Source organism: Ammospiza caudacuta, chromosome 20, assembly GCF_027887145.1.
Source record: "Ammospiza caudacuta isolate bAmmCau1 chromosome 20, bAmmCau1.pri, whole genome shotgun sequence".
NCBI classification, from domain to species: Eukaryota; Metazoa; Chordata; class Aves; order Passeriformes; family Passerellidae; genus Ammospiza; species Ammospiza caudacuta.
In genome coordinates this window covers 4,803,948-4,944,402 of record NC_080612.1, presented here as the reverse complement: position 1 = coordinate 4,944,402, position 140,455 = coordinate 4,803,948, and the positions used below count along the sequence as shown (strand labels likewise).

The window sequence follows — 140,455 nt, the reverse complement described above, 5'->3', positions numbered from 1 at the left end:
ATGGGTTTAGAAGTATCAGAAGGAGGAGTTGCTGTATTCCAAGGCATCAAATTCCTAAAGCATAAAGGATGAATTTAGCAAAAGGTCAAGGTAAGGGTTGAGTCTGGTTTGATTTAAAATGCTCATGATAGAAAATGTGAGAAAAATAATAAAAATAAAAAAGGAGTTATTATCTTCAGATCTCTGTGTGCATTTTTCTGCCTCTCCTCATGTGTGTGGGTTTTTGTGTTGATTTTTCCTCTTCCTTTCATTCTGACTGCTCTGCTATGACTTGTTTCTCATTTGCTCATCCATACAAGGGAGATATTCTGAGGGCTAAAATTCATTAGGCAGTAATTAAAACAATGGAGTAATTAAAACAATGTAAAACATTTACATTTCTTCTGTAGTTTTCAAGAAATAACTCTTCTCCATGTGTCATCTCTTAGGAAGTCTGTCAGAAAGTAACAAGTATCATCTTTCTTTCCCTTAAGATTCCAGAATTCAAGCTCAGGCTTCTCAGAAAGTTTTTGTTAGTGTCCTGTGCGAAATAATTAAAGTCAGAACCAGTCAGTGGTGATGGAAAGGCTCCTGAGGGGAGGCACAGCCAGTGCTGGGTGTTGGGTTTGAGCTGTGAGGGACTGATGGCTGTTCCTGTGCACACAACCGGAGATGACAAAGGACATCTGCACCTTCACATCATCTCAGGAAAGCAAAGGATTGCAGAGGATTGTTTTCTCTACTGGTAACAAGGGGAGTCTGTTATTGGGGGCACAAGGAAATGGAAGAGGGCTGTCTGTCTGTCTGTCTGGGAAAAGATCTCTTTTCCCATGAAGGTGCTTATTCTGGTCTCAGGAGTGGTCCTATTCTAAAAGGCACTTGCAAAACAATCTTCAGAGTGATGTGATTTTGGGACATGAGTGAAGAGTGGCATAGTGGGGAGAGGAATTACCCAGAGAACTCAAAGTAAAAAGTTGTACAAGTGGCTGGGGTAAATATTAAGCTCTCCCAACTAAACCTTGAGGGGATCCCATCCTTCAATGCATCTGTGCTGACTGCACACCTTGGATTGCCCCTCTGAGGCAGTGACTCCTGCAGGATCCCCATTGCAGGACAGCAGCTGAGTGTGTTCCCCTCTGGGTCAGCACACAGACATTCTGGGTGCAGTTTGCCCTTTGGGATCCTCTTTCCTATCCCCTAAACATCATTTGTCCTGGAGATTTCCAGACATTCTGGGTGCAGTTTGCCCTTTGTGATCTCCTCCCTACCCTGGCAGGAAGGCTGCAGGGAAAGCAGCTTTCATCCTTCCACCCTGCACCCCTGCCCCTCCTCCCTGATGTCCTGGACACTCGCCAGCCTGTGACCAACTGTCCCCAAGAAATATTTGCTTCCTGTTTTTTTTGCTTAGACCTCCAGAGGCCTCGTTTTTCATGAATAAAATATGAGCTGTTCTCCTGGAGCCATGAAGGGAGGAAATCACTGCCAGTGCTTTTTATTGCTGTGGTTGCTGATGCCTCTGGCCTCACTGACAAGGAGAACAGAGGAGAGAGGAAAGGGCTTGAGAGTTTAGTCCAGTGGCTGTTTGCAGTGTGAGCTGTGCTGTCTGGAGCCAGCACTGAGGAACAGCTGACTTTGTACTACCTTATTTTAAGCAGTTTGTAACTAAGGAATTAAAACATTGCAGTTTGAACTGAAATTTTTGATGTCTAATGCTTGGTTTTCAGTCTCTCCCCCACCTTTTTTTCCCCTTCTTATTTTATTATCTGTCCAGATGAATGCAGAGTTGTACAGTCTCTTGTCATAGCTGAATCACACTTTGATTTTTCCATGAGTTTCAAGAGTTTATCAAGATTCTTTTGCATTAACTTAAGTTTTCTTGCAGCTCCTCTTGTCTTGGCACTTTGTTCAGATTTAATAGACAGGATATGCAAACAATAATATTAAATAATAATGTTTACCCTGGTGGTTACTGTGCTTGAGCTCCTACTTTGAAGACTTAATAAATGAAGTGAAGGGATGTCAAATACTACTTTCTTATGAGTAAATACCAAAAGTATTTACTATGGGGGTTTTTTTCTGGGCTTTAAGAACTATTATCCCCTAAACATCATTTGTCCTGCAGATTTCCAGGCTGCCAAGCAAAGCTTTTTGTGTAGGTATTTCTTTTGACTTTTGTACTGGTACCAGAGCTGAGATCTGAGACTGATTCCCACACCATTTCTGGATCCTCCTTAATAATTCTCCTAAGACAATCCCCAAATTCAGTACTCATCAGCTAAGAACAGGTCAGTTTGATAGATATATTTTTATAATTATTTCCAAGTCTATTCTGGGATTTAGCTTTCCAGTTCTGCATGTATGCTTGTCAGTGACATTTTGATAGAAACTTTACCTGAATGGCTAAAAACCTTTCATCCAGCTGGCACATTTACTGGATAAAAGATGCTGCCAATACACATGTGGCAAAACTAAACCAGGAAAGTTTGAAATGCCTTGCCCAAGAAGAGAGAGGTTTGGCCTTTTTTCCCTATACTGAGCACATTTGACTTCCTTCTTTAATGACTTAAACAATTACATTTGTGCAGGATTTATGCATATTAATAAGCATGTCTGTGTGCATGTATTTACATATTTGTACATGCAGGGTATTTGTGTAGGACACTGTATAGGTTTGGTTAAACAGAAGCTGACCAATAGCTCAGAAAAAGGTCTTAGATTTTGAAGAATATTAGTTTTAATCTCTAGACATGAAATGCAGATTCTTCCACTTGTACAATGGATATTATTTGGTTATTTCATCCACTTCTTAAACCAAGTTGTTCAAGGCATTTGCTCTATATTGCAGTTGTTATTCATGTAAAATATGGTTTATTGCTACACTAGAGGAGGATTCTTAGTCAGGCAAGGTGCTTCCCAAGCAGTAGGGCTGTATAAACTGTGTGCTTTAAGTCCTCTGTGATTATACTGTTCTTCAGAGACATCCCTTTTTGTCTGATCAGTGAATTCCTACTTTAAAACCTCCTGAAATGCCATGGCATAAGGTGATAAAGGTGCTGAAAGGTCACAAAATGTTACATATTGTCATTAGGGTGAACATGAGCTGGGCTTGTGCTGTTGCTTTCTCTGCCTTGCAGGGTTCATCTGTTGATGGGTGATACAAACACTGATGCCACCTGCACTGAGTTCTTTCACTGTAGGAGACTTGCTGGAGTGGAATAGAGAAATGCAGAGCTGCAAACACAATCTTTGTTGTAAAGTGCATCTACAGCAGCTTTAAAAATGGGATTGATTGTACAGATTATCTGCCAGAAGCTTCACTGGGCTTAACTGTGAGTGGATGGTTTGACCTAATACAAGCAGAATACAGCAAAATCCCCCTCATGAACTTCCCTTGTATCAGTGTAATAATCACAACTGTGCTTAGTAAACCTCATCCCAGAATGGAAATATTACTTACAGAAAATAACCTCAGGGTACAGTGCTACAGCATGCTGTGCACACATGCACATCAAGTGAAAGGTGTACAGAGGAACCTGATATAACCCACCTGGTCTAGATTGTAGATTATAAATCAATTTATTAGAACTGGAATTTTATGGAAATGAATGATTGAAAAGATAGCAAATGAAGTAGACTTTATTTCCCCAACACATCAGTCAGTCTAAGCAAGGTATTTGAGCTCTTTATGTAGCTGGAAAACAGAGTAGAAGGGAAGAGTATAATTTAAAAATCCTATGCTACAGCAAAGTGGATCTTTATTGAAGAAATGAAGGGTTTAGAAAATAAAAGCTTATGCTGTCTTTTAATGACATCCCACTGCACCTCAAAAATACAGCACAGGGAATCCTGATTAGGGAACTGCGCACTTGCTGTGCAGCTGATTAATCTAATTGATTTTCTGGAGATACTTCCTGTAGGTGGAGTTTAACCTGCATTTATGACTTTTGCTAAATTGGGGCTGCTATTCCCTGTTGAACTCGGCAGGCTGGGAGCACAATGTGCTTCTAGCAGTGGGTGCTTGGATGAAGTTTCATGGCAGTGGTGACAAAATCATCTCTCACTGAGACAAGCTCATACAGGCCAACTGTGGGATGTGGCTTGTGGAGCTGGGAAGTGATTGCAAAGATCAGGGATTCCAGGAGAGATGGGTGGCAGGAATGTGGGTTGTGGAGCTGGGAAGTGATTGCAAAGATCAGGGATTCCAGGAGGGATGGGTGGCAGGAATGTGGGTTGTGGAGCTGGGAAGTGATTGCAAAGATCAGGGATTCCAGGAGAGATGGGTGGCAGGAATGTAGGTTGTGGAGCTGGGAAGTGATTGCAAAGATCAGGGATTCCAGGAGAGATGGGTGGCATCAGGTCCTTGCTGAGGCCTTGGCTTTGGCAGTCCCCAGGCACATTTCCTGTGAAAACAAATGGCACAACTGTTGTGGGACAGGTCTTGTTTTGTGTGGGAATGATGTCTGCCTCCTGCAAGTCCACACTGGTACAGAAGTATTTCACTCTTCTATCTGCTCTGGAATATAGGCTTACAAGATTTTTCATACACTTGGCACCTCTCAAAACAGCACAGTCCCAAGGCAGCACTGATGGAGTGAATCCAACAAGGTTCTACTTTCTTTTCATCTGCTGCCCAGATTGACCTGCTTATGTACTTCTAGATCTACCAGGGACCCAAACTGGCCTTTAAATATGGCAATATGGGGTTTTTTGCAATGTGGGCATAGGGAGAGTGAAACTGCTCAGCAAGCTTGAAGTGCTGTTTACAGGGGTTATCTCTAATATCCTCTTTATGTTCCATGAAACAACTTCAGGGCTTCAGTCACATCAATCAGCGCTGTGAATCTGCATGATTTTGTAAGTGGGGAAATTGTTAGACTTGAGCTCCTTGACTATTGGGACTTGAAAGTCACAGCAGTGTGTCATTTGCAAGGCAATTCTCTCTGGAAGTGCAACATGGCTTTGTTTTACCACCTTGATGTCACAAATCATTAATAATCTCTTAAATCTACCCCATTTGCAAACAAAAAAAAAAAAAAAAAAAAAACCAACAAGGTACAATCATTTGTTTGGATTTTTGGTTGGTATTTGTAGTCTGCTTAAAAATCACAGCTTTTGGTGTGATACATAGGTGTGAATGCAGGGGCTTTCTCTGCCAAACTTGCCTGGATACAACAAATAAATGAATTTCAGTCTGTTGGGAGGACAGCTGTTGCCATGACATTTTAAGCCCAGTTTGGAAGTATGTTCATCTCTTTTCTTAGCATGCTAAATGGGCATTATATGGCTTAATTTATATTTGTGTTTTGCATTAAAAAAAAAGTTTATTTTAATTTCTTATTTGCTTTCTTCAATAAATATCTCAGATAGTAACCTGCTATTTCTGTTCTGTTACCACAGATATTCCTAGAAGTATTGCAGAGGATGTGAAATGGAAGGTACAGGTGGATTACTGACTGGAACAGGCCAGATGCCTGTTCAGGCAAACACCCCCCTTTGAGAAGCTCACTGTTAGCACAGGCACAGAAAAGAGAAACAAACCTCAAGTGTGATATACAACAATCATAGAATCTGTTCAGAGAAGTTTACTTTTCTTCAAGAGTTGAGTTGTCTCATACTTTTAAATTTTAATTAGAATTACCATTGTTACTGCTGCAATATAACTATGCTAATTACCTCCAATATATTCTGGGATTGAATTCCACAGGATAATTTACCTTAATTGTATTTTCCCACTTGTTAGCTTTATATTTGAGGTTTTTTCACTTATTAACTTCACATTTGTTGTATATAATATTGAGCTCATCTGTCAGTACTTAGGGCTGGAATAGAGAAGGCAGCATTAGCTGTTTGAATGTGTTCCTTCCATATTCATTCTGATGAGTTAAAGCACTTTACAGATCAGGTTAGTATCATTGTTTCTCTTTTGCTGTTGGGAAAGCAGTTGCTGACATGGAGGGAGTTTCCATTTTACACCAGCAGTAAAACCAAAAATTGGATTAGGATCCAATTCTCATGTGTTGCTGTACAGTGCTCTACAGAACATCACACTGGCTGCATTTTCACAGTGATTCTTTCTTACTGGAACATATGTAGTTCATGTAGTGCAATTAATACAATTAAATTGACAGGAAACTGAAGGAGTGTGTGCAAGTTCCTGGATCTGGGTTATATCACAGCATTTGACAGCCAAAATCCATGTTATAAAGGATTTTCGGTAATAAACATTCTAAAATGAAAATGAACACCTGGCAAAGGATCAAGCTTTCTCAGCCTTTCTACATCTGTTTTAGTAAGGCTGGGATTTTTGGGAGTCAAGGCTGCCCTTAGCTCCTGGCAATCCCTGCAGCAATATCCAGTTGGTGAGTGAGGTCATTTGGGGCATCTTGCAACTCTCCTGTCACAGGACATATTATTTCTGCATAAAGAAATAACCTCCTTTTATAAACCTTTTAATAATATTTCTGCATTAGAAAATAACCTCTTTTTTTATAAACCTTTTCTTTAAACCTTTTACCATCTTGCTGAGCACTGAGAGCAGGGATCAGTGGATGGTTCTGCAGTGCTCTCCTGGTGACAGGATAACAGCCTGTTCCATCAGTCCTGAGACATGATGTGCTGAGGGTTTGGGTATTTATGCTCTGCCCATTACTGTGGGCAGTATATTTATTTTTGTATATATATTTTTTTTTTTAATGCTCTGCCCAATACTGTGGAATTTAAATTAGGTCAGACATGGTCTTTGGTTGAAACCTCTCCTTAATTAAAAATATCCATTTTTTGGCAGGAAGCAGAGGGCAGTTAGTTGTACTGTTAACAGACTCCAACCTTACACAGGAAAATTGCTGCTATTCCATACCTCACATACAGCTCTGGCAGAGCTCATTATTGTGAGATTTACATCACACCCACCACACAAACCTGTTTGGGACCAGCTGGCTGCTTTAGTGACTGGGAATCAGTGGACTGGAGGTGATCCTGCATGGGACTGTGGGCCTTCATGCTCCAATTTTTCTCATCTGCAAGTTGTTACAAAGATTGTTCCTTGTGTGCCTTGGCATCTCCTGGGAAAGCATTCCCTATGTTAAATTACAGAGTCAGAGCCTTTTTAAGGATGGTTTTGCTTTTCTGGAGAATTAAAGGCTGAGAAACTGAACTGGATGTTTCAGTGTCCACAGCCACAGCAGCAATCCAAGCCATGTCCAGGCACTGCCTACTGATGACATTTTAAAATCCTGGCTTAGGTGTCAAGCCTCATTTCCCTCCCCTTCCCCATTAAACACAGCTTTGGTTGTAGGTACTGAAATATTTTTTGAAGTTTTGGACAGAGATAGGAAATTTTTCATCCTGGCTCCTGTCCCTCAGCTTTGATCCTCTAACATGCTCCAGTTCATGAAAAGGAAACAGGATTCTCCTGCCTCTCACAGCACATTCTGTAGCTCTGCTAGAAAACATCTGGTGCTTCTTTTGGGTCTAAAACAGTATTTGTGGCCAGGCCCAAACAACATGGAAACAAACAGCTTTTTTCTTTTTTCTCACAAAGTACAGGGTGGCTCCAGTTTGTTACAGAACTTATTTAATGAGGTCAGAGAACACAATAAATCTTGACACCCCTGGTGACAACAAGAAGAGCTATATAGACGGGAATAATTTTTTGACATCCAATAAAAAATATTGATCTAGAAGGAATTTTGATTTGCAATGCACTGAGACTGAGCTTGGAGAGTTTGTAGGCATACCCATGATGTTTTGACAAGTGGAAAAATGCAGTTGCCCCATTATGGTGGATATTTGTCTCCCTGTTTTTTGGAGGACACATGGAATTATACAGGGAATTATCAGAGGTTTATAAAACAGGCTATGCTTCTCCTAAACAATAGACTATAGGACACTACACTGGGAGCCCTACAGCTGGATTGAATGTGTATAAAGAGAAGTGCAAGAACTGGATGAAGAACATGATAATGCCAGGATCTGGTTACCTGGATTCTGTGTGTTAGAGGGGCCTTTGGACAATAAACTCATCCCTCTCAAATTGGATTCCAAGTCTACAAAATAAGGTGGGTTTTGCTCACCTTTGACGTCAGGAGGCTTACAAGTCTCTTTTATCTCTGTGCCAGCATGGGTAAGTGCAATTGGCAGTTGCCCTGATCTTTGAAAATGAACTAAGTAAAGGACAGTGTGCTCTTTAGTCTTGATTTAGACAAGCAACAAGGTTTAGGGCCTTTAGGGCAATGATGGAGTGGTTCCAACAAGGTTCTACTTTCTTTTCATCTGCTGCCCAGATTGATCTGCTTATGTACTTCTAGATCTACCAGGGACAAAAAATGGTCTTTAAATATAGCAATATGGGGTTTTTTGCAATGTGGGGATAGGAAAAGAAACATAACAGGGAAAATAAATATGTGGTACTGTGCTGGAATGATTTGTTCACTACTTAACCTCTGTTTTTTTGCTGTGTTGTTCCCTGCCATCCATGAATAAGATGTTATGCTCATTACTGCCAAATCTCCCTTCAGTCTCTCCATGCTCTGATCCTCCTGTATTGCTTTTTTTCAGTCATGCTTAGTTGTAGATGTTTGATTCTGAAATGCAGATGTCAACCAATACATTTCTGTTTCAGCTGAATGAACAGCTATGTTCACAGATATTATTTCTTCTCTCTATGATTCATTTACTTCATCTGTAAAGAGGAGCTTCATCCTCAGATGAAAGACTGACAATAATCTACTGGCTTAATAAAAGAGCAAATTCTCCACTGCCAGTGTGAACTTGCTTAGGGCATTTGGACAAACACAGAATTTCAGAAGGCCTTCACTTAGTGGATGCTGAATTTCTCTGAACATCCACTTGCCTTTGGGCTCATGGGCAGGAAACATGAAAATGGCACTATTTTTTCAATCGTGCAGCATGATCCATCTTATTGTTTTATTTTTCTGTGGAGTGCTGTCCCACATTCCTTGCAATCACTGCTCCTGCAGCAAGGTAGTTTACTTTCAAAATGTGGAACAACAGGAACTAGGCTGTGTTAATGATTAAATTATACTGATGGTTGGAGTAAATTTAAGTAACAGCTAATGCACTAATTTCAGTATAGGAAACACTAAAAAAGCAGTAAGAGCTCCTCTTGATCTTCATAATTAACGAGAACTGCCATGATCCTTCAACATATTTCTGCCCACACTTCCTTTTATGTTAAGAAATAGACAGGAACTCACAGAAGTCAGCTGTAGAAACCTTTCCCAAAGCTCTTTCCAGCACACTGCACAAGCCATGTGTGTTCCCCTAAAGGGTCCTGGAGCCAGACCTTGCCCATGTTATCCTGGCCAAAAGTCTCATTTCTTCCAGGGAAACAAAACAAAGTGAGGCCTTCAGACAGGAGTGCACCCAGCACACACCTCTGAGCTGTATGTACCCAAATAAGCTCCATCAGCTATGCTGAGTGTTCCTGGAAGGGAGATGAGTGGGATTCTCATCACTTAACTCTAAACATCTCATTTGGCTAGTTCTAAAATATCTCTTTAATTCATGGATGGAGGAGAGCATCATTAGAGAGCAATTTATCCTTTTTAGGTGCCTGCAGTACAATAAGGGGAATTCTACCCCAGAGTCTGTTCCTCTGCACTCATTATATAGAAAGCCTAGAGAGTTGGCTTGGATATAAATGTCTGAAGATGAGGGGTTTCTCTCACCTATCTAGACACAACAGAATCTGCTGGATATTAGAGGCCTTGTGGTGGCTCTGGGTCAGATAACAAATGCCTGAAAACATGTTGCCACTTGGCTGAGTCATTGCAACCATGCAAGATCTTAATTTTCATTTAAAGACTGTTTATAAGAAGTTTCTGAACTTTAGTCTTGGCCTAGAATGAGTAAGGCCTAAAGCAGCCACCGATCCTCAAGATAAGAAGGTCTTTCAGCAGCTCTGTAATCAAAGGAAAAAACCAGCTTTTTTTTTCAGATCACTGCTTTAATCTTGTTCCTCCCACCAGTGCTGGAATTTTGTGTTCTGCTCCCAGATGCAGAAGGCTCTTTATAGTGTCAGCCTGACTGAACAGTAGGAGCTTAGGCTGTCATTGCAGCTGCACCTTTGAGGTGCTGGAAATCACAGAACTGAAAGTTGACAGTAATGAAGTTGTGCAATATTTTCAAATGTAGTTTCTGCCACCACTCAATTCCCACAGTACAGAGGCAGGGATTTATAGGCCTGTGGTAGGGAAAAGAATGTAGGGATTCAACTCAAGCCCTTGTTGGCACCTGGGGTCTTTGTGCCACCCCTTCATGTGGCCTTTATGTGAATTGACATCTTTAAAAGTTGCTGTCTTTGGGGAACAAGTGAAGGATTGGGGCATTAGGGTGGGTAACTTATTGCTATGTGACAAGCTGAGTGTCTCATCAGCTCTTTCCAGAGAGGTGCTTTATCTCTGATGCTGGTGAATAAAATGGAAAGGTACTTCAACACTTTGGCTGTCTTTATTTAAAAAATATAGATAACAGCAAAACACAAAATGTTTGCTCTTTTTGTTTCCCTAGATGCAGGCATGAGTATTCCCTTGGTTTTTATGCTACATTGTCTGTATGATGCTTCTGTTTGTCAGAGTAATTTAAAAGAAAACAGCAGTAAAGTTTTTTAGAGATCCCAACAGCTAATGCAAATACTTGTCAAATCAAAGTAATGGATCACTCAAGTGGAGACAGTTTTGCCTATCTGTGAGAAGCCACCTTTCAAAACAAGATATATATCATATCAGCGAAAACAAGAGAGTAGTAGAGAGTATTATCAGGCAAATGTGATAGCCCAGAGATGTCAGAGATTACATACCAGTTCTCTACATATAATGGTTTAATTAAAGTCATTATTCTGCTCACCTGTGTAAAATTAACAATTACGTGTCTGGGACATCAGTTAGGGGCTCTTTGCCTGCACATAAGCTCTTGTGAATAAAGAAATGGTTATTGGGAAATAGTAGTGTCTGTGGGATGATGGCATTTCAACATTTATAGTCATCCTGAAGCTTTGTGACAAGCAGGAACAACAAAAGCTGAGGGACAGCTTTGTGGGAGAGCACTTGATAGAAGACATAAATTTAAATCTACAGGCACTTCAGCCACATCACTGCCAGAGCTCTGTCCCTGGATGATCCTTCCAGCTCTCCCTGGGAATTCCCCAGAGAAGTTTAGCAGAGAGGCAGATTTGTCAAAATGATTCAAGGAAATGACTGCAAGAGCTGGGAACTTTTTTCTAGCTTCATCACATTGAAGCCAGTGGGCTTGATTCTCCTCCCAGAGCCACATACTTTTTGCAGGCAAAATATAACCCCAGACCTGCTGACCTTCTTTGTCATGCAGAACAGGGCTGTCATTTAAACATTTATGTGGAAGTTATTTGTACTGATAACAAATTAGTGCATATAAAATTGAGCATAAAATTGTCCAGTTGATCAAAAATGAGGTTTAACTTCTAAGCAATTCCTGATTTGAAATCCTACCCTGAAGCACCTGAAAATATTAAGGAGGATATTTTTTTTCAGAACTTCTTTAAATTTATACTCCTCCTTACCAAATGCATGTCTGCATATAATGCTTCTTGTTAGTCTCACAAAGGGAGGTCACCATCATTGCTCTGCCACCTTTTGGGTAAGGAAAGAGACTTGGACCTAAGGATGGGGACTGACTGAGCTGGCATAGCAGGGAGCTGGATGGAGAAGTGAGAAGGTCTGTTGGAGCCCAAGCCTGATTCAATAGGCACCTTCTCATCTCACTCTTCTCCTGGTGCCATACTGTCTCCCTAGGCAACTACAGATTGGAGAGGAGACAAAAATTCTTGTATACAGACTGCAAAGCAATGACTTGAGCCTGGATGTAGGAAAATGTCAGGGAAATACAGTAAGTAGCAGTTGAAGCAGAGGCGTTGAAGTCAGGTGCTTCAGGTTCTATTTTTGGCTTGGACCAACCATTTCACTTCTGACTTTGGCTTCCTCCCTGCAAGATGAGAAATGAGGATGCCTACAGCTGCCTCCTGGGACTGGGTCATCTTGCTAAAGCCAGGACTGTCAAATCTCATATTCTGGGTGATGCTCAGTTGACCTCAGCTCTATTCTTCTCTGCTTTGCTGCCTGCACCTCCTTCTTTTCTATCTCTGCTTTTTTGGGCTCCCACGGGCAAATCAGAGCAGCGTCACAGCCACAGATCTGGGATTGCTGCTGGGTGGGAGCCTCCTCTCTTTCTGCATACCCTGGGGCCTCCCACCACAGCATCTGATGTACAAAATATCCTGGGCTGCCCCTTGGGTGATGTGGGTGTCTGCAGAGGTAATAAAGTACACGGAGCAGAGTTATGGCCTTTGTGCCAAGAACTTTCACTCCTGTCTAAATTAGGGATGCAGTTTGAGGGCACAGGCACCAGACAGGTGCTGGAACATGTACAGAGAAAGGCAGCAGAGCTGCAAAGGGTCTGACACATAAGTGTAATGAGGAGTGGCTGAGGGAGCTGGGGATGCTCCTTTTCATGGAGAAAAGGAGGCTCAGGGGGGACCTTCTCACTCCCCACAACTCCCTGACAGGAAAGTGCAGCCAGGTGGGGTCAGACTCTGCTCACAGGGAACAAGAGACACGACAAGAGAAAACAGCCCCAAGTAGCACCAGGGGAGATTGGAAAATTTCCTGATCAAAAGGGTTGTCCAGCCCTGGCACAACTGCCCAGGGCAGTGGTGGAGCCACAATCCCTGGAGGGATTTAACAGATGTGCAGAATTAGCACCTGGGGACAGGGAGCAGTGGTGGCCTTGTCAGTGCTGGGGGAGTGGCTGCACTCCATGAGCTTTTAGGGGTTTCTATCCTAAATGATTGTATGTCCCTGCTCCGTTGTATCCCCGTGCAATGTCTGCCCAGGCACGGCTCTGGGAGGGAGCAGCAGGAGGTGGTCAAGGCCAAGTGATGGTCACCACCTCAGCCCGGCCATCCTTGCTTACAATCAACGAGTTTCCAAGCTGCAGGTGTGTTCTCTTTGCTGCTTTCCCCGTTAAATCCCGGCTATTTGGGGGAGGTCTCTCCTTTTTTTTATGGGAAGCACCTCCTGCCCTTCCCTTCTTTTATCAATCAAAATCGCTACCACCTAAATTCAGGTGCGTCGGGAGAGCTCCTCCATCCCAGAGCCCCATCCCAGTGCCGCGGGGAGGGAGGCGGCGGCGGCTCCAGCGAGCAAAACGCGATTTTACGATTATTTCTGATTTTAGAGCAGAAGCGCTCGGAGTTGCGGGCAGCCAGGAGGAGCCTCGGCGCTGCCTTTCCACCCTCCCACCCCATTCCGGGAGGCGCCAGGGCCCGGCAACCAGGAGGATTTCGGCGCGGGGCGGCCCCGGACCGGCCCCTTTGTTCGTGTGGGCCCGGCAGCAGCGGCGGCGGTGCCGGCCCCGCATCCTCCTCCGCCCCCGCTGCCCGAGCCGCCGCCCAGCTCCCTCCTCCTCCTCCTCCTCCTCCTCCTCCTCCTCCTCCTCCTCCCGGCTCCCGGCTCCGGGCTCGGCCGCGCAGGGAGTGGCAGGGCGGCTGCCGGCCGGGCTCGCATCCTGCGGCGGCTCCGAGCCCCCTGCCCCGCAGCAGGCGGCACAGGGTAAGGGGGACAGCGGGAGGGACGGCACAACAAAGGGATGGATGGAGGGATGGATGGATGGATGGAGAGGGTGCGGGAGGAGCCCGGGCAGCGGGGATGCGCCGCTCGGTACCGATGGGCGGCATTGTCCTTGGGCTGGGGAAGGCACCGAGCATCCCCGGCAGCCCGGCTGGCTCCCTCGGTGCTGCGGGAGGGGTGCGGGCCCGCCGGGGGCGCGCACCCTCAGAGCCCCGGGCCCGCCGGGGGCGCGCTCCCCGCTCCTGGGGCACGGGGACGGCGCCTTGGAGCGGCCTGGTGCCATGGAGACCGACGTGGGAGGGGGTGTCAGCATCCGTGGCCGAGCGAGTTTTGGGTTTGGAACGGGAGGAAATTTGTCTTTTGTCTCTGGGAGGCTTGGCTGCTTGCTGGGCTCAGTGTCCTCGCTCGGGTTTTCTTGTTTAACGATCCAGATATGACATTAAGCACATCCTGCAGGATCTGATGTGGGTTTTTGTCTGGTGCGAGATGTGCCTCTGAGGAAGGCCCGGGTTGAGCTGCTGACATTGGCAGGAGCAGGCAGGCAGGTGAAGGAGGCATCTGCCCCTTTCACAAACAGCAAAGGATGTTTGGGGCAGCATCCAGGGATGAGACAGAGGCGAGGCAGGAGTTGTTATCTCCACAGTACCCACAGAGGCTGCAGCGGCGTTTTGGAAGCGCTGGGAGACAAAGCACTGTGTCAGCACCGAGTGTTATTTGCTGCTCTGCTGAGCATCAGTCTCACAGGCCTACAAACCTTGTCTCAGAAACTCATCCTGTTGGAATGGGTGTCAACTTTCACCCATCCATCCATTCCTGCTGGCTAGAAGTGTTTCCTTGAGAGTGACTTGCAACTCAAGAACTGGTCTGCATGTGGACAAAGATATATCTGGGGTGCCTGGCCAGGCTTGTTGGCCTCTGCCCAGCTGCCTGGTAAGAGCATTCCTGTCCCCATCAGTGCTCCAAGAGAGCCCCATTAATCAGCACAGGTCTGTCATTGCTGGTGTGGTGATGCTTTTGAACATCGTGCAGCTCCTGATTTTACATTTAGGTCTGAGATACAGCATTTTAAGAAATTACCTGCCTGCTGTTAGAGCCTGCCAGGGATTAGGAAGGAGGGAGTCTGCATCAAACAGCTGTGTTCTCAGGAAAGTTGTCACTGCCTACCAGAAATCTCTGGGAGTGCAGGACTTCAAAGGCTCAGCTCTGAGACACGGCACAAGTGACAACATTAGCACCAGCCCCTGCAGCACAGCAGGGAGAAGCTGTGCTGGAGCCTGTCTGTCATCTCAGGAGCAGAGATGTGGGGCTGCCTTCAGTTAAGGGAAACTTCAAAGAACCTGTGTTTTTTGCAGGAGATGCTCTTAGAATCAGTATAGATGGGATATCTGCTGAGGCCAAGGTTGGTATGGGCTCCTCTAGCCTTGCAGGCTGCCATAATCTACAAGCAAGGAGCAGTTCTTGGTGTGTTTCCTCTTTATCCCGCTTGTACTTTTTGGTTTAGCACAAGAAGTGATGGAGAACCCAGAGTGGGGGTTCTGGTACCAAGGGATGTGGCTCTGTAAGGAGATCCAGGTTGATTCTTTGTTGTGTTATTGGGTGGTTAAAATGGGTCAAGGTGTGTGTTCCACCTCCTGATTGATGCTGTTGGGTTTATTTATCAAAATGCTGCCTCTGTCCATGAAACTTGGGGAAATGAATTCTTTTTTCTTTTTTTCAGAGGGTGTTTTATCATTCTGGTGAGGACAGGAGACAGTATATAAAGCAAGTTCCATACCCCAGATACCTGGTGTTGGTACCACTTTGCAGAGAGTACAATACATGGCAAGATTAGATACTTTTAGAGCTCTGGGAAAGGCCAGGTTTGGGTAGCTAGACCTGGATGTGACTTGTTGCCAGCCTGTGTTAGACACTGTGTGCACTTATCTATAGAGATATCTACAGATATTTATGGAGAGATCTGTTTTTTCATGGATGCCTTTTATAAATACCTTGTGGCTCTTTTCCTCCCCATCTCCCAAGGCCTCAAGAATGACCAAGGAAGTTGCTGACATGGGTTGAGAGCACTATTTTTTGACTTAATGCCCCCAGTAATCAGTCTCTGGCTGTTATTCCTTTATCACTGCTCTTGTGGTGTTTATGGTAGAATTTCAGGTGTTGTTGGCCAGGGAGAGCACTTTGGATGATTGTCCTGGTAATGTCAAACTCCAGCTTGACTTGGCCTTTGTTTTACTGGTCAGTTTTATAAAACAACCACTTTAAGTTGTTGAATAAAGATGAACAGTCCATGCTCACTCCAGAATCCCAGGTTAGAGTAAGGAACTGGGCTTGGTCTTTTTTTTGTGCCCTGTTTTCTCCATGTGGGTCCTCCCTGTCTCACCCCACGTGGCTGACACTGATGGGGACACACAGAATTCTCAGTGTGCCACTGCACAAAGTCTCTTTCTGCAGCACCCCCGTGCTCTTGGAGCCTTTCCCTGCTCTGCTGAGAGCAGCCTGTGTGCTCTGAGCAGCGCAAAGCAAATGCACTTCCCTCATTGCTGCATTTCATTTCTTGCTGTTATGTGATTGTGCAGTAGCTCTTGTTGTGGAAAAATGACTTCTGTGCATGTGGCTGATACTTTCTGCTATTCCAGAAAAAAAGATCCTACAGAAACCCCTTTTAAACAAAACCTACAACAAGCTACAATGTTTCTGCATCAGGCTTTCTGGAAATCATTCCCATACACTGGTACAGTTTTTATTATCCCATTCTAAATAAGTGAAACTGTGTCTATAAAACAGCCATGGCTGGCCCAGATGCAGCATAAGCAAAGAAAGATGTGTGAAGAAATAAAGCCAACTTTTTCATATTTTTGTTGCCTTTTTTTTTTTTTTGCTTCAGAATGATGGAATTAAATGTGATGCTGACTTGAACTGGCACTGAAATTAAGTGATATTTTCATTTCCATTAATAATTTCTATTGAGCTAATGTTTAATCACCTGCATAGTTGCAGAGGAGTGTGGCACAGACTGGCAAAATTCCATGTTGCAGTTTCTGAGCCTGTCATGGAGTCTCCATCTCCTCATCCCAGTCTGCTGAAGCACAAAGGGAATCTAAACTTTGGTTTATTTTGAGAGTTTATGCTCTTAGTTCTGCTGTTGATTCCCTTGATAATTCCATTTGTGCCTGTGAAAGCCAAATGATTATTTTGGAAAATATTTATACTTTGTATCTGCAAAGTAAACACTTCAGAAGGACTTCCCAAGTGCTTTGATGGGTTAGATATTCAGGGAGATAGTGGTGCCATCTCTGCCACTGCTTTTTCAGAAGTCTTGAGAAAAATATTTTTTTTCCATCTGTTTCTCCCAGGTCCAAAAAGGCTGTTGTAATTCTGACCTCCTTTGAGGTTTGTGAATGAAATGCTCTGGGGATGTTTGGTATGTGGATCTTGGAACTTTTAAATCCCTTTCTGCTCCTTATAAATCCCTTTCCTGTGCTTTCACACATGCTTCTTTTAAAAAGGTAATGCAAATTAAATTGTATTGCCTTTTCCAGAGCTCTTGGTCGAAATTAATTCTATTTTATTTTACTGAATAACTTGCACAGTGTAATAAAGACCACGTGGATATTGGTTGTACTGGGAAGATTCCACAGAAACTTCAAGAAATCATCTGATCCATCTGTCTGTTCCAGATTGGATCTGTCTTCACCTGTCATTCAAGGCAGGGGTTTGAAGATTTTTGTTTTTCAAAGAATAACGTAGCAATGCAGGAATTTGCACAGCCTCTCTGGGCAGCCTGGCTCAGTGTGAAGTGTTTTCTGTCGTGTTTTCCCCTTTGTTTTGTTGTCGTCATTGTCACTTTGCCTATCTGCCTGTTTCTGTACAAAAGACAAAGTGTTTCACTGACAAAAAGCAACACAATTTCTTTTGCAGCACGAACTTCTTTTGCAGCACATCCTCTGCTGGGGCAGGGGAGGTTTCCAGCCGGAGGCACCACTCCTGACACAGTCACTGACAAAGGATTTCTCTGGCTGATCTGTTCTTTTTCTTCCTTTGGCATATCCCTCCCCTATTTCCCTGTTGCATCTTGCTCTGACACTTCTGTGTCCCGTAATTGGTACAGGGAACTCTTCAGCAGCCTGGCAGGCACAAAAAGCAGCTGCCTGTTGGAACCAACAGCGTTTCCCATTCTTTGTGGACACTTACATTGAGGACCTGCAAGTGCCTCCCCTGGATGCAGGGGCTGTCCTGGCTGCAGAACAAACCTCCCTACAAAAAGAGGCTTCTCCAGTTGTGTTTAATGAGCTTTGTAGCCTCATATTTGTTGTTTATATTGTGCCCTGTGCTGCCTCTGTGGTTCCCATCAGCATGAAGCTGGCCCTGCTGAATCAAGCCTCCTCCTTGGTTAGGTTTAACATTTAGCTATTTGCTTTATAACTGAAATCCTTACTATGCCAATTGGAGCAGGTCAGTCTGCAACCTTGCATAAGTGCCTTTTTATTTTTTCTTTTTTTTTTTTTTTTTTTTTTTTTTTTTTTCCCCTCTGGACTTTTGTTTCCCAGCTGGTAAGTTTGGCATGTTGAGCTGATTCACCAGCCATCCCTAATGGAGATTTAATGATGAAGAGTATGGCACAAAAATGCAGGTTTGTGTGGAAATGCTGCTGAGACAGAGGATGCCTGTTGGAGGAAGGATGTTTTGCCTTTCACTCTTTTATCTGTCTGTTTATGTGAGCTTTTACTGGGGCCCCGTAGTAGCTTTTTGAACTTGCTGAGTCTCATCCATAGGAAAACTTTGTTTATATTTATGTATATTTCTAGTAAATACTGGCAATATCAATGCCTCTTGCATGTTTAATCTTGATGTCTGTGAAGCATCTGCAAGCACTATTCCTTTTTTAATTCTGAATCTCCCCAAAGCACATTGGCTAGGTGCTGGGAAGGTGTAGGAACACTCCCAGCACACTGACATGGAAATGTCAAAGTCAGGTGGTGCTTTTTGGTGATCATATGATTCAGGTTTATGGAGTGCTGTGATGCACTGTGCCTTAGGGTGCCAGCAGCTTTGATTGCCATTGTTAGGAGTGACAACTCAGTTTTTGCTCTTGCTTTTTGGCTGAAGCATGACCAGTTTGAGTTAGAGATGTTGTGCCACTGCTCTGCATTGTGATGTAGGGAGGCTGCTGTTGTAAGGGCTCTGTGCTTGCTTGGCTAGATGAGATTGTATCTGATCTCTGTACTAATCACGATTGTGGCTTTGCCTGCACTAGTGGAACAGAAGCAGCCTGTGACTCTGAAGCTCCAGCTGGAACAGGTAGTGCTGTGGTACTCCAGGAGTAGGGTGGGCTGCTCCATCTGTCCTGCCTACTCATTTTTAGCACTGATCTGTCTGTGCAGACCCTTTCCTTTTGGCTGTTGGCATCTACACATCACAGACTGTTGTGTGTGCTCCTCAGTGGCATGGCAGTGTCTGGACAGAGCTGCTGACAGAAACCAGGCTGAGCATTACTCCAGCTCCTGCTGCCTCTCTGCTGCTGTGGGAGGAGGCTGGCACTGACAGCCTGGCCCAGATGTGGCAACATCTCCTGTTCCTGCCAGCCCAGCAGGTCCTGTGGGGTGGGCATGTGGGTCTGCACACCTCCTGTGCAATCTGACTGCACAGGGTGGGGATTTATCTTCTCCCTCCCTAGAAACTGCAATCCCAACTCCCCATGCATTTCATCCTAGGGAGCCATCCTGTGCTGCTCAGTGCCCAGAGGCTGAGCTGGGATCTTGCCTCTCTCCATGAGGTGCAATCCACAGTAAACATAGGCTTTTGCAAGGCAGGGTATGCAGAAAAAGGATCCAATTTGATATCTTATCTCCTCTTGCCACACAGATTCTATCTGTCAGTGTTATAACTTGCCAAAACTATGGTTTTGGCCATTGATAGGGATGTGATATATGATAGGGTGTAATTTGAATAAGATGTGATCCTTCTTGTACTTTAAGGTCCATGAGCTGTCCAAACTCCTGTTGTGTGAGGAGTGTGTGACATGAGTGAGGTTGCAGGTGGTAAATTAAGAAACTCCATGATTAACTGAAAGCAAACTCTCCAGATCACTGTTCTCCCTGTCTGCACCACTGGTTGTGGTGGGAGCTGTGTGGATATGGCAGTGTCAGTGAGGGTTAGCAGTGTTTGTAGAGAAAGCAGCAATTAATGCCCACAGCCCAGAGGTCATTGCTGAAATGGAAGGCTGAGTTTGGGCTGGTGAATCAGCAGGGAGGAGGAGGAGGGTGCTGGGAACAAGAGTGTCCAGCACTGCTCTGTTTGTTCCATGAGGAAAAGAACAAGCAGGATGTTTGTGTGGGGACAGGGGATGGGGTTTGCCCTTGGTGTCCCACACGGAGAGGGGGTTTGCTGCTGCTCAGTGTCTTTGGTTTGGTGACATCAGCTCTTTCCAGAGGTACCAGTGGTGTAACCCCCTGCTCTGCCCCCTCAGAGTGGCACTGTCACCATCCCTCTGTGTGCAACCAGGACATCAGTGACCCCTGTGGCAGAGGGAAGCAGGAGTCCTGGCTGTCAGTGCTGGATCTTAGCTATGGGTCACTAGAGATTGGATATTTAGAGGTGCCTTCCAACCCAACTGCTTCTACCATAGTCTATATTTACTTTTTAGCTTCTCTGCTGTTGTATCTTAACACCCAGAGTGTGAAGAGGGGTTAATTGTTCTTTAAACTTTTGGGAGCAGTTGCTTTGTTTGAAGGAATGAGCTCATGATGTTTGGTATAAAGTTTGTCCCTGGCCTGGTGAGGTTGCCTGGGATGCAGCCTGCACTTTGGGTTGCCCATGTCTAGAACAGACTGAGCTCAAGTGAGGGGGCTTGGAGAAGTCAGCTGAGATGACCCAGAACTGGTGAGTCTCGTACCCCAGGACTCCTCAAAGGAGAGCACTGCCTGCTCACAGGGCACAGAGAAGGCAGAGCTCTCCTGGCAGCTGGGCACAGTGGGAGGGGGCCAGAGCTGTGCAAAGGGCACAGGTGGGCAGAAGGTTGGCTTGGATAAACTGGGACTGGCAACTGCTGGGGGCTCTCCTGGGCAGCAAAGGCTGAAATTGTTTGGAATGAAATATCTCATACAGTGGTTTCAGAACTCATGGAAAGAGGCTGCAGCAGGGGCAGGGTTGTGTATTCCTATCCTGCATCCCTTGCCTGAGCTTTTGGCAGCTTGTGGAGAGGCAGGGCCAGGTTTCCCTTGGTGTTTGCACTGGGGTTGTTCTGAGGAGGTTCTGCAGTAGATGTTACACCTGCAGGGGCCCAGGACAAGGCTTCTGTTTCATCCTGGGATGACCATTACAAAAGGATTGCATTAGCATGGTGCCTTTTCCTGGTGCACTTGAGGGTGTGTGTGGACACTGGGCAGCATTAGTGGAGCACACTGAGGACTGTAGGGGCAAGCCCAGTGTGTCCCAAGGTACACCAGGAACTTGTTGCATCCTAGTTTTATTAACCAAATCATCTGCAAGTTTAAAGTGGTGCAACTGCAGTGCCATCAGACAGGCTGGCCTGCAGAGCCTGCCTTGTAAAAGGGGGGAAAATAAGGGCAGAAGGCACCCAGATCCTGATTTTGTTTCATAATCAAAGTTCAGGACAGACGTTAGTTTATAGAAGTGCACAAATTAAAATACATGTATTCATCTGAACTCCAGTTAGTAACTTTATCTAAGTGCCAGAGTGAACTTCAGTGCTGTGCTAAATCAGCAGTCAAAAGTGAGGAAATTCCCAAAGTTGAGATCCATCTGCAGCTCTGCACAGCACAGCATGGCTGGGTTGTTGTATAGCTCATTTTTTAATTAAAGAAATTGTTTCTCCAGCAGACAAATGCCAAGCCATTATAATGGAATATATATGTCATGTATCATTGTGTTTCCTGCACTTGGCTTGCTCTCCTCATGTTTCTCTTCCAGATGCTGTTTTTGAAAAATAAGATTTTCTGTGAACAGAAAACTTGGATTTTATCAAAGCCTCCTTCTCTAATGGAACAGAGTGGTGATAAATCAAGTCAGAGCTGACCTGCAGGACAGCAGTTGTGAAACCTCTGTGCACATTCTGTTCCCTTCCTGCAGCTTTGGTGTCGTGCCCTAATGAATCTCTGCAGGGACACTGTCCCCTGACCCCAGGGATGAACTCCAGGGAGCAGAAGCTCATGCAGAACCAACAGCATGTCCAGGAATTTCCCCACAAATTAGAGATAGTTGTGCTCTGCAATTAGTACAGAGCTGTTGCTATCTGCTGTATCAGTCCTCAGGAGGCATTCTGCCAGTGTGAGGAGCACAGGCTCATCCAGCCCATAAATTGCTCCACAGGTTATGTCATTACTTCCTTCAATGTACTTTGGCTTCTTCTCTCTGCACTTTGCCTCAGGACTTGCATTGTGGTTTTTAGAGTGCAATAGGAGGGTTTTGCATATTGTTCCTTTAAAAAAATCTTGTTTTAGAAGTAAATCACAGGATGTTTGGTCTATCACAGAGGTTAGAATTAGTTTTAAAAATACCTGAGCTTTTATTTAAAACTCCTCTAGGCTTTCTCTTGGCATTCTGTGCTAATTTTTACAAAATTTGAGTGAGCAAGAAGACTAAACACACCTTCTCTGGAGGTTAACAACACTTCACACTTGTCAGGGAAATTATGTAGTGACAACTGAGCTTTATGGCTGAAAATCTATTTGAATTCTCCAACTGCAGGAGAGAAAAACCTGATGGATGACAGAATTCCCTGATTTTCCCTACATATAACTGTGAGCAGTATGCTCCTTTTGTGAAAAATGCCAATCACTTGTTTTAAAATTTTAAAAGTTTCATAGTAATAAAATAGTTATAAAATAGTAGTTAGAGTAATAAAAATTAGGACAATTTGGATTAGGACAATATGAGACAATAAAAACACAAATTTAGGGACAGTCCAGGTACCTCTTTCTGGGCAAAATAAACCCAAGAAAAGGACACAGGTGAACAGAGGATTAACTCTTAAAAGCAAAGCCTGTTGCATATTCATACACTTCATACATGATGCATAAATTCCATTCAAACACAGGATTCTGTCTGGTCAGTGTCAGCTTCTTCCTCTTGAGCTGAGCAAGGTGGGAAGAAGTTTGTTTCTTCTGATAAGGGAGCAATAAGTTCTTTTTCTCTGAAAGATTCAGGTGTCCTGTGGCTGCTACCTTGGAGCAAGTTCTCTCTTTAAAAAAGTATCTTACATATTTTCTATTTTAACATTATGTTATAACCTAAAACTATATTTAACTACTTAAGAAAATTAATACAGCATCACTTTCTAACATAACACATATAATATTAATGTTAATATTTGCAAAAAGCCAATCATAAAATTTGTATTTTTCACACTTTTCATTCCTGCAGTGCTCTGTCTCCATTCCCTCTATGGGAGAAGGAAAGGTTTTCTTGGGAGAGGAGTTTGACCTTAATTAAAAATGAGTCTCTCATTTCCTCTATACTTAAGTGCAAGGATTTACTCCTAATCTGCCACATGCTTCAGAAATGGGTTTCTGCTGGCTTGTCAGGGGTAACTAATCAGAGAAGTGAGAAGGGAATGGCACAATTACCTTGGATGGGATGGAGCATCTTAAGGCCATTTTATCTCTTAATTCCTTTTCTTCTCAGCATAATCTCTATCTCTATCAGCAAAGCTGCAGTTTGGCGTTATCATATCCTGTCCCTGATGGGATTCATTTCCTGGCCCTTTCACACAAGTCTGGCCCTTGGATTTGGATTTCAAGGCAAAATTCTGTTCTTGAAATCCCTACCCCACCCTTGCAGCATGGTCAGTGTTGTGAGGTGGGGAGCTTGGAGCACCAAATCTTTATTTGCTCTTGTTCCTGGTGTAAAATATCCAGGAGTAAGAACTCCAGGAGATGGGGCTTTCCTGCCTGAAAATCTCATTTTTCTGGGAGTGGGGAAGGTGCAGAAAGGCTTGGAAATATGGAGTGGATGCAACCAAATGCTCAGAAACAAGACATAAAATAACTTTAAAAAAATCAGTATCTTTAGGCCAGTAAAGGTTTTATATAAGGCCTAATAAAAGAGCACCAGATTTGGCTCTGAAAGCTTTTTGCCTTTATTCTGTGTGCTTACTGAGGTGAGTGCAGAGCTCCTCCAGTGATCAGGGGATCACATTCTTCTCTAGCATTTTATTTTCAGGGAGATGCTGAGCTTCACCTACTGTTTGAACTTTTACAGTGCCTGATGCTGAAGGTTTCTGCCCTCAGTGGTGGTGTTTGATTCAGAGGGGCAGCAGAGGTGGCTCCAGGGCTGTTCTAAGGTGGGTGGTTTTTCTAAATCACCTTAGAACAGTCTCTGACAGAAGTCAGGGGATGAAACCCAGTGATTGTGAGAGAATCAGAGATCAGGGGATGGAACCCTGAAATCTCTTGGAGGCTGATGCCAGAGCCTTTGCGTAGATTGAGCCATGATAGCCCTGAAAAGGGCTGAAATTCCACTTGCAAATGTGCTGCATCCCAAACCCTGGTTCCTCATCTGTAGCATGAACATGAGGAAAGATGGAATAGTGTTTAAATAATGGCACAAGGAACTGATTGTCAAAAAGTTGTCTTAGATACTTTCTTGTGCTAGCCTTTTCCTATCCAAATAGTTGTCTTTGAAGTCACTGATTATTTGCTTAAGTCAAAATTATTTTTAAAAAAGTGTTGTCCTGCTTCTCTGCATTGTTGTTATCATTGATCTTTCAAACAACATGATAATGTTGATTTCCCTCAGTCTGATAATTAAATGCTTTTCTTTACCTTTTTTTTTCCCTATGGGCCCCATCCCTAAAAAGATCTGTGCATCTCTGACTGAAAAAATAAAATTTAATTTCTTACGTGTGAATTTTCAAATTCAGAAAATCAGAAACCTCAATCTGGACCAAACTGTTATAGCAATATTCAGATCCAGCTGGCTGGAATTCCACATGGATCTGCTCTTGCAGTGAAATCCCCAGGCCTTGCCCAGGGTGTCGTGCTGGGTAAACACTTCTTCCACCCTGATCCAGCCAGAAGGAAGCACCAGGCACAGGATGGGATTCAGACCAGCTCAGTCTGGTGTCTGGAAACATGTTCCTCTGTCTTGCAGTTGTTGTGAGTTGACATGAGGAGATCCTTATTTTGTGTATACCCATGAGGGCTTTCCTCTGGGGAGTGTGCTAAATATACTATATAAATATATTATATAAATTCTATATTATATCAATTCTATATTATCTATTATATCAATTAATAAATTGATATAATAAAGAATATAATTATTTATTACATCAAATATGAAATAATTGACTCTGAGCACCTCCAGTTGTTTGTTTCTAATGTGTGCTGCTCTCATGTAATTATCCATGGTGCTGGCCAGGTATATCCAGATATATTGCTCCTGGTGAAAGGTATCTCTTGGCTGTACATCTGTACTTAGTTGAAAACAGTTCCTGTCTCAGTTTTGGAGACAAATTTCAGAGGATTATGCTCTGGAATGAGCATTTCCTCTGTAGAGAAAAGGGCTTCAGCAACATCCTTCTGCCACTGAGAGAAATTGATACTAGTGGGGAAAAAACCCTCAAAAAAAGAACAAAAAAAGCAAAAATGCCCAGGGAAGAAAAGGACAGGGCTGACCACATGGCCTGGATAATGGTGACGGGTCCCTTTGTCTGTGGCAGGGAAGAGGAGCTCAGCCCAGAGCAGAGCAGATGGGAAAGCTGCTGAATTTCCTCACAGCAGCTGAAGCTATGGGTTTGGTGCCCTGTTGGTGGGTTTAATGCCCTGTTGGTGGGTTCAGTGCCCTCTTGGTGGGTTTCATGCCCTTTCTCTTGGTGGTTCAGCTCCTCTGAGCTCTCTGGTTCGGGGCAGCCCCACTGCTCCCACAAGCCAAGGCAGAAACAGTTCAAGGGAACAAAAAACCAAAAAGGAGAATTCCTGGTACAGCCTGCAGGCTAGGGGAAGGAAAGAGAAGAAAATTCTTGTTTCAAGCTAGCAAAAAACCCAATCCAACAAGAAGAACAAGGCAGCATCCCTGGAGCTCACTGGAATAAGATTGAACAGAGTGGGTCCCAGGCTGTGAGCTCCTCTTAAAGATGCCACCAGAATTCTGGGCGTAAAGCAGATGAGTATGGTAAAAATGAGACCAGAGTCCCAGTACTAAAGTGATTTCAGCATTTATTCTAATAAAAGAAAGGGCTAAAGCACGGGAGCCTGGGCTGAGTAGGAGCGTTCCTGCTGAGGATGCTGCAGCACTGATGATGGCCCTGATGTCCCAGGTGGAGCTGGACAGGTTCCCTGGGTCAGATGCCCCTTTTAATCCTGTTTTTGTCCCTTTGGATTGGTTTCTGTTTGGATCCTTCATTTGCATGAAGGTTTAAGGTGCTTGATTGGCCATTACAGTTCTGTCCAGGCTGGCTCGTGGTGTGCTTTCCTTAGGTGTGTTATGGTACCTTGGGTACCGGATTTCTTATAACTGCCCTTTAAACCCCTTTTGCAATAACAGCCAAACTAACAGTACATGCTTAACAATTATCAACTATTTGACACCAGTTTCTAACCTATTTTTAACAAGTATATAAAGTATCATCATAAAGTCACCCCAAGACAGTTCCCCAGCCCACACCACCCAGAGCACACTGGAGAGAGCAATTGAATGGAGCGGTCCCAGGCTGAGACCCTGTCCTGGCTCCTCTTAAAGATATCCCCAACATTCTGGGCATAAAGCAAATGAGTTCATAAAATATCATCATAAAATCAGCCCCAGAGAGTTCCCCTTTTTTAATCTGAGCCTATGAGGCTCACATCCCCAGAGCACACTGGAGCGATCCCAGGCTGTGACCCTGCCCTGGCTCCTCTTAAAGATACCCCAAATATTCTGGCCATAAAGCAGATGAGTAAATAAAATATCATCATAAAATCACCCCCAGACAATTCCCCTTTCTGAATCTGAGCTGATGTGACTGACATTCAGCTGTCCCCCTTTCTGGTAGAAAGACAGGGAAGGGAATATTTTGGTTGTTTGATGCTGGGTTTTGTGTTGTGCATTCCTGGGATGCTTTTCTTGGTTGTGGGAACAGACAGAACCATTCATCCTGGTATGGAAACACTGCTGGAAGAATCTAGCAGAGATCTAGAAAATGCTTGTTGTCTGTCATATCTTGTAAAGGAAATAAAAACAAAATAAGCAGAGCCTGGTGGCACTGGAGTATCCAGAGGAGCAGATGGAGTTTTCTTTACAGTTTATCAGGAGAAAGTCACGTTTTCATGAGGTTTTACAGGAAGACAAAGTGTACAGTTTGTGCAGGTAATATGGGGAGTGGGAATGATAAATAACTCAGAGAATAGGAGCAGATGGGGTTTTCTGTACAGTGTATCAGGAGAAAGTCACATTTCCATGAAGTTTTGCAGGAAGGCAAAGTGTGCAGCTTGTGCAGGTAATATGGATTGGAATACAGGAATGATATATCATATAGAGAATAGAAATTTTCTGTTCCCCTGAAGTTTCTGGATAGAGCTTAAAGACTATTCTGGCTGATTTCAGTACCAGGGAAGAGGGATGGTTCATGTGTTTCTTACATCACATATCTGCCTGTGTTCAACCTCTGCTGCTGGAGGGAGATTTTTTGGAAGTGCTGGAAGTAGGTTTTTCAGGAAGGCTCTAAAAGAGCCTGTTGGGAAGCTGAGGGTTCTGTATGGGAGCTCAGAGCTGGTTGTTATCTCTAATGGAGCAGGGCAGTGCCCTGTGGAGATGCTGGCCTGTGTCCCAGGCCAAGGATATTTCTGCAGCATAAAAGCTGCATCACTCAGCCAGGAACTAATGTGGGACTAGGATGGCTCAGGCAGCAGTGCTCTGGGTGGTGAAGATGACCTAATGGTGGCATTTGGAAGAGCTGAGTGTTCAGAGCTTCCTAAAAATCAGCTCATGTATATTTGTGTTGAAGTGGGGGAGAAGCTGGTGACAGAGAAGGAGTATCTGTCCCTAGCAGCACGCTCAGACTTCTTTAAAAGCATCCCAGACATTTATTTTTATCTGTGTAGCACTGACAAACTGCATTTAGAGTAAAATTTACTCCATTTCGTCCTTATTTCCCTGTGTGGTGATGAATGTGCAGGGTGTGCTGAGGCAGGGCATCTGCTCTGACTCCCAGTGGCATTTGAGAAGGTTTTGAATCTCTGACCCCAGTGAGTGTGGCCATGAACTGTGTGAAAAATGCCTATTTTATGATTGGCTTTTGGCAAATATTAAAATGAGTATTATATGTGTTATGTTAGAAAGTGATGCTGTATTAATTGTCTTAAGTAATGTGTTAAATATAGTTTTAGGTTATAACTTAATGGTAAAATAGAAACTATGCTGTGTAAGATACTTTTTAAAGAGAAGAATGAGGTATTCTCATTGAGATAGCAGCCACAGGACACCTCAGTCTTTCAGAGAAAGAGAATTTATTGCTTCAATATCAGAAGAAGCCAACCTCTTCTCACCTTGCTCAGCCTTGAAGACTGTCAGGATTCATAGGAAGAAGCTGACACTGACCAGACAGAATCTTTTCTTTGAATGGAATTTATGCATCTTGTATGAGTATGAATATGCAACAGGCTGTTGATTTTAAGGGTTAATCCTCTGTTAATGTGGGTCCTTTTTTGGGCTTATTTTGCCCAGAAACAGGTACCCAGACTGTCCATAACTCTTTGTTTTTATTGTCTCATATTGTCCTAATCCCAATTGTCCAAATTTTTTTTTACTCTAATTGTATTACTATTTTTATAACCATTTTATTACTATTAAACTTCTAAAATTTTATAACCAAGTGATTGCTGTTTTTCACAAACTGGCTGTGTTTCAGGATAAAAGCATCTGTCTGTTCCAAGGAGAGCATGATTAGCAGCCTGTGGAGTTCATTTGGTTCTAACATCAGTGTGTTGAAAGCAAAATGTGTTTGTGTAAAGATTCCTGGCAGAAATATTTATGTGGTGGGAATACACTTCCTGTTGTTTCTCTCCCCGGTGTAAAAATATCCAGTTGTCCTGAGAAAAAGCAGAAAAATCACAATATCCTGTGATGGGAGGGGACAGCTGATCTTTAGGGATAGTGAGATGTGGAGAGAGGATGAACTGAAGTTCCTGTTTGTTAAAAGATGAGCAGTGAAATAGAGGAACACACTAAATATAGAGGAACACACTAAATTCACTGTTCCCCAAAGTTTATGTGGTTCTGGCTGCAAAGTTAAGGATCCAGAGATGCTCTCTAACAGAATAATGAAAAACTGTAAAATCCTTTTATTCTTCTGGCACTTTTTCCTACTTAAATTCTTCTCTATTGCTGTTTTTTCCTTCCCTGTGTCTTTTTATCTTCTTATCCACATTCCTGGTTAATTCAGCCAGCTTTGTGGAAGCACCAGCAGCCCCAGGTTGCTTAATCCTGAGTACACCATCCAACCTTGTAACCAAAATGTAGGATCAAGAAATGAGTGAATTCAGGAGTAAGTCATGTTGTGGAGAGAGCAAACTCTCAGGCTGGAGGGGATGGATGGAGATCTCTAGGTAGAGCACATCACCTGCCAGCAGGAGAGTTAGAAATCAAGTTTGTAAAATCAAAGCCAGCCCTGGGCAAAATGTGCACTGTGAGAGGGAGTGGGTGGGAGGTGCCACATCTGATGGCTTGGCAGATAACAGGAACCTGGCTGATCAATGTTTCTCACCTCCAGATTGAGTTCCTTGTCTCCCTGTTTTATGCTAAACAGAGCTGGAAGCTGCAGCCTCCTGTCCAGCTCAGAGCTGTTCCCACCAGCTCTGCTGCAGAAAGGTTGGGTTTTTCTCTTCCTTAGGAAGAGTTTCTTGTCTTGTCTGTTATTCCTGCTGTGGGTGATGTGATTGGAGCATCCAGCCCTGAATATCTGCAGGTGTCTGAACCCAGCCCAGCTGTTGAACACCTTGGTGGGCACATGGGGAAAAGGCTTTGATCCCTCAGGTTTTTGCTCAGGCTCCCTCCCAGGATGTCTCTGCTGATCCCTCCTTTCTCTGTCTCTTTAAGCTGATGTAGGATGACTGACTCTTGCTGCACTTTGGTGTTTTAGATATTTGTGAGCCCTCAGGAATACAGCTTTGGAATTCTCCTTGTGGTTTTCCCTCCTCTGTGTCTGCCTGCAGCTTTTCCTGGAGCCCTGCCAGCCCTCTGCTCGCTCTGACCCAGCCTCTGTTCAAGTCCTTACTCATGCCTCAATCATTTCCCATCCCATTATTGCAATTCCTCCTTGCAGCATCTGTAAATCTTTGATTCTCAGGGGTGCTGCCTCTTTTCCTTTGCCCAGGAAAGTGTCCCCAGTGTCTGGCTGCTCCTTGGATTGCTCTCCTTGCTGTTAGGTTGGCATTGTCCCTGGTTTACTCTGCTGCCACCTTTTTTTCCTCCACATTCTAGCCTGCTGACACCCTGCCTCAAGATTCCTTTTGGCTGATAGGCTCAATTTTTTATTATTTTTCTTTATCCATTAGGAATGTTACTGCTTTTTTTTTTTTTTTTCTTTTAACAACTTAGTAATTTCCTTTATTTCTCCTTTCGTGTCATAAAATTTGCTTGCTGATGCAACATCCTTGCAAGGAATTTGGAGTTTTTATTCCATTTGCCTTCAGGGAAGGGAATGACATAAGGAAGGGTTGTGACTTCACTAATAAATAGTTGGTAGTTATGCTTAAGTTTCAGGACATTTGGGGGTTTGGTTGTTTTTTTTTTTTTTTTTCAAATTTTCTTGTAAATCCATAGGGTCAAATTCCTTTTTTTTCTGTGATAAGTTTTTGGATTTGTTTTTAAGGAATAGAGCTGAAAACCCCATCTCAGACACTGGCATTGTCCTTCCTTCCCCTGCCACTTTGGAGAGGCTGCTCTGAGCATTCAGCAGAATCAGGAAAGCTTTTTACCTCCTAGACAGTGTTTTTAGTCAAGGGGGTTAATATTGGTCAAAATTTCCTTTAGTATGCATGTGTGTGAAGGTTGGTGCCTTTTGTCAGGGCTCTGACAGCATCACAGAGGCTTGGCAGGTGAGGCCAAGCTGAGGCTTTAGGATTTAAAACCAGTCAAAACCATTTCAGTTACTCAAATCCCAAACTGTTTTAAATTCTTCTTTAATGGCTCTGGGAGGTTTCACCTTTGGCCCAGGACTTTGAGATTGATTTTAAAACAAAGTAACATGAAGGTAGGAGATGACAGAAATGACCACCCTTTTTTTGTAGGAGAAAAAATGAAAGATTCTGCTCCCCTAGGGCTGTGAGAACAGAGCTGGGCACTGCTTTTTGGGAGCCTGGTCCACGTTCTCCTGCTCATTCTGAATCTGATTTCTTTGTGCTCTTCTCCCCCAGGTGTGTGACCATGGAAGAAGAGGTGCACCATCAAGAATCCTGAGCAGTGACCCCAGGACAGCTCTGGAGACACTGGCAGCAGGAGCCTGAGCTACAGGAGAGAGGAATCATGCTGAAACCAAGTGGGCTTAAAATCCCAGGCAGGGCTGGGAAGCACTCCAGCCCTGTGGGACGGGCATCAGGGACCAGCACAGCTGCTGCCACCACTGGCTCCAAGGAAGGTGAGGGCTCCATGCAGGGCATCAGCTGCCCCAGGGACTGCCTGGCCTGGAGGCAGTGGGCTGGTGGAGCCAATGTTCTGTGGGATGTGAAATTCCCATCTGTGTGTGGGTTAAGGGATCAAAACAAGTGTACCAGGGTGAATAAATGGGCTCCCTCTCCCAGGTGATGCACAGAACTGGCAAGTTGTGGAGTGGGTGGTGTTGGGGAAGATGAAACAGGAAAGCCTTATAAATATGATTGTCTGGCAAAAGATTTTTGAGGAAATGGAAACTGTAAGCGAGATTGAAATGAAAGCAAGCTTTGAGATCCCTCAGTTACTGAACAATTGGAAAACAATGGTGTGGCCAGCTGAAGGTGATCCCCTTTTGATGGAACAACACCCTCTGCTTGCAGATAGGCCCAAGGGTCAGAGCAGACCCTACAGCTTGGCAGAAGGGGCCCAAAGAGGAGTTTTTAGGGTTTAAAATGTAACACAGTATGGTAATGTAATGATTCTTATAGGCTGTATGGAAATGCTGTAGGATTTGTATCTTGGACTAGATCCACACTGTGATTGAGAAATGAACCTGAACTCCAGTGTGTGCATCTATTATTCCAGATGAGAGTTTTGTATTTCATGTTTTTCATTTCACTTTGTTAAAAAGGCTGTCTCTGCCCTGTTGTGACTCTCTCAAGGTGCTTTGGTCTGGATTTATAACTGCAGCATGTTGTGGAGTTACTTTCAGTTGATTTTAATCACATGAAAAACACCAAAATGAGGCAAAGGATCTGAGGCCTCTCTTTCCCCCAGAGGCTTTGTAGTGGCATCTCAGCAGGCACAGTTGGTGTGTGTCTTGTGGTATGAAAGGGTCAGGCAGTGGCAGGGTCAAGGCAACCTCTGGGCTGAATGCAGCTCCTGTTTGCTGGAGTTCCTTTGTGCCTTGTTCAGCTCCAGCCATCTGCCACCAGGGGATGTGCAGCCAAGTGCCCTGGGAGGCTCCAAATGGATTCTGACCTTTGCTTGAGGAGTTCTGAGGCTTATTCCTGGAAAAAAGTGGCCATGGAGAAGGGGAGAAGTCTTGTGATGGTGGGTTGGTGCTGTGTGACAGATGTACTGCTGCTCCTCTGCCTGTCAGGATAGTCCAGGGGACTTTTGGAAATTGTGGAGGCATTCCTGAGCCATTCCTGAGCCATTCTGAGCCATTCCTACCTGGAAGGTGAGAACAGAGCACAGTGGGGTTATTTAAACAATGTGGGCTGGGTGTACAGCAGGGTTGGGCTGTGGTGTTACCTGTGGCACCTTCTCTCAGTGCCCTGCTCAGGAGCTGTGTCCCTGCATGGCCTACACATGTTCTTCCTCCTGCAGAGCTCACAAAACTCTGGCCAGCTGCCTCTTGCTGCTCTCTGTGAGCAAAGTGTGCATCCCAAAATCCTGCTGCCCTGCCTGTGTGCCCTTCTCTGAGAGCAGCAGATCTCTGCTGGATGTGGGGCCCAGCCCCAGCACAGTCAAGGGATTCAGCCTTTGGTAGGGGAAAACTACAATAGAAAATATTCTTTCTTTGTGTTAAAGTGGTTTAAATTTATTCCAGAGCCAGTCCACATCACTGAAACCTTAACCATAGCAGGCACTGATGTTAATTTTGGGAATGCCTGCAGCCAAAGAAGCTGGTGGTAGATGGCTGTGGAAGCTGGATTTAATTTAATTACATTTCCTGGGATTAGTCAGATCTGGGCCACTAGATTTTATATGAGGTCTTAAAAGTTGTAAGGAGGAGTCTGTGTGTGAGGTGTTTGAGAAGCCCTGCAGACACCATGAGCTCCATGACCTGTGTCTGCACTGAAGGTGCTTCCTGGGAGGCTGACAAGCTTTTCCTGACTCCACAAAAATTCATTACATGCCCCTGAACTGCTGCCTTACTCCTTGCCTCTGCACTTACCCTCCTCTTTGCCAGCCAAAGGAGAAGTCTGTATTTTCTGGAGCTTGATGGAACAAAACCAGAGTGGTTTGTGTTACAAAATTCAGAGCTGCAACACTCATCTATATGAATTTGCTACCTGGGTGGAGGATAGAAATCTCAAAATCCTGAAATGTAGTTGCAGAAGAGAACCACAAATCTAACAAAGCACAGAATTAAACTGCAGCAGTGCCCAGTCTGTTGCCTCTGAGATGTTCATTGGCTCTGGGAGCTTGGGGAAAGAACCCAAAAGGGGATTATATCTTTCAGATTGCATGATAAGAGAAGATGCCTGTTCTCCAGTTGTACCTAAGGTATGTCAGAGCCATTAGCAAATGAATTTTTAAAAGCTCCACACTTTGATCCTCTTCCCCTCCCATAAGTTTATCAACCTTGTCTGCACAGGTGCAAGTGGAGGCACTTCCCTTTATTCTTACTCTGGAATACACAAATTGCTTTGATTTCTCCTTTCTCTTTTCCCCAGTGTCCTGTTCATATTCTTTTGTAGAAACTCAAGTGTCTCTTATCTGTCTTTTATTTCTTTCTCCCTTTCCCAGGCAGGGAGATTCCTCTTCAACATTTCCATGTACTCTTGACAGCTCACATCTAATGTACCAGAAAAAGGGTCAATGCAGATGGGAGATGCTGTGAATTCTATAGAATTTCACAGTTCATGGCTGGAGGTTTCTACAGAGACCAAATGTGCTGTAGTCACACTGAGCCAGCTTGTCACACATGCTGTATCTGAGTTATTTCTCCTGAAAACACATTCAGAGTCAGCTCTGCTCATGGAATATCCTGAGTGGAGAGTTTTTGTGTCTCCTTACCTGAGCTGGTGCTTTCACAGAGCCTTTAGGAATAAGAGCTTTTGTCTGGGTTAGGTACATTGGCTTGCTGTGGTTGTGGGCTTTTTTTAAAAGAACAGAAATTGCCATTTCTTCTGAAAGTCAGTGGGGAACTGGCAACTGACATGGACTCCTGGAAGAAATTTAGCCTTGAGTAATGTCCATGCTGGCTATCCCCCTCCCTTCTCTCCTGTAAAGCTGAAACAATGGAAAAAATAAGTTCTGCTGCTTTGCAGTAACTATTTTCCTTAACCAGACTGAAAATTCATCTCTAGCTGCCTTAGGAGAGCATTTCCCACAAATGTGTTGGCTTATTTCCCATGTTTCAAGTAAAGTCACTGCTCTTGACCCCACATTCAGGAGAGGTTTCTGTGCTAAAGGTGTGGGTCATGGGTAAAGAGCTCAGTATAATATTTGGATTTCTCATATGTCTCAGTTTCTTTCCCACCCTCCTCCTGGAAAAGCCTGGAAAAAGATGGAAAGAGAATGGAAGCTGTGATGAATGGGCCCACAGAGCCCTCCCAGCTGGTGGAACAGGTGAAAGCTGCTGGGAAGAGAAGCATTCACATTTCAGAGTGGGTTTTGTCTGCTCAGAGCAGTGTTAGAGTGATGTGGTTGGAGCAGAAATTTGCCTTTCATACTTGATTTGGCTGTCAGCTGGCTCTAGTGTTTTTTTATGGTTCTTAAATCTCTTGTTCAATTTAAAAAATCTAGCAAAAGACAGAGGACAACAGAAATACTTGTATTTGCAGATGGGGCTGGGCAACACTGAGACTTCAGTGCTGGAGGCAAGAAAGCCCAAACTTATTGAGTTTTCTGTGAGACTTATGTGCATCCAGTCAGAATCCAGAGGAGACCTTGGGTTTTACAGATGGATCCTGTCTTTCTGAATGGGCAAGTGCAAATATCTGTCACATGAATTTCATATTAGGCATGGCTAACAATATCAAAACTGTTTTTCAGCACTTACCTAGTTTTATTGCCAAAAACTTTGCTTTGAGAGCTAAACTGTGCAGCATATTGCTGGGAGCCTGGCAATGCCTTCCTGTTTTCATGTAAGTGTACATGCATTATTTTTCATGAAGAATAAATGCACAAGGCTAATCATGTTGGCATAGTGTCTGCTCTGCAAACACTGTGTGTTGCTTTTGTTCACTGAAAAGAAGAGTGAAGCAGACTGGAACGTTCCCAGGGCCATTAAGGAGAATGGGATGACTGGCTCCATAGGGTAATTAAACTAAAATATGCTGTAATGAGGGTTTGATAAGGCTGGGTTGGGTATTGGGTCCTGGTTGGTTGCATTTGGGGTTTGGGTGCATTTGGGGCTGAGGTTGGTCCCTGCTGGGGACAGTCACTGCTGTGCCTCTCAGGGCTGAGTTTGCTTGAGGGGGTTAACTTTTCCTTTTAAATTTCTTTTCTAGAAATGTGATTATGTTCTGAGGGCTGCTTCTAGTTTGACACTCAGCCATTCTGTGGCCAGGTCTCTCTTGATCTGTACCTGTCTCAGTTCTGCTGGAGGATCCTCAATCTCACCACCACCTTGGCTCTCTTGTGCATTTACTGCCTTGCTCTTTCCCAGTGGAAAATCTTCATTCCTTTTTATTTATCTGCCACAGTGTTAACAGCAACATCTTGGTAAATTAACTTGGAAATCAGTTGTTCACACCTCAAGTTTCTCAGGATGTTTTTTAAGTTAAGTTGGCTGGACGCATTGCAGTAAGAAGGAATTTCTGTTGCTTCTAGAATTTTCTGTGTTAAAATACAGAGGGAGGGATGATGTCCTTCCTGGGGAATTTATGCCTCAGTATTAAGAAAGAACTTGGGTAGGTTGTCCTCAGGTAATTATTGGTGGTTTGGTGGCATCTTAACACAGGCTTTTTTTATAAAGCTGCAAGAAACTGCTGAGGCTCTCTGATTTTGTATCAATCTAGTAATTCTAATTCCCAAATAATATTAAAGACTAAACCACTGTTTTGCCTGCAACAAAAGAAATAGGATTGTAATGTCCAGAGCAACTGATTGACCGGCACAGACATAGGGAGCTAATTCTTGTCTGTTCAAAGGCTTTGTGCCTGTTGATTTATATTAACTTGGGGTGTTGTGTGCTGGTGAGGGCCAGAGGCTGCTAGTATTGCTAGCAAACATTTGGTTTTGCTGTTTTGCATCAGGCCTCATGGAGTGATTGCTATTGTCAGCTCCCATCTGAGTGCTGTCCTCAATTAAATCCACACAGCAAGCCTGGATTAGTGGTCCTGCTGGAAATGTGTCATTGGTGAAGTTTGATGAGCTCTCTGCACAATTCCCTGAAAGGTGTTTGTGCTCAGGTGGGGTTGGGCTCTTTCTCCAGATGACAATTGTCAGAACCAGAGGTCACGGTCTTAAAAGTCAAAGTCTTAAGCTGTGCTAGGGGAAATACAGGTTGGATATTAGGAAGAAGTTTTTCACAGAAAGAGTAATAAAATATTGGAATGGCTGCCTGGGGAGGTGGTGGAGTCCCCATCCCTGGGTGTGTTTAACAAAACCTGGATGTGACACTGGGTGCCAGGGTTTAGCTGAGGTGTTAGGGCTGTGTTGGACGCGATGATTTTGAAGGTCTCTTCCAACCTGGTCATTCTGTGATTTATGTTAATGGCTCTGTATACACAGTGTCCTCAGTTCCTTGGGGAATTAGGATGAGGTGCCAGGGAGGTGTTTGAGGATCAAATGCCTCTGTGACAGTGTCAGCAGATCAGCACTCCATCAGCAGCCAGAGCTGCAGGATCTGGGTCTGCACAGGCAGTCAGTCACCTGGTGAAGGAGTTAACAGGTATCTGAAAGAAAGGAAGATTGTTTTCAGGGGCTGAAAAGGAAAAACTGCAACTGAGGATTGCTGTTTTGCTGGTCCAGGGCTGAGGTGCAGCTGAGGAGTGGAACTGCAGCAGGCATGGGGGCAGCTCTACTGAGGGATCATTAGAGCCTGAGTGTGTCCCCTCATCACTGCTGGGGTTTGGCTGAAGTGCCCTGAGTGGGGGTTATGTCCCTCCATCCAAATCCAGTCACTCATGGACACAGATGCTGTCCTGAGACTCTTCATGTTTGTTCTCATCCTCATGTGCCAAAGTGTTCTGGCTTGGCTGTTTGCATAGGGCTTGTATTCAGCTCGTGTGCCTTTCCTGAGCTGCTCTGCCTGCCATCCTGCACTCTGCAATACCTTTTGTACTGGGGTTTTTGAAGGTGGAGGTTCCTCCACCCTTTCTGGTTCCCCTCCTGAAGGGAAGAACCACCTTTGGTGGGGTTCCTCTCCCAAGAAGTGATTCAGAGCATTCCAAGCAGTATAAAAGGGCATTGAATCAATCTTAGTTTTATCAGCTTTACAGGAAACATATAGAGATAGCTGTGAGTCTGATTTTAATTGTCTTAATGATTAGATACTCTTAGAAGGATTTGTTGTAGTTAATCCTTGATATTCAGCTCATTCATTGTGGGTGAGGCATGAGCACACAGCAAAGACATATGGAGGTCAAACACCCTCCTGCTCCCTCTGTCTGTAGCTCTTCACAGAACAGCAGGGAGAGAAAATCTGCTTCCCACAGATGTTCAGCTTATGGAGGTTGGAATATAATGAACTGAATCCTGTTCAGCTGGGCTGGGGTGTCTGCAGTGGAATCACTGTGGTTGTGCTTACGCCCATCAGAGTGGGGATGCAGCTTCAGGGTGGGATCAGCCCCTGCATGTGCTGCCTCCAAAAACTGCACTAATCCAGCTAGAGCAGATTAATCATTAAAGCCCTGAGCCAATATTCATTGAAATTAAAGGAAAGATTCCCTTTGGCATAGATGGATTTGGGATGAGAGTCTGCTGAATTAAAGTGGCATCAGGCTGTTGGTACATAAAATTTCCCAGAGGCTGGAATTAACCAGCACACAGTGACCCTGCATGTGAGCATCCTCCTTGCAAGCAGTCTGGTAGGTGACTTGGTCTCCACAGAAGCCTTAAAATATTTAGAATACAAATATTATTCTCTATTTATTTTAAGTTCAGTAGGATATTTACTTTTTAATGAAAATGCTAGTAAGTAAATTAATATCTTGTTCCCATAAGAAAGAGAAACTGGTTTTTATGCAGGAGTGAGAACTGTAGGAAAACACTGTTTTATCACAACACTCATTCTAAAATAATAAGAGTTGTCAAAACTGAGCTGTCTGTGACTCCAGCAGCTCTATTCAAAATACAGTTGTTGGTCTCTCTGCTACAAAATGTTTGGCAATGCTGTTTTCCAGCACAGTAAATATGTGTCCTGTGTGCTACATCTGCACTGTGGATGCAGCAGAGCACTTCACTCCATGCATGTGTCTGCAGAATTCTTTGTGAGAGAGGAAATGTTTGTGAATGGGGACTTTTAAATGGTCTCAGAGGAAGGCAGTGATGGACTTAGCCATGAGTTCCTCTTAAAAGCTGAACCTGCCCCAAGGTTCAGGAGTTAGTTTGTGTGAGGTAGTGCAGTTGTAGAGCAGCAGGAGTTAACTCTGCTGCAGGACTGCTCCCAGCCTGCTTGAGGAATTCCTGCCAAGCAGGAGCTGTAGGTCACTCTCACTTTCTGTAATTATAAGCTCCTATGCACACATGAAACCTTTCTGACTGCCTCAGCACCTCCTGTAAAGCTTGAAAGGTGTGACAAATTATTGCAAGTATTACCCATGTTTTACACCCAAGACAACCTAAAGAAGTAGGTCTTGTCCATGTCATCCTGTAAGTCAGAGGTGAAAGTGGAAGTTATCTTGGCCAGCAGATTTTTCTCGCCTTTTGTCCTCCCAGTTCTGGCACAGGAGCAGCAGCTTCCCTCTCTGATGCCACTTCCTTTCCCACTGCCTGAAGTGTTGTGTCTGTAAACATCACTGCCTTTGGGATTTGGCTGAGGGTGTGCAGTCACTGAGCTACAGGGTAACTTTCTGTCCTGCTCATGCTTGTCTTATTTCACACTTAAATCTGCACAGTTCTTTAGGATTCATGTTCCTGAAGACCTCAGGAGCCTTTTGCATTGCTGTATAATTTCACAGAAATACTTCCTACAGAATATTTTATTTGGAGGTATTTGCTCAGAAAAAAAATCTTGTCAGAAATTAGAAGGGTTTGATGGAGATTTGAACAGAAGAATTTCAGGTGAAGATGGTATGATGAGAAAATTCTGAACTCTCAAAAGGGCTTGGGGGTATCATCCTCAGTGACTGACTCTGTCCTGGCTGGGTGTTCAGAAGATAAAAGCCTAAAACTGATCATCTGATCAAGCGATGAAGAAGTGGCATGAGAGAGACTCATAATCCACATGTGAGTCTTTCATACCAGTAATATGTACTGGGAATGGAGCAGAGTGTGTGCTCAGTGGGGCCTGTGCTCAGTCTTCTGTGCAGCCTAACTCATCACCTCCCAAGCTTTATCTGTGATATCTCACTTCACATCATCAGTTTCCCCACCACCACTCATGGAGTGGTGTTTGATGTCATTTCTGGTGGTCACTGAGGCTTAGCCCTGTTTGCTTTGAGAACACTTGCTGTGTTTGTGTCATAGCTCATGTATTTTAGGATCAGATTTGGGTCATGGTCATGTTTACTTTCAAAAAAAAAGACAAACAAAAAAGACATCCACTGCAAATAGGTGACTTGGCTTTTCTGCCAATGATGCCTGTTCATGTGCAGCTCATTGCCTTTTGAGCTGGATACTTAGCTGTTAAAGCCAGGTATTTGGAATGAAGTAGATGACTCAGTGTTAATCTGCTCTCAAATATCCTTTTTATTAGATTAGGCAAAGCCAAGCCAGCCCAGCACACCCTACACTGTGTGGAGCTGTGTACAATCAGCCCTTTGTGTGCTGGGCAGCCTGCTCTGTGCATGGACGTATGGCTGCAGGAATAAAGGCTGAAGGAGTGATGAATCAAAGCTGTCTTTAGCACACTGCAGCCCCAGGATTGTGCCCAAGTTTGCTTGGCAGTGGTCATTTTTACCTCTGCTGCAGTTCCTCTGGGATTCTGGGGTGCTGCAGGAATCTCCCTCTTTCAGGGGGATGACTCAAAGAGATGGTGTAATTGTACTGATGTTGTGTTTCTGCTGGGGAGGGGAAAAAAACTCAATCCAAGGGAGAATGAATGTGCTTGTCTGTCTGCTGGTGCCATCCCAGTGGCTCAAACTTTGCTGTTTCTCAGCATAGCTGGTAACACTGAAAACCAGCATATAGAGATAAGGAGCTAAAAAAGCATCATCCTTCACTCTTAAATGTCAGGTGTTAAGCTTTTCTACTCCTCCCCTCAAGAGTAGCTGCAGACAGGGCATGAGGAGATGTGGCTGCAGGCTGGCAGCTCTTGTAAAGAGCTGTGAAGATTATCCCAACTCCTGCCAGAGGGAAGAAGAGCAAAGTAAAATCAGAAAGACAGAGAAAAGCTTGTGGCTGTACCAAAGAAATATTTCTGAGATTCAGCAGGTAGAAATGAGAAGTGGTTATCTGTCAGGAGAAGGGGAGTGAGGAAAATCTTAGTGCTGTGCTGTATTTCTACATGTCTGGCCCTTATCAGGGGAGATTCCCTGGAGCCAGCAGAGCACTCCCTGCCTGAGGTGCTGCAAAAATGTACCAAATAAAGGATGCTTTGAGCCTGAGCTGGGGGAATGCAGTGGGAGCACAGGTGTGAGTGGCACAGCTCCTCACCTGTCACACCAGGGAAAATCCTGCTCTGCTCTGGAGCTAATCTGACCTGGCTGGGGTAGCCAGGTCACTGAGCACTCTGAGCATATTCCAGAGGTTAAAATGCTTGTTCCATGGCTGGAGTGAATCACTGAGCACTCTGAGGATGTACCAGAGGTTATAATGCTTGTTCCACAGCTGGAGTGAATCCCTGAGCACTCTGAGGATATACCAGAGGTTAAAATGCTTGTTCCATGGCTGGAGTGAGTCCTGTGCCCACAGGCAGTGTGTGCCAAAGCTGGAGTCAAACTAGACTCTCTCCTGGCATTTAGCTTTTCTTTCCCATGGATTGTTAGAGGTACAGTGAATCTGCTTGTGCTTGGCTGCTCAGGTTATGCCCTGTGAGTGAATACCCTGAGTTAGGCACACACAGCAACTCCTCCTGCGTCTTGTTCCCAGTACAGGGATCCTCTAAACTGGCTCCAATGTGATCAGAAAGTAATAATTGGCGTCCAGCCAAAGCCAGGCTCTTTTTTTGGTGCCTTCTCTTCTCCCTTTGATTGGGACTGAGCTAATGCTATCATTCCTGAATGACTAAGGCAGTGTCATTCTGTGTGCACCTGCTTGAGCAATGCCCTGCTTGGCTGCTCCTCTCAGTTGGTGCTGCAGGAATGGTCCCAGGGTCCATCCAAGTGGTTTTTGTGTGGGAATGATGCTTGAGAAAAATTCCAATATGTAAAAAGGCTGTGAAATATCAAACCCCTGATGCTCAATTAGTTCTTCTGGTGGGGGGAAAGCACTATGCTTTACTTGGCTGCTCTTTACACTGTTTGGTGCTCAAGAAAAATTTCTCCAGTTCAGAACAGTCCCAAGACTGCTGCTCTCTCTCTGTGCTAGTGCCAGTGTTCTGCCTGGGAAATAGTTTATAAATGTCTTATTAAAGACCTGTGTCTGCCTCCTTTTCTTTCTTTCTGTCATTGGATCAGCTCAGTGAGAGCAGCTGTCCTCACTTCCATCACAGCAGCCCCAAACACACTTGTGCCTTGCAGATTCCCACAGCCAAAGAACAGCAGACAGCTGTGCACGTGTGTGTGCTGGGCTTTGTGGGCATGGGGGTTCAGGCTGAGCTCCTCCTCGACCTTCTCCATGCTTCTTTGAAAAGAAAAGACTCCAAGAAATCAGCTTTGTGCTAGTTTTGTGGAGAAGTGAACACAGGGTGAGACTGCAGCTCTGCAGCTGAGGGTGAGTGTGAGCTGGGCATTCCCTGGAAGGAGGCTCCCTGTGCTTGGCAAGAGCCTTTCCTGTGAGTATCCCCTCCCCTGCTCCTGTTTTTGTTCTCATAGGTTACCCTGGGCTGCTTTCTAATGCTCCTTTCTATCCCTACATCTTTCATTGCTTGCAGTGGTCAGTGGGAAGTAACCCAGTTTGGCTGTGGGGCTACTGGGACAAAACTGAGTGAGGCTTTAGAGCTAAGGGCTTGCTGGAATAGAAAAATGTATTTTCTTGTCAGAACAAGTTATGGTGAATAAAGTGAATAATGCTTCTATGTGGAATATTCTCTAGTTGAAGTGATTTTATTGTTTAAGGAAGAATGGAGAATATTATTTTGTAATACACCCTGGGTTACTTTAACATGCTAACCGGTGTTCATTAAATTCTAGTTTTGCATATTAAATTCTAGTTTTGTATGTTATTTCTAGAGATGAGGGGTGGCACATGCTGAGGAAGAAGATATGGGTGCTCCAGTCTTTGTTAAACTTGCAAAGCTGTTAAAGTTGTGGGATTCTTGTTTTCATTGTTTCTGGTGAAAACAGGGTGCTTCTTCAGACGTGTGATATATAGACCCTGTTTTAAGGCTGAAAAATGTTAAACTAGAGTGTTGAAAAGTGAATGTTGAAAGGATATGGTTTTAAAAATAATAATTATGTAAAAATTAAGACTGCAATTTTGAGATTAATAGATCCAGCCATATGCTGCAAGGTAATTATCCCTCAGTGAAAGAAACCTTGTGCATTTTCTACTAGTCACTGGCCTCCCCTGTACTGCCAAAACCAATCTGCTCTGCGTATTTTGTTGAATACTGTTGTTTTTTTAAAAAAAAAAAAAAAAAAACAACTTTAAATCCTCACACATAAATATATAGCTTTGCTGTTTGTTTCTTTTCAGAATTACAGTGGATTTGATCTAGCATAGCTGGTAACTCCCCACCTCCTCCGTCTCTAGCAGGCACCAGGAATGTGCCTCCTGCCAGGGGCAGGGCAGATTTTATACCAGTCAGCATCTTGAATGAGACTTTATAAGAAAGCCTTTGTTAGGGGTGTCTGTGTCAGGCTCACTGCCCTCCCAGCTGCCTCTTGGGAGGCAAATATTTGTCTCAATGGGCATCTCCTTCCATTCAGTGCAAGACATCTCTGCAGTGCTCCTTACTGGGTTTTGCTTCTCATTCATAATTCTCATTCTTACTCTCTTCCTCCTCATTGCAGTTTTATTTCTGGATGTGCCTCCTCCCTTCAGAGGAGCTGAACACAGGGATGCTGAAGTTATATCAGATTTTAATATCCATTGGGGTTATTCCTGGGAGCAGCAGGGCAATAGATTTCCAGGGTGCCAGATGCAGAGCTTGCCTGTATTACCGGGCCTGAGTGGGCGCAGCTGGTGAGAGAGAGACGGTGAATCTTGTTTCTTGAATCAGAAGGCTTGATTTATTAATATATGATATAATACATTATAGTTATACTAATAGAATATAGAGAGAGGTTTGCAGAGCTGCTAGCTAAGCTAAGAATAGATAGAAAAGAATCTACAACAAAGTTGTGCTCAAGGACTCAGTCCCCTAGCTTGCACTGGTGATTGGCTCTTAATTATAAACATAGAAAATGAGCCAATCAAGGTGTTCCTGTTGCATTCCCCAGCAGCTGATAATAATTGTTTACCTTCTCTTCGGGGGCCTCTGGCCTCCCGAAGACGCAGAAATCTGAAAGAAAGGATTTCTGTGGAGAAATGTCTGCGACATGCCTGTGTGCCAGATCTTGGCCCCAACCTTTCAGCTTTGAACTTGCAGAGCTTTCAGCTCTTGTTTCCAGTCAGCCATAAATCTCTGGGGCTCCTTCCTCCCACAGTGTGCTGCCAGGCAGTTGGCTATTGTCTGCACAGTGTTGCTTTTTCTTCCAGGTACCTCTTCCCTCTCTGTTTCTGCCTCACCCTGCAGTGTGAAAGGGCTGTGATAAATCCTGCAGAAAACAGCTGCTTCCTTGCTGTGCTCCATAATTTGAATTTCCATGTGGCAGTGGGCTGGCTTTCACCTGACTGCCAACAGCATCATGTTTATGTAATCCAGGTTGCTTTGAGAAGCTCAAATCCCCATGTGGTAACCTAGAAATTCCTTGTGGCACGGGCTCACCATCAGTGAGAGCTGTGGAGGCAGCAGGTACCAGCCCTTCTCCCACAGGAATCTGTGCCTGTGTGGCTGCTGCTGCCAAGGGAAGAATCCCTGACCCCTGCACTGGAGCTGCAGCAGTTGTGCATCCTCCTCTCTTGCCCAGTAGCCAGGCTGCTGTAGGTGGTGGGGAGCAGAGCTCTGCACTGTCCTCCTGCGAGGGGGAGCTCTGATGAGCTCTGTTCTCCCTCAGTGAAGTTCTGCAGAGTTGTGCTTGCAGATGAAATGGAGCTGCAGAGCCAGAGAAGCGCACAGTAACTGCAGTGTAAAGGGTGAGTAAAACCCACTGCACCAGGAACTGAGAGCTTTGTGGCTGTAGGGACAAAACCAGGCTGTTCTCCAGCCCACAGTGGAGGGTGCTGGGCTGTTGGATGGGATATTATCCTCCAGCCCACAGTGGAGGGTGGTTGTGGGGGTTCCAGTTGTGGTTTCTCTGGGTCTGGATTGAAGGCACTTGAGACAGTAGTTCATGTTCCGACTCAGGTGTTTATTATTTCTTATCAGTAAAACAGTCTCACTGCTGTGAGTTCTGCAGCTTTTCATTAGAAGGCACAAAATGGCAACAATCTCTTGTTACAAGGTCTTTTAAGACTTTTAAGACTATCCAATTAAGAACTGACACCTGGATTATTTTCCCTTTTAACCCAATAACTGATCCCAAAGAGCCTGCAATGGGGGCTTTTCTGCCCAATTACAAAATGCCACCCAAACCCATGAAGAAGAAGGAAGAAGGAGCATGAAGAAGAAACCCAGGATGACACCCTGTGCCCTCCATCTTGCTTCCATGCACACCATACTAAAAATCCCAAAACCTCAATTTCTCAGCACTTGATACACCTACACTGCTCTCTGTAATCTATTTCACACTTTTGTGGATTCTATTTTATTTTGAAGTCTGGGAAATTTTTTCCATGAATGAGGGTCAAAGTCAGTGCTCCCTGGGGGTCAGGGCACCCCAGAGCCGACAGGAAAATATCCCCTGTGTGCTCTGGGTTTCCACAGGTGGTGGGCTGTTGGATGGGGTATTATCATCCACCACAGATCTTTGGTGCTCTGAGCAGGGACAGTGTCTGAGTGTCATCCCCACCTCATCATCTGAGCAGTGAGCCAGGCTGCTCCAGTGCTCCAAGGCTCTTGAATAATCTCTGTGGCAGTAAAACCAGCCCTTATTCCTTTGAGCTGGCACCCCTGTGGCCAGCAGTAGGGTTTTCCAAGTGACAAAATCTTGGCTTCAAATGGGCATTACAGTCCCCTGGTCTCAGGACCGTCCTGAAGCCCTGCCCGGGCTGGGAGGAGCAGAGCTGGTACCAAAAGGTTTTTTTTTGACCAGTCTGGTTGCAAGGCTGCACTTTGAGATGCTGACAGACTGCACAACTTGCTGCCCCATCCCAGGTCAGTGGCATCTACAGCAGGGGACAGTGACAGGAGGCTGAAGTGCCTTCAGTCTGGTGCCAGTGGCAGCTCTGCCAGGCTGGGGCACTTTTGGTGCTGGGTGGTGGATGAGAAGTTTATTGATTTACCATAGAGAGGGAACATAGCTGGGATTGGGTGGGCAACTCTGTGCTGCATGTCTTGTGATGTTTGAAGGTAAAAACCTCTGAAAATTAAAATACAAAAGAAAAAAAGACCTCTTTTAGGAGCACTGTAAAGTTCTTCTGTGAACATAATGTTTGTGCTTATTTCTCCCTCCTTCCTGACATGAGACACTACTCTGGAATCTCTGAATCTCTCTTCTTTCTTTTCCTTGGTTGTGGTTTTAGTTTTTTGTTGTTGTTGTTTTGTTGTGTTTTTTTGGTTTTTTTTTTTTTGTTTTGTTTTGTTGGGTTTTTTTTTTGAGCGTGTGGTTTTGTGGGGTTTTTTGGTTGAGTTTTTGGGGTTTTTTGTTGCAGTTTTTTCTTTCCTCTTTCTTTTAAATCTAGTGTGCCTCCATTTCATCAATTAACTGCTTGTCTCCTGATTCCCATGGCAACACAACAGGCTGTTGCATTTCTGAGCCCTTTGGCAGTTGTGGTGCCTGGCATGTGTCTTGGGAGCAGCCAGGCCACAAAAGGGTTCTGCAGGGAGTAGGAAATCCATGGGCAGCACTCCCTGAGCACTGCCTCTCACACTGAACTGCTCTCCCCTTCCTCTCCCTCCTCCCCTTTACATACAAGTTTCCTTTACCCTTTGTTTCAGTTGCCTGGTGTGAAGAAATGAGCAACTGGAGTGCTGTGGGAGGTTAAAGGATGTGCAGGGAGTGAGGGGATGGATGGGCTCAGTGGATGTGACTGAAACACAGCACGAGGCTGAGATGTCAGGGATCCTGCAGGGAAAGGATTCCTGCTACTCCTGTGCTCTCTTCCTCCCACTTCAGTTTCCAGGGCTTTCCTGAGGGGGGGGTTCTTGCTTCTGTACTGTACAAAGCTTCTGTTCACTCCTTCCTACAGCAGTTTCCAAGAGCTGGAAGAATCCATGCCCTTTTTGCAGAAGCCCTTGTGCTTCAAGGGATTTTGGACACATGGCTTTCATTGACACGGTAACAAGAGCCCTGTGAACAGGCTGAGACTTGAGTTAAACTTTTAACCTCTCCAGCTCTTGGTTGGTGGGAATTTGGCTCCTGAAGTACTGGTGCCCTGTCAGGGTCCCTAAAACTGGTGGGATGCAGGAAGAGCTCTAAGCCCCAGGTTTGCCACAGTGGTGGCTGATGCGAAAGGGAAAGCAGAGATTTGGAGCTGGATAAGGTGTGCATGCAGTAGATGCTATGTGTGACTGATTTACATATTGTTGCTCAGCCCTGGAAGCTGTGACCTACAGGAAACCCACTTAATCTGAAAAGAATGAGCCAGCTAATGAACACAATGGGGCTGTAAAGCTGGAAAGCCTGAGTGGAGGAGATCCTGCTTGTTGTGTCTTGGAGCCTGGTCCCAGTGAGAGGAGGAGGGCAGCTGCTGCTGGGGAGGTCCTGGCTAGCAGGTGAGGTCTGCTCTGGACAGAGCAGCACAGGGAGATCCTCTTGGAGCAGGAAGAGCGTTCCCCATCTCTGGCTTCCAGGTGAGCTGCTGAGCTGGAGCCCAGTAGTGACCTTCAGAGAGCTCCTGTGGCTTCTTGGTTGGCATCAGCAGGAACTACCAGGGCTGGAGTAGAAAGAACCCAGTTTGTTCTGTTGGGTGGGTTTCTCTTGTGCAACTCTTCTCTATTTCATACCTGAGATCTGTACCCTTGGTTTGCTGTTTCTTAGAACTTTTTTCTTAGCGAATTTTTTGGAACTTGTTGGCATTTCTCTGGGAAGTCTGCCTAGAACAGGAAGGCTTTTCTTCTTCAGAACAGCAAATCCAAGTGACACAGACCAATAGACCAACTCCTTTTTAGGCTGGAAAATCTCAGGACTCTTTCATGGCAATCCTCTTGGGTGGCTTTCCCTTCAGCTGTAAGAGGTACCAGGACAGTGGCAGTGCCAATGTCAGCTCTCTGGGAGCAGTGCCATCAGCTGCTCTCACTTTTGGGCTTTCCTAAGGTACTCATGGGATTGAAGTCAAGTTACTCATTGCTCCATTTGCCTTCTGAAAGGCTGGTGACCAGATACCTACCTAGGAGGATCAGAGCTTAGTCTGCTTGGACTACTTGGGATGCTGCCTGCCATCTAGCTGGTGGGTTAGTAAAAGCCAAGAGAAAAGAATTCAGCTTGATCATTGTTGCTCTTGGTTTCTCTGAAAACCTCCTGCACCAAAGCCTATTAGCTGCTCTGTGGTTGTTATTTCATATGTGGGTAATGAAAGCCATGAAAAACACAAGTTTCTACACTGTGGCCATAATAAACAAGGTGAACCTTCAGGCAGTTCCTTATTTACATCCTGTGCTTTTGAATAATTCACCTCATGCTCAAGAATAATGATGTTTCTGCCTGCACTGCTCAGGAGCCTGGGATGAGATTGTTTCCTTGAGATGTAATTACTGTAGTTCAGCATACCTGCTTATCAGACAGGCACCTAAAATGAACAAGACTGTGTAAAGTTCCACTAAAATTTTGGCTTTTGGGGGAGGACAGTGTTGCACCAGGAATCCAATGAACTGTTCTTTATTTTTTTTGCTGATCCAAGTCAGTTTTGAAGGTGTTTGCTCTTGCAGTGAAATACAGTGAGTCTAAATGCAGTTTTAAATCCTGCTGCATTGTTTGTTCAGCCTTGGGCAGCCTTCCTGCCTTTCTTTGCTTGAGCTTTGCAGCTGAAGGGTTTGCTTATCCCAGCCACATTGCAGAGGTGCTTGTGAGAGTCAAATGTGACCTGTACCTTGACCATTAACTAACACCTGAAATCAAGAGCTGTGCTGAAATTCATACTCAGTAAGTCAAGAAAAACAGTTTTGATCTCCTCTCAGTAGAGTAGCAGAGCCCCCCAGATTTTATGTGCTCATAGTTCCCCGTACAGGAGGTTGAGTTTGGCTGTCCTTGGCATGGTGGGTATGTGTGCACAGACATGTCAGTGGCACAATCTTTGTGTGTTAGGGTGCTCTGCCAAGCACAAAACCGAGGTGTAAGTTGCGTTTCTAATTTAATTTATTCTTGTACCCCTCACAGACCTTGCTGGTGATAAACCCCTGTAGCCAGCTTTGGTTATTTAACTTAGAGCTTCTTAAAATGTAACTTGCTAAGCTGACTGCTTTACTGTCTTGTGTTATTAAGCCTTGAAATGACAATAGTGGCCTTATTTTCTGCCTATGATTGTTTTTATAGTTCAGATGGATGGAGCCCTATTTCCTTCACACTTCTTTTTATTAAAGTCTTTTGTAAAGATCAAAAGCTCTAAGCATCCTTACAGTCTTTGGGTTTAATTTTTTTTTAAGGTGAAACTGGTTCTTGGATGTAATGCTGTCCATCTGATGGAGCTCATCTTGGTGTACTGTCCTACAAAACTGAGAGTGGCACAAGCTTAAATGCCAGAAACTTGCCCAAAAGCCCCCAAAACTTCTTGATGAACACATGAGATTGAGGAAACTTCCAAGGCAGGGTCCAGAATCCAGGAGAAGGCTCTCCCTGGGAGCTCTGCTGGGAGCTCCATGGTCTCTCTTGCCACCAACATTTTCAGCTGGGAACAGTATTCACACAGCTGGGGACACTGTTTACTGTCCTTCCTGTGCCCATCATGGGATTTTCCTGAACATTCCCCATGTGTTATGTCCCTTTTGGCTGATCTCAAGAGCTGTTCCAGCCCCAGCCCAGTAAGCTGTTGGAGATAGTTCTGTTTGTGAGAGGAGTTTGTACAATCACCCCTTAACTGCTGCTCTCTTCTTGTCCAGACAAGGTTCAGACCAAGCAGAAGTGCTGCTTCCAGGGCCCCCCAGACTGGTGGCCATAGAAATTTGTCAAGTGTTGACTCTGGAGTCCAATGAGAACCCAAGTGTCAAAATTGATCCCTCACAACACACATGATTTAGCAGGAACTAAGTTCTTCATGCTATTGCCCTGGTGCTCTTTTCTTTCCTCTTTCCTAGACCTCTAGCAAAGCTTTCAAGTATCTTGCTTTGAGAGCTTTTATGTTTTTCATTCTTTCTAGGAGCTGAGCCTGATCTGTCAGGCCCATTACTTGTGGAAGAACTGTAGAAGTGTTGTGGACTGAGCCACAGTGATGGCTGAGGCTGAACAAGTTTCACAGTTCATTACACATAAGCACTCAAGTTTGGTTTGTCTCTGCAGCTGCTCAGGGTGTCCTCTGCCAGCCTTCTCTGGTAGCAAATAAAAATTTTCTCCTGGCTGTGCTTTAGAGTTTTCTGTTTGGTGGCAACCAGAAACTTCAGTTGAAAGTTGGGCTGAAGAGTCCAGGGAGGTTTCACTGAGCACAGGATATGTGGGACCAAGCCTCCTGCAAACACCCCCCACGCCAGCTATGTGGGAGAACCACACCTGGCACCTCAGGGCTGTTGGGAGCTGAGGATGGCTGAAGAGGTATGTGACTTACTGGATCTTATTTTACAAGCTTATTTCCTCACTTTCTGTTGTGGTTTCTTCTAGGGCTTTACTCACACTCTCCCTTTAACCCTCAGAGAGTTTTAATGAAGTTCTCATGTCCTTGTCATTTGTTGCCTGGGGCCCAGGCTGAAAGCCCAAAGTTTGTGATAGGAGGGTTTGACAATGGGGTCAGCAAGAGTTGGGTCACTGCTGTCTCATTTGCTTGGGTTGACTCTGTTCCCATTCAGGCACCTGCCATGTATTTAAGGGTCCCCTTTTGTATTATGAGAGTTTGGCTTGTCAAGATTCTGCTGGAGAGTGTGAGCAGAACACTGCATACCAGCATCACCTGCACTTCTCCTTCCCCAGGCAGCAGAGAATTGCTGGAAGGCTGGTGCTGGAAAAAGGGCACTCATTATTGCCAGTTTATTGAGTTTCATGCACATTGTGTGACCCTGCAGGGCTGTGCATGAAGGTTTATAGATGCTTCCTGTTTAGAGAGATGCTGTTTATATTGAACACACCCCAGGTGTCTGCTTGCTGCTGCATTTGCTCCAGCAAAGGGCACAGCAGGGGCTGGGAAAAATGGGGAATTTGTGGAGGCCACTCTGTGGTCCCACAGGAGCAGTTAGTGGGACACACTATGAGGTTCTCATAGTGCCAAGTACTGAAACATCAGTGCCTCACACTTTTTTTTTTAAATATATATATTTTGATTTATTTTTTGGGGTAAAAGGATGACCTTGGCTTCTTCCTGCAAAGCAGCAGTTCATTGGGCTCCCTTTGGTCCTTAAGCACGTACCACCACTCCTGTGCTTCTGAGCTTATCCACACCCTGGGGCTGTGAGGGGGCTGAGGTACTGTAAAGGGGATGAAGACATGGGGTCATTTCTTTGTGTTCTGTGTGAGACCTGCAGAAACTGGGCAGCAGATGGAATATCTGTGCAGATTTACACTGAAGAAGGTGTGTAAGTAATGGCATCACTCAGGTTTAATCCTCACAGGGCGTACACCTACAATCTAAGTTGTTGTAACAGATGTTTTCTTTCCGTAAATGCCTTTTCCTGGTGTTTTGGCTTCCTTCTAGGACTTCTCCTTGTACCAAAACCTCTTTTCCTTGATCCACAGGCTCCCCTTTACACAAGCAGGGCACCACATCCACCGCCAGCACCGAGAAGTCGGCTTCGAAGGTTGCCGAGGTGGGCGATGATTTCCTGGGAGACTTCGTGGTGGGCGAACGCGTCTGGGTGAACGGAGTGAAGCCAGGAGTGATCCAGTACCTCGGAGAAACGCAGTTTGCTCCGGGACAGTGGGCAGGGGTTGTTCTGGATGACCCTGTGGGTAAGAATGACGGCTCCGTGGGAGGAGTGCGCTACTTCGAGTGCCAGCCGCTGCAGGGCATCTTCACGCGACCGTCCAAGCTGACGCGGCAGCCGGTGGCCGAGGGCGCGGGCAGCGACGCGCCCTCCGTGGACTCCCTGACGGCTCAGAACTTGTCCCTGCACTCGGGGACGGCCACGCCGCCCCTGTCCACGCGCGTGATCCCGCTGAGGGAGAGCGTCCTCAACAGCGCCATGAAAACGGGCAACGAGTCCGGGTCCAACCTGTCGGACAGCGGCTCGGTGAAAAAGGGGGAGAAGGATCTGCGCCTCGGGGATCGTGTGCTAGTGAGTTGGCTGGGGGGTATCGGTGGGGAAACACAGGGCACCAGCTCACCAAGAATTTTACAGCAGCCCTCAATTTTACTACTCACTTTAAAAGTTTTTTGACCAATTGTGGAAACCCAGGGCACTGGGTATGTTTCCCTGCCTGCTCTAGGGTGCTCTGACCCCCAGGGGAGCACTGACTTTGTGGTGGTGTTCACAGGGGCACCAGGAAGAGGGAAGAGATGAGGATCTGACTCCATGTTTCAGAAGGCTGATTTATTATTTTATTTTATATATATATATTATATTAAAACTATACTAAAAGAATAGAAGAAAGGATTTCATCAGAAGGCTTGAGCAGAATAGAAAGGAATGATAACAAAATCCCGTGACTGACCAGAGAGAGACACAGCTGGACTGTGATTGGCCATTAATTAGAAACAACCACATGAGACCAATCACAGATCCACTTGTTGTATTCCACAGCAGCACATAATCAATGTTTATATTTTGTTTCTGAGGCCTCTCAACTTCTCAGGAGAAAAAATCCTAACAAAAGGATTTTTCATAAAATGTGTCTGTGACAGACTTTGACCCTCATTCATGAAGAAAGTTCCCTAAATTCCAGAATATGCTAGAATCCACTAGGGTGCGAGGTAGATTGTAGAGAGTAGTGTAGGTGTATGACTTAGGTGGGAAATTTAGGTTGGGTGTGGTGCAGCAGCCACACATGGGGGAAAGTGAACCTGAGGATCTGCCCTCTTTTAATGAGTTTTTTTGCTCCCATTTTCTCCTTTACCTTGTGGGGAGAGTGTTCAGGTGAGAACTTATGATTTTACAAGCAGCAGCCATAGAAGGCACACTGCAAACTATAAAATCTACAGTAGACCTGGCTCTGTTCTTTCTGAAGCATGCAAGCAATGGAATGATGTTCTCCAGACTTGTTTTACCCCTTTCTTCTCCTGACCATAAGTTCTCTGAGACCAGACCTGTTCCCTGAACACTGCTCACCTCAGTGGGGCCCACCCAGAGTGAATTTTGGCATAGCCACAGGATACAACCTGGGAGTATCTCTCCCCTGGGCTTCTGTTGAGTTGTATTTTGGGAATGGTCTGGGTTTTCAATTTTTTTAAAATGAGGGTGCGTCCTTAAAAGCCTGCCCTCCCTGCCTGCTAATTTATCCCCCTCAGATGTTACTAGATAAAGTTTGTGCTGTGACTTGTTAGTGTAATAAATAGCTACAAAAGAGTGAGCCTGGAATAAGCTTAGTCTGTCTCTGGTTCTAGCAGGAATGCTCAGCATACAGAAACATGAGGAATTGTTTGCACACAGTCATAAAGATCCAGGAAAAGAACAGATAATAACAGGAAGAAATAATTTGCTATTATGGTTCATTCACATCTGCTTGGCTTGGCAGCTTTTATTTTACTTATGGGAGGAGTCAGTTAATCATGTTGAGTATTGGAATACATAAACAATAATTCTGAATTAACCTGACTTGCCTCAAATTCCTTGAGCCAATCTTTGCTCATCCTCTATGGATGGGTACAGTTTTAGCTGTCTTTATTACTCCTAGTGTTTCCTTTTCTGAAAGAGTGTATTTTTATCTGAGAGTGGCTTTTAGATGTATGGGATCCACCAAAGGCTTTTCAAATGAGGGAAAATGTGTTTTCAGTGAGTGCTTGTGATGGAGCACAAGGTTGCAGGGGACCCTTCCAGGTCAGCCAGATGGACACCTGGCTCTCTGCAGTCAGGCTATTTCCTGATGGTGCCTTTCTTCAACTTCATTACAGTCCATTATAGCTTGAAGACATTTTTGCTTTTCAGTTACTTTGTTCCAAGACCCTCTCTGACTCTCCAGCAGTGACTTTCAGCTTTCCATTAGAAGCTTTCCATTAGAAGAGTTAGATAATATTTGCCTTTGGCACTCAGACTTTTTCCCAGAGATGTAAAAATTGCATTAAAGAGATGAAAAATCCACCCTAATGTTATAGAACTCATCTCTTGAAGTCTGGCAAATAAATGTGGGACAATTAACCTTTGCTTTAGTGACAGCTGAGCTTCCTGAAGTGGGATAATTGCTGAAGTTCTGTTAATGTGAGGTTGGCTTATTGCCTTTCTGCAGGGAAAGAAGGGCTGGAAACAGAGCAGTGGAGCATTTTCTGCCTGGGAGGAATTTCTGCTTGGTTTTTTGCCTAAGAAAATGTATTTTGCATTCTTTGTGTAGAGGCTTTCTTAGCAGCTGAAATCATTCCCCTTTAGATGTCATTACTCTGAAGGAGTGGGGGAAGTAGGTGGTTTTATTATATGTCAGCCTAAATAAAAAATAATTTAAATTAAAAGATTCTTCTTAGAATAGGTATTCTGCCCTTCAGCCATGCTTGTACTTCCTAACTGGAATTGTGCAGTTCAGCATTGAAATGGAGTGATAAGTAAGGCTGTTTAAGGGCCAGTGGCTGGTTCAGTTGCTGAGGGGTATTGCCCAGATACCTTCTGGATGGATGCCAGGTTTGTGATTTTGCTGGAACTTGCAGGGCTTCAAAGGCAGTGCAAATGCTGGGACAGCAACATTTACAGGGAGAGTCAGTGAGGCAGCTGAGCCTGGACAGGGCTGTGCGGAGCCTGGGCTGCTGAAATGGATCCTGGCCTTCCCCTGAGCGTGGGGTTTTAATCATCTTGTCTGTCTGCTGCAAACTGCTTTTGCCTGCAGTGTGGTGAAGCTGCTGGCAAATGATGGGAAGCACTCATGAATAAACAAATCAGGTTCTTTCTTCAGTGTTCGCCCCCCCACCTGTCCCTGCCACAGCCCTGCTCAGCCAGCCTGGGGCTGCAGAAAGCATTGAACCTCCTGAGTGAGAAATAATTTCCTGAGAAGCTCCCTGGGCAGGAGAATTGCAGCCTAAGCCCTTCTCCTTGGGCAGAGACAGCTCACTGCTCTGCTGCCAAAATCCCTGAGTTGTTTCAGCGCCTGAGACTGAAGCCTTGCTGCTGGAAAGGCGTGCAAGGTGGCATGAAGTGTGAAAAACACCAGTCACTTGGTTTTAAAATTTTAGAAGTTTAATAGTAATAAAATGGCTATAAAAATAGTAATATAATTAGAGTAATAAAAATTTTCTTAATTAGGATTAGGACAATATGAGACAATAAAAATAAAGAGTTATGGACAGTCTGGGTACTTATTTCTGGGCAAAATAGCCCGAAAAAGGACCCACGTTAACAGAGGATTAACCCTTAAAATCAACAGCCTGTTGCATATTCATACATCTCATACATGATGCATAAATTCCATTCAAACACAGGATTCTGTCTGGTCAGTGTCAGCTTCTTCCTCTGAATCCTGACAGAGTCTTCATGGCTGAGCAAGGCAGGAAGAACTCAATAAGGGAGCAATAAATTATTTTTCTCTGAAAGATTCAGGTCTCCTGTGGCTGCTACCTTGGTGCAAGTCTTCTGTTAAAAAAAGTATCTTACATAGCATAGTTTCTATTTTAACCTCATGTTATAACCTAAAACTGTATTTAACACACTACTTAAGAAAATTAATACAGCATCACTTTCTAACATAACACATATAACATTCATTTTAATATTTGTGAAAAGATAATCATAAAATACACTTTTTTTTTTTACATGAAGGAAGGATTCCTGCTTTTTATTCTCCTGGTTAAGCTCTCCCAGCTTGTGAAGCCCTACAGGTGCAGCAATGCTCCTTTCTCAGCCAATCTCCAGGCATATTCCCTTACTGCTAACCAGGCAGAAAAGGAGGAAGGATCCCATTCTGTAGTTGTACCAAGGCAGGATTCTCAGTGTTCCAGTGCCTGCTTAGAGCTCCAGCATTGCTGTGTCATGGCTAGGGAGTGCAGCAGAATGGCAGTGTGGGATGATGGATCCCTGCCCCTGTGGAAGTTTGTGACAGGCAATGGGAAGGGCAGTGTTCCAGCTGTGTGCAGGATTCAGGAGATAAGAAAACATCTGGGGCTCCTGTTCAGGGCTCTTTGCTCACTGTATGGGATTGTTGCTGGAAAGAGGCTTTTTACAGGAGTGTGTAGTGTCAGGAAAAGGGGGAATGGCTTCAGACAGAGTAGGGTTGGCTTTGATATTAGGAAATATTCTTCCTGGTGCGGGTGGTGAGACCCTGGCCCAGGCTGTCCAGGGAAGCTGTGGTTGCCCCATCCCTGGAAATGTTCAGGGCCAGGCTGGACAGGGCTTGGAGCAACCTGGGACAGTGGAAGGTGTCCCTGCCCATGGCAGGGGTAGAACAAGATGAACTTTAAGGTCCTTACTAACCTAAACCATCCTGTTTCTATGCAGTGAAACAAAGAGGGAAATAAATAGCCCAAGGCAACTGCCCTGCCCTGCTGCCACATTAACCCTTAGAGGCTCTTTGTGCACAGCCTCCTAACCATTCATTTGGGCTGAGCCACTGCCTGGCCCTTGTCTGCTTGTGCAGTATCTGTAGTTAAATGGGAGCTGTGAGTGGAGTGTGGTGGAACAAACTGTGTTAATAACAGGGGCAGACTTGGCATTGGAGCCAGCCCCAGGAGGAGATGCTGTAATTCCAGGCTTTCCTCTTACACCACCTCCCTAGGATATTATTTTCTCCCTGGTGCCTGACAGATAAATGCACAGAAATGTCTTGCATCAGCACTGCTGTCAGACTCATTGCTGTGCAATGCTGACTTGTGCTGTGGGGATGGGTAGGCACAAAGATCAGTGGTTGGATGAAAAGAAACTATAAAAATTCCTGTAGCATCACATAGGGAGGGCTGGCCTGTAATTCCTGGCTGTCTGTTTCTCCCCTTACCTTAAAAGCCAGCTCTGGCATTCTCAGATGACATGGTATTTATTCAATCAGATAAAGCTGCTGATAGCCAGATTGCAGATGGATGTAAAGTTGTATTTACAGATAAACCTGACCACAAGCCAGTTCTCCACCTTTCACCAGCTGCTGAATGCTGGCCCTGGCTGTGGCTGGGACACAGCCCCAAGTATGTGATGGCCACTTTTACCCCCTTGCATTATTTCAGGTGATCTGTAGTAGCTGTGCCTTTGCCAAAAGCACCCTCTGTAAATCAAGTATTATTGTACAGTGATTTTCAATGCTAGAAGAGCTAAACTGTGTATGATGGGAAATCACAGCTCCTGCCTCTCTCAGCTTGGGTGGAAATAGGATCCTTGAGTGGGTGGATGAGTATGGGGGGGAGGAAATAAACCCAGCCATTCATCCCAAAGGAAAGGATGGTTGCTCCAGTTTAGAGGCCAGGTAGAGCCTGCAGGCTCAGCTCTAACCAGAGCAAGCCTCATTTGTCCAGTATAAGGTGCTTACCAAGTTCTTGTTGGCATCACCCAGTAGCAGAGTGGAATAAGCTGATGTGCTGCACACAGAAAGTACTTGCAGGTCCTCAGAGTGTGAAGCAAGTGTCCTGTGTGGGCTCTTTTCCCCCACCCCTTCCATGTTCTTCCCAGAGGAGAGCAGCAGGAGCCTCAGGGCTCTGCTGAGCCTGTCCCCAGACAGGACACAGGAGCTCTGCAGAGGTTTGTCCCTGTGCTGGGCACTTTGTGTTCCCACCTCACCCTCTGCTCAGCAGCCCTGTCTTGTGGAAATGCTTTGAAAATCAATTTAAATGGGTAAATTAGGATGTTAAACAGAAAGGACGGTGTTATCTCTGGATTTCTTCATGGGAATATGATCAAGCGGGTGCCTCAGCCATTGCTGACCCCTGAATGTGTGTGACATGGCTGGGGACAGTCCCTGATGGCATGAAAGGCACAGAGAATTTTATTTTTCTCTTCTTCCTGTGCAGTATTGCAATCAGAGCAATCCCCAGAGGCTATAGGGTGAGGGCAGCTTCTGAGAGGTTCTTGCTTAGAGCAGGAAAGTGCTGTGGGATGAGCAGAGAGCAGACACAGGCTGGAGGGGTGTCACTCTCAGCAGCCACACTGAGATCTGTCCTGCTGCTCATCTGGTAAATAGTTTAAATGATTATTTAGCTCTGTTGAAGGCAGTGTCAGGAAGGATTAGCATCATTGTCTTTTCAGCCCTGGGATACTGATCTGCATCCCATTTTGGTCCATTTGATGGGATAAGAACAGTAAAATGTGATGTCAATGATACTACAATTAGCAGGGAAGGTGTGTGGATATCCTTCCATGACTCCATGGTGCTGCTCTGACTCACCAGTACACACAGACCTGCTGAATATCCTCTGAATATCCTTGGCTTCATTTTGTTGTGAAGGTCAAGCCCTAGACTGTCCCTTGAAGCTACTGGGGATGTTTCACTGGGGAAGGGATGCACTAACTCAAGCTGTGTGCTGCAGCCTCCCAGGACTTGAGGTTGGACCCAGACTTCAGAGCTGTGCTGTTTAGTCCATACAGGTGCAGTTATTTTTAGTCTAGGAAAACTCTTGTTTTTCCTTTACATAAGCAATTTTTTTGGGATTTAGAATTGGTAAATCTAACATTGCTACTCTAAAATACACAAACCCAGAGTTTTCTGGCTCTGTTTTCTGTAGGAAAATAATAATGTGTTGATGCCTTTTAATGATCATTTTAATATTAAGAAAATGAATAATTGCAAGTCATTCAGGATGAATCTGCAAATTTAATTTTAAATTTATTTTTAAGCTTTCTTCCTTGAATTTAGGCATTAGCAGATATGGGCTAGAAAGGTTTAGATCATATGCTAATTTACTTGAAGTATGAACCTTTAGAACCACCCTCCTCCTTTTCTATCTTCCTTTTCTCAGCCCAAGTGTCCAAGTGGGAGTGTTTGGAGCAGAGGCAGCTGCTGCTCAGTGCCACACACTCTCAGAGCAATGATCAAAACACAGCTCCCTGACTTGCCCTCCTCGAGTCTCCTCAGTAAGCTGCAAACTTTAAGAACTTAAAGTGTAAATTCAGGAGAAAAAGGTGTTATTTATTCTTATTTCTGCATGGTGGGGGAAGAAAGCTGTGCTGGAGGATGCCTGGCAGCGAGCTGAGCCCCACTCCCATGCAGTTTGTCAGCACTGTTGCTGTAGGAAGTGAAGATAAAAGTGGAACACCTCTATTTTGAGCAGTTTCTACATCCTGGGAGCAAGCTGAGGAGCAGGGAATGCTTTCCTGGCTCAGCTGTGCTCTTGCTGTCATGTCCCAGTATTGCCCAGAACTATTGGAAAACCTGTCAGTGCAGGTCATGGTTCTTCAGGCAGGGCAGGTATGAGCTGTGCCTGCAGGGCTTAAACTCCTTTGTGGCCTCACAAGCAACTTGGTGCAATTAGTTGACACCTTGAAATATATTTTAATTATATTTAATATCTTGTAGGCAGGCAGTCCCAAAATCACTTTGCAGTTATTGGAAAGACACCTTAAGTGCTGGGAGAACTTGGTGTGAGAACTATTCAATATTGTTTCCATTTTTTGTAACTTCCAGAAAGAGCTCTTCTTAGCTGCTTTAGGCTTGGTTGTTGTTGTTTTTCCCAAAACAACTACAAAAGCAATGACATTTTATGTTTGGTAAAATATAAGATGTTATTGCTTTTATAACAGTTAGATAGAACTCAGTGTGAGAACTATCTGCTGATTTTATCAGATCTGAAACAGAAAATACAGATGTCTGTCTCCCTCTTAAATACCTGTCCCAGCTTCAGTCCCCTTGTGTCAGTGGAGGTGTGGCAGCAGCTCTCTGACCAACACGTTTCCCAGTCATCATGCTGGAAAAAGGCTGCGAAAAGATCAGAGAAAAGAATGAGAAACAATTCTTAACTTGCTGCACCTGTTGTTGTGAACACATGGAATGTGTTATAGAAATTTGTTTACCAAAAGGTGGTTTCTTAATTAGTGATAGTGTTTTAATTAAAGGACCAATCAAGCCCAGTTGTATCATAACTGTCTATAAAAACAATGGGTTTCTTAATAAAAACAGAGATTGATCAGCCTTCTGTGAATTATACAGTCTATAATAATTATTACCTGGCCAGGGGCCTGTTACTACACAGTGCTGCCATCTCTAATCCTCTTCTCTAAACCTCTTGTCTCTGAGCATTCTCTCTCTGGCAGGTCGATGGCACAGACAGGAGTTGTGCGCCCCACGTTGGGCGCCAATTAAAAAATTAAAAATGTGGTGTTACAGTGGTCGGTGCTGCTGCCTGTCCCTTGTCCCCAGCAAGCTTCTCCTGCTGAAAGGCAGGTTGAGTTAACATTCAGGCAATGCAGTCAAACCTCCACTCAACGCTCACCACAGCTGGCTCAGTGATAGAGGCAGGAAAGGCTCTTTTGCAAGGGTTTATTGCAGCAGAGTAACACTGTCACCAAAGGACAAACCGGGGGAAAAGAGAAAACCCACGTGGAGCAGGCAGCTTATAAAGGGGAAGGGATGGGGGGGCAGAGGGGCCTGGTCTCCAGGGGAAGGGGGGTGGCCACCAGGGGTACCAAGCCAGTGACAGGGGAAGGAGAAACCAGAAGAAGTTGTGACACCAAGTCCATGGGGAGACTGTTTTTCCCTTTGGGAGGGATGACTCTGTGGTGAGTAGTTCATGTTTCCAGGGCTGAGGGCTTGGGGATTGACCAAGGGGGGACAGTTTGTGGGATGCTACAAGTGCTGCCATCTCTAATCCTCTTATCTAAACCTCTTATCTCTAAACATCTTCTCTAAACCCTTCTGTCTGAACACCTCTCTCTGCAGGTCGGTGGCACGAAGACGGGAGTGGTGCGCTACGTGGGAGAGACGGACTTTGCCAAAGGAGAGTGGTGTGGAGTGGAGCTGGATGAGCCCCTGGGCAAGAACGATGGGGCAGTTGCTGGCACAAGGTACTGGGTGCCCTGAACCCCTGCACACCTCCTGGGGTGCCTGGGGGGCAAATGCCATCAGCTCCAGGAGGAGAGTTGGGTTTTTTCTTCAAGTTAGGTCTTATGAGCTCTTAGAGGAACCTATCAGACTTGAGATGGCTCAGCTACTTGGAATGGCATAAAATTAGCAGGATGGCTTCTGACATAGTGCTGGAAACAGAAAAGTTTTAATAAAAGGTAAAATAACCAAGCTCTCACAGAGAAAAAGTGAGCTAGGGGCAAGAGTTTCTTGCTCTTGCTAAAAACACTCTACAAAAGCAATTATTTCTTTTGTTCTCTTCTTTTTCTACTTAGGGGGGATTTTTGGCTTCTGTCTAATTAGGTAGCCTTAGGTTTGAGGTGAAGTCTCAAAAGTCTTATTAGGTGTCTTTTTTACCAAATTGAGCAGAGAAACTTCTGGCCTTTTTTTCTTTTCTTAAGGAGACAAAGGATAATTTGGTCACTCTGTCAACATTCATACAGAGAGTTAGGGCTGTGCTTGGTTGGATGTTGTGGGCTGGGAGGAAGAGTCTAATTTTGAGTCTTTTAGGTTTTTGGATAGCCTTGCAGGGAGATCAATACAAACCTCATCACTGGGCCATTTTAAAGCAGGATCAGATAACTTCTGTGAAGGAGGAACCTGAATGGCTTCAGGAAACAGGAGAAAGTAGGGAGAGAAGATAACTTACAGTGGGATTTAATTTTTGCTAGAAACTGATTTTGTTGATTGTATTAGCTCTGCTTCCTTCCACACATTCCTCTCATAAACTTTCTTCTTGTGCTATGTCATCCTGTCAGAACTGCAAAAGACAAAGATTTTACATTCTTTTCTCCTCACTTAATGTTTTATTCTGTTCCCTTCAAATTTCCAGAGAACTGAAAGAACAGTTGGTGGTTGTTTTCTGTCCCTGTACTCATTCTGTAGTGGGATAGGTGTCTGCTGATTGATCTTACCACCTCTGACTCCCTATGCACCTCCACTCTTATTTTCCAACAAAGCCCTTGTTAGTATCTATAAAATGAGGCAGAGACATCTCACAGGCTTGCTGGGAAGCTCCTTCTGTTCTTGTGGAATTTAGTTAATGGAATGACCCAGGCCTTGGATCTTGAGTTTGGTGGTGTTCGAATCTGAATTATACAGCAGCTCTGACCATGCTTCAAATACAGGGGCAACTGATTCCTTGTCCTATACAAGTTCTCCAAGTGGGAAATATTGTTGGTTTCTTGGAGCTTCTGAAGGCAGTCTGGCTTTAGAGGTGAGATTTATCTTTCACAGAATTAACTAGGTCGGGAAAGACCTTTGATATCATCAAGTCCAACCTACAACTTTGAAACTGAGGAACTTAGTTTAGCTGGAACTTCCTGCCCATGGCCTCTTGTTAGATCTCAGGTTCTGTAATAAAGGTTTCTTATGTTGGGTCAGCCTTTTTTTTTTTTTTTTTTTTTGTCCAGCAGGCATGTGCTTTCATTTAAATGAAGAGAAAAGCTGTCTTGTTCAATGTCAGGGCAAGAAAGCAGTAAATGATTGGCAGCAGATGGTGAGTTTCAGCCTGTTCTCAAAATAAAAGAAGCAGGGTGGCAGACAATAAATCATGAAATGAATGCAAGGCTCTGCTTTCTTTATCATACAATTCAAACTATCTGGAAGATTAATCTTCATGGTGCTCAGGAAGTATTTATTGTCTCTGTGTATGTGGAAGGTGTGAAAGGCAGATATGGGTGTAGTGCTGTCTGCCTCTCATCCTCATACCTCTGTTGCTGTGGTTTGGAAATCCAGCTTTTGGAAGTTATCTGTCTTCTGAAACTGCTGCATCTTGGCTGAGGCAGTTCTGCTGTGTGCCCTATCTGCAGAGGCTCCTCCTTTGGTTCACACTGTTCAGAGCAAGGCTGCAGCACTGTCCATGTGTGTCCTTGTGAGCCTCCATCCAGCCTTTGATTTTCTTGTAGCAGGTGCCCATTTAGCAGCAGTGGTTTGGAGAAGCTTGCACAGTCAAACCAAGACCCTTGGTGCATGTTGGCACCCCTGAGTGCCTTCCCTGTGTGCTCTGGCAGCCTGGAATTCTTGAGGATGTGCTGATCTTGTCCTGCCAGGATCTGCCTGGGCAGAGCTGTCCAGAGTCTGCAGGCTGTGCTTTGGTGATGGTTGCCATCTAGTGAGCATTGGCCAGCAAGGCCAGCACTGCCTGCTGCAACTGCAGCAGGAGAATAAACCCAAAACTGCAGCTCAAGGCAGCAGAGGTAGCACAGAGCCTTTGGTGACATTGTTCATCTTTGCTGCCATAGGCAGCTCCACCTGAGTTGGTGGTAAACTGGCTGAAATTTGGGGTGGCTTGTTGGATTATGTCTTTTTCTGGCCCAGAGATGGGGTAACTGAGAGGTGTTTTAAAAACTTTTATTCCATTTTCAGTCTCATGTGAAGGGTAAGACAATACAGATGTTATAATTCACACCATCACAATCAGAAGCCAGCTATTTCCTAATTACAATACACTGTAAGTGTTTCTTGGCTTATCAGCTTTTGCCACACCATGCTGTAAATGCTTTAAAGAAAATAATCCAAAATTACTCCTTGTGGGTCTTACTACAATGCATCTTTCATAGTTCTATTTCTCCAAAGTATCCAGTCTTATTTGTAAGGCCATCATTTGAAACTTGGTTCTAGTTCCATTTCTCTCTCAACAACATCTGCCTTGTTCCATGGCACTTCTAAGTCAGCATTTCTCATCTCAAGGTTTGCACACAGATGCACTGTGTGAGCCGCCTGTCAGGCTTAGAGAATTCTCTATAAATCCATTTCCCACAGTGGGTCAGTGATTTTCCTGCAGGTTCAGGTGTGGATATGCACCAAGGGCAGGCCCTGGGGCTGGGCTTTCCCAGCAGCTGTGGCTCTTCTGGAGGCTGCTGCAGGCTGGGGGTCAGTAGAAGTGGCCCAGGGGACAGGGTGTCACTGTGGGGAGCCCCTGTGTACATCAGATGGTGAAATTCGCATCAGATGGTGCTGATCTGCACTGAGCTTTGCTGCATCTGCTTGTCTGCACAGGAGACTGCAGAGGTGCTGGTGTGGTGTGGTTTGGTGTCAGTTCCACAAAGCCAAGCAAGTTCCATGGACTCATCTCTAGCAATTTAAATATTATCTGCTTATTTTACTCAGCTTCTCCCTTGTTCTCCCTTGTTCCCTTATTTTACTGTTCTCCCTTCTCTCTCTGCCCAAGTCACAGTCTTTGCTCACTAAACTGCCCAGACCTTTTACTTTTGCACTCTTTGTCAGCCTTGGACACTGAGGATTTTTCCATCTATTTCAATGTTTCCTGTGCTGTTTTCCACCTGCAGTTTACATTGCCATCACTTTTCTGCCCTGTTTCCTCTCTGTAATGTAAGTTCTGAGCTCCTCCACACTCACTGAGAGCAGCTTTTGGTTTTCATGTAGATTTTTTTTTTCCTGCCAAGTGGTTTGGACCCAATTCCTGCTTCTGAATTATAAAAGTTAATTGCAACCACTTTCAATCTGTACTGAAAGAAAATGGGCAGACTTAGTGATGCAAGTTTGAACTTGCTAAGAGCTGTCAGAGGCTTTTAAGGGAATTAACATTTGGGATTGTTGTGCAGCCACACTACCAGGCTGTGCTTACAGCAGGCAGAGCTGTGGAAGGGCTGTTGGCCTGCCTGTGCCTACTGGAATTTGGGAAAATGATGCTGAGCAGGGCCTTGGCAGGTTTGCAAGAGGTCAGCCTGTGGTGTGGCTGCTTTTTAAAACCCAAGGGCCTGTGTTGGCAGGAAGTCAATGAGGCTGAGAGATTTGGGGTTGTAGAGGAGTTGTTTAAAGTTTATTATAGAAAAAACATGGATCTGAGCTGATGTTTAAAGTTTAATTTTATTCTCATCTGGCTGGAGATCAGGCTGTTCCCTGGCCTCCCAAGCTCACAGGGGTCTGCGTGTGACACAGCTGTATGGCTGCCAGCTCTTAAAAATAAAAGGGAGTTGGGGAAACAGCTGCTCACATCTGGAGAGAGAGAAAACTTGTGCTAGTAAAACTGGATTTGTCTAATTTAGTCATTAGAACCTGCTTTTTTATATTAACATAGGGCAGATTGTTTTATGAGCCTGCATTTAGTCCTGTTCTTGCTGGGAGGCCTGTGAGGAAGCTCTTGGAGGAGCTTTTTGTGTTGGCTGCTCCCCTGGAATGAGGGGACACCATGCTGGAGCTGATCTGGTTTTTCTTGCTGCAGTGCAGCTGGGCAGCAGCAAATGAACTTTGGTTTATGCTGGTCACTGAGGGAGTTCCCAGGGTTTGACACTGAATTGTGGCTCATTTTTATTCTGGAAGAGGACTCTGGAGACACAGAATCGTTGGGCTCAGTTGTGGAAGAGACCATGCACTGTAATTATCTGGTCCTCCCTTTTCCATGCTTTCATCTTTCCAAGTTTGATGGCATAGGACATAGTTTTTCTGCCACCCAAAGGAGGTGGCACACTCTGGATTTGCTGTAATTGCATTTTTAGCTTCAACGGTTTGAGCTGCTGTTTTGGTAGGAAAGATTTTTACCCTGTGGAACATTTGTACAGAGCTGTGTGATTCAGATCTTATTTGACAGAGTCACAGGGTGGGTCAGGTTGGAAGGGACCACAGTTGGTAATCTAAGTCCAACCTTCCTGCTCAGGAAGGGTCATCCCAGGGCACATGGCCTAGTATTGTGTCCAGAAGGTTCTGGAATATCCCCACACCTTCTCTGGGCAGCCTGTTCAGGCCTTGGTCACTGTACAGGGAAGTTCTTCCGCATTTTTAGCTGGAACTTCCTGCCTGTGGCCTCTTGTCTCATTGCTGAGCTCACAGAGTAGAGCCTTGTCCATCTTCTGACGTCTCCTGCAGACACACTTTACTACATCGCTATCCTCAAAGCAGGGTAAAGAGCACATCCAAGTTTTGGTTGTGAGGAAGCAGTGCTTGTGCTGTGTTTATGTTCTGGGATTTGTGCTCTCCAGGCTCCCAGCTGTGTCTTTCCTGGCATCTCCCCAAAGTGCACAGCAGCTGGTGCTTGGCAATTACCTCAGGTCCCCCTGCTAAAGCAACACAAATGCAAACAGGGAGATTGCCAGTGCTACAAGCAGGAAAGGAGAAGAATCCAACTGCTTGTACACAGGAAAGCAGTTGTTTAGCCAGGAAAAAAGGAGACTCAGAGGTGACCTTATCATTCTCTACAGCTCCCTGAAAGGTGCCTGTGCTCAGCTGGGGTTGGGCTCTTTCTCCAGGCACCACTGACAGAACCAGAGCACACAGCCTCAAGCTGCACCAAGGGAAATACAGGTTGGATATCAGGAAAAAGTTTTTTACAGAAAGAGTGATAAAGTTCTGGAATGGCTGCCCAGGGAGGTGGTGGAGTCCCCATCCCTGGGTGTGTGTAACAAAGCCTGGATGTGGCACTGGGTGCCAGGGTTTAGTTGAGGTGTTGGGGCTGGGTTGGACTCCATGATCTTTAAGGTCTCTTCCAACCCGGGCATTCTGTGAATTCTGTGAAACAATTCCACAGCAAAGGACCTAGAGATGAGCTGTGGGTTTTGTACTGCTTGGCTGTTCCATTCTGCAAGGCTTGGGTGAGTTGGCTGCCCTGCCACTCCTCATCTGGTGCATCTCCTGTGTTCCAGGTATTTCCAGTGCCCACCCAAGTTTGGCCTCTTTGCTCCCATCCACAAGGTGATCAGGATTGGGTTCCCATCAACCAGCCCTGCCAAGGCAAAGAAGAGCAAGAGGATGGCCATGGGGGTGTCAGCCCTGACCCACAGCCCCAGCAGCTCCTCCATCAGCTCCGTCAGCTCCGTGGCCTCCTCGGTCGGGGGCAGGCCCAGCCGCAGTGGGCTGGTGAGTACCTGCTGGGGGTCTCTGCTCCTCTGACACCTTTGTGACCCAACTGAACAAAACAGGAGGGTTGGGGCTTTCTTCCAGTGCAGCTGCTCCTTCACCATTCATGGGGTGAGGGGAATGGAGGGTGGGGCTGTCACCCACATCACAGCTGTCAGAACCCAGGACATTGCTCTGACTTGGGACCCTGGCAGGGGGCTCAGAGACCTTGGCACAGAGTCACAAACACCTGTGCCTTTGATTTTAGCCCATGGAAAAAACAATTAACAACTTTGTGTGAAGATTTACAAGCCACAAGGGTTTGAGGAGAATGTTAGTGAATTTATCACAGGGTGAAAATGTAGAATTTTGGGGTTTTTAGAATGGGGGTTCAGGAGGCAAGATGGAGGAATCTGGGCGTGTCCTGTCTTTCTCCTTCTTTTTCTTGTCCTCCATTTTCTGCTGTGATGGTGGCACTTTTGGATTGGTTTAGAGTAGAGACAAACTGTCTAACATCGGTGATAGGTATTGGAAAATTATTGTAAATAAAGTACAGGTAGTTTTTAGTATAAAAAGATAACACCACCCCAAGGGTGTCAGTGTGCCTCAACCCGACCTGCTAGACAGATCTCAGCAGGTCAGAGAAAGCATGTTATAGATAAGAGAAAATAAACAACCTTGAGAACCAGAACAGAAGAATCCTAACTCCTTCTTTGGCTGCCAGGCTGGAAAATGAGACCTTTTAACACCTCTGGGTTGTCCTGACCACAGAGACTCTGAGACACAGTCTCCCTCCTAGTAAGGGACACCAAGAAGCTGAGACCACTGAAGAGCCCGGAGTGCAATTTGCAGTGGGATGAATCTCAGTTCTGCTGTCAAGAGCAGGTTTATAAGGGATCCCTGCAGAAAAAGGACACTCTTTCCAGTCTCACATGGTCATGCTGCTCCAGCTGTGCAAAGCTCCTGCTGTGCCTGTCTCACTGTGGAGGGTGGCAATGTCCTGGGTCACATGCCTGGGGTTTTGGCAGGTGCTCAAGCAGGCAGAAAGCAGAGCAGGCAGTGATCCTATTAAAAATTCTGGCTCTGCTGTGGTGCTGCTGCAGAACACCCACATCCCTCTTGGCTGGGACAAGGGTGCAGTGTCATTCCTGGGAGTGGATCCAATAACCCCACACTGGTCTCCACTTGAGATCAGCCTACCCAACTGAGCTCATCTTTGGGATTTCATCAGTGCAGGCCATCACTAAAATGTACCTAAGAAGGCAGAGGATAGAATGCATGATAATTTTCCCTGACCCAGTTCCCACCCCATGTTGTGTCCTTTGGGAGATGCTGTGTTCACTGCAGTGCAGAAGAGAAATTGAGCTTGTGAGCATTGTCCAGATGTTTCTCAGACTTCACCTCCCCTGTAGGGCCCAGAGCTGGAGCAGCAGCTCTCCTCAGCTGAACAAATGATAATTAGGTTAGCAAATCCCAGGTTTAACAGGGGACTTCAGCTGTTCTGGGCTGGAAAGGACACAGCTTTACCCTGTCACTGACATATTTTATGAAAATCCTTTCACTAGGATTTTTCTCCTGAGAAGCTGAGAAGCCTCAGAAAAGAAATGTAAACAATAATTATCTGATTGCTTGGAATGTGGTCTGGAGATGGTTTATCCATAGGTGCATCTTTGATTGGTCTCATGTGGATTATTTTTAATTAATGGCCAATGACAGCCACTGTGTCGGACTCTCTGAGTCTGTAATGAGATTTTATTATTCATTCTTTTCTAGCTTTCTGATGTCTCCTTTCTCTTTCTTTAGTATAGTTTTAATATATCATTTTCTTTTAATATAATATAGATCATAAAATAATAAATCACAAAACATGGAGTCAACATTCTCATCTCCTCCCTCGTCCTGGGGACCCACAAACACCTCCACATTACCCCATCTCTTTTTACCTCTTTCTCAGCTGACAGAGACCTCGTCTCGCTATGCCAGGAAGATCTCTGGCACCACAGCCCTGCAGGAGGCCCTGAAGGAGAAGCAGCAGCACATTGAGCAGCTGCTGGCAGAGAGGGATCTGGAGAGGGCAGAGGTGGCCAAGGCCACCAGCCACATCTGTGAGGTGGAGAAGGAGATTGCCATCATGAAGGCCCAGCACGAGCAGGTAGGAGGTGACAGCTGTTAAATGTCTGAATATTTGATATCCCCTGGATGTGTCAGATCTTAATGTTACTGATTCATTTAAAAAATACAGATATTGATCTAGTACTGATATCCAACTGTGACGGACAAAAACTCTTTAACCGTTTAAAGTTAGAAAGTGTGTGTTCATTGTGGGATAACTCCCAAATACACACTGCCATTTACAGGTGATTACAGAGTCTTTTTATCTATACAAGTATTGAATACCCAAAATACAAATACATATTCATCACTTTGGTACATCCCATTCCCTGCCCCATATGGTAATTACTTCAAAGGCCATTAAGCATGACTAGTTTGTTCCTTGAAATGGGTTGGTGGTCCCTTTCATGGGAAAGAGTCCCAAAATGAGGAAGTAAAGGAAATCTTCCTCATTCTGACCTTTTAACCTTCTCAATGCAAATATGACAAATGACCCCGTGGTAGAACTCCCATTCCCATCCTCAACTGGTTTCAGAACACAGGAGGCCTACAATTGTCTTATGTTCCTAAAAGCTATTTATAAGTTTCTATATTCTTCATTATAAATCCAGCTAACCAAACATTATGTTGACAAGCAATCAGTTATTAGTTAACTACTAACTCTTAACTTCATCAAGGCTTATCCATTTACTTTAATTAACTCCTGTAAAGCTTATCTCTAACTAAAATCTTAGCTCCTCTAAAATCTCTAAATTCCTTAAAGTTTGTGTCTCCTTACCACTGTGTGTGAAACTGGGGCTCTGAATTTCTGCCTCTGTTGTGGTGAGTTAAGCTGAGGTGTGTTATAGTTGCTTCTTTGAGCCTGGTCTTATAAGCTCTCAGAGGTCTGTAACACACCCAAGATAGCTTAGCTACCCTTAGAAGCATAAAAATCAGCAAGATGGCTTTTGTTTCAGTGTTAGAAACAAAAAAGTTTAATAAAAGAAAAAATGACAAACAAACAAAAAAAACCCCAAGCCAAGTGCTAAAGATTCTTGCTCCTGATAAAACACTTCCCAAAAGCAATTAGTTTCTTTGTTACATTCTTTTTCTAATAAATTGCCCAAGCTGGACTTTTCGACTTTTCAGCTTCTGTCCAATTAGCTGTCCTTAAGTTTGAAGTCCCCTAGGCCTATAAAGTGACTTTTTCACTTAATCAAAACCAGAAATTTCTGAGCTTCTTTCCTTTTTGAAAGGACAAAAAATACTTTTGTCACTCTGTCAACAAAAACCCCATTCCTATAGAGGCTCTTTCTCCTCCCTCCCAGTGTCACATGTGCTGTCCCTGCCCTGAGCCAGGAGCAGGGAAAGGGCTGTGCCAGATCAGAGGCAGCAGGCAGTTTGTGTCTGCTGGATCAATAAATTCCAATGCTGAAATGCAAATTTGTTCCCCTCAGCCACTGAATCTGGCTGTGGCTGGGACTGCATTGCGGTGATTTTATGGTGCTGAGGGCATCAGCCCAGCTCATATGCCACTGCTTTCCCACCAGAGAGGATGCTTTTATAACATTACTAAAGGCAGGAAATCTGGAAGGAAAGCAGGCTGATCATATTAGGTTGGTGTTTGTTTGTTGCACAAGCATTTGTACAGAGGATATTTTATGTATTAAAATGCTTAAAGAGAGTTGTGTCTGTGCTATTTGTCAGTATGTGGTTCTTCATTGTCTGCTGCTGTCCGAAATTCTTTACTCATGCTTTTAAAGCCAAGTGAGCTACCTGGGAGCAGGGATGGCACTGTATTTTTGTGTGGTGGGTCACACCTGCCTGTCAGATATGCAGGAGAAATTGGGAAATCAGCTGCAAGCTGACATTCTTCTTGTGTATTTTGTTTTCCAGTAATTATCAGTAACAAATGAATTAACAGAAGTCTGAAATCCCTCTTTTGCTTCGTGACTAGGCTGAGTTGCACTGGCAACCTCTGACCAGATTTTCAGAACTTTTCAGGCTTCAAGTTCTTAACTCTAATCAGAGCTGGAGTCTCCAAAAGGGTCAGGTCAGAGAGGCACTGAAGGATGGATCCTTTCCAGCTGCTGGAGATGGAGCTGTTTTTGTTGTCTTGATCCCTACATCCTGAGCTCTTTGGAAAATGTGCTGTTAGCACAGCATCCTCTGAAACAGATCATCAAAACTTTCTGTTCCCTAGTTCTGAACAGCCTTGAACTACTTCAGGCATGGCTAATTTTTGTGTCTTGGGCTCGTTTTTTGCTCCAGTATGTCACAGAGGCAGAAGGAAACCTGCAGCGAGCACGAGCCTTGGTGGATGGGATGCAGAAAGAGAAGATTGAGCTGCTCAACCAGCTGGAGGAGGAGAAGAGGTAAAGCAGGAATGGAGGGGTGTGAGGGAGGTGAAGTCATGTGTGGACAGTGCTAAAGGCTTTGGATGGTTTTGCCTTAAGAATACACATACATTTGTGAAATAAAAATAGGGTCATAAACAGGCACGTGCACCTTGGGCCATCACAGACCCTCCTGTACAACCTGGATTTGCTGAGGTCCCCTTCCTCTCTTCCATTTATGATGGGCTGATCTTGAGGATGTTCTTTGTGAGGAAGGGAAGCCAAACTGAGTGCAGCCTCACTGCAGTGTGATTCACATGCCAGAGGCCCCCATCCATGCAAATCTCCTGGTGCACACATTTCCTCTCTGGATCAGAGTGATCTGCATGTCATTCTTGGAGTCCAGGTACTCCATGTGTATAATTAAACTCTTCAGTGGGAATAGGAAAACATTGATGTGTATTAAATAACTGAAAACAGTGTTGATTTCAATTATTGATGCTCCTCCTGAGGATGAAATGTTCTTTCATGCATGTCTCCCCATAGTCCTGGTAGGCAGCTGACTTTCCCAGCTCTAGGAGGCCCTTTAACCCCAGACAGCTGAGTTTTCATCTAAATATCAACAGATGCCTCCCTCCTCTAATTAGAGGAGGTTTAGACAAGGAAGCTTGTTTATGAAGAGAGTTATGTACACTCCCAGCTATTTTTATCTGTAACAGACTCATAGTCCTGATATCTGGATGCAAACTAAACATCCTCAGCCTTTTTCTTTATAATCAGTAAAGAGAAAATGAGGGATGAATCTAGCAGAAAATGGAATTATTTTCTACTGATGCTGGCTTCTGCCTTCCAAAAGAGAAGCATTTCCTTGGCATGTCTGTGTTAATGTGTGTGGTTTTATTGCATTTATGCATGACTGGCCTGTAAACTCTGTGGGGAAGGCTCTTCTGTCTGCCAGGGTAACTCACAGTTCCCCACCCTCTGCCAAGGAGGCAGAGGATCCCATTCCATTCCCTTGGGATATTTTGTATGGATTTGGCACAGGAATTGCCCGGTGCTTGCATAACAAGGTTTAAATAATCCGAAACCTTGCTTTGCTTGTTTTTAGGCTCCTGTGTCAGAGAACAGTAATTATGTGTCTGAGGGGATGCACTTTACAAAAAGGCCACCTTTGTGTCTGGAAAGCTGCTTGTAGCTGTCCTGCTCTATGGGACTTGCTGCTCAGTTTCTGCTGAGCTTTTGTATTCAAAGGTGATCTGAATCCCTTTCAGACTTTGATTCTGCAGGCCACGATGTGATTTTTTAAATATTGTGTGGGTGGTTTTAATTTAATTTTATTTATTTTATAATAAATAGGGAAGGGTGGTTGGTGCATGCATCCTCCCCTTTGAGAGCAGCGAATTGTCCCTTTGTAAGCTCCAAGTGTTTCAGCCTGGCTGTGTAATTATGGCAGTGGGACCAACCCTGGTCCCACTGCCATAATTTTATCCACCCAATTAAATTTATAAATGTATATATAATACATTCCTAAATTTAATTGGGTGAATAAAAGCTTGTCAGTAATTTTTTGGCCAGCTTTTCCATTTGTTGGGAATGGCCTCTCCATTGATGGTTGCAGTGATCCACAGAACTTGGTTAACAGTGATGTGGATTGGCTGCTGAGACAGAGGTGCTGAGCTGAGAGTTCTGATTGCTCTGTTGTCCCTTCTGATTGCTCTGTGTGTCCCTGTCCTTCTGATTGCTCTGTGTGTCCCTGTCCTTCTGATTGCTCTGTGTGTCCCTTTCCTTCCCCAGGAAAGTGGAGGACTTGCAGTTCCGTGTGGAGGAAGAATCCATTACAAAAGGGGATCTGGAGGTAATTCCTTATGATCTTGCCAAAATGTGGGATCCAGAGTTGCAAAAATTACTCTGGATGTGGTAGAAATTACTCACTTGAGTAATTTCTGCCACCTTTTGGTCCCCTCTAACAATACTTTCCTGATGTGCTGTGTGATTTACTGCTGTGAGCTGTGAGGGTTGTTCTTTGCTGTGGTGCCCAAGGGCTGCTCACACCTGGGGCTGCCTGGAGTTCATCTGTCACTCTGAGTCGCCAAACCATGTGAAAATCTGTGTCTGAATGTGTTGAACTTACATTTTTCCACCCTAGAAATGAATTGACAGTTCAGTTCCTGTCCCTGAGGTGTCCTGCTCTCAGCAGCTCATGGGCACATGGAGTCTCCTGAATGGATGCTGTTTAATTCCAGCCAAAATGCTGTTTATGCTGAGGTATCCTCATGTGGAATTCACTGCCTGGAGTGTGGGTTTGGCACTAGGTTTTGATAATATTTGGGTTTTTGAATCCACATCTTTTCCTTCCCCCCCCCCCCTTCAGGGGTTAAATAAGGCACATAAAATACAGAGCCATCTGAATATAAATGGCATTTATGTCACCATCTGTAAATACATGTACAATGCTGTTTTGCAAGCATAAAACATGGATTTTTAAAAAAACTTCTGTTTCTATAATTTGTACAAAACTTGCAAGCCTTGCTTTATTGTAGGGAAGGGCAGAAAATCCTTAAACCCTGCCCCTGGGAAGGGCTGTTGTTTGGAGATGCTGTTGCAGTAAAAATTGTGCAGGCTGGAAGGGATGCTGGGATGAAGTGATGTTGGCCCTTGAGTGGGAGGCTTTTCCATGGGGAAAAGGGAACAGAAAATCTTTCTGTGGAAGCAAGGCTCTGCTCTCCAAATGTAAATCAAGGGAGTTTTTTGTCTGTTTAGCTTTAGGAGTGCCAGGTTAGTAACAGCCAGAAATGTCAAGGGCCCCGCTCCTGTGCTTCACTGTCACTCATAGCAACAAAAGCCCAGGAAAATGGGAAAACTGGGAAATGGACATATTGCTGTGGCTGTGATCCTGTTGGCACAAACCTCTCTTCTTCATCCAGAAGCTGAAGTAGATGTTTGACAGGGTGTAAATCAGCAGTGCACTGCTAGCAGACCTTTGTGGGAGCACAGCAAGTGCAATTTCTGCCTGTTGTGTGGAGCAAAATCAGATTTCAGTTCATCCCTGAGCTGACAGCTTTCCCACAGTGCCCTAGGGAAGGGTGGTTGGTGCAGGCATCATTCCCTTTGGGAGTAGTGAATTGTCCCTTTGTAAGCTCCAAGTGTTTCAGCCTGGCTGTGTAATTATGGCAGTGGGACCAGGCTTGGTATATTTGGATTTTTATTTTTTTTAAAGCCACCATGATGATAAGCTGCTATGGGTAAGGGCTCCCATTCTCAGTTTGGGACTCATAGTCTTGAATTCAATTTTCTTTTGGGCTGGGAAGGAATTGTTTTGCAATGGGGATATGGCCAAGCTTTCAGCAGGACATTATGGTCCTGTCCTCACTTCCATGCTGGTCTGTACAAAAGGACAAATAATTTAGGAATGCTTGATTTCCCCTGACCCAGGGAACTGGCATGCTCTCCATGAGCCAAGCATCAGTCCCAGCACAGGCTTGGCTGGGGCCACATTTCACACCTTGTCTGCCTGATTTGCATGTCCAGACTGAATGATTGACCCACCAGAGTTAATTCTCACCTTCCTGCTTTTTTGTGGAGACAGTTAAGCTTTCCAGAAGCAAGTAATTAACTTGAGAGAAAAAATGTGAAGGTAAAGAGAGATCAAGGTTTTGGATTCTGATAGAGCAGCTGTGGATTCAGCCCTGAAATGTAGTTATGATTTCAACCCAGTTTTGATCCTGCTTGGCAGCTGATGCTGTAGTGATTTGGGAGATGAAAAACAAATGCAGGAAAAGCTTTCAAGAGCTTTGAAAGTTGAAAAGCTAATGTAGGAAAAGCTTTCAGGAAAGACTTTTTGTGGTGGAAAACCATAGTTTACAGGAAGTATTATCCTCATCAAGGAACTCTCTCAGGCTCATCTCCTGCATCCTGCAGCATGCCTTGAATGCCAGTGGGAAGTCAGTTTATAGTTTGTGAACAGTAATTTAAGGCTAATAGCTACAAATAAATCTGAAATTCATATCTGGGCTTCCTCAAAGTGCAGGGAAACTTTGGATGTGAGGTTGTGACTCATACTGGCTAGTACTAGCAAACAAATTTACATAAAATAACACAGGATTGAATGTAAACCTAAGATTTAAGGACTGTAAAACAGTTAATCTAATTTTTTCTATGGTTTTTTGTTTGTTTTTTTCCCCTCTATTATCAGCTGTTATTTCAGAGTTGGAAAATAACAGGATTAATAGATACTGAGCAAGAATATCGGGTGGGACTGAGAGCTTGACTGGGCACTTGTGTTAACCTGGAGAGAATCTCTGTGAGAAGTCCAGAGATAAGTTTTGTAATAGGTCAGCAAATATCTGATGTGCTGTTATATAATTCAGGGTTTTGATAATATTTGGGTTTTTGAATCCACATCTTTTTCTCCCCTCCTTCAGGGGTTAAATAAGGCACATAAAATACAGAGCTATCTGAATATAAATGGCATTTATGTCACCATCTATGATTACACATGTACAATGGTATTTTGCAAGCCTAAACCATGGATTTTTTTTAAAACTTCTGTTTCTAGAATTTGTACAAAACTTGCAAGATTTGATTTATTGTAGGGAAGGGCAGAAAATCCTTAAAACTGGCTCCAATAGAAAGAGGGGGGAAGCAAATAATTATATGGAAATTGAAGGGCAAAAAATGGGGATAAAAATGGTTCTGAGCAGGTTTGTTTGCTTTTTGCTAGATTAATTTTTTAACTTGATAGGTTAATTAAGTTTAGTTCTAAGGAAAATGTGGGTTTTGTCAGCTAAAAAAAAAGTGAAGGCCAGAGTGTGCATGCACCTACCTGTGTCTCCTCTCTTTCATTTATAGGGAATTTTACATGATTTTACAGTGGTGATTGTGGATTGCTGAGCTTTGCTACCAAGTGCAGCTTTATGGTATTTCAGCTTTAAAGTGAAGGGCACTGAAGCAATGCCCAGAGCCAGTGCTCCTGGATTTGGGTAGATAACATGAGCTTCTTGTGCTTAGATGAATCATTTGTCAAAAAAAAAAAAACCAAAAAAAACCCAAAAAACCAAAAAAACAACAACTTTGAAAACAAATCACCAACCAACCAACCAAAAAAGTTCTGTTTTCTTGTGCCAAAATTAGTAGAGTCGTACCGTACAGAAGTCACTTTGAAATTCATGTCAGGCCTGCTCAAACTGAAAGCACTGATTTACAGAACAGGGTGGGATCTCAATTCCCTGATCTCTTCAGTGCAGTGTGTTTTTTGTTTTACAACATGCCATGTACAGTATGACCTGGGGTTTTTTTCCCATTTAGTGTAGGATTCACAGAATCTCCAGAGGAAAAAGAGGATGGGAGCTTCCAGCTCTTTTCAGTCTGCCTTGTGACTCTTCTTGAGGAAAGATGTGGAGAATCATTGCAACATCCTTGCATTATCTGTTTGTACAAGGGCCTTGTACTGGTGGGGGAGCTTTGCTTTTTAGGAAGTGTCTCCAGTTGATGCAGGAAGACACTGGAGCAGAAGGATGTTTTCCCATCACAGTTTCACTTTTCTTGTGAAGAGCCATTACCAGTACCATGTAAAATCCCACAGGGACCATTTCCTGTTTGGTTGGATTTTTCCTCCCTGTCTGGGTGTTTATTCTCTTCCTGTTGTGAACAGCCTTTCCTTGTCTTGTTCTCTGGAGATGATGTTGCAGCCTTCTCTCTCCCCCTCTCTCTCTCTCTCTCCCTTCCCTGCTCCCCTCTCCACTGTTCTTTTCTCTCTCTGTGTGAGCAGACTCAGACGCAGTTGGAGCATGCCCGAATTCGGGAGCTCGAGCAGAGCCTGCTGTTTGAGAAGGCACAGGCTGAAAAACTCCTCAGAGAATTAGAGGACACCAGGGTAATGCACCCTCACCTGCCCTGCCTGCAGACAGCGCTTGCACTGCCCTGGTGCTCATCATGCCTTGCTTTGGGTTTCTTTCTTTTGGTTTTTGTGGGGTTGATTGATTTTGGCTTGAACTTAAGCTTCCTTGATTTTGTTTGGTTTTTTGTTTGCTCTCTTTCCCAGAAATAGTAGTATGATATGATTTCTAGCTTTGCTTCTCTTGTGGGGAGCTTGTTTCTCAGATTGAGCTTGCTTCTCTGCCCCACACCATCTGACACATGAGCTCCTACAATTCATTTTTCAATTAACATATCCCAATAATATCCTGCACAATTCATTCTGCCTTGAGCTCCCCCCAGGCTGTAAGAGGAAATAACATTGCAATCAACATTCCAGTCTCCCCTGCCAGTTGTGGGAGCTGCCATCTGAAGGGGAAGGTGCTGGTGGATGCAGCTGGGCCCACTCTGATCCTTGGCCATGGACAATAGGACAGATTGCCCAGAGGAATCCTAAAAGCAGCCAGATGTGGAGAGGGCTTTTTCATGCTGGTGTGATGTGGGAAGCAGCAAACTTGCTGCAGTGAGCAGTAATGGGTTTGAGAGCTGTACAAAACATAAATGGGAGGTTCTCCAAAAGGTCTGGATGGTCTGAAGCCCCCTGTGCCCATCTGAAATAATGACCTGCAGCCTCCTGGGCTGATGGCTGCTGGGCAAATGGCAATTGAAATGTAGTGAAATCCATCTCTTGGAGTTTGGCTTGGTTTCCTTCTTTCTTTTGCCTTTTTCTAATGTTTCATCCTCTTCTCCATCCATAGTGGCAGCACCCTGTATTCCCTGTGACTCACAGGGAGTTCAGCTCTGCCAGGTTACATTCAGATGGCAAAACATGGACCCACAGCCCTTAAGCTCAATGTGTACCATGGCCATATTTATTGTCTTGCATCCTCTAGCCTCCTTTGTTATTTTGACTTTGCTAATAAACTCTAACAAGCACTCATATGTAAAAATCCCTTTTCCTTTTTACACCAGGGTAAACAAATTCTGTTACAGAAGAGAGGTTTGCAGGCTGAGGATTGCTGAGCAATAAAGGAAACATGATATGCTTAATGCTGGTTTTGATGCTTGTGAAATTCCTGCATGTGCAGTCACATCTCCTCTGTGCATCATCTGGCAAGATGCCTGGTCTGGAAACATAATGCCCATCCAGGACATTATTTTTCATAAACCACTGTTGCTCCCTAGTGAATTTCAAGGTTATTTCCAAGGTGTTTTTCTGTGGAAAGCAAGAGGTTTGTATTAGGAAAAATAAATTGTAATTGGCACAGACATAACTGTGAGTTGTCAGTGCTGGTTGCCTGTCACTATAGGGCATGAAACACAACGTGCACACCGCTGCTCTCAGGGTGAAAAAAGGGAAGTTCATTTTCTGCCTCTACATTTATAGATTTCTAAAAGTGACAGCGCATTGGAGGGTAAAACTGCCACCTCTCCAATGACACTAGACAAACCAACAGTCTATCAAATTTCTCCTCTCTTGCCCTGATTTTTTAAGATTTTCTAAGGCTTCTAATGTTTATATTCTTGTAATGAACTGTCTCACACACTTTCTGTAAATAACATATTGTTTTGCATTCTTTCATAGAAGAAATTTGATAGACTGTTGGTTTGCCCAGTGTCATTGCAGAGGTGGCACTTTTACCCTCCAATCCACTGTCACTTTTTGGAAAACTATAAATGTTAGAGTCAGAAAATAAACTTCCCTTTTTCTTCACCTTGAAAGCAGCAGTGTGTGTGCTCATGTTGTTTTGTGTCCTATAATGACACTCCTCCTCCATAAAAGAATGCAAGACAGTAAGTTATTTACAGAAAGTGTGTGAGAAAGTTTGTTACAAGAATGTAAACATCAGAATCTATGATTTTAGAGAATCTTAAAAAATCAGGGCGACAGTTATTCTGGTGCAAAACTGTGCTCAGGTTGATGTCGTTATAGGACACAAAAGAACACAAGCTCACACCGCTGTTCTCAAGGTGAAGAAAAAAGGGAAGTTTGTTTTCTGACTCCAACATTTATAGTTTTCCAAGAGTGACAGTGGATTGGAGGGTGACAGTGCCACCTCTCCAATGACACTGGACAGACCAACAGTCCATCAGCTTTCTCTTCCTCCATAAAGGAATGCAAAACAATGAGTTATTTACAGAAAGTGTGTGAGAAAGTTCACTACAAGAATGTCAACATCAGAAGGCTTAGAAAATCTTAAAAAATCAGGGTGACAGGTGGGAGGGCACCAGGTGCTCTCCACCTCTTCCTTTGATGCATTTTGGATTTATTTCCACTGGAGAACTCTTGCTGGGGGGAAGGTGTGGCGATGAGGGGTGCACTGACCTTGCGTTTGTGGTGTTGCAGCTGACCACGGTGGCGGAGCAGTCCAGGATCCTGCAGCTGGAGGAGGAGCTGAGCCTGAGGCGCAGCGAGGTGGACGAGCTCCGGCAGTGCCTGCAGAGCTCGCAGCAGGCAGAGAGCCCCGAGCACAGCCTGGGCCTGCACTCAGAGGCCTTGAGGCTGAGGGATCAGCTGCTCTCTGCCAACAAGGAGCACCAGAAGGAGAGCAGCCAGCTGAAGGAGAAGTATGAGAAGACGCTAAAGAAGTACCAGCAGGAGATGGAGAAGCTGAAGTCTGTCAATGAGAAGTACTCGCAGGAGATTGTGGACTTAAAGCGTAAAGTTCAGCAGGCCACTAATGAGAACATGGGGCTCATGGACAACTGGAAGTCCAAGTTGGACACGTTAGCTTCTGACCACCAGAAGTCTCTGGAGGACCTGAAAGCCACGCTCAACTCAGGCCCTGACACCCAGCACAAGGAGATTGTGGAGCTGAAGGCAGTGGTGGAGAGTATAAAGCTGGAGCACCAGCTTGAGTTGGAGAACCTGAAAGCAAAGCATGACATCGAGACAGCTGTCCATATAAAGGAGAAAGAGAGTCTCAAGCTGAAGCTGCAGGAGGCTTTGGAAGAAGTGGAAAAAAGCAACAGCAACTGGAAAATGCAACTGGAAACCAAAAGCAGTCAGCACCTTCTTGAGCTCCAGGATGTGAAGGACAAGTGTCGAGATGCTGAGCTGAGGGTGCATGAACTGGAGAAACTTCATGGTGAATACACAGATCAGACAGAAGCAATAGCTTTCTTGAAAGAGCAGATATCTTTGGCTGAAAAGAAGATGTTGGACTATGAAACATTACAGAAAACAGAAGCCCACAGCAAACAGGAAATCCAAAGATTGCAGGAAAAAGTGCTTGTCTTAGAGAACAAGCTGCAGTCCATGGAGGCCCTGCATCCTTCTCAGCATGCAAATGTATGACTTGGGGGTCATTTTGCTGTTTATTATCACTGTTGGTAACTCCTCAGCCACTGCCTTGTGCAGTTCTCTGAGGCTTCAAATATCTGGATGGTTTTTTCTTCCACTAACAGTGTTCTTTCTGCACTGCATCTCCAGGCTGAAGGTGTCAGTCCACTCTAGAAAGCCAATGGGACAGTGGGACAATTAGGAAAAGGAGCAAGTGGGGCCACAGCTGGGTTTGGAGGCTGCTGTAGGAGCAGACCAGCACTGTCATGGTTTGTCAGGGTGGGCTCTCATGCTGAGCAAGCATGTTCTGAGCTGGAAAGCCATCATTCCTGCAATGCAGTTGAATTTATTCTCTAATGAATTCCTGCAAGGAGCTGCAGCAGCCTTGGTGTGCTGTTGGGCAAGGCTCTTTGGGGATGCCAGGAGGACAGGGTGGAAAAAGAGTCAGCCTTGCTCAGCACCTGGAGCAAGAGAGGTGCAGTGAGTGGCTGCACTGTGGGATGGGTGAGGCTGTGTCAGCAGCAGGGCAGGGGCTCCACAGCACATGTGGGAGACAGGGAAATGCTGCTGTTGAGGGTTAGAGTGGAAAAGATGCCAGAAAGGGTCAGAATGGCACCAGAATGGGGAAATAAAATGCCTGATTGAATATGAGACCAGGGAGGGCTGAAATAAGAGCAGTCATATGAAGGGGTCAATTTACTGTGGCCTTTGTGTCTAAGTCACCTTGTTGTTTTTGGTTTTTTTTGTTTGAGTATATGCTACAGGATGCATTATCCTGCCCTTGTGTGTGGCACAAGGGATCATGGCTGGTTCTGCACTATAGTGAGCAGGGAGATTGCTACTCATGGGGGACTGGGCCCCTATTTGTGTTTGGATTTTGCATGAGAAATGAGGAAAAACCCAATTTTCATCCTGTGGGGATGCAGAAAATTAAAATAAGCTGTAGAATGTGCACATTTGAAGAATACTGCGTTGAAATTTCAGTGGTGATGTAGTTTCTGTTCCAGAGAGAGATGCCAATGAAATTAATTCAATGCCTGTGTTTAATTTCCCAACATGAGCAGCCCCACTGAAAGCAGTTGCACCTCCAGGGAGCAAAGTCAAGACATGAATTCCATGTTGTCCAAGTCAGAACTGCACACCTTGGAAATAGGCACACAGAGGACAACAGAGGCAAAGGCCAAGGAGGAATCTCCAGCATTAATGGTGTTTGAAGGGTTGCTCCAGGATGTTTCAGCCAATAAGGACAGTTGGGAACAATAAGTACAGCCAGGACTCTGGGAAAAAGGAGTTGCTATTACAACATGTAACACATTATAGCCAATATTCAAACAGGAATGAATGGAAAGGGAGCTGGAGTCTTGTTCCTGAGCCCTTTAGATAAATGGAAGGGCTCTGGGGGATATCAATACTGGATTAGAACCAGGGAAGTCTTAAAGTAATTATTTCAGCTATGTGTCAATTAAAATCAGGAGAATATGGGAAGAAATGCATGGGTGAAAGCCTTTGAGTATCATGGAGCAAGTTCTATTTAAAATTGTCTTAGTTAATTTAAAGTAACTGCAGTATTCACTGTCCAAGTTATTTTAAACAAGCAAAGGTTTCTTGTGACAGCCTTTCCTAGACCTTCAAGGGAGAGCCACAACTGCTTCCCAGGAGCAGTTAAATAGTTTTTTCCATACCAAAAGTACATCAGAAAACATATTTCTGCTCTGAGGGTTCTCCTGCTTCTGTTTGCCTTGTCCCACAGCCCAGAGTTCAGAGAAGTGGCCTTGGGGCTCTTGGTGGCCACAGCAGCTGCTGGCTCTGGGCATGTGCTGAGGAACCAACAAAGGCTGCTGGATGGGGAGAGGTGTGAAGGGCTCAGGTGTGGCCTCTGCCACAGAAAGCTTGGCATTGGAAGCTCTGTAGTCTCTGGCTTTTCATTGCAATATAGAAAAGAGGATGGGGGAAAGCAGAATCCCATGTATGGACACAGCATTTGCTTTGTTATTATTTTTATGAATGCATTAGTTCTTTAATAAATTACTATTTTACCAACCTTTTTATAACTTTGGGCACAGCTAGGTTCTGCAGAAGTTGAGGAGCTTGCTGACTGGTAGGTGTCAAGCTGCATGCTGAGGGCATTTGCAGTTGGGTGTTTGCTGAGATTGCCCAGAGGTGCCTGGTCAGGGGTACAGCAGCTCCTGCATCCCTGTGTGTGTGCAGGGCTGAACCAGAACCTGGGGGAGAACTCGAGCTCTGCCCCCTCCTGGGTGAATCCTGCAGGTGAGCTCACCTGGGAGCTGTGTCTGGGCACTCTGGGCAGCCTCAGGAGTGCCCAGCTGGACAAGTGGCTCCTCAAAAAAGCCTTTATTTCCCTCTTGGGAAGGATGTAAAACATCCTAACTTGGACATGAGATGCCTTCTGCTTTGGATGGGGCTTTGTGGTTGTTAACTTCTGCTTATCTTTGGGTAAAGGGTTAGTTTATATCTTACATTTTACATTTATTCCAGATGATTGAGACTAATGATATTTCAGAAGAAAAGATAAAGATGAAGGAGACTATGGAAGGTATGAAACTATTATATTTACCATGTTCTAGTGACTTGTACACTTTCTTCCAGCTTTCTGCTCTTGCAGGGATGACTGCATGGCAGGGGTTTAGGAGGACATTTCTTCTATCAAAATTTGCCCAATGGCTTTTGTTGTCTGGATTTGTTTTTTCCTTCTAATCAAGCTGAGCATATGCAAGGGTGGATGTTTTTACCTGTGTTAGATACTCTCCATGCAGATGGTGCAGGCTGGAGACAGATCTGGGGAAATAGGTGCATTTCCATTGCTTCACTGATTTTCACAGCAGGTAAAATTAAGACCTTAATTAAATGTTATTTGCTCTCAGAAGAGGAGTTATTAGATATTAATGTGAATGGCTTCAAATAATGATAGTTACTTTTTATTAAGCTCACTATAAATCAAGTCATTCCTTTTAAGAAAATGTGAGACTTAAACACTCAGGAAACTTGCATAAAGGGTATTTCAACCTGAACTGCACTCAGCCCCCTCACAGAGGGTGAGCTGTAACACTGAGTCTGAGCAATAGCAGAGCTGGATTCAGAGGTATTTTTGTCCTATTTCCATTGCCCTCAATCCTTGTCTGTTTTTGCAGATATGGGATTCTGTAGAACTCATTCAGGTTATACCCCATCCCTCCAAGTGCCCAGGGACAGGTTGGACAGGTCTTGGAGCAGCCTGGGATGGTGGAAGGTGTCCCTGCCCAAAGCTGGGGTGTGGAACAAGATGATCTTTAAGTTCCTTTCCAAACCAAACTATTCTATGTTTCTACACCAAATTGTTTGCTGATTGACAGGTAATTCCTCCCTTTAATTACTGCTCTGAATGGCCACTCAGTCCATGTGTGCATTGTTTACACACTGAATAAACCCCAGAAAGATGTTCAGAAAACAACCAGGTCAGATTTGAGCCACAAAAGCATCACACTTCAGATCTGCAGCTCTGAGCACGGAAATGCATCAGTTCCAGAAAACATGTCCTTTGAAACAGTCTCTGCCTTCCACTGTAGGAGGTGACACAAAGAAATGTGCTGAAAGTTCATGTTGAGTTTTTTTAATTAGTGTTTTATTGTCTTTCCCCCCTCCTCCCTGAGATTGCTTTCCTAACCCTGTCTGATACAACGTCCCGGAGTCACCCCACTCCCAGTGTGGTGGGATGCAGTGTCCCTGTGCCAACAGGAATGCACCACCATGGTGCCCACTGCACCCTGGCCCATGCTGTGCTCCTAACACCTTCCCAATTTGCACAAACCATTTTCCAGCCCTCTCACCCTTGTCTTTTCATTCCCCCACAGACCTTCAGGACAAGCTGAGTAAAAGAGACAAAGAGGTGTCATCCCTGGTGACCCAGACTGAAACTCTAAGGGCCCAAGTAAGTGGTAAGTTTCCCTAATCCAGCGTTGGGGGGAATGAAATATTTCCCTGCTTGTCCCACAGCCTGGTGTTGAACAAGAGCCTAGAGCTGAAACAGGCTGATGCTGCTGTTTTTGAATGGCTGTTGCTGGTAGAAATTAATTCAGGAATTGAACACAAACTGCAGCAGATATTAGTGTCCTGTGAGGGAGGGTTTGGGGTTGTTTATGTGTAAAGTTAATGAAGTAGAAGTCAATTGAGCTGGGTGTGTCCCCTTAGCTACAGCCAGCCAATATGTCTGTGCTTTTAGGAGTAGGAATTGGGAAAAGGCAAAAAGTAGGGATTAAGTAAAGAACTAAGTGACCTTTTTCCCCTGAATCTTCTGCTTCTCATAGCTTTGGAAAACAAATGCAAAACAGCAGAAAAGAAGGCTGATTCGGTGCTCAAAGAAAAGAAGAGGTTGGAAGGAGAACTGGAAGCCTTGACCAAGAAAACACATGATGCCTCAGGGCAGCTGGTCCTGATCAGCCAGGAGCTGCTCAAGAAGGAAAGGTCAGTGTGCAGGTCTGGAGGACAGAGCTGCACACAGGGGGGCTCTGGGAATATTCATCCAGCCCACAGCTTTCCCTTTCTTTAGAGATGCTGATGTGTGAATTTGGTTGGAATTAGAGGCTGTGAATTCTCAAAAGGCACTGCCCTTTCACTGTTTGCCAGGAGCTGCAAAGCAGCTCAGAGGAGACGCTGAATGAAGTCACCACAGGCCAGCCAGGCTGGCTGCTCAAGCAGTGCCTGTGCAGTGCCAGTCTCAGAGCTGGCAAACTGGGACAAGAAAAGAGTGGTGGGAGCTGGGTCAGATTTGCTCACTTTGGCCTTCCTTTGGATCTGTAGCAAAGGTGGGAGGGAGCACAGCTGGGCTTCAGTGGTGTGTGGGCTCTGGGAATGTCTCCATCTCTTCCTGCTGCTGCTTGCATGTGAAAAATATGTATTATATGATTGGCTGTTTGCAAATATTAAAATGAATATTATATGTATTATGTTAGAAAGTTATGCTGTATTAATTCTCTTAAGTAGTGTGTTAAATATAGTTTCAGGTTATGACATAATGGTAAAATAGAACTATGCAATGTAAGATGCTTGTTAACTAGCTCAAGAAAGAGATGAGATAATCAAGAAATTCTTTGCACAGAGATAACAGCAACAAGACACTGAGATCCCAAAGAGAAGAATTATTGCCTCCCTATGGTGAAGAACTAGTCTCCTTATAGACTCCAATGGAGTCCAACCATGATTTATTTACAAGATGAAGAGAGGGAAGCTGCCAATAACCAGAAAACACCTTTGTTTGAAAAGAATTTTTGAATCATGTACGATATGCAACAGGCTATTTCTTTTAAGGGTTAGTCCTTTGTTAGTGAGGATCCTTTGTTTTCAAGAGGAAAGCACCCGAACATTCGTAATTCTTTGCTTTTACCATCCTACCTCTGATTGCCCAAATTCTTACTGCTCTAATCTGTATTACTATTTTCATAACCATATTGAACTTTTAACGTTTTAAAGCAAGGAGTGGCTGTTGTTTCTCTCATGTCAGGAGCCTGAACGAGCTGCGGGCGCTGCTGCTGGAGGCGAACCGGCACTCGCCGGGGCCGGAGCGCGACCTCAGCCGCGAGGTGCACAAGGCAGAGTGGAGGCTCAAGGAGCAGAAGCTCAAGGATGACATCAAGGGGCTGCGGGAGAAACTGGTTGTGCTGGTGAGGGCCCTGGAACCCGTCCTGTGTTGGATGATACTCCTTTCCTGAGCCAGAGATGGGGCAGCTGAGAGGGGTTTTTAAAAACGTTTTATTATATTTTGGTTTTATGAGGAGGGTGAGATAATGTAGATGTTATATTATAATTAGAAGTTAACTATTTTTTAATTACAATACACTATATATTGTGTTATTTATGCTATTATAATTAGAAGTTAACTATTTTTTAATTACAATGCACTGTGTTTCTTGGCTTATTAGTTTTTTGTTACGTCATGCTGCAGATGTCTTAAAGTTAATTATTTAAAACTATCTTTTGTGGGTCCCACTGCAATGTATGTTTATACTTCTATTTTTCTGAAGTATTTAGTTTTATTTGTAGTTTGTTTTATAGTTTTTATTTTGTTTTGTTAGTTTTTTCTTTTGTTTTATTATTTTTTTCTTTTGTTTTATTAGTTTTTATTGTGTTTTATTAGTTTTATATTTTGTTTTATTAGTTTTTTTTTGTAGTATTTATTTCCTACGTTTCCCCCTCCCTCTTGGATAGAAAAAACTTTTTTTGATTGTTTTGTTTATTATTTGCTGCATATGATGAAGTATATAACGTAACTTTATACAGCTTACGTTTAACCTTATATAGCCTTCTGTTAAACTTTAAAAACTTTTTCTAAATTTATTTCCTACAATCCTGGCACAGCCTAGGGGCTGGAGAGCTCTGTACTGCTGAGGGGAGTGGGGAGTCTGAGCCCTTCACTCTTGCTCCAGGTCTTTGTGTTTTCTTTTGTCCGGCTGAGCATCTGATGGGGATTCTCTTGACAGTGACTGAGCTTAGCAGCACCTCATTATGCAGCAAAGATGCCCACATGTAGTTTATCACAGAATATCCCAGTTGGAAAGGCCACAAGGATCATCAGGTCCAACTCCTGGCTCTGCTCAGGACACCCCAACAATCACATGTGCCTGGGAGCATTGTCCAGAGGCTCCTGGAGCTCTGGCAGCCTCAGGGCTGTGCCCGTTCCCTGGCCAGCCTGGGCAGTGCCAGCACCCTCTGGGGAAAGAACCTTTCCCTGATCTCCAACCTGGACCTCCCCTGGCACAGCTCTGGCCATTCCCTGGCTCCTGTCCATGGTCACAGAGGTCAGTGTGTGCCTCTCTGCTTCCCCTCATGAGGAAGCTGTAGTCTCCTGTGTCCTTCTCCAGCGTTTTTCTGTTCAGGTTTTAGATCCATGGTTAAATAGGACTGCAGCTTGTGGGAGGAACTGAAGGTGGTTCAGCTACCCCACGTGTTTTACAGATTCTCTGATCCAAGAATACGCAGTGTCCTCAAAGTCCCGTGTACTTCAACGTCCTCCAGTGGCTGAGATGTGAATAATTGATTTGAAGTGCTGGGAACAAACTGGAGCTGCTCCTGGTCACTTGATCTGAGCTGTGCTCTGCCCCATCTGCTGCTGAAATTGCAGCGTGGTTCTAGGCATTATATGGATTTATACCTTGACTTTCTGCAGCTCTTGGTGTGAGAATCCTTAAAATCAGAGGGTTTTGGGAAAGCTGCAAAAGGCAGGCCTCAGAGACAGCAGAACTGTGATTACAGCTAAGCAATACCCATAAGATTGGTCAGCAGAAAAATTATGTAAGTAGAAAAGTAAGGACAAATAGAACAATGGTTTGTGTATTAATGCTTGTCTAGAATAACTCCCTAAGCTACAGAAAGAATATCTAGTGAGATATTAGGAAGTTCTAAGCTTAATAATGGAGCTCTGTGCACTGTGTTTTAAGGCTCACAAGCAGGTATTGTATTTGAAATAAGCAAGCATGGTTTAACCAAAGGTACCTGTGCTTATAGTGGTTGGATAGAACTACTGTCAATGTGCTTTTGCTTTGTGTGATAGATTGTGGTGGTTCCAGTTGTGGTTTCCCTTGGTCTGGATTGAAGGCACTTGAGACAGTAGTTCATGTTCCGACTCAGGTGTTTATTATTTCTTATCAGTAAAACAGTCTCACTGCTGTGAGTTCTGCAGCTTTTCATTAGAAGGCACAAAATGGCAACAATCTCTTGTTACAAGGTCTTTTAAGACTAAACTATCCAATTAAGAACTGACACCTGGATTATTTTCCCTTTTAACCCAATAACTGATCCCACAGAGCTGCAATGCAGACTTTTCTGCCCAATTACAAAATGCCACCCAAACCCATGAAGAAGGAGCATGAGGAAGAAGCCCAGAACAACACCCTGTGCCGTCCATCTTGCTTGCATCTACAACATATAAAAAAATCCCAAAACCTCAATTTCTTACCAAGTGATGCACCTACACTGCTCTCCATAATCTATTTCACACTTTTGGGGATTCCAGCCTCTCTTGAAGCCTAGGAAATTTTCTCCATGAATGGGGGTCAAAGTCAGTGCTCCCCTGGGGTAGGGCACCCCAGAGCAGAAAAGTTTCCATAGTTGGTCAAAAAACTTTTAAAGTGAGTTGTAAAACTGAGCTCTTGGTCTGCTGCCTGGGATGTGAGCTGATGGCATCTTCCCATTGTCATAAGCATGTAGTGAGAGTGATGCTGGAAAATAGAACAGCTTGAGATGCCTTCCCCAGCAGTCCCGTCCCGTCTGTGATTTGTACAGAGCCCCCAGCTGGCAATACTTGGTTTTGCTGTAACACCTCCTGTTGGGAAGGATGAAAGTTTGACAAGAAAGTCTCACAGATATGTATGCTTAGCAGAAAGATTTTTGAATGTAGAGTCTGATGAAGGAATAGAGATGGAAGCAAGTTTTGATATAGAAAAAAAGAATTGCTGAGCCAGTCTCACTGGATAACCAAGGAGGCAAAGGGTGTGTTAGTTAGAAAGGGTTTTATGCCCTAGAGCAAAGGATAAACCCACCCCAAACAAGAAGATGTTTTTACCAAGCAGAAAGAGAGCACAGGCAAACAAGTCAGCAAAGTTACAAGTAGTAAAAAGGTCTCAGAATTTTCCACTGCAAGAAAACTGAAAACCAACTTCTAGCTTAAACTATAATATAGTGACTTCTAGTGATTGGAGAACAGTAACATGAATATGATAATTATAGTAGTTATGATAGGCTGTAGATAATAGTTAAGGTATAGATTGGTTCTGCTGTATTAAGATGCTCAGCAAAGTGTATAATGTATTTGTAACCAAAAGAAAATTATATAATGCATTGTAACCAAAACCAAAGTATACAATGCAATGTAACCAAAAGAAAAGTCTATAATGCATTGTAACCTAAACTCAGGGTCTCCAGGCCTGCCTGCAGCTGGAGCTGACAGCTGTGGGCACAGCTCTGTCACCCACAACCCTGCACTGCTGTAACACCTTGGATACAATAAACTGCATTTTGGAGACTGCCTGGAGTCCCCCATCCCTCACTCAGGCTCTTACATTGTCCCATTTTCCCTGTGCTGCCCCAGGACAAGGAGAAGGCGGCGCCGGAGCAGCGGCGCTTCTCGCTGATCGACCCCTCCTCGGAGTCGGAGGTGATCCGGCTGCAGCACCGGCTCGTCAGCACCGAGGACGTGCTGCGCAACGCCCTGGAGCAGGGACACCAGATGGAGAAGCTCATGGAAGCCATGAGGCTCTCCTCTGAGAAAACACAGGTACCTCAGCAAACAGGGCAGCTTAGCCCTCATCTGTGGCATTCACAACCTCTGAACGTGATTCCTTCACCCAGAAGCCAGGATCAGGTGTCACATTGCACCGTGCCAGTGCTTGAGCCTCTTGCTGAACTCCCCATCCTTTGGCAGGCATGCAAAAACTCTGATGGATGGAGAGTCCAGAAAGTTCTCCCATCTCAGAATGCAGATTTGTTCAGCTAATGCTGCTAAAATCAATAATGCTTTGAGGAAGGCAGCCAGCAGGTTGTGCCTGTGTGTGGCATTCACATTCTCTGGAAAAATCCCTTCACCCAGGGTTTTTCTCCTGGGAAGCTGAGAAGCCTCAGAGAAAAGGAAAACAATTCTTATCTCATTTGCTTCTCCTGTGTTTTGTTCCTTTGGAATGTGTTTGGAGATTGTTTACCCACAGATGATTGTTCCATTGCATTCTGCTGTGAGTTGTTTTCACTCTTTGGCCAATCAGGGCCAAGCTGTGTCAGGACTCTGGAGAGAGTCACAAGTTTTCATTATTATCTTCTAAACATTCAGTAATTCAGTATTCTTTAGTATAGTATAGTATTATTTAATATAATATAGTATAATAAAGTAATAAATTAGTCCTCCTCATCATTCCCTCTTATTCTTGTGTGGAGTGGGCAGCTAAGGAAGGACAGGGCAGCCTTGCCAGATTTCAGTGCTTGTAAGCAAAAAACACCAGGATCTGTGTTGTCTTCGGTAAGTGTTGTCTGTTTTCCATTGCAGACTGTTGGAAACTCTGGGTCTGCTAATGGGATTCACCAGCAGGATAAATCCCACAAGCAAGAGGTAAGTTTTGAGCAGAATGTTATTTAAAACAATATCTGCTTTGTGTGGCTTCTTGCTTGCTGTAGTGGGGACAGCACTTCGCACAACTCCAGTTCCCAGGTGTGATGGGAACCTCACTAGAAACCCCCTGAAGCCATGGGCAGGGTGGTGGTGAGGGGCACACAGAGAGAGGGGCAGGGCAAAGGGACCTTCCCCACAGTCTCCTGGGTCAGGGCTGTGTCACACTTCCCCTGGCAGCCCCTGCTGGAACCTGCTGAGCCTCAGCTCTCTGCTGTCCCCTTTGCATGGGTGACATTTGTGGGACATGCTGTGCTGGCCTCCCACAGCAGACTTCATCCACATATACTGGGCAGAGCACTGGGCATTCTACTGCACACCTCTTTCAAAAAAACCTCTGTGCTTTCAAAAAAAAGCCTCTGTGCTTTCCAAAAAACCCTCTGTGCTTTCAAAATAAAGCCTCTGTGCTTTTGCCTGACAAGTTCTGTTTTTTTCCAGGAGAAGCTCTGATAGAGAAGAGGTGGAAAGGATCATTTCACGCCAGTATCAGCTCCTCTGCACAGTCAGGAAAAGCAACACCACATCTGGCTTTAGCACCTCCAAAAGACCACACACAGTATTTTCACTTTAAAGCAGGACAATGTTTATAATGTACTAACTGATGTAATCAGGACAATCCCAGAGTCCAGCTTTCCAAGACAGCCATTGTTCCAGGAGGGAGCAGAAGGACCTCTCTGGGTTTGGTTTCTTACTTGTATTGGTTTTGACTGTGGAATTTGTATTGTTTGAGCTGCCCTTGTCCCACCAGCTGACGTGGTTTGGATGACAGCTGCCCTGACCTGTGGCTCAAGTGTCAGTGGGACCCCACAGGAGCTGCAGAGGGATTTGCCTGTGGTGTTCAAAGCATGTGCCCAAAGGCTGCACCCTTCCCACAGGATCTGGCCCTTCCCTCCCACACTCCCTGGTGTCCTGAGGACCTGCACAAGTGAGTGAGACCTGCTGGGCTAATGATGTGAGGTTTGGGGATGTGTTCTCCTCCTCCCTTTTGGAAGACATCACTGTTTTAGAGCAGAACCTGCACTTAGTTCTTGTATTATAGCATGTCGTGGGAAATAATCCGGTTTGAGAGGGGTATTTATTTTGTTTCTTCTCTCCTGGCATTTGGGGAAGAGGCTGTGTTGGCTGCTCTGGGTTTGGGGTCAGGCACACCTTGCCTGGGTGTATTGGCCCTTTTTCCTGCAGTGGGATCTCTGAGCAGGCTGCTGGAGCCCTGTGCCATTGCCATCTGTCCAGCTGGGTCCCCCTCACTCCTGGAGGGTTCCTGGGCTCTGTTTTGAGCTCAGGACTCCACAGGTGCTGGATCTCAGCATTGCTGGCCTTGGAGCTCCATGCTGGGGGCACTCACTGTGGGACAGACACCCTGAACAAAGGGTTCCCTCCTTGCCTGTGCAATTGAACAGCTCACTGTGATTGCCTGGAGCTTCCCAGAGCTGTCCTGGGCTCTCCAGTGTGATGCCCATCCCCTGCTGCCCAAGGTGGAGGAGGTGGAGGTGCTGCTGTGAGCCTTTGATGGCTTCAGCAATCCTCTGTCATGACCTGGGTGTGTTTGGAGCAGAGGCAATCCAAGAGCAGAGCCCACACAGCTCCTGTGTCTGTACCAGCAGAGGATCTTGTTCCTTCTTCCCAAGGCTTTATTCCAACTTTGCACCACAGCTCCCAGGTGATAACAGGGCAGAGGAAGGTGACAACATGCTCTTAAAGGTGTGAAAGAGCCAGCTCAGGGTCACTCTTCAGCAGCACAGGGAACAGTCACAGCAATATTTCTCCAGGCTTCTCCCAGTTAGTGCCACCTCCTCCAGCCTTCTGCTATGATGGGACATCTGTGACAGGACAAGATGGGGAGGAGATCTGAGCCAGACCCCCAGCAGGTGAACACGAGGGCACATCAGCTCTGTTGCTTTTTGCCCTGATTTCCCACAAAGTTGTGTCACTTTTTCTTAGTGGGTTGCCAGACTCCTGCTTCTCTGAAGGAAGGGCAGCCAGAAGCAGCCTGGGAAAGACCTGAGCTTCAGGACTGTGATTTTGCCATGAGGAGGTGACATTGAACACCTGACCCTTCTCACCTGATGCAGAATTGGTGATCTCTTGTCCTTCAAGGAGGATGGGAGAGGAAGGAGAAGTAAAATAGGTCAGAAATCACAGCAGAAATCTGCTCATGGTAGCAGGAGGCAGGGCATGGCATGGAACTGGCTGGAAGTAATTCATGTAGAATTCTATCCTGCCATGTAGAAGTGTTTCTTCAGCTCTTACAAATCACCAGGAAGATTGGCACATCTCTGCCTACCTCTGGGAGTTTCCCAAGGGATTGTAAGAGTGGTCTCCAAAACCCTCCTGGCTGAGTATTCATCTTCTAAGTGATTTTGGAAAGTCCCAGAGGGAGTTTTTGTTTGTTACAGCCCTCAATAGTGAATACCTCACTGCTGGTTTGAAGAATTTAGGGCTGATGTTCCCCACAATGCTCCTGTTGGCTGGATTGTCTCTGAAGTCATGGCTGCAGACCCCATGGCCTTCCCTGGGCACCTGCAAGAGGGAGGCTCCCTTCTGGATTGTAAATTATTTTCCTGTTTGGGTCTCCTAGTGACTCGTGGCCAGCTGCCTTCACCTGCAGCAGAGACATCTCTGTTTCCACCTCCCTTTGGCTCTGCACAGAGTGGGATCCCCTGGGAGTCAGTCCCCATGTTTTTGGTTCTATTGATCAGATCCAAATTTGCCAGGCTGGAAGAGTCTCTGGTTCCTGCCTCTGCCCAGGGACCATCCCCTGAGAGCAGCTCAGACCTGGGGCTTTTCCTGTTCAGCTCAGGAGACAACGCAGCACAGGCGCAGAGGGTTCAGGGCAGGTTCAGAGTCAGTGCTGATGGTGTTCTCTGGCTGTAGATGACTGTGCTGCTCCCTGAGGATCAGCCAGGAGCTGCTGGCACTGCTGGGCTCTCTGTGCAGGCTCTGTGGTCACTGTGTGACAGGGCTGAAGGTTGAAGCCCCTCTGGGGTGCAGGTCCATGGGAGCTGCTCCCAAACAGGACCATCCACAATGCCAACAGATATTTGTGTGCTCATGTGGGCTTCAGCTCAGCCCTGTGTAAGGAGGGATTGCACTCACTCACTTCCTCCCTCTCCAAAACTAGCACAGGCTTCCCCAGGGCACCAGCCTCTGGCTGCCCTCCTGAGGTGGTGAGAGACCACACTGGGGACAAACTTGAAAAGGACAAGGGGGAGGTTCCCTATCCCCTCTATTTATTTGTAAGTTTAATGCTATTTTTACCTATGTGGTGGTGTATAAAGTGCTTCACAATCCTTGGTCCTGCTGGCTTGGTTCTTTGGGAGAGTCTGGGGCCCTGGAGCAGTGGTGATGTCCCGTTGTCCTGTTGTTGATCCGGGCTGGTTCCTGTTTGTGCCTTCACTCCCCCTCTGGCTTCAGCCTTGCTCTTACCTCGCTCCCTGGGAGCTGCTGAGGGAGGGCTGTGCTCTGCCCAGCCTTTCTCCCAGCCTGAGAGTGCCATGCTGGTTCTCCAGCTGCAGGTGGGTCCTGAGCAGGGGTGCAGGGTGGGGAGCAGGGGGTGACACAGCTGGGCTCCAAGGGAAGGAGCAGCCCTGACAGTCAGTGATGCTGTTCTGCTGGGAGCTGAGCCCTCATCCACTGCAAAAACAGCTTTTGGGTGGAGACTACTTAATATGGAGTGATTTCTTCTCTATTTCTCAAGACCAAAGGGGAAAAGAATGAGTCTTGCTTGGGAATGTCAGCTTTATCCCCCCTGCAGCATCCAGAGAGCTGGAGCAAGGGCAGCACCGTGCTGTGCCCTGTGGAATGATGGTACCAAAGTGCCAGCTGGGTGTCACAGCTCTGCAGTGCCAGGTGCCAAGCTGCCTGGGTGTCACAGCTCTGCAGTGATGGTCCCAAAGTGCCAGCTGGGTGTCACAGCTCTGCAGTGCCAGGTGCCAAGCTGCCTGCCAAGGCCTTACAGCTCCTGCCTCCCCCCAGCCACCAGCAGCTCCTCTGACTTGCAGTAGAGATGCATAAGGGTTTCATTAAACAGAACAATGCAAATGGCACTGTAAAAGTCTTAATGAAAACTCCAATACTCCGTTATTCAGCAGCTTTAGCAGCTCAGCACTATCTGTAGGGAGTTATTAATACACTAAGATCCTATAGGCCTCCTGTAAGTTACCAGAAAAAAGATGATACTAGATGTATAAATGGATGATAACCTTTTACCCATACAGTATGTATTACAATTTTGTAGCTTAGTCATTTTTTGGCTATCAGATTTTGTTAGTATGATACAAAAAAAAAGGCAAAAAAAATGTTTGACGGCTAATGTCTATTTTGTTATTTGATTCATTTTCTTCCTCTGTACAAAAGCTGTACAAATCTGTCTGTGTAACTCCTCCACATCTGTATTCATGTACCATCCCCCTTGTCCTGGCTTGCTGGTGTGGTGAGCTCCTACTGAACAATAAACTCTGTGGCTGAATTTGGGCATCCTGGGGCGTGTTCAGGGTGTTCTGCAGGGCACAAAGGGTCCTGAGCTGGAAGGGGCTGGGGCCGCGGGGCTGTGGCACTGCTCCCCCTGCCCTGGGCCCCAGCAGTGACCTGGAGCTGTCTGTGTTTGGGCTCTGCAGTGGCTGGGAGGCTGCAGAGCTGTGTGGGGAGGAGCTGAGCTGGAGCAGAGCAGTGTTTGCTCATGCCTGAGGTGGGGACAGGAGGCCCAGCACCATCTCCTGGCTGGGAGCTCCTGCCATCGAGTGTCTCCCAAGCCTCAGAGTGGTTGTGCTGTTTATCAATCCATGGTTATTTTCCATCTGATTGTCTCCCCAGCCCCTCACTGACATTTCCACAATGCCCTGGGGTGAGGAGTGTTGCAGGGTGCTGTGCCAGACCCGCCTCCCTGCACCCCAGCACTGACCCATGAGCGTTTGAGCACAGACTGTGACTGGGTCATCCTCATTCCTTCCAGGCCATCCCCCACAGCCCTCCAGAGCACATGGAGATGGGGATGGCACTGAATCACTCCAGGAGGAGCTGCCAGCCCCCAGCCCCTGTGCCTCTCTTGTCCCTTGTTCCCACCATGTCCACATGGATGCTCTGAGCATCACAGAGTGATGCTGTCCCCCTGAGGTGGGACTGCGTGGATTTATGCCAGGGCTTGGTGTTTTTTTCATGGTAGAACATCTCAGTTAGGAATTTCCTTAACTGCCTGTGGCCCTGGCTCAGCACTGCCCATACAGCAAGGGAACATCCATCTCCTCCTGCCATGTTTTCCTGCATGCAGGAGCTGTAGTTCCTTTATAGAAAAGTGCTTAAGATATAGGGGAAAACTGGAATGATTTTCCCCTTGCTCCCTGGCTCTTGCTTTTCCTGGATTTAAAATTCTCCCCTAATAAGATTACCTGAAAGTTTTAAATTATTTTCAAGAGCAGCTGAAGTTTGCAGGGCTGGTTTTATTCCAGAGCAAAGCCCCAAGAAAATTAGAGGTGCCTGATGACAACACCATGAAACCTGTCCATGCAGCCTTATCCCAGAGTTGTCACAGAGGCTGTGCAGATATCCCCGATATCCCCAATTTTTATTTTTCTTTTCAAGGTGGGTAAGACACTCTTGTGTCTCCAGCAGCTCCCTGACCCTGTGCAGGGTCTTGGCACCGAAAGGGTTAAAAGCACTGTGCCTAGGCATACTGGGGAAAGCATAAAATACCTGGTAACAAATAGAGGAGCTACCAAACTTTAGCACAAAGCATACTTAGGAAACCAAAAGATACCTGGTGACCAATACAGGAGCTACCAAACTTTAGCACAAAGCATACTTAGGAAAGCATTAAATACCTGGTAACCAATACAGGAGCTACCAAATTTTAGCACAAAGCATACTTAGGAAAGCACTAAATACCTGGTAACCAATACAGGAGGTACCAAATTTCAGTCACAAGCTAGAGACCCAGGATGAAACTTGGCAAGAAATAAGGAGCAGAACTTGCAGAAATGAAGAACAAAGCTTGCTGAAACCAGTGAGAAAATCACTGAAAGAGCCAACAAGAGGCTGTACATGCCTGGAGGAGAGAGGTGAGAAGGGCACAGTGATGAAGACGTCCAGCCTTCATCAGACAGAACCTTTGAGGAATGTCACAATAAAACAGAAAATGAACGATACACACTGAGACGTCCAAGGCAAAAAAGGTGCATTTATTTCTGGATTTTGATATTTATAGAATTCTAAAAGTGACCATGGATTGGAGGATGAAATTGCCACCTCTCCAACCACACTAGTTAAACTAACAGTTTGTCAATTCTCTCCTCCTCCAGAAAGGAATGTAAAACAATCATTATTTACATGAAATGTGTGTGAGAAACACTGTCACTGACATATTTGATGAAAATCCTTTTGCTAGGATTTTTCTCCTGAGAAGCTGAGACACCTCAGAAAATAAATGTAAACAATAATTATCTGATGGCTGTGGAATGTGGTCTGGAGATGGTTTCCCAACAGGTGCATCTTTGATTGGTCTCACGTGGATTGTTTTTACTTGATGACCAATCATGGTCCAGTCACAGGATTTTATTATTCATTCTTTTCTAGCTTTCTGATATGTCCTTTCTCTTTCTTTAGTATAGTTTTAGTATATAATTTTCTTTTAATATAATATAGATCATAAAATAGTAAATCAGCTTTCTGAAACATGGGGGCAAGATTCCCATCTCTTCCCTCATCCTGGGGACCCTCAAACACCATCACAAAATACCATTACAAAAATGTAAACATCAGAAGGCTTAGAAGAGCTTTAGAAGGACAGGGTGACCGAGGAAGATGTGGAGCCTTCCTCAGTCCCCCCACCCTGGTGCTCTGTGCTGCTCTCTGTGTGTGCTGAGGACAATGAGGGTCCTTTGAGCAGAGCTCTGGCGTTCCGTGGCTCCTCAGCACCACGCCACGAGGTCACAATGCTCTGGGTGGTGCCCAGCTCTGTGGGTCTGTGCTGGCTGCCCTGGCAGTGCCCAGCAGAGGTGCCGGGCCACCCTGGGCAGCTCAGGCTGGGAGCAGCGAGTGCTGAGCCGGGCCGGGCTCGGGGCCATGTCGGGCGTGCACTACAAGTTCTCCTCCAAGCTGGGCTATGATGTGGTCACGTTTCATGGCCACAGCATCTCCCTGGCTGACCTCAAGCGCCAGATCATGGCCCGAGAGAGGCTCAAGGTGGCCAACTGTGACCTGCAGATCCTCAAAGCTGAGACCAGTGAGGGTGAGTGGGGCCCGGGGCCACCCAGGTGTCACTGACATATTCTATGAAAATCCTTTCGCCAGGATTGTTCTCCTGAGAAGCTGAGGGGCCTCAGAAATGAAATGTAAACATTGATTATCTGATTGCTTGGAATGTGCTTTGGAGGTTGCTTACCAACAGGTGCATCACTGATTGGTTCCATGTGAATTGTTTCTACTTGATGGCCAATCACAGGTCCAGCTGTGCTGGGACTCTGGTCAGTCACAAGATTTTATTATTCATTCCTTTTCTAGCCTTCTGGTGAAATATTTTCTATTCTTTAGTATAGTTTTAGTATATAATTTTATTTTAATATAATATAGATCATACAATAATAAATCACCCTTCTGAAGCATGGAGTCAAGCATTGATTCCCTCACCCTGGGGACCCTCAAACACCACCACACCCAGGGGCAGTGGCACAGATCAGCAGTGCCACAGGCTGTGGGAGCCCTGCTCTGCCCTGGGGACAAAAGCCAGGCTGGGAAAGCACAGTGGTGCTTATAAAACTGGCTTTTACAGCTCTGAAGGGATTCTGTGATGTGCCATCTAATTCCATGTCCATATCCATTCCTCCCAACTGACTCACACTTGTTCTGCATTTGTGCTGTTCTCAGAATACTCTGATGATGCACAGATCCCAAAGAACATCTCAGTGATTGTGAAGAGGGTCCCAGCTCGAGCCACGTGAGTATCCATGAAGCTCTGGATTCCCTGGGAGGGATGTCAGGGTGTGAACTTCTTTTCTTTTCTGGATATGGGTTTGCAGAGGCACTTGGACTGCATCTGGTCAAAGCTACTGTTAATTTCCTTTTTCATGGGGTAGATTTAAATTTATCTGCTCCAAAGCAGACTCCCACTGTTAGGTTTGTGGGGATGTGGGGTTCAAACTCCAACACTGGTAAATCCTATGGTGATTCTTGGTTTTGTTCTTGGGATGATTGGGCTGAGAGCCAAGTCACAGATCCTGTTTCCTCTGCATGAGGAGAGTTCAGATTTTATGTGTTTGCTTTTAGTGGCTTTGTAGTAATGACAGCTACACACTGTAACAATTACATATTATTAGAAATAAACTTTTAATGTGCTCCCATCAGAGAAGAGTCTGGTTGTCAGTACTTGACTATTTCTTGCACTGGGGAAGGTGGGTTTGGGGACTGTGGGATATCTGGCAGGTATCTTGCACCCCAAATTTGGGGCTTTTACACAATGTCTGTAGAGGAGAGATGAAGAATTCTGGATGCCTCAGTGTTGGCTTTGGTTTGGGGTTAATGCAAATATGGATGGTTCATGCTGGCCTGTCACAGCTTCCTCCCTTTGGGCTGCATGGCTCTCCCCTGGTGTGGTGCTGCCTGCAGGGGGAGGGTGGATGCTGGCAGTGCTCAGATCCCATCAGCTCCTGAGTGAGAGGGCAATGCCTGTGCAGCTGCAGGGATGGCAGCTCCCAGGCAGAGGAGCTTTCTGTCCCTGCAGCTGGAAACACGGCAGAAATACCTGGCAGAGAGGCTGATGAGTGGGAGGGATGAGGATCTGCTCTCACAGGGGTTGTGTGTCTGATTCCTCAGCACCTGAATCAGACACACATCACTGAGTGTGTGGAATCCCAGCAAGTCTGCAAGTGTAATAAACAGCTCCCAAAATATTGTTGCATTTTCAAGATCACCCGAAAGGAAATTCTGCCAATTAAGACTCTTTTTTTTCCCCCTACAGAGCTCCTAAATTGCACCAACCCTTAGGAAAGGCTTCCAGGTGACCTTTCTACCAGCATTTGTAGGCACTGTAGCATCTGTAACACACTGGGCACTTTGGCCCTTAAGGATGGCAGAGATGTGAGCAGGGCTCCCACAGAGAAACACCAATCTGGAGATGGAGCTGCTGGCAGTTCTGGTATTGCTTTGGCACAGGAGGGATCATTTTTCACTAAAAGGAACCTGCACTCCTGAGCATTGACACTGTCACTGTTCTGGCTAAGAAAATACACTCCTGTGTAACTGGTGGCAACAGAAATGAGATTTTGGGGGCTTTAGTTGCACTGAAGGTGCCAAGAGAGAAGAGTTTATGAAGACAAATAAACTCCTGCATTCACTCAACTATGAGAACATAATGGTTTGAGGTTCAAGTGTTCTTGTTGGTTTTCACTGCTTGATGCTGGGTCCAAATGCTTCATTTTAAGTTCTGATCACCTCTGTTTCTTCTGCCAGGAACCAAAAGGAGCCAGTGAGGGGAACATCCAAGGCAGTACGTAAAACCCCAGCCTCACACTTCTTCCTACACACTGCACTCCATGCTGAACAGTGCAGCCTTGCATTAATTTTCTGGAGATTGAACCTGAACATGGTTTAATTATTTTGTGAACAGATTTCTGACTCTTCTGCCCCCCTTACTCTGGCCCAGCTCATTAAGGTATAGAGATATTGTTTGTCAAATACTTGACAAAAAATAATTTGCTTAGGATTTATAATCTTATACTGTGACCTACAGCTGGATAATTGTGGTAATGTGATCAAAACTGTATTTGTAGTAACTTAAGGTGTTTATTGTAAGTTTAAAATGCACGTATGTTGTGATGCTATCCCAGAAAGAGAAGTTCCCAGGTTGGGAAGAGGAAAGGAGAGCACCTTATCAGCCCCAATATAATCTTGCAGCATTATTTCTTTTCAAGAGCCAAAGCAGCAGCACTTCAGCACCTGTTTCCCATTTTTATCATCAGTTTTGCACTGGAAACTAACAATTTGTGTTGTACAAATGTGTACAGAAGAACTGAACTGGCTGTAAGTTATGGACATTTCAGGGAGGCTTGCAGCAGCCAAAACAAACATTTCTGGAACAAGAACACTTGTGAGACTTGAGTTTTGAATTTTTGGCCATGACAGCTATAGGTCTATTCTTTGATTGCTGCACTTGTTCACAAATTGGGGTCTGGGGACAGTGGATAACACAATCTCCTTTGTGTGATTGCAGACAGTGTAAATGATTTTGGTATCATCATTACTTTGTAAAAAGTGCCATATTTGAATCTGGGTCTATTCCCAGGCATGTTTTGGTGGGGTTTGGTTGTGTTTTGTAAACCATTTGGGTTCAAACACATTGGTGAAGTGTCTGTAAATTTCTCTGTAAATGTTGATGGAAATGATTCCAGAGAGGTGGATCTGGATCATGTTCCTGCACAGAAAAACACTGTGCCAATGGAACACCCATTTATTAAATCTCTGAACTGGCTGCTTTTGTGAAGGAATATCTGTGAAAGCAAAACCTCCAGAGGCTGATCTCTCCTAGGCTGCGTGGAGGCTGTTTGGCTGTGGAGGCTCAAACGTGTTCTTCACGTGTGTGTCCAACCCTCCCCTGTCACACAGACCCCAAATCTGGCTGAGGCCAATGCTGCAGAGGAGGACAAGATCAAAGCCATGATGATCCAGTCCTGCCGTTACTATGAGCCCCTCAAGTAAGTGTTGGCAAGGTCAGAGCTGGTCTTGGAAGAACATGGAATAATCACATTTATCTCTGACAAGGGATCTGTTCTGACAAGGGACACACATTCCTACCTTCCTCTTTTTTTACCCCCAAAACCTTGCAGTGACCTGAAGCCACCCTTGGGTCCTGTTCCATCATCATCTACCAGCCCTGTTCCCAGGCTTAAAAGGAGCTCAGGAATTCCCATGAGTTTTATGGTGGAGGTGAAGGACCCCAACACAAAGGGAGCAATGCTTACTCCCACTGGGAAATATGCCATCCCAATTATTAATTTGTAAGTATGGATTTAATTGCACCCACCAAAAGTGACCAAGAGAAGCCCTGGGGAAATGTCTGAGTGGCAAAGCCACCACTCTGGCCACCACCTGTCCTTTGGGGCAGGGAGTGTTGCCTCTGTAGCTGATCCATCCAGAGGTCACCCAAAACCCCCAGATTATGTAAGCAAGGAAATAACAACTGTAGGACAATAACAGCACAAATCCAAAGTCCTGAGGCAGCAATGCAGGGTCTCCAAAATCCATCCATAGCTCTGGGAGTTCATTGGGCACAGGAGAGTGGAGAGAGATGGACCCTCCTGGATGCTTTTGCACTCACGCAGCAGCTGCTCTTCTGCCCTGGCAGCAGGAACTTCTCCATGGCACCAAGTTCTTCCACGGGCAGCAGCTGAGAGATGCTTTCACATGAGCATATGGAGAGGAAAGAAAACACATAAAACAAATTTCACAGGAAAACAAGTGGGGAGAGGAACTGTTTTGAATTAACTTCATCATGTTCTTCTTTCACCCATACAGAACACAGCCAAGGTCTCCAGCTGGAATGGAGCCTCCAATGAAAAAATTCAAGAAGGCAGACAAGACAGTTTAATTAATGTTCTTCATACTTCATTCATGTTCTGTATTAATGTTCTAAATAGTTTCTTGTTCTAACTTCCTATTCTTATTTCATTGTTCTTTATTCACTGTTCTTATTTCATGTTCGTAACTCATTGCTCATTCATTGTTCTTGTAATTCTTCACTGTTCTTATTTCATCTCTCTTAGTCTCTTGCAAGACATATTTGGACAATAAAGAGAAAAGCATTGAAAGGAACATACTTTGCTATACTTTTCCCTAGATGTGCTCCTTATTACAAGCCTTTTCATGTCACTGGAAAGTAACTTGATGGGTCAGTACTGCAGACAGCTGCCTTTGATGCTGGTTTTCTTTCTCATACTCTATGCAATAAAAAACTCAAGAAAATAGGGATAAGAAAAGACCTTGAAAGGTGAAAAAAAAAAAAACAAACCAAGGCAATAATGATTAGAGATATTAAAGCTAAGAAGATGTTCCAGAGAGGATTTGCTGGAGTCTCCCATATTCACATGTCTGACAAAGAAACAGCAGAAGGTGGCTGACAAGGTCAGGGTGCAGGAAATATATTCCCTATCCATGTTGTCAGGTTTCCCAATGCTTGAAAGCAGATTTGAAAGTCCTCAATGGTTTATTTCCTCCTCTGGCTCATAAGTCAGCTCTGTATCCCCTCACCCAAACGTTGCTGCAGTAAAAGCTTTGAAGCAGGAAGGACTAGGGGTGAACAGAACAGGCTTTGGAAAGGGGCAGGTGGGGATGGATGGCTGCTGTTGAAGGGAAGAACTTGGTTGAATTGAATGTTTACTTATCATTGTCTACTTATCATTGAATGTTCAGAAAGACTTAAGACACTAAAATGAAATAATTGCTATTAAACTACTTAATAAAACTTTTTGGCTAAACTTGTCATATTTGAAATCTAGGGCCATTCGATTTTGCCAGCATTTTATCTTGGGCTTGTTATTCTGGGTTACATTTGAAAGGTCACACATTTTGGTGCAGCAACTATTAGGATGCTGTTCTCTGCCACCCCTTTAGCAGCTTTATCTGCCAGTCCATTTCCCACACTAATTGATGTATTTCCAAATGGAAGAGCTTTGCAATGCACGACAGCCACTTTGGCTGGTACCTGAACACTTTCTAGTAGGTGTCTGATAATGTCTCCACCTTTGACAGGAGATCCTTGTGCTGAATGGAGCCCTCCTTTGTTCCAGAGAGCTCCAGGGGCATGAACTGCCCCAAATGCACACTTAGAATTAGCCCATATGCTCCCCTTCTTCCCTGTGACAATTCCAGGCTGCCATAGACCGAGCAGCTCAGCCTTGTGTGCACAGGTGGTAAGAGGTAATGGGATGGCTTGGATTGGGCCCTACTGCACACCCAAACTTCTGCTCTCCTTTGCTCACAAAATTGCTCCCACTTGCGGACAATTCCCAGTCCAGATCTTCTCCCAGAGGATCTCCTCTGCTGCAGTGAAGCTGATGAACACAGTCATGTTGTGAGGCTTCTTTCTGGTACAGATCCCAGGAACGTGGCTGGCTGCAAGGCAGAGGTGTCTGCAGTTCCACATCACCCTGGTCCAACAGGACAACTTGATGCTTAAGCATTCGACCTGGGGGTAACCAGTGGCCTCCTTTTTGTCCTAGAGCTGAGAGGACCAAGGGTGGAACATCAACAGTCATCTTTTGGCCCATGGTCCATTCTGGGCTTTTGTATTAAAAGGCAGTTGCTGCTACAAGTCAAAGGCAGTTAAGGGACATCCCTTAACTGACACTGCCCACTTGTTTGGAAAAATATCCTATGGCCCTTTTCCAGGTCCATAACCTCTGAGCTAACACCCGTAGCGCAACACGTCAGTGTTCCTGAACAAACTGCTCAAGAGGCTTGGTCAAGTCAGGCAATGCCCCTGCAGGGCTGACATTAGAGCTCCCTTGGGCTCTCTGAAAGCCTCTGCCATTCTGGAGTCCACTCTAGCACCTCCTTGGTGTAGCACCTCCTTGGGCAATTCTCAGGGCTTCATATAAAGGTCTTACCCATGGGCCAGAATTAGGAATCAGAGCCCAGACCACCCATTCCTAGAAATGTTCTTGACTTGCAAACAGACCTTGGCTCTGGAGTTTGGCTCTGTCCTTTCGGTTCCAGGGTTTGGCTGTCCCTGGGAAATGGTGAACCTTAGATAGGTAACATGCTCTTTTGCACTCTGGGCCCTCTTCTTGGATACCCTGTAACTGGCTTGCCCCAAAAAGGTCAGTAAGCTTAGAATTATTTCCATGCATCCTGCTTGAGTTCCTGTATCAAGTAAAAGATCACCTACATACTATAGCAAAGCCATAGCCTCATTCCCCCTTTCCCATACTGAATTGGCTGCTGCAGCCCTGGCCAGCTCTTTGAACTCCAGAGCCTCTCCAGGAGTGGGGAGCTGCCCCAGTATGGGGATTTACAAGAGGCAGATCCTTTACAGCCCCTTGCTCTAAGGTGCCAGATACAAGGCACAACAGGGACCAGGCAGAGAAGATAGCAGAACTTTCTGTCTTGATGTTCCATAAGGAACAGTTAATTCCTGGCGAAAAGAGCTGAAGCAAAGAGCGCTGGGCAGTCCTGAGTAAGGGTTTTTATACAGATACAAATCAGGGGGTGGATACAAACAGCTAACCAACAGGGCATCCTCAGGGGAGGAGTGAGGGGATTCCACCAAGAGCCTTGCAAACTTTAGCAATTCATTCTTCTAACCCTCTTCTAGCTTCTAACTTCAACAAATGTTTTTTCTGCCTAACCAGTCCTCCGTCAGGCTCCAACTGAATCCTTACTCGTTCCACTGCTTTTGATTTCCCTGGAATTCCATTGGTCCACACCAACACAGTGACAGTGCTTTCCACCTCCTCCCACCAGGGATGTGCAGGAGGGAAAGATTGATCCAGCATTCCCTGCTGACATTGCCCTCTGTGAGCCTCTTCCCCCACTTTTGCCATTTCCACAATTCCTCCACCTGGAGATAGCAGTGCGTCTGAAACTCCCTGACTAAAATCCCAGGGCTCTTTGCCATGAGCTCACTGGATGGGAGCATCAGAGGATCTCCCTGAAAAATGTCTGGAGGGCACTGGAGTCCTCTCGATCCTGTGAATCCATGGAGCAAAAGAAGGAGGAAAGTTCCATCTGGGTCATTAGAAACTGTCACCAAAACTAGGATAAATGAAATCCTCAAGCACTGTCATTTTAGTATTAGTGAGTTAGGCATTATTTTATTCTGGTCAGGGCATGTGGAGGGGATAGTTCCAGCCACACACACACACACTAAACTTTTGATATGTTGTCTGTTTTTAGCAAACAAAGGAATCAACAGTCATCCATTCTAAATCACATAATTCCAAGACTCCATTAATCTATGACTTCATGGGACCCACTGGTTCCCAGGTGTGGAGTGGGGTGCATTGCCTGGCAACAGGAGTTGTGTTGAGAAGGGGCCTCAGTCCTGCAAGGGATTCGGAAGGAGAAGGAGCCTGCTGGCTACTCGTCCTTTTTATTATTGCTTTGCTCATTGCTTCCATCAACCCTTTTGTGCACCCTGTTTGTCATCCATTTTGCTCATCCCTGTCAGGGCCAACCAGGCAGGAGGCTTGTGACAAATCAGGGACAGAGAGTGTGCAGACATGGCAACAGCTCTGGACACACTCAGCCTCTCCCAGATGCTGGATGTTGCCATTGGGACACCAGAGAAGGGAGCCATTCACTTTGCAGCCTTGAGAAAACTGCTGCTGGCCATGCTGCAGCACCTGGACGTGCAGTACCTGAGCAGCCAGGAGCCGTGGCCAGGCCAGCTCAGTGGCTCCTCCCTTGCTGAGGTTTCTTCAGAAGTGAAAGTTTTTAAGAAAGAGATGGAAAACTACAAGAAGCACATGTCCAAGGTAGAGGCTCTCCCCAGCCCCCGGGCACTCCCCCAGCACACAGCCCCTCCCCACTTCCTCAGACAGCAGTGCTTGGCTCTGCCCTCACTGCCCTGGCAGAGCCGCTGGCAGGGGCTCTTTGCTGTCTGGAGGGGCTTCAGTGCTCTGGCACTGAGCCCCGCTGGGGCAGGTGGCACCGGGACTCTCCCTGCTCACCTGGCTGTGCCAAGGGCTGCCCGTGCCAGGGTGGGGCTCTTTGGGGTGTTGCTGCCCTGGCCATCACCTCTGACATCCCTGCTTCTGGGACTGTTTCATAGGTTCTTCGCGATGAGTTTGGTGCCATAAAGGCAGAAGCTTCCCGCATGTCAGAGGACTTTAAGAAGTTCCAGGAGGCCCAGGTGTGTGCAGACCACTGTGATTCTAAGGTCATGTTTCCTAAACACCCTCACCAGAGACTTGAGTCTGACACATGTTTCTCCTAGACTGCGGAGAGTTCCCAGCATCTTGATGAGATTGAAAAGTTAAAGGCTAGCCAGCGCAATTTAACAGGGGAAATGAACAATGTCCAGATGTCACGGGACCAGGTGAGGGGCTGCTGGGAGCGAGTTCTGGGTCTGAGACCGCAGCCCGTGCCCTCTGCTCTGCTGGCTGGAGGCTCAGCACCCTTGGCACTGCTCCATGCAGGGACCGTGCTGCCTGCAGAGCCCTGCCAGCCTGGCTGAGCCCGGCCCTGCCCTGTCCCCAGTGCTCCACAAACCACAGCAGGGGCCAAGGGCTTGTGGGTCCCCATTGACCCTGCCAGAGGCTCACTGCCACCACTGCTCTCTCCTAGGACATGATCCTCACACAGCATCTCCGTGAAGAGGTTGAGCAGTTAAAGACAAACCAGGTCCTCATGGAAGACGACATAAAGAAGCTTAAGGACTCCCTTGCTTTAGTGAGTTGTTTGGTTCTGTAATCTTTGGGCTCTCATGGGGAACTTCAATGTGACTGCAAGAGCGGGTTTTGGGATCAGGCTCTCAGGACCGGGTGGAGGACTCTGGGGCTGTCCATGCAGCTGAAGGGCCCCCACGCTGGGACAACATGATGTCTGTGCCCTGACTCTACCATCACTGGCCTTTCCAGATGAAGAAACTGGAGGCAGAGCTTAAAAAGCTGAAGGAGGATTTCGCCAAGTGGAAAGAAGAGAACAGGAAGGAGATCTCTCAGAAAATTGAGTAAGGGGACAGTTGTGGGTTTCATACCCTGGGGGGCTGCAAGGGAGCCCAGATGGTCTGGCAGCATCCTGGTTTGTGGGCATGGGATGCCCAGTAACCCTGCCCTTGTCCCCATCTCTCTGGCCAGGGCTTTGCGGCAGGAGACAAAGTTACAGCTGAAGAAGATGGGAGAGTATCAGGAGAAGAAGTATGCCATGCTGGAGGAGCTGGTGACTGAGACAGCCGACCAGCTGAGCGAGCAGGTGAGGTCCTGGGGGAGCACTCCTGACACTCCTGGCTCAGTCCTGCTGGAGGTCCATGCCACATCCTCATGCTGTCTTGTGCTTTGCTGTAATCCTATGGGAGACCCAAACTGCCCAAATTGGCCTGGATCCACCAGCAGCATGGAGGGAAATTACAGCCTTGATGCAAACATCCTCTTGACATGGTGGGCTCATGGCCAATAGCTGAGTAATGTGGGTCTGCCCTGTGGAGCAGCCAGACTCCCTTTGTTCAGCACCGTATGTTCTTTCATCCCGGGAGCAGGATCAGGAACTGAGACAGGACATGGAAGCCAAGATTTTGGACATTCAGAGAGACTATGATAAACTCCGCTTTGTCGCCAAGAGCATCCAACAGGACTCTGAACAAAAGCAGAAAGATATCACGGTGTGTGGCTGAAATCCATTTTGGGTCAGAGCATCCCCCAAGATGACTCTTGGGCAGGATCACAAGGAATCTCCTACTGCCCTTCTCACAGTCCTGTGCTGGTTCCAAGTGCCTTCCCCCAAGATTTTTGGGTAGGGGGAGAGGGCTCCTACATCCTGGGGTGTGCCCCAACCTTACTGTGGTGTCATGGGTTCCTTTCTGTGCTGAAAGATGCTGATCCAGTCTCTGGAGAAGCTGCAGAAGGAGAAAGCAGAACAGAAGGACGTCAAGGCTGCAATGGACATGGTACAGTCCCTTGGGGGCCTCTGTGCCAGGCCAGCCTGCCGGGCAGGGTGACAAATGCCCCTTGTCCCTTGACGGCTGGGTGGCAGAACTGGTCTGGGGAGGGACATTTTCCCAAGCTCAGGGGTCCCTCACCCTTCACATGGTGGCACCAAGCTCACCAGGGTGCTGGGGCAAATGGGGCCACAGCAGCCTGAAAGGGGCATGGTGGCCTGCAGGAAGCACTCCTCCCTCTGCCCCTCACACGCTGGCCCTGCCTGCCGTTCCTCATCCCTGTCCCCACTGCTCTCCTGCCCCTCCCCTCTGCTAGAAGGCGGACAAAGCTTCCTTGGACAGCAAAGTCAACCACAGCCATTTTGAAGAGAACATGGAGGAGCTGAATGAGAAGATGAAGGAGTTGCAGAGCCAGATTTCAGGCCAGGAGCAGCACTGGAACAATACGCAGCAGCAGTTCAGCGTTGTGGACGAGAAGAAGGTGAGGGGTTCCTCGTCCCCACCACTTTGGGACTTGGCAGCCTGAGGCAGCATCCCTCTGAGGATCCCCGTCCAGGATTTTCCCTGGAGAGCTCCATGTCACATCCTGGAGCAGCTGGCTGAGGCTCTGCACCTGTTCACAGCTGGATCGCCTCGAGCTGAAAACTTTCCGTAAACACCTGGAGGACGCCTGGATCAGGAACCTGGAGGAGCTTGAGAATAGGATGTTGCGTGAAAGCGCCGCTGGGTATAAGAAGTGAGTGCCATGGACATTCTGATGGCTTTGGGGACAGCGATGGCAACTGCTCCTCCCAGGCAGGGCTGTGACACGCAGTGCCCCAGAGCTGGGCCGTGCCCTGCCCTCCTGGCTGTGCACACGGGGGCACTTTGGTGCCAGAGAGGGGCTGAAAGCGCTGCAGGGGCTGCTTAGGATGGTGGCATGGGTGCCTGTGCCCTTCACCTGGCACCAGCCAGCACCTTGGGGATGGGCAGAAACAGGCTCAAGAGCCCACGGTTCAGCCTGCAATGGCCGTGAGCCTGTGCAGTGAGCTGCCCAGCAGCTGGCTGCTGCAGGGAGCTGCTGCCTGTGTGCTGCAGGGCTGTGGGCCCAGGAGCTCAGCCAGCCCTCTTGCCTCACCCTCCTTAGGCAGCTGCCAGTGCCTTTCTCATGCCTGTCGTGTGACCGCATGCTCAGCGTGCAGGTTCCTGGCCAGTGAGTAGCACCAGTGCCTCGGGGGCAGCGGGGCTGCCATGGGGGGAGATGGGTGCCAGCAGTGACCCGCTGTGCTGGGCACAGGGGTGACACTGTCGGCTTGGGAGGGGCTGATGTGGGGAGCCCCCTCTGCAGCCCTGCCCATCACCAGGGCCTGTGGGGGCTCATCCCAAGGGCTGCAGGCAGCGGGGTGCCGTGGGCTACAATCCCATGGCTTTGGGGCGCTGCCTCCAACAGGAACAGGTTCTTTGTCCCCTGTGACACACCTGTGACTCCTGCCCTCCCCAGGTACCCCGAGACACTCCCGTATTTGCAGCCGATGCCCCCCAGCAAGGAGCCCCCTCCCAGCCAAAGGTAAGGGCCCTGAGGACACATCCCCAGCGCCTGGGGTGCAGGGTAGCCCTGACACAGCAAGGAGGGCTTTTCCCTGTGTGGGAGGGGCTTTTGCTTTCTGCTTGGGGCTCCTGCAGCAGGTGACAGGAGCTGGCAGGGACATGCCCCTGCAGGCAGCACTGCCAGTCCCCTCCCTGGCACAGCAGGGTGATGCCCTGCATACCACAGGGCTGGGCACTGAGTGTCCTCTGCCCCATCCCACAGGAGGCCGCCAGTCCGTGCCAGTGTCCCCCGTATGCCGCAGAGCTCTGGGAACCATCAGAGCAGCAGCTCCACGGTGCCAAACATCAAGGCTTCCCCAAAGAGTAGTGCACACCTGCAGCGTCTTCTGGTACACTACAACAAGGTAGGTGTGATGTAGTTGGGGACACATAATGGTGACTGAGGCTTGATGGCATTGCTGACTGTGCAGGGGAAATCTGAGCCTTCAGTCCCCAGGGAGACCTGGGTTGGGAGGATTATTGGGGGATGCTGGATTGGGCCCTGCATTGCAGCCAGCTGTTCTCTCCACCTCAGCCCAGTGTGACGCTGCTGCAGCGCGGTGATGGACACATGTGGAGGGGCTGTAATGACCAGCATCGTGCAGCGATCAGGACCCGGGATGTATCAGGTATGGCCCTGTTAGGGCATGGGAGTTAATGCGGACAGGGGGCTGATTGTCTGCTAGGTACCGGCTGGGGGAGGAGTAGGGCTCAGTGTACAGAGCTGGGTAATGTGGCTTGGCTATTTTGCATCTGGGGTAAGAAGGAAGGGGCAGATTGGAGCAAAAGGAGCTCATGGGGCAACTGAGCTTGGAGCTGGAGTAACATGGGAAAATAGCCATGCCCAGTGCGGGACAGGAGCTTGAGTCCTGCTGTGGTGGGGCCAGCATCTGTGGCTTCTCACCCTTGCCCTTCACTACCCTTGCTGCCTCAGGAGAGCACCAGCCAGGCACAGCTCCTCAAAAGGCCCCAGGTGTCGAGCAGCCTCTCCAGCCCCGGCAGACATCAACAGCCCCCGGCCAGCTGGAGAGGACTCCCCGCCCAGTGCAAGACCTGGGACATCTGGCAAGAATCGAGAAGCACCTGTGACAATTGTCACCAGAAAACTGACTATTTACTTGTATATAGTTATTATGTTAGTTGTATATAGTTATTTAGTTGTATATAGTAATTAAGTGAATAAAAACTGTTGAAATTACAGACAGAGCCTTGTCTCACAGACTGTCTCTCCCCGGGCTCCCTGGTGCTCCTTCAGCTCCTTCCCCCCTGCTCTGGCTCTGCCCCCGGGCTGAGCAGATCGAGCCCCGGGCCAGGCCCTGAGGCCGCTGCTGCTCCCGCGGCGCCTGCGGGGCAGCCCTGAGGCTGCGGGCCGGCTGTGGGAGCAGGAGCCGCGCTGCAGAGCCCGCGGCCCTCACGGGCTGCGAAGGCACGGCCACATGGCCATGGGGCCCGGCTGGCACTGCCGGCGCTGCTGCTCTCGGCTGCCGCCTGCAATCCTCACAGGCAGCCCTGACGCCGCCTCAGGAGCCGCTCGGAGCCGTGCCCGAGGGCTGGCCCCGGCCCCCAAGGGCTCTTGTCCTTTCATCTCTGCACTGCCACATTCCCGGCTCATTTGACAGCTTCCTCCTCCCCTTCTTTTTGCGGGGCAGCGTTAGGGGCCGGCCCAGCGGCTTTCGTCCCGCACAGCCGGCAGCCCCTTGCCCACAGCTCCCTGGCGGCAGCCAGAGCTGCTTTCCAGCCGGGCAGCCCCGCCGTGTCCCGCAGCCCGGGCCGGCTCCTGCCCGCTGCCGGCGCGCCCTGGCGGCTGGGCCCGGCCATGCCGGGCAAGAGCAGCTCCCTGGCCGGGGGAACACAGCCGGACATGGGGGGACACAGGGCAACACACGGGGGACACACGGCGGGCACCGCTTCCCCGTGTCCCCATTGCCGCAGAGCAGCGCTGTGTGCGGCAGCCGGGCACAGAGGAATGTCTGTGCTCTCACCGGACAAAGGACACTGCAGGGATGCTTCTCACAATGGTGTGTGGCAATAAAACCTCCCTGAAAGCGTAGCAAATTTTGCAAAATTGGCAATTAATGGAACAGTCAGTGCTAGCTTGAGAGATCAGTAACAAACCAAGGAGGCCCAAGATAATTATGTGGCTCTGTGGACAAATTAAGTACAACATATAGTAAAAGGCAGGTATTGAAGGGAAGAACTTGTTTTGTCTTCCCCAACTGTCTTGGGGATATAGGCAGGAGAAAATATTTCATTGTCCTCTTTATGGACTGTCGAGCTGACATAAAACCTGACGTGGAGGAAAATGTCCAAGGGCTTCACCCACAGAGACTTTTTGCCCTGAACTGCTGACGACAAAGGCGTCTGTGCCCCAACAACCCCATAGCTCAGCCAGGGGCTCATGCACAGCACCCCACTGCTTCCCTGCCAAAGGCTGATCCCAATGGATGCTCCAAACCAGGCCTTGGGTTTGCTGTGCCAAACCACCAAGTAGCCATGTCTCAAACCCCGGGGAAAGCAGCAGGTTGGTGATTCTCTCCCAGGGACTGAGCTCTTGTGGGGCTGCTGGCCCCACCTGCAGCCTCTGCCCAGGAGCTGCTTGGGGGATCCCTCTCTTGGTGAGGAAACAAACACAAAGGTACCCTTGGCCTTCATCTGGGCCTTTGTGGTTGTTGCAGTGCCCAGCCCGTGGTGACTCACACTGGCAGTTCACTGCACAGCAAAGCCAGGCTTGCTGCCTGCTCCACAATGCAAGAAGAAACTGAGAACATGAAATGCCACAGAACAGGACTCTGACACAGCAGCTGGACAAGTGGTTTAGCTCTAACTCAAGTCTTAAACGGATTAAAAGAAACGTAGTGAGGCCTCTCTTGTCCTGCGAGACCTTCAAGAACCTTTCAGTCATTAAAGGGCTCCAAATGGGCTGGAGAGGGACTTGGCACAGGGGCCTTGAATGACAGGACAAGAGGCAATGGCTTCACACTGTGAGACAGCAGGGTTAGACTGGGTATTGGGAAGAAAATCTTCCTAAGAGGGTTGTGATGCCTTGGCACAGGTTGCCCAAAGAAATGGTGTCAGCCCATTCCTGAAAGTGTCCGGGGCCAGGCTGGATGGGACTTGGAGCAACCTGGTCTAGTGGAAGGTGTTCCTGCCTATGGCAGGGGATTGGAATGAGAGGATCTTTGGGGTCCCTTCCAGCCCAAGCCATTCCTTGACTCCATGAGTCTGTGACCCAATGTCTGGCAGGGATGACGTGTCCTGCCTGGCAAGGGGAGTTGTGATGAAAAGGGGCAGGAGCAGAGCAGGCTCCAGTCCTTTGTTGGACAAGGAAGGAGCCCTGCCAGCCTGGCTGCGCTGGTCCCTGAGCTGTCCCCCCATGCTGAGCACACCATGGCAGAGCTCAATGCCCTGCTGGTGCCCACAGACCCATCTCAGGGGCTGACTGACACCACCTCTCCCTCCTGGGTCACATCTCTTTCCAAGAATCTCACTGAGGAGATTGACAGGATAAAGACAACACAGATCCACATGGCACAGAAGATTAAGGAGTCGGCTGCCTCGTAATCTATGGGGTGATGTCAGCTTTGGGCTCTCATAGGGAACTTCAATGTGACTCCAAGAGCAGTAAGCTATGGGGTCAGAGTTGGGGGCCCTGGGGCTTTCTGTGTATCTGAAGGGCCCCCATACTGAGACAACATGATGTCTGTGCCCTGACTCTACCGTCACTGACCTTCCCAGATTAAGCAGATGGGAGAAGACCTTAACAAGCTGAGGGAGGATACAGCCAGGTGGAGAGAAGAGAGCAGCAACCAGATCTCTCAGCAAATTAAGTAAGGGGACAGGAGGGGGTTTCATGCCCTGGGGGGCTGCAAGGGAGCCCAGATGGTCTGGCAGCATCCTGGTTTGTGGGCATGGGATGCCCAGCAGCCCTGCAGGGGTAACACTGCCCTTGCCCCCATCTCTCTGGCCAGGGCTTTGCTGGAGGAGACAAGGCGTGAGCTGCAGAAGATGGAAGAGGAGCAGGAGATGAGGAAGGCCATGCTGGAGCAGCTGGTGGCTGAGACAGCCAACAAGGTGAACGAGCAGATGAGGTCCTGGGGGAGCACTCCCAGCACTCCTGGCTTGGTGCAGTAGTCCTGGTGGGGTTCCCAGCCATATTCCCCAACCGGTTGGGGCCACTGAGGCCCACAGCACGCAGGACTGATGGTTCCATTCATCCCATCTCTGGAGCCGTGTCTTGGGGTGACAGCCTTTATCCCAATATCGTGTGTTGTGTCTGGCAGCTGTGCCTTTTCTCTCTTCCCCTCCCAGCCGTCTTGCTGCGGCAGGGCGGGGAAGAGAGGAGGGAGTGTGACCGGGCACTTTCGCTTTTGGCTTTTGGCTGCTTGGCTTGGCTAGCCGCTTGCTTGCTTGCTTTCTGCTTTCTGCGCTGTTTTTTTTTTCCTTTTCTTTTGTTCCCTCTTTCTTACCCTCCCCTGAAGATACTGGACCGGCTCCAGACCTGACCTGAGACGTCCACCACCCCCAGAGTTTGCGAGAGAAGCTCAGCGCCCTCCACAATACAGCCTGGTTTCTTTTCTTTTCTTTTCTTGTGTTGGGGAGTGTTCTTTTATTAGTTGTAAATAAATAGGTTTTGTTTTCCACTTTGCTCCTCTGAGAAATTCCTTCCCGAACCCGGTATTGCGGGAGGGGTAGTTGGACGTTTGTTTTGTTTTGGGGGGCTCCCTTTTGGAGATTTCCCCTAATTTGTCCTAAACCAGGATAAGCCAATTCTCTCTGCCCTTCCTGCAGCTGGCTGAGATAGAGGAGATGGTGGAGAGTGTGCAGGAGGAGGCGGAGAGGGTAAAGGCAGAGTGCTCCAACTGCACCTTCGACCTCAACGAGCATTTGGGGGAGCTCCTCAAGCGCTGCGAGAAACTCGAGGAGCAGATGGAATCCCTGGAGTCCCGGCAGATGGCTATGGGCAAGTTTGAGAAGATGATGAGGAACTGGGGCCAGGTAGGCAGCTGGCAGCATGGGGGACTGAGGACATCCCTTGGGGTAGACCCAAACTGCCCCAAAGGGGCCTGGACCAGTCAGCAGCATGGACAGAAATTAAAGCCTTGATGCAAACGTCCTGCTGGCAAAGTCAATCACAGCCAGTTCGATGTAAATGTGGAGCGTCTCAACGAGAGGATGAAGGAGTTGCAGAGCCAGATTTCAGGCCAGGAGCAGCACTGGAACAATACGCAGCAGCAGCTCAGCCTTGTGGAGGAGAATGTGAGGGGTAACTCGTCCCTTTTTTCTTCCATTAGGTGAATAAAAACCTTCTGAAAGAGAGGCAGAGCCTGTTCCCACTGTCAGTGAAAACATTGAGAGAACTCAAACTGTCAAGGTTGTTTAGCAAAACTTAAAAGTTCAGGGATTTTTCCAAATGGTGTTCCACTAATACTTTATGGAAAACCATGCTGCATGCTCCAGGGAAAGACTACACTGCTTCTAATTAAGTAAATCTATTATTAACAGACTTAATAAAAACAAATAATTGGAATAGCCAATTAGAAAGTTATATGATTTCTAACAATCCCCCCTTTTAAAAGTGATCTTAACTATTTCTTTTAGGATTACTTCTACTCACCATTGAATGTTTACTTATCATTGTCTACTTATCATTGAATGTTCAGAAAGACTTAAGACACTAAAATGAAATAATTGCTATTAAACTACTTAATAAAACTTTTTGGCTAAACTTGTCATATTTGAAATCTAGGGCCATTCGATTTTGCCAGCATTTTATCTTGGGCTTGTTATTCTGGGTTACATTTGAAAGGTCACACATTTTGGTGCAGCAACTATTAGGATGCTGTTCTCTGCCACCCTTTTAGCAGCTTTATCTGCCAGTCCATTTCCCACACTGATGTATTTCCAAATGGAAGAGCTTTGCAGTGCACGACAGCCACTTTGGCTGGTACCTGAACACTTTCTAGTAGGTGTCTGATAATGTCTCCACCTTTGACAGGAGATCCTTGTGCTGAAAGGAGCCCTCCTTTGTTCCAGAGAGCTCCAGGGGCAGGAACTGCCCCAAATGCACACTTAGAATTAGCCCATATGCTCCCCTTCTTCCCTGTGACAATTCCAGGCTGCCATAGACTGAGCAGCTCAGCCTTGTGTGCACAGGTGGTAAGAGGTAATGGGATGGCTTGGATTGGGCCCTACCGCACACCCAAACTTCTGCTCTCCTTTGCTCACAAAATTGCTCCCACTTGCGGACAATTCCCAGTCCAGATCTTCTCCCAGAGGATCTCCTCTGCTGCAGTGAAGCTGATGAACACAGTCATGTTGTGAGGCTTCTTTCTGGTACAGATCCCAGGAACGTGGCTGGCTGCAAGGCAGAGGTGTCTGCAGTTCCACATCACCCTGGTCCAACAGGACAACTTGATGCTTAAGCATTCGACCTGGGGGTAACCAGTGGCCTCCTTTTTGTCCTAGAGCTGAGAGGACCAAGGGTGGAACATCAACAGTCATCTTTTGGCCCATGGTCCATTCTGGGCTTTTGTATTAAAAGGCAGTTGCTGCTACAAGTCAAAGGCAGTTAAGGGACATCTCTTAACTGACACTGCCCACTTGTTTGGAAAAATATCCTATGGCCCATTTCCAGGTCCGTAACCTCTGAGCTAACACCCGTAGCGCAACACGTCAGTGTTCCTGAACAAACTGCTCAAGAGGCTTGGTCAAGTCAGGCAATGCCCCTGCAGGGCTGACATTAGAGCTCCCTTGGGCTCTCTGAAAGCCTCTACCATTCTGGAGTCCCCTCTAGCACCTCCTTGGTGTAGCACCTCCTTGGGCAATTCTCAGGGCTTCATATAAAGGTCTTACCCATGGGCCAGAATTAGGAATCAGAGCCCAGACCACCCATTCCTAGAAATGTTCTTGACTTGCAAACAGACCTTGGCTCTGGAGTTTGGCTCTGTCCTTTCGGTTCCAGGGTTTGGCTGTCCCTGGGAAATGGTGAACCTTAGATAGGTAACATGCTCTTTTGCACTCTGGGCCCTCTTCTTGGATACCCTGTAACTGGCTTGCCCCAAAAAGGTCAGTAAGCTTAGAATTATTTCCATGCATCCTGCTTGAGTTCCTGTATCAAGTAAAAGATCACCTACATACTATAGCAAAGCCATAGCCTCATTCCCCCTTTCCCATACTGAATTGGCTGCTGCAGCCCTGGCCAGCTCTTTGAACTCCAGAGCCTCTCCAGGAGTGGGGAGCTGCCCCAGTATGGGGATTTACAAGAGGCAGATCCTTTACAGCCCCTTGCTCTAAGGTGCCAGATACAAGGCACAACAGGGACCAGGCAGAGAAGATAGCAGAACTTTCTGTCTTGATGTTCCATAAGGAACAGTTAATTCCTGGCGAAAAGAGCTGAAGCAAAGAGCGCTGGGCAGTCCTGAGTAAGGGTGTTTATACAGATACAAATCAGGGGGTGGATACAAACAGCTAACCAACAGGGCATCCTCAGGGGAGGAGTGAGGGGATTCCACCAAGAGCCTTGCAAACTTTAGCAATTCATTCTTCTAACCCTCTTCTAGCTTCTAACTTCAACAAATATTTTTTCTGCCTAACCAGTCCTCCGTCAGGCTCCAACTGAATCCTTACTCGTTCCACTGGTTTTGATTTCCCTGGAATTCCATTGGTCCACACCAACACAGTGACAGTGCTTTCCACCTCCTCCCACCAGGGATGTGCAGGAGGGAAAGATTGATCCAACATTCCCTGCTGACATTGCCCTCTGTGAGCCTCTTCCCCCACTTTTGCCATTTCCACAATTCCTCCACCTGGAGATAGCAGTGCGTCTGAAACTCCCTGACTAAAATCCCAGGGCTCTTTGCCATGAGCTCACTGGATGGGAGCATCAGAGGATCTCCCTGAAAAATGTCTGGAGGGCACTGGAGTCCTCTCGATCCTGTGAATCCATGGAGCAAAAGAAGGAGGAAAGTTCCATCTGGGTCATTAGAAACTGTCACCAAAACTAGGACAAATGAAATCCTCAAGCACTGTCATTTTAGTATTAGCGAGTTAGGCATTATTTTATTCTGGTCAGGGCATGTGGAGGGGATAGTTCCAGCCACACACACACACACTAAACTTTTGATATGTTGTCTGTTTTTAGCAAACAAAGGAATCAACAGTCATCCATTCTAAATCACATAATTCCAAGACTCCATTAATCTATGACTTCATGGGACCCACTGGTTCCCAGGTGTGGAGTGGGGTGCATTGCCTGGCAACAGGAGTTGTGTTGAGAAGGGGCCTCAGTCCTGCAAGGGATTCGGAAGGAGAAGGAGCCTGCTGGCTACTCGTCCTTTTTATTATTGCTTTGCTCATTGCTTCCATCAACCCTTTTGTGCACCCTGTTTGTCATCCATTTTGCTCATCCCTGTCAGGGCCAACCAGGCAGGAGGCTTGTGACAAATCAGGGACAGAGAGTGTGCAGACATGGCAACAGCTCTGGACACACTCAGCCTCTCCCAGATGCTGGATGTTGCCATTGGGACACCAGAGAAGGGAGCCATTCACTTTGCAGCCTTGAGAAAACTGCTGCTGGCCATGCTGCAGCACCTGGACGTGCAGTACCTGAGCAGCCAGGAGCCGTGGCCAGGCCAGCTCAGTGGCTCCTCCCTTGCTGAGGTTTCTTCAGAAGTGAAAGTTTTTAAGAAAGAGATGGAAAACTACAAGAAGCACATGTCCAAGGTAGAGGCTCTCCCCAGCCCCCGGGCACTCCCCCAGCACACAGCCCCTCCCCACTTCCTCAGACAGCAGTGCTTGGCTCTGCCCTCACTGCCCTGGCAGAGCCGCTGGCAGGGGCTCTTTGCTGTCTGGAGGGGCTTCAGTGCTCTGGCACTGAGCCCCGCTGGGGCAGGTGGCACCGGGACTCTCCCTGCTCACCTGGCTGTGCCAAGGGCTGCCCGTGCCAGGGTGGGGCTCTTTGGGGTGTTGCTGCCCTGGCCATCACCTCTGACATCCCTGCTTCTGGGACTGTTTCATAGGTTCTTCGCGATGAGTTTGGTGCCATAAAGGCAGAAGCTTCCCGCATGTCAGAGGACTTTAAGAAGTTCCAGGAGGCCCAGGTGTGTGCAGACCACTGTGATTCTAAGGTCATGTTTCCTAAACACCCTCACCAGAGACTTGAGTCTGACACATGTTTCTCCTAGACTGCGGAGAGTTCCCAGCATCTTGATGAGATTGAAAAGTTAAAGGCTAGCCAGCGCAATTTAACAGGGGAAATGAACAATGTCCAGATGTCACGGGACCAGGTGAGGGGCTGCTGGGAGCGAGTTCTGGGTCTGAGACCGCAGCCCGTGCCCTCTGCTCTGCTGGCTGGAGGCTCAGCACCCTTGGCACTGCTCCATGCAGGGACCGTGCTGCCTGCACAGCCCTGCCAGCCTGGCTGAGCCCGGCCCTGCCCTGTCCCCAGTGCTCCACAAACCACAGCAGGGGCCAAGGGCTTGTGGGACCCCACTGACCCTGCCAGAGGCTCACTGCCACCACTGCTCTCTCCTAGGACATGATCCTCACACAGCATCTCCGTGAAGAGGTTGAGCAGTTAAAGACAAACCAGGTCCTCATGGAAGACGACATAAAGAAGCTTAAGGACTCCCTTGCTTTAGTGAGTTGTTTGGTTCTGTAATCTTTGGGCTCTCATGGGGAACTTCAATGTGACTGCAAGAGCGGGTTTTGGGATCAGGCTCTCAGGACCGGGTGGAGGACTCTGGGGCTGTCCATGCAGCTGAAGGGCCCCCACGCTGGGACAACATGATGTCTGTGCCCTGACTCTACCATCACTGGCCTTTCCAGATGAAGAAACTGGAGGCAGAGCTTAAAAAGCTGAAGGAGGATTTCGCCAAGTGGAAAGAAGAGAACAGGAAGGAGATCTCTCAGAAAATTGAGTAAGGGGACAGTTGTGGGTTTCATACCCTGGGGGGCTGCAAGGGAGCCCAGATGGTCTGGCAGCATCCTGGTTTGTGGGCATGGGATGCCCAGTAACCCTGCCCTTGTCCCCATCTCTCTGGCCAGGGCTTTGCGGCAGGAGACAAAGTTACAGCTGAAGAAGATGGGAGAGTATCAGGAGAAGAAGTATGCCATGCTGGAGGAGCTGGTGACTGAGACAGCCGACCAGCTGAGCGAGCAGGTGAGGTCCTGGGGGAGCACTCCTGACACTCCTGGCTCAGTCCTGCTGGAGGTCCATGCCACATCCTCATGCTGTCTTGTGCTTTGCTGTAATCCTATGGGAGACCCAAACTGCCCAAATTGGCCTGGATCCACCAGCAGCATGGAGGGAAATTACAGCCTTGATGCAAATGTCCTCTTGACATGGTGGGCTCATGGCCAATAGCTGAGTAATGTGGGTCTGCCCCTGTGGAGCAGCCAGACTCCCTTTGGTCAGCACCGTATATTCTTTCATCCCGGGAGCAGGATCAGGAACTGAGACAGGACATGGAAGCCAAGATTTTGGACATTCAGAGAGACTATGATAAACTCCGCTTTGTCGCCAAGAGCATCCAACAGGACTCTGAACAAAAGCAGAAAGATATCACGGTGTGTGGCTGAAATCCATTTTGGGTCAGAGCATCCCCCAAGATGACTCCAGGCAGGGATCACAAGGAATCTCCTACTGCCCTTCTCACAGTCCTGTGCTGGTTCCAAGTGCCTTCCCCCAAGATTTTTGGGTAGGGGGAGAGGGCTCCTACATCCTGGGGTGTGCCCCAACCTTACTGTGGTGTCATGGGTTCCTTTCTGTGCTGAAAGATGCTGATCCAGTCTCTGGAGAAGCTGCAGAAGGAGAAAGCAGAACAGAAGGACGTCAAGGCTGCAATGGACATGGTACAGTCCCTTGGGGGCCTCTGTGCCAGGCCAGCCTGCCGGGCAGGGTGACAAATGCCCCTTGTCCCTTGACGGCTGGGTGGCAGAACTGGTCTGGGGAGGGACATTTTCCCAAGCTCCGGGGTCCCTCACCCTTCACATGGTGGCACCAAGCTCACCAGGGTGCTGGGGCAAATGGGGCCACAGCAGCCTGAAAGGGGCATGGTGGCCTGCAGGAAGCACTCCTCCCTCTGCCCCTCACACGCTGGCCCTGCCTGCTGTTCCTCATCCCTGTCCCCACTGCTCTCCTGCCCCTCCCCTCTGCTAGAAGGCGGACAAAGCTTCCTTGGACAGCAAAGTCAATCACAGCCATTTTGAAGAGAACATGGAGGAGCTGAATGAGAAGATGAAGGAGTTGCAGAGCCAGATTTCAGGCCAGGAGCAGCACTGGAACAATACGCAGCAGCAGTTCAGCGTTGTGGACGAGAAGAAGGTGAGGGGTTCCTCGTCCCCACCACTTTGGGACTTGGCAGCCTGAGGCAGCATCCCTCTGAGGATCCCCGTCCAGGCTTTTCCCTGGAGAGCTCCATGTCACATCCTGGAGCAGCTGGCTGAGGCTCTGCACCTGTTCACAGCTGGATCGCCTCGAGCTGAAAACTTTCCGTAAACACCTGGAGGACGCCTGGATCAGGAACCTGGAGGAGCTTGAGAATAGGATGTTGCGTGAAAGCGCCGCTGGGTATAAGAAGTGAGTGCCATGGACATTCTGATGGCTTTGGGGACAGCGATGGCAACTGCTCCTCCCAGGCAGGGCTGTGACACGCAGTGCCCCAGAGCTGGGCCGTGCCCTGCCCTCCTGGCTGTGCACACGGGGGCACTTTGGTGCCAGAGAGGGGCTGAAAGCGCTGCAGGGGCTGCTTGGGATGGTGGCATGGGTGCCTGTGCCCTTCACCTGGCGCCAGCCAGCACCTTGGGGATGGGCAGAAACAGGCTCAAGAGCCCACGGTTCAGCCTGCAATGGCCGTGAGCCTGTGCAGTGAGCTGCCCAGCAGCTGGCTGCTGCAGGGAGCTGCTGCCTGTGTGCTGCAGGGCTGTGGGCCCAGGAGCTCAGCCAGCCCTCTTGCCTCACCCTCCTTAGGCAGCTGCCAGTGCCTTTCTCGTGCCTGTCGTGTGACCGCATGCTCAGCGTGCAGGTTCCTGGCCAGTGAGTAGCACCAGTGCCTCGGGGGCAGCGGGGCTGCCATGGGGGGAGATGGGTGCCAGCAGTGACCCGCTGTGCTGGGCACAGGGGTGACACTGTCGGCTTGGGAGGGGCTGATGTGGGGAGCCCCCTCTGCAGCCCTGCCCATCACCAGGGCCTGTGGGGGCTCATCCCAAGGCCTGCAGGCAGCGGGGTGCCGTGGGCTACAATCCCATGGCTTTGGGGCGCTGCCTCCAACAGGAACAGGTTCTTTGTCCCCTGTGACACACCTGTGACTCCTGCCCTCCCCAGGTACCCCGAGACACTGCCGTATTTGCAGCCGATGCCCCCCAGCAAGGAGCCCCCTCCCAGCCAAAGGTATGGGCCCGGAGGACACATCCCCAGCGCCTGGGGTGCAGGGTAGCCCTGACACAGCAAGGAGGGCTTTTCCCTGTGTGGGAGGGGCTTTTGCTTTCTGCTTGGGGCTCCTGCAGCAGGTGACAGGAGCTGGCAGGTACATGCCCCTGCAGGCAGCACTGCCAGTCCCCTCCCTGGCACAGCAGGGTGATGCCCTGCATACCACAGGGCTGGGCACTGAGTATCCTCTGCCCCATCCCACAGGAGGCCGCCAGTCCGTGCCAGTGTCCCCCGTATGCCGCAGAGCTCTGGGAACCATCAGAGCAGCAGCTCCACGGTGCCAAACATCAAGGCTTCCCCAAAGAGTAGTGCACACCTGCAGCGTCTTCTGGTACACTACAACAAGGTAGGTGTGATGTAGTTGGGGACACATAATGGTGACTGAGGCTTGATGGCATTGCTGACTGTGCAGGGGAAATCTGAGCCTTCAGTCCCCAGGGAGACCTGGGTTGGGAGGATTATTGGGGGATGCTGGATTGGGCCCTGCATTGCAGCCAGCTGTTCTCTCCACCTCAGCCCAGTGTGACGCTGCTGCAGCGCGGTGATGGACACATGTGGAGGGGCTGTAATGACCAGCATCGTGCAGCGATCAGGACCCGGGATGTATCAGGTATGGCCCTGTTAGGGCATGGGAGTTAATGCGGACAGGGGGCTGATTGTCTGCTAGGTACCGGCTGGGGGAGGAGTAGGGCTCAGTGTACAGAGCTGGGTAATGTGGCTTGGCTATTTTGCATCTGGGGTAAGAAGGAAGGGGCAGATTGGAGCAAAAGGAGCTCATGGGGCAACTGAGCTTGGAGCTGGAGTAACATGGGAAAATAGCCATGCCCAGTGCGGGACAGGAGCTTGAGTCCTGCTGTGGTGGGGCCAGCATCTGTGGCTTCTCACCCTTGCCCTTCACTACCCTTGCTGCCTCAGGAGAGCACCAGCCAGGCACAGCTCCTCAAAAGGCCCCAGGTGTCGAGCAGCCTCTCCAGCCCCGGCAGACATCAACAGCCCCCGGCCAGCTGGAGAGGACTCCCCGCCCAGTGCAAGACCTGGGACATCTGGCAAGAATCGAGAAGCACCTGTGACAATTGTCACCAGAAAACTGACTATTTACTTGTATATAGTTATTATGTTAGTTGTATATAGTTATTTAGTTGTATATAGTAATTAAGTGAATAAAAACTGTTGAAATTACAGACAGAGCCTTGTCTCACAGACTGTCTCTCCCCGGGCTCCCTGGTGCTCCTTCAGCTCCTTCCCCCCTGCTCTGGCTCTGCCCCCGGGCTGAGCAGATCGAGCCCCGGGCCAGGCCCTGAGGCCGCTGCTGCTCCCGCGGCGCCTGCGGGGCAGCCCTGAGGCTGCGGGCCGGCTGTGGGAGCAGGAGCCGCGCTGCAGAGCCCGCGGCCCTCACGGGCTGCGAAGGCACGGCCACATGGCCATGGGGCCCGGCTGGCACTGCCGGCGCTGCTGCTCTCGGCTGCCGCCTGCAATCCTCACAGGCAGCCCTGACGCCGCCTCAGGAGCCGCTCGGAGCCGTGCCCGAGGGCTGGCCCCGGCCCCCAAGGGCTCTTGTCCTTTCATCTCTGCACTGCCACATTCCCGGCTCATTTGACAGCTTCCTCCTCCCCTTCTTTTTGCGGGGCAGCGTTAGGGGCCGGCCCAGCGGCTTTCGTCCCGCACAGCCGGCAGCCCCTTGCCCACAGCTCCCTGGCGGCAGCCAGAGCTGCTTTCCAGCCGGGCAGCCCCGCCGTGTCCCGCAGCCCGGGCCGGCTCCTGCCCGCTGCCGGCGCGCCCTGGCGGCTGGGCCCGGCCATGCCGGGCAAGAGCAGCTCCCTGGCCGGGGGAACACAGCCGGACATGGGGGGACACAGGGCAACACACGGGGGACACACGGCGGGCACCGCTTCCCCGTGTCCCCATTGCCGCAGAGCAGCGCTGTGTGCGGCAGCCGGGCACAGAGGAATGTCTGTGCTCTCACCGGACAAAGGACACTGCAGGGATGCTTCTCACAATGGTGTGTGGCAATAAAACCTCCCTGAAAGCGTAGCAAATTTTGCAAAATTGGCAATTAATGGAACAGTCAGTGCTAGCTTGAGAGATCAGTAACAAACCAAGGAGGCCCAAGATAATTATGTGGCTCTGTGGACAAATTAAGTACAACATATAGTAAAAGGCAGGTATTGAAGGGAAGAACTTGTTTTGTCTTCCCCAACTGTCTTGGGGATATAGGCAGGAGAAAATATTTCATTGTCCTCTTTATGGACTGTCGAGCTGACATAAAACCTGACGTGGAGGAAAATGTCCAAGGGCTTCACCCACAGAGACTTTTTGCCCTGAACTGCTGACGACAAAGGCGTCTGTGCCCCAACAACCCCATAGCTCAGCCAGGGGCTCATGCACAGCACCCCACTGCTTCCCTGCCAAAGGCTGATCCCAATGGATGCTCCAAACCAGGCCTTGGGTTTGCTGTGCCAAACCACCAAGTAGCCATGTCTCAAACCCCGGGGAAAGCAGCAGGTTGGTGATTCTCTCCCAGGGACTGAGCTCTTGTGGGGCTGCTGGCCCCACCTGCAGCCTCTGCCCAGGAGCTGCTTGGGGGATCCCTCTCTTGGTGAGGAAACAAACACAAAGGTACCCTTGGCCTTCATCTGGGCCTTTGTGGTTGTTGCAGTGCCCAGCCCGTGGTGACTCACACTGGCAGTTCACTGCACAGCAAAGCCAGGCTTGCTGCCTGCTCCACAATGCAAGAAGAAACTGAGAACATGAAATGCCACAGAACAGGACTCTGACACAGCAGCTGGACAAGTGGTTTAGCTCTAACTCAAGTCTTAAACGGATTAAAAGAAACGTAGTGAGGCCTCTCTTGTCCTGCGAGACCTTCAAGAACCTTTCAGTCATTAAAGGGCTCCAAATGGGCTGGAGAGGGACTTGGCACAGGGGCCTTGAATGACAGGACAAGAGGCAATGGCTTCACACTGTGAGACAGCAGGGTTAGACTGGGTATTGGGAAGAAAATCTTCCTAAGAGGGTTGTGATGCCTTGGCACAGGTTGCCCAAAGAAATGGTGTCAGCCCATTCCTGAAAGTGTCCGGGGCCAGGCTGGATGGGACTTGGAGCAACCTGGTCTAGTGGAAGGTGTTCCTGCCTATGGCAGGGGATTGGAATGAGAGGATCTTTGGGGTCCCTTCCAGCCCAAGCCATTCCTTGACTCCATGAGTCTGTGACCCAATGTCTGGCAGGGATGACGTGTCCTGCCTGGCAAGGGGAGTTGTGATGAAAAGGGGCAGGAGCAGAGCAGGCTCCAGTCCTTTGTTGGACAAGGAAGGAGCCCTGCCAGCCTGGCTGCGCTGGTCCCTGAGCTGTCCCCCCATGCTGAGCACACCATGGCAGAGCTCAATGCCCTGCTGGTGCCCACAGACCCATCTCAGGGGCTGACTGACACCACCTCTCCCTCCTGGGTCACATCTCTTTCCAAGAATCTCACTGAGGAGATTGACAGGATAAAGACAACACAGATCCACATGGCACAGAAGATTAAGGAGTCGGCTGCCTCGTAATCTATGGGGTGATGTCAGCTTTGGGCTCTCATAGGGAACTTCAATGTGACTCCAAGAGCAGTAAGCTATGGGGTCAGAGTTGGGGGCCCTGGGGCTTTCTGTGTATCTGAAGGGCCCCCATACTGAGACAACATGATGTCTGTGCCCTGACTCTACCGTCACTGACCTTCCCAGATTAAGCAGATGGGAGAAGACCTTAACAAGCTGAGGGAGGATACAGCCAGGTGGAGAGAAGAGAGCAGCAACCAGATCTCTCAGCAAATTAAGTAAGGGGACAGGAGGGGGTTTCATGCCCTGGGGGGCTGCAAGGGAGCCCAGATGGTCTGGCAGCATCCTGGTTTGTGGGCATGGGATGCCCAGCAGCCCTGCAGGGGTAACACTGCCCTTGCCCCCATCTCTCTGGCCAGGGCTTTGCTGGAGGAGACAAGGCGTGAGCTGCAGAAGATGGAAGAGGAGCAGGAGATGAGGAAGGCCATGCTGGAGCAGCTGGTGGCTGAGACAGCCAACAAGGTGAACGAGCAGATGAGGTCCTGGGGGAGCACTCCCAGCACTCCTGGCTTGGTGCAGTAGTCCTGGTGGGGTTCCCAGCCATATTCCCCAACCGGTTGGGGCCACTGAGGCCCACAGCACGCAGGACTGATGGTTCCATTCATCCCATCTCTGGAGCCGTGTCTTGGGGTGACAGCCTTTATCCCAATATCGTGTGTTGTGTCTGGCAGCTGTGCCTTTTCTCTCTTCCCCTCCCAGCCGTCTTGCTGCGGCAGGGCGGGGAAGAGAGGAGGGAGTGTGACCGGGCACTTTCGCTTTTGGCTTTTGGCTGCTTGGCTTGGCTAGCCGCTTGCTTGCTTGCTTTCTGCTTTCTGCGCTGTTTTTTTTTTCCTTTTCTTTTGTTCCCTCTTTCTTACCCTCCCCTGAAGATACTGGACCGGCTCCAGACCTGACCTGAGACGTCCACCACCCCCAGAGTTTGCGAGAGAAGCTCAGCGCCCTCCACAATACAGCCTGGTTTCTTTTCTTTTCTTTTCTTGTGTTGGGGAGTGTTCTTTTATTAGTTGTAAATAAATAGGTTTTGTTTTCCACTTTGCTCCTCTGAGAAATTCCTTCCCGAACCCGGTATTGCGGGAGGGGTAGTTGGACGTTTGTTTTGTTTTGGGGGGCTCCCTTTTGGAGATTTCCCCTAATTTGTCCTAAACCAGGATAAGCCAATTCTCTCTGCCCTTCCTGCAGCTGGCTGAGATAGAGGAGATGGTGGAGAGTGTGCAGGAGGAGGCGGAGAGGGTAAAGGCAGAGTGCTCCAACTGCACCTTCGACCTCAACGAGCATTTGGGGGAGCTCCTCAAGCGCTGCGAGAAACTCGAGGAGCAGATGGAATCCCTGGAGTCCCGGCAGATGGCTATGGGCAAGTTTGAGAAGATGATGAGGAACTGGGGCCAGGTAGGCAGCTGGCAGCATGGGGGACTGAGGACATCCCTTGGGGTAGACCCAAACTGCCCCAAAGGGGCCTGGACCAGTCAGCAGCATGGACAGAAATTAAAGCCTTGATGCAAACGTCCTGCTGGCAAAGTCAATCACAGCCAGTTCGATGTAAATGTGGAGCGTCTCAACGAGAGGATGAAGGAGTTGCAGAGCCAGATTTCAGGCCAGGAGCAGCACTGGAACAATACGCAGCAGCAGCTCAGCCTTGTGGAGGAGAATGTGAGGGGTAACTCGTCCCTTTTTTCTTCCATTAGGTGAATAAAAACCTTCTGAAAGAGAGGCAGAGCCTGTTCCCACTGTCAGTGAAAACATTGAGAGAACTCAAACTGTCAAGGTTGTTTAGCAAAACTTAAAAGTTCAGGGATTTTTCCAAATGGTGTTCCACTAATACTTTATGGAAAACCATGCTGCATGCTCCAGGGAAAGACTACACTGCTTCTAATTAAGTAAATCTATTATTAACAGACTTAATAAAAACAAATAATTGGAATAGCCAATTAGAAAGTTATGTGATTTCTAACAATCCCCCCTTTTAAAAGTGATCTTAACTATTTCTTTTAGGATTACTTCTACTCACCATTGAATGTTTACTTATCATTGTCTACTTATCATTGAATGTTCAGAAAGACTTAAGACACTAAAATGAAATAATTGCTATTAAACTACTTAATAAAACTTTTTGGCTAAACTTGTCATATTTGAAATCTAGGGCCATTCGATTTTGCCAGCATTTTATCTTGGGCTTGTTATTCTGGGTTACATTTGAAAGGTCACACATTTTGGTGCAGCAACTATTAGGATGCTGTTCTCTGCCACCCTTTTAGCAGCTTTATCTGCCAGTCCATTTCCCACACTGATGTATTTCCAAATGGAAGAGCTTTGCAGTGCACGACAGCCACTTTGGCTGGTACCTGAACACTTTCTAGTAGGTGTCTGATAATGTCTCCACCTTTGACAGGAGATCCTTGTGCTGAAAGGAGCCCTCCTTTGTTCCAGAGAGCTCCAGGGGCAGGAACTGCCCCAAATGCACACTTAGAATTAGCCCATATGCTCCCCTTCTTCCCTGTGACAATTCCAGGCTGCCATAGACTGAGCAGCTCAGCCTTGTGTGCACAGGTGGTAAGAGGTAATGGGATGGCTTGGATTGGGCCCTACTGCACACCCAAACTTCTGCTCTCCTTTGCTCACAAAATTGCTCCCACTTGCGGACAATTCCCAGTCCAGATCTTCTCCCAGAGGATCTCCTCTGCTGCAGTGAAGCTGATGAACACAGTCATGTTGTGAGGCTTCTTTCTGGTACAGATCCCAGGAACGTGGCTGGCTGCAAGGCAGAGGTGTCTGCAGTTCCACATCACCCTGGTCCAACAGGACAACTTGATGCTTAAGCATTCGACCTGGGGGTAACCAGTGGCCTCCTTTTTGTCCTAGAGCTGAGAGGACCAAGGGTGGAGCATCAACAGTCATCTTTTGGCCCATGGTCCATTCTGGGCTTTTGTATTAAAAGGCAGTTGCTGCTACAAGTCAAAGGCAGTTAAGGGACATCTCTTAACTGACACTGCCCACTTGTTTGGAAAAATATCCTATGGCCCTTTTCCAGGTCCGTAACCTCTGAGCTAACACCCGTAGCGCAACACGTCAGTGTTCCTGAACAAACTGCTCAAGAGGCTTGGTCAAGTCAGGCAATGCCCCTGCAGGGCTGACATTAGAGCTCCCTTGGGCTCTCTGAAAGCCTCTGCCATTCTGGAGTCCACTCTAGCACCTCCTTGGTGTAGCACCTCCTTGGGCAATTCTCAGGGCTTCATATAAAGGTCTTACCCATGGGCCAGAATTAGGAATCAGAGCCCAGACCACCCATTCCTAGAAATGTTCTTGACTTGCAAACAGACCTTGGCTCTGGAGTTTGGCTCTGTCCTTTCGGTTCCAGGGTTTGGCTGTCCCTGGGAAATGGTGAACCTTAGATAGGTAACATGCTCTTTTGCACTCTGGGCCCTCTTCTTGGATACCCTGTAACTGGCTTGCCCCAAAAAGGTCAGTAAGCTTAGAATTATTTCCATGCATCCTGCTTGAGTTCCTGTATCAAGTAAAAGATCACCTACATACTATAGCAAAGCCATATCCTCATTCCCCCTTTCCCATACTGAATTGGCTGCTGCAGCCCTGGCCAGCTCTTTGAACTCCAGAGCCTCTCCAGGAGTGGGGAGCTGCCCCAGTATGGGGATTTACAAGAGGCAGATCCTTTACAGCCCCTTGCTCTAAGGTGCCAGATACAAGGCACAACAGGGACCAGGCAGAGAAGATAGCAGAACTTTCTGTATTGATGTTCCATAAGGAACAGTTTATTCCAGGCGAAAAGAGCTGAAGCAAAGAGCGCTGGGCAGTCCTGAGTAAGGGTTTTTATACAGATACAAATCAGGGGGTGGATACAAACAGCTAACCAACAGGGCATCCTCAGGGGAGGAGTGAGGGGATTCCACCAAGAGTCTGGGGCCAATTGGGGCGGGAGGGTGGGGAGGATGGGCCACATGGGCCAATGGGGCTTCGAGGAGTAGGGGAATTCCAAAGGGGTGTTGCAGACTGGGATTGGCCCGAGGGTTGAGTGGCTGAGAAGGTTCAGGAATCAAGGAATGGGTTACCTTGACAGGCAGGGAAAGAGCTGGAACAAGGGGTGGGGAATGGCATGAGGGACAGCTTTGAGGGAGGGTAAAACCCAGGGGTAAACCAGCTCGGGGAGAACATGGGCATAAAAAAAGACGAACCATGTAACAAGGAATCAGTAAAATAAATTTGAACTGCAACACCATAACTCCAAATCTTTTGCCAATTGGTTCTTGTCTTGGGGTGACTGTATGGGACTGTATGAGACTGTGTCCCCTGTTGTGTGCTTTATGCCCAGGCATGGGTCCTGTAACTTGAACCTAGGTCTGATAGAGGGGTGGAAAGCTGGTGTGGAATTCTTTTGGTGTGGTGTTCACCCATCCTCCCCAGGCTCGCTCGGCTGTGTTGTGCAGCACAGACAGAGGGAGGACATCTTGGCTTTTAGCTGGCTTCTTGTTCTTTGATAATGCAAGAAGGGTTTCCAGCACTGTGGCACCTTCTCCTGGAACTGTTTGGCTTTGTCCCGGCCCAAAACAGCAGAACATCTCCGAGGGCCCTGTGCCACGGCCGCAGGGGAGGCCCTGGGATGCCCATCCCGGCCCTGGGCTGGTGGAGCCGAGCCACACCGACAGAAAGAGCTCTGAATCCTCCAGCTTTGTCTGCAGAAGGTTTGAAGATCTAACATTATTCGTTCTTTTTCCCATGCCTGCCTGCACTCTGTGTGTTAAATAAACAGCTTTTTTCACTTTCCTCCAAAAAATTCTTCGCTGTGGGTGGCAGGGAGTGCCCAAACCTGTTTTCTTTAGAGGGGATGTTTCCTCCTAACTTGTCTCCAATCCAGACATTTCTCAGACAATGTGGGGTGATTTTTGGACCCTGGAGGAAGAACATTCCGCTTCAATTGGGTTTCATGGCCTATCAAGGAACTTTGCATTCAAGAAGCAAGAGCTGACTTTCAGTTTCAAGGGCAATGCAGGAAAAAGGATCATTAACATCCACAACAGTGGGCTCATCAGGACTCACTCATCAGATTCCTTAACTGGGGTAAAAAGGACTTGTATAAGGACTTGCTGGGTCTGAGTCTCACACTATTTCATTGACAGCTCTGACATCTTGGCCTGTGTTCCTTAGTGTGTGCTTCCTTTACCAGCAGGAGAGGAGTCCTATATTGTGACTCACATTCCCTTAGTGATCCATCTTGCAAATTTTAGCAATTCATTCTTCTAACCCTCTTCTATCTTCTGACTTCAAGGACTATTTTTTCTGCCTAACCAGTCCTCCGTCAGGCTCCAACTGAATCCTTACTCGTTCCACTGGTTTTGATTTCCCTGGGATTCCATCGGTCCACACCAACACAGTGACAGTGTTTTCCACCTCCTCCCACCAGGGATGTGCAGGAGGGAAAGATTGATCCAACATTCCCTGCTGACATTGCCCTCTGTGAGCCTCTTCCCCCAGTTTTGCCATTTCCACAATTCCTCCACCTGGAGATAGCAGTGCGTCTGAAACTCCCTGACTAAAATCCCAGGGCTCTTTGCCATGAGCTCACTGGATGGGAGCATCAGAGGATCTCCCTGAAAAATGTCTGGAGGGCACTGGAGTCCTCTCGATCCTGTGAATCCGTGGAGCAAAAGAAGGAGGAAAGTTCCATCTGGGTCATTAGAAACTGTCACCAAAACTAGGATAAATGAAATCCTCAAGCACTGTCATTTTAGTATTAGCGAGTTAGGCATTATTTTATTCTGGTCAGGGCATGTGGAGGGGATAGTTCCAGCCACACACACACACACTAAACTTTTGACTTAGTTGTCTGTTTTTAGCAAACAAAGGAATCAACAGTCATCCATTCTAAACCACATAATTCCAAGACTCCATTAATCTATGACTTCATGAGTCTGGGACCCACTGCTTCCCAGGTGTGGATTAGGAAGCGTTGCCTGGCAATGGGAGTTGTGTTGAGGAGGGGCATCAGCAGGGCAGTCTCCAGTCCTGCAAGGGATGAGGAAGGAGCCTGCTGGCTACTCGTCCTTTTAAATATCAAATTTGTTCATTGGTTCCATCAACCCTTTTGTTCATCCCTTTTGTCATCCATTTTTCTCATCCCTGAGAGACCCAATTGGGCAGGAGGCTTGTGACAAATCAGGGACAGAGAGTGTGCAGACATGGCAGCATCCCTGGACACACTCAGCCTCTCCCAGATGCTGGATCTCGCCATCGGGATGCCCAACAATGGCGCTGTCCATTTTGCAGCCATGAGAAAACTGCTGCAGGCCGTGCTGGAGCACCTGGACGTGCAGTACCTGAGCAGTGAGGAGCCGTGGCCAGGCCAGCACAGTGGCCCCTCACTTGCTGATGTGGCCGCTAACATGAAAAAGATGAAGAAAGACAATGACGAGTTCAAGAAACACATGTCCAAGGTAGAGGCTCTCCCCAGCCCCCGGGCACTCCCCCAGCACACAGCCCCTCCCCACTTCCTCAGACAGCAGTGCTTGGCTCTGCCCTCACTGCCCTGGCAGAGCTGTTGGCAGGGGCTCTTTGCTGTCTGGAGGGGCTTCAGTGCTCTGGCACTGAGCCCCGCTGGGGCAGGTGGCACCGGGACTCTCCCTGCTCACCTGGCTGTGCCAAGGGCTGCCCGTGCCAGGGTGGGGCTCTTTGGGATGTTGCTGCCCTGGCCATCACCTCTGACATCCCTGCTTCTGGGACTGTTTCACAGCTTATTCGCGAGGAGATTGGTGCCATAAAGGCAGAAGCTTCCCGCATGTCAGAGGACTTTAAGAAGTTCCAGGAGGCCCAGGTGTGTGCAGACCACTGTGGTTCTAAGGTCATGTTTCCTAAACACCCTCACCAGAGACTTGTGTCTGACACATCTTTCTCCTAGACCACTGAGAGTTCCCAGCATCTCGAGGAGATTGAAATGATAAAGGCTAGCCAGCGTTATGTGACAGAGGAAATGAAGAAGGTCCTGATGTCACGGGACGAGGTGAATTGCTGCTGGGAGCGAGTTCTGGGTCTGAGACCGCAGCCCGTGCCCTCTGCTCTGCTGGCTGGAGGCTCAGCACCCTTGGCACTGCTCGATGCAGGGACCGTGCTGTCTGCAGAGCCCTGCCAGCCTGGCTGAGCCCGGCCCTGCCCTGTCCCCAGTGCTCCACAAACCACAGCAGGGGCCAAGGGCTTGTGGGTCCCCACTGACCCTGCCAGAGGCTCACTGCCACCACTGCTCTCTCCTAGGACATGGCTCTCGTCAAGGACCTCCGTGAAGAGGTTGAAAGGCTAAAGACAGCACAGATCATCATGGAAGACGACATAAAGAAGCTTAAGGACTCCCTTGCTTTAGTGAGTTGTTTGGTTCTGTAATCTTTGGGCTCTCATGGGGAACTTCAATGTGACTGCAAGAGCGGGTTTTGGGATCAGGCTCTCAGGACCGGGTGGAGGACTCTGGGGCTGTCCATGCAGCTGAAGGGCCCCCACGCTGGGACAACATGATGTCTGTGCCCTGACTCTACCATCACTGGCCTTTCCAGATGAAGAAGCTGGACGCAGAGGTTAAAAAGCTGAAGGAGGATTTCGCCAAGTGGAAAGAAGAGAACAGGAAGGAGATCTCTCAGCAAATTGAGTAAGGGGACTGGAGTGGTTTCATACCCTGGGGGGCTGCAAGGGAGCCCAGGGGGTGTGGCAGCATCCTGGTTTGTGGGCATGGGATGCCCAGCAGCCCTACAGGGGTAACCCTGCCCTTGCCCCCATCTCTCTGGCCAGGGCTTTGCGGCAGGAGACAAAGTTACAGCTGAAGAAGATGGGAGAGTATCAGGAGAAGAAGTATGCCATGCTGGAGGAGCTGGTGACTGAGACAGCCGACCAGCTGAGCGAGCAGGTGAGGTCCTGGGGGAGCACTCCTGACACTCCTGGCTCAGTCCTGCTGGAGGTCCATGCCACATCCTCATGCTGTCTTGTGCTTTGCTGTAATCCTATGGGAGACCCAAACTGCCCAAATTGGCCTGGATCCACCAGCAGCATGGAGGGAAATTACAGCCTTGATGCAAACATCCTCTTGACATGCTGGGCTCATGGCCAATAGCTGAGTAATGTGGGTCTGCCCCTGTGGAGCAGCCAGGTCCTCTTTGCTCTAACCCTCCCCCTTATGTTCTTTCATCCCTGGGGCAGGATCAGCAGCTGAGACAGGCTATGGAAGCCAAGTTTTCGGACATTCAAAGAGACTATGAGAAACTCAGCTTTGCTTCAAAGAGCCTCCAAAAGGACTCTCAACACAAGCAAAGAGACATGGAGGTGTGTGGCTGGAACCCATCCCGTTTGGTGTCAAACCATCCCCCAAGATGAATCCAGCCGAGGGATCCAAGGAATCTCCTTCTGCCCTTCTCACAGCCGTGTGCTTGTTCCAAGTGCATTTCCCCAAAGTTTTTTGCGTAGGGGGAGAAGGGTGTGCTACCAGCTCCTGGGGTGTGCCCCAACCTTGCTCTGGTGTCATCATGTGTGTTCCTTTCTGTGCTGAAAGGTGCTGATCCAGTCTCTGGAGAAGCTGCAGAAAGAGAAAGCAGAACAGAAGGACATGATGGCTGCAATGGACATGGTACAGTCCCTTGGGGGCCTCTGTGCCAGGCCAGCCTGCCGGGCAGGGTGACAAATGCCCCTTGTCCCTTGGGGGCTGGGTGGCAGAACTGGTCTGGGGAGGGACAATTTTCCAAGCTCAGGGGGTCCCTCACCCTTCACATGGTGGCACCAAGCTCACCAGGGTGATGGGGCAAATGGGGCCACAGCAGCCTGAAAGGGGCATGATGGCCTGCAGGAAGCACTCCTCCCTCTGCCCCTCACACGCTGGCCCTGCCTGCCGTTCCTCATCCCTGTCCCCACTGCTCTCCTGCCCTTCCCCTCTGCTAGAAAGCGGACAAAGCTGCCTTGGACAGCAAAGTCAATCGCAGCCACTTTGAAGAGAACATGGAGGAGCTGGATGAGAGGATGGAGGACTTGCAGAGCCAGATTTCAGGACAGGAGCAGTACTGGAATAAGATGCAGCAACAGTTCAGCGATGCAATGGATGAGAAGGTGAGGGGTACCTTGTCCCCACCACAAGGAACTAGCATTTTTGGGACTTGGCAGCCTGAGGCAGCATCCCTCTGAGGATCCCCGTCCAGGATTTTCCCTGGAGAGCTCCATGTCACATCCTGGAGCAGCTGGCTGAGGCTCTGCACCTGTTCACAGCTGGATCGCCTGGAGCTGAGAACTTTCCGTAAGCACCTGGAGGACTCCTGGATCAGGAACCTGGAGGAACTTGAGAGTAGACTGTTGCGTGAAAGCGCCGCTGGACTGAAGAAGTGAGTGCCACGGACATTCTGATGGCTTTGGGGACAGCGATGGCAACTGCTCCTCCCAGGCAGGGCTGTGACACGCAGTGCCCCAGAGCTGGGCCGTGCCCTGCCCTCCTGGCTGTGCACACGGGGGCACTTTGGTGCCAGAGGGGGGCTGAAAGCACTGCAGGGGCTGCTTGGGATGGTGGCATGGGTGCCTGTGCCCTTCACCTGGCACCAGCCAGCACCTTGGGGATGGGCAGAAACAGGCTCAAGAGCCCACGGTTCAGCCTGCAATGGCCGTGAGCCTGTGCAGTGAGCTGCCCAGCAGCTGGCTGCTGCAGGGAGCTGCTGCCTGTGTGCTGCAGGGCTGTGGGCCCAGGAGCTCAGCCAGCCCTCTTGCCTCACCCTCCTTAGGCAGCTGCCAGTGCCTTTCTCGTGCCTGTCGTGTGACCGCATGCTCAGCGTGCAGGTTCCTGGCCAGTGAGTAGCACCAGTGCCTCGGGGGCAGCGGGGCTGCCATGGGGGGAGATGGGTGCCAGCAGTGACCCGCTGTGCTGGGCACAGGGGTGACACTGTCGGCTTGGGAGGGGCTGATGTGGGGAGCCCCCTCTGCAGCCCTGCCCATCACCAGGGCCTGTGGGGGCTCATCCCAAGGCCTGCAGGCAGCGGGGCGCCGTGGGCTACAATCCCATGGCTTTGGGGCGCTGCCTCCAACAGGAACAGGTTCTTTGTCCCCTGTGACACACCTGTGACTCCTGCCCTCCCCAGGTACCCCGAGACACTCCCGTATTTGCAGCCGATGCCCCCCGGCAGGGCGCCCTCTCCCAGCCAAAGGTAAGGGCCCTGAGGACACATCCCCAGCGCCTGGGGTGCAGGGTAGCCCTGACACAGCAAGGAGGGCTTTTCCCTGTGTGGGAGGGGCTTTTGCTTTCTGCTTGGGGCTCCTGCAGCAGGTGACAGGAGCTGGCAGGGATGTGCCCCTGCAGGCAGCACTGCCAGTCCCCTCCCTGGCACAGCAGGGTGATGCCCTGCATACCACAGGGCTGGGCACTGAGTGTCCTCTGCCCCATCCCACAGGAAGCCACTGGTCCGTGGTGGTGGCTTTTATGTGCCACAGAGCTCTGGGGACCATCAGAGCAGCACTTTCAAACTGCCAGCCATTCAGGATTCTCCCCGGACCAGTGCATATCTGCAGGGACTTGTGACCCTCCCCAACAAGGTAGGGTGATGAAGGTGGGGACGTGGCATGTGCAGTGGGGGCTGGCAGGGGGATGCTGAGGATCTGGGGTGAATTTGTGCCTTCAGTTTCCTTGGAGAGAGCTGGTTTGGGAGGGTTGCTAGGGAATGCTGGAGTGGGCCCTGTGTTTCACCCTGCTGCTCTTTCCTTCCCAGCCCAGAGTGACCCAGCTGCTGGGCAGGGGTGGACACATCCCGAGGGACCAGCTTCCCATAGTGATCAGGACTCTGGATGAGCCAGGTGTGGCCCTGTCAGGGCAGGGGGATCCGGGGGAGATGAGCCTGCTTGTCTGCTGGGTCTGCACCTGCTCCCTGGGGGTCTCTGGCCAAGCAGGTGACCCTCCTGCTGCCCCGTGCTGAGCTGGCTGAGCTGACCCAGGCGGGGCAGCCCCGGGGACTGGGGGCTCACCCTTGTCCCTGTCTCACCCCCAGTCCCGGCCACCTCACGGGATCACCGGCCAGGCACTGTCCCCCAGCAAGGCACCAGGACACCAGGACTCCGCCATCCACTCCAGCCCCGTGAGACTTGAGCAGCCCTCAAGTAGCTGGACAGGACTGGGAAGCCAGTGCTCCACCAGGGATGCTTTGTGAGCAGAGAGAAAACTCTGTGACAACTGCTTTCAGAAAAATATTATTTTCATTCTGTTTGGTGAATAAAAAAACTTTTTTATTCAAAGAATAAAAAAGAGAGGCAGCGCCTTTTCCCACTCTCACTGACGATACCGGGATAACTCAAACTGTCTTACACTAATTTTACTATTTGGACTCAGGCATTTCTTTTTTCCCAGCACCGGACTGCATGGAAATAGCTCCACTCACAATGCACACCCACTCCCTAAACTTTTCACTACATATTTTTAGCAAAGAAATAATGTTCATTGCCTATAAATTTCAGATTTCTCTTCATTAATCTATATTCTCTCTTCAACTTCTTTTTGATTTCTCAATTCTCATGCTGTTGCCTGATGAAGAATTGCTTGCTCCTGGTGGGCTCCATACTGTCCTCATTTTGCCAAGTCCATGGAACCACACCATCAAAAGCAGGATAAACACTTACCAAAGAAGGGAGTAAACCTACAACCCATTGATCAATGGTTTAACAAATTAAATAACTGGCCAGCTATACCAACTTTTCTCCTTGTTTGCAAAGAAGCACCATTTCACCAGGGGGTCAGATATGACTCTGGGTTCACCAACCATCCAGGACCACTAAATGACTCGGTTTTCAGCTTTGTTCACTGAAGCTATCAAGAGTTAGTTTAGCAGAATCAAAAGTTTCCCTGATTTTCCCAATGCCAATTTAATAATAACACCCTCTGAAAAGACGTATAGCTACCTGCTGGCTACGAATTGAAGACAGACTGCTAAAGACTAATTTTAAAAATCAATTATAAGTATATATTGAAATCCCCGACACCCGCTGATGAGCTTTGAAGCAGGAAGGACTAGGGGTGAACAGAGCAGAGTTTGGAAAGGGGAGATGTTGTGGTGTGTTGTTAAGTTTTTTGTATTGCTCCCCCATTTAATGTATTGTTTCCCCCCTTTCCAATGTAAAATGGTTCTGCCCTCCCCAGTTTTCCCGCCATAGCCCTCCTGACAGTTTTGTTGCTATGGTTACCCCTGCCCCTGGTTTTGTCAGTCAGTTAAGTTATGTAATTTCTCCTCCCTTATTTCTCCTTATAAGTAAACTTTTTCTCCTCCCTGGGCCCAGTCAATCACCCCCCACTCCTCCTATTTTTCGAGAACCTTCTACTCTCTGGTGGTTGTGGTTGGCTGTGGTCCCGGGGCCCCTCCTTTGCTTTGTATTTATTGGATATTTCTGTATGCCCATTATGTTAAGTTCCGCCCTATACCCTTCCCTATTGGTTTGCTGTGGATCCCTCCCTTGTCCACCCCCTATCTCTAAAACCCTGCTTCTCCCGCCCCTCGGGGCCACTTTGCTGGTTGGTGCCATCCCCGGGTTGGTGCTCCTGTGACATCAAATAAACCGACCTTCACCCCCAGCAAGGTGTGCGGCTCCTTCCTCTCAACCCGTCAGCGCCATGAGTCCAGTCCGCGATCCAGCCCAGCCCGAGGCCAAGATGCCAAGCGGGGTTGGCACTCTATGCAGCTGGGGTGTCGGCCACAAGCCATCAGCTAGCCGGACTTCGCCTTACTGGCCACATAAACACTGCCGCAGAGAGAGTGGCGGTGGATGGCTGCTGTTGAAGGGAAGAACTTGGTTTGTCTTCCCCAACAGTCTTGGGGACATTGGAAGGAGAAATTATTTCACTATGTTCTTTATGGATTTTCAAGCTGACATAAAACCTGACTTGGAGGAAAATGTCCAAGGGCTTCACCCACAGAGACTTTTTGCCCTAAACTCCAGAGGAGAAAGGCGTCTGTGCCCCAACAACCCCATAGCTCAGCCAGGGGCTCATGCACAGCACCCCACTGCTTCCCTGCCAAAGGCTGATCCCAATGGATGCTCCAAACCAGGCCTTGGGTTTGCTGTGCCAAACCACCAAGTAGCCATGTCTCAAACCCCGGGGAAAGCAGCAGGTTGGTGATTCTCTCCCAGGGACTGAGCTCTTGTGGGGCTGCTGGCCCCACCTGCAGCCTCTGCCCAGGAGCTGCTTGGGGGATCCCTCTCTTGGTGAGGAAACAAACACAAAGGTACCCTTGGCCTTCATCTGGGCCTTTGTGGTTGTTGCAGTGCCCTGCCCGTGGTGACTCACACTGACAGTTCACTGCACAGCAAAGCCAGGCTTGCTGCCCGCTCCACAATGCAAGAAGAAACTGAGAACATGAAATGCCACAGAACAGGACTCTGACACAGCAGCTGGACAAGTGGTTTAGCTCTAACTCAAGTCTTAAACGGATTAAAAGAAAAGTAGTGAGGCCTCTCCTGTCCTGCGAGACTTTCAAGAACCTTTCAGTCATTAAAGGGCTCCAAATGGGCTGGAGAGGGACTTGGCACAGGGGCCTTGAATGACAGGACAAGAGGCAATGGCTTCACACTGTGAGACAGCAGGCTTAGACTGGGTATTGGGAAGAAAATCTCCCTGAGAGGGTTGTGATGCCTTGGCACAGGTTGCCCAAAGAAATTGTGTCAGCCCATTCCTGAAAGTGTCCGGGGCCAGGCTGGATGGGACTTGGAGCAACCTGGTCTAGTGGAAGGTGTTCCTGCCTATGGCAGGGGATTGGAATGAGAGGATCTTTGGGGTCCCTTCCAGGCCAAGCCATTCCTTGACTCCATGAGTCTGTGACCCAATGTCTGGCAGGGATGACGTGTGCTGCCTAGCAACAGGAATTGTGATGAAAAGGGGCAAGAGCAGAGCAGGGTCCAGTCCTTTGTTGGACAAGCGATGAGGAAGGAGCCTGCTGGCTACTCGTCATTTTTATCATTGCTTTTGTCAGCCCTTTCATTATACTTTTATTATCCCTGACAGACCCAACTGGGCAGAAGGCTTGTGACACATCAGGGACAGAGAGTGTGCAGATATGGCAACATTCCTGGACACACTCAGCCTCTCCCAGATGCTTGATGTTGCCATTGGGATGCCCCAGGAGGGGACTGTTCACTTTGCAGCCATGAGAAAACTGCTGCAGGCCGTGCTGGAGCACCTGGACGTGCAGTACCTGACCAGCCAGGAGCCGTGGCCAGGCCAGCTCAGTGGCCCCTCACTTGCTGATGTGGTTGCTGAAGTCAGAGAAGTTAAGAGTGAGATGGAGGAGTGCAAGAAACAGATGTCCAAGGTAGAGGCTCTCCCCAGCCCCCCGGGCACTCCCCCAGCACACAGCCCCTCCCCACTTCCTCAGACAGCAGTGCTTGGCTCTGCCCTCACTGCCCTGGCAGAGCCGCTGGCAGGGGCTCTTTGCTGTCTGGAGGGGCTTCAGTGCTCTGGCACTGAGCCCCGCTGGGGCAGGTGGCACCGGGACTCTCCCTGCTCACCTGGCTGTGCCAAGGGCTGCCCGTGCCAGGGTGGGGCTCTTTGGGGTGTTGTGCCAAAAGACTCAACCACCAGAAGGCCCAGGTCTGTGCAGAACACTGTGGTGGTGAAGTTGTTTCCCTCCTGACACTTTTCAAGGAGTTGCCTCTCTTACAGTTCCAGAGGGCAGAGAAGAGGAAGAAGGCCGAGGAGGCAGCGGATGAGGTGAACTGCTGCTGGGAGCAGGTTTTGGGTCTGAGACAGCAGCCCATACCCTCTGCTCTGCTGGCTGGATGCATGGAGTGTGCTGCCTGCCCCCACCACCCTGCCAGCCCCCACAGGCCCTCCCCAGAGACTGACTCCCACCACCCCTCTCTACTAGGACGCGTCTTCCTCCGTGGATGTCCCTGAGGAGATTGACATCATAAAGACAACACAGAACCAAAATGCATGGAAGATTAAGGAGCTGGCTGCCGCAGTAAGCTATGGGGTGACATCAGCTTTGGGCTCTCATGGGGAACTTCAGTGTGGCTCCCTGAGGTTTGGAGTGAGGGGCTGGGGAAAGGGTGGTGGCCCTGGGGCTTTCTGTGCAGCTGAAGAGCCCCCATGCTGAGACAACATGCCTGTGTGCCCTGACTCTACCATCACTGGCCTTCCCAGATGAAGAAGATGGAGGAGGACATGAAAAAGCTGAGGCAGGATATTGCCAATTGGAAAGAAGAGAGCAGCAACGAAATCTCTCAGCAACTCGCGTAAGGGGACAGGAGTGGGTTTCATACCCCGGGGGGCTGCAAGGGAGCCCAGATGGTCTGGCAGCAT

At 47.5% G+C, this 140,455-nt stretch overlaps 2 protein-coding genes across 2 annotated transcripts; both read left to right on the top strand.

The window, feature by feature from the left end:
- Positions 1-30,956: 30,956 nt before the first annotated feature.
- CLIP2 (CAP-Gly domain containing linker protein 2) lies at positions 30,957-94,448 on the top strand. Its single transcript, XM_058817693.1, has 16 exons — positions 30,957-31,170; positions 51,083-51,621; positions 60,266-60,390; positions 66,049-66,262; positions 68,196-68,393; positions 70,604-70,707; positions 72,463-72,523; positions 76,436-76,540; positions 78,929-79,873; positions 82,361-82,418; positions 83,713-83,796; positions 84,166-84,322; positions 85,359-85,518; positions 88,941-89,126; positions 89,886-89,948; positions 90,444-94,448. The coding sequence occupies exons 1-16, from the start codon at positions 31,059-31,061 to the stop codon at positions 90,453-90,455; spliced, it is 3,123 nt and encodes a 1,040-aa protein (XP_058673676.1). The 5' UTR covers positions 30,957-31,058; the 3' UTR covers positions 90,456-94,448.
- Positions 94,449-97,061: 2,613 nt separating this feature from the next.
- On the top strand, positions 97,062-100,688 carry LOC131566675 (E3 ubiquitin-protein ligase RBBP6-like). Its single transcript, XM_058818030.1, has 4 exons — positions 97,062-97,227; positions 97,863-97,932; positions 99,444-99,480; positions 100,596-100,688. The coding sequence occupies exons 1-4, from the start codon at positions 97,062-97,064 to the stop codon at positions 100,686-100,688; spliced, it is 366 nt and encodes a 121-aa protein (XP_058674013.1).
- Positions 100,689-140,455: the final 39,767 nt, after the last annotated feature.

What these genes read in the sequence shown, in the direction of transcription:
- CLIP2 (XM_058817693.1), top strand. Translation starts at nt 31,059, where the DNA reads ATGCTGAAACCAAGTGGGCTTAAAATCCCAGGCAGGGCTGGGAAGCAC. An exon ending in TGAAGGCCCAGCACGAGCAG is followed by an intron (nt 68,394 to 70,603) that starts GTAGGAGGTGAC and finishes TTTTTGCTCCAG; the next exon opens with TATGTCACAGAGGCAGAAGG. An exon ending in ATCCTTCTCAGCATGCAAAT is followed by an intron (nt 79,874 to 82,360) that starts GTATGACTTGGG and finishes CATTTATTCCAG; the next exon opens with ATGATTGAGACTAATGATAT.
- LOC131566675 (XM_058818030.1), top strand. Translation starts at nt 97,062, where the DNA reads ATGTCGGGCGTGCACTACAAGTTCTCCTCCAAGCTGGGCTATGATGTG. An exon ending in AGGGTCCCAGCTCGAGCCAC is followed by an intron (nt 97,933 to 99,443) that starts GTGAGTATCCAT and finishes TTCTTCTGCCAG; the next exon opens with GAACCAAAAGGAGCCAGTGA. An exon ending in TGAGGGGAACATCCAAGGCA is followed by an intron (nt 99,481 to 100,595) that starts GTACGTAAAACC and finishes CCTGTCACACAG; the next exon opens with ACCCCAAATCTGGCTGAGGC.